At 39.0% G+C, this 144,179-nt stretch overlaps 2 protein-coding genes across 4 annotated transcripts; one reads left to right on the top strand and one right to left on the bottom strand.

Moving 5' to 3' along the window:
- Positions 1-36,175: 36,175 nt before the first annotated feature.
- On the top strand, positions 36,176-51,738 carry C11H18orf21 (chromosome 11 C18orf21 homolog). Of its 2 annotated transcripts, XM_010586764.3 has the most exons (5): positions 36,191-36,425; positions 36,515-36,537; positions 38,519-38,718; positions 42,012-42,211; positions 44,120-50,572. In XM_010586764.3, the coding sequence occupies exons 1-5, from the start codon at positions 36,349-36,351 to the stop codon at positions 44,274-44,276; spliced, it is 657 nt and encodes a 218-aa protein (XP_010585066.1). In that variant the 5' UTR covers positions 36,191-36,348; the 3' UTR covers positions 44,277-50,572. The 2 variants fall into 2 exon arrangements, with proteins under 2 accessions (XP_003406788.2, XP_010585066.1); XM_003406740.4 differs by lacking the exon at positions 42,012-42,211 and having other exon boundaries at positions 36,176-36,425; positions 44,120-51,738.
- Positions 51,739-59,912: 8,174 nt separating this feature from the next.
- Positions 59,913-132,848, bottom strand: RPRD1A (regulation of nuclear pre-mRNA domain containing 1A). 2 transcript variants are annotated; one of them, XM_003406325.4, is made up of 7 exons: positions 132,544-132,848; positions 97,681-97,810; positions 94,840-94,946; positions 94,663-94,760; positions 92,811-92,937; positions 92,530-92,705; positions 59,913-67,121 (listed from the first exon to the last, which is right to left on the bottom strand). In XM_003406325.4, the coding sequence occupies exons 1-7, from the start codon at positions 132,692-132,694 to the stop codon at positions 66,972-66,974; spliced, it is 939 nt and encodes a 312-aa protein (XP_003406373.2). In that variant the 5' UTR covers positions 132,695-132,848; the 3' UTR covers positions 59,913-66,971. The 2 variants fall into 2 exon arrangements, with proteins under 2 accessions (XP_003406373.2, XP_064150671.1); XM_064294601.1 differs by lacking the exon at positions 59,913-67,121 and adding an exon at positions 78,445-90,978 and having other exon boundaries at positions 132,544-132,847.
- Between the last annotated feature and the right edge of the window lie 11,331 nt (positions 132,849-144,179).

The raw sequence follows: 144,179 nt of genomic DNA, 5'->3' as shown, positions 1-144,179 counted from the left end.
ACCTTAGTCCTTAAAGTGACACCTTTACTTTTTAACACTTTAAAGAGATCATTTGCAGCAGACTTGCCCAATGCAGTGTGTGATCTGATTTCTTGACTGCTGCTTCCATGGGTGTTACTTGTGGATCCCAGTAAAACGAAATCCTTGACAACTTCAATATTTTCTCCGTTTATAATCTACAAAGGGCAAAAAGTCCTCTGCAAGAAACTTGTCTTTATGGAGTAATATATTATTCAAGCAGTAATTTTAAAGGAGAATGGTCAACCTGTTCTCACTATAAACACCTACAAAAAATTCAAATAAATGTATCAATAACCTGTAACATCCCTGCTCATAACTATTAAATTAGCAATTACGAGAAAATCCACTTCAAAAAGATATAAAAGCCTTCCGAGCACTGAAGATGACCTGTAACTTGGGTTAAGGCACAACCTAGAATAAATTTAAAGCACCTGGAGGTTGCCTGGTTTTTCTTTCAAGCTGCCGTTGCCCCAAGGGAACAACCTAATTCTTACCCAAAAGCTGCACTGATAGGGGAAGGTGTACCTCCATGCTCTTACACTCCTACCCAATGCCTTTCCACCTCCCCACTTACCCCAGGCAGAGCAAAACCAGGTATATACAATATGAGGAGGCTTTTGATTACCTTTAGTATATTACCAGATAATTTTCCTCTCCGTACATCATTTAAAAAAAAAAAGTCTTGCAATATTTTTAAAAAGGTTTAAACGTAGTAACATCACTGGATATAAACTTTTCAGTGGGAATGTATTCTCAATTTTACAACAGACATCTAAAAGGAAAATATCACTTGGTTGAGAGCTAACTTTTCAAGAAACATTAATTTCACAAAAGAAGCACACAGTTGCTTATGCAAGTTAAAATAAAACAGTAACAGTAATGGCTAATATTTAGTGAGCACACACTATGTGTTTCACATGCACTACCTCATTTAATATTCCTGATAATCCTTACCCGCATTATATAGATGAGAAAACTGAGGCAAAGATAAGTGGTATGGGATGTGCAGCCAACCCACAGCATGGCATTACCTGATCAAGGTCACACAACCAGCAAGGGGGGAGCAGGGCTTGACCCAGTTCTTCCAGAGCTTAAGGGCTGATGCACCATGTCACAGGTCTTCCTTCTCTGCCTCATTCCTGCACACAACACTGGAAAAGAACATTAGCTGCCAGTCCCACAGGGCTCTCCTGGCCCTTCCGCAGCCCCCATCACTGGCAAAACCCTCTCAGGGCTATCTCCTTCTCCTGCAGAGCTGACTGGATAAGCGATGTGCAGCCAACCCAGAGAATGGCGATGACCTTTGCAGTGGTCTGGCTGGGAAGATAAGCTGATCCCATCAGACTTCCTCCCTGAGAACAGGAGCTAGGCCACCTGACAGTAGTGGAGAGCTGGAAGCACGTAATGTACATGGAGAGGGGGCCGTGGGCGGCCTGACAGCCTGCAGGCACAGAAACCAGGAGGTAGCAGAAGCCCCAGAGCAGAGGAAGAAGGGCGGTGCAGACACAAAGCACTTGATCGTTGTGGGTGGCCCAGCCCCTTTAACACCAATGCGTGAGAGTAATGATCCCATAGGATCCTGCTCTGAGGTCCCAAAGATTACTTTGCTGTCCCAGGTTGCCACGAGGTGACTCATGGCTATGGCCAACTGCTTCCTCTCCTCCCCATCCCGTAGCCACTCCCCCTCCTCTGGGGTAACAGACTTCTAACACGTCCAGTGTGGCAAAGTGCCCAACTAATGAACCTTGTTTCTTGGTCATCCTGGCACCTGGGACCAGGGAGCCAATTAAATGTGTCTCAGGTATGTATTGCTGCATAATAAACCACATCAAAACTCAGTGCCCTAAAGCCAAACCAAACCAAACTCAGTGCCATCGAGTCGATTCCGACTCATAGTGACCCTATACGACAGAGTAGAACTGCTCTATAGAGTTTCCAAGGAGCGCCTGGCGGATTTGAACTCCCAACCCTTTGGTTAGCAGCCGTAGCACTTAAGCACTATGCTACCAGGGTTTCCAGTGCCCTAAAGCAGCAATTATTTATTGTTTCTCACAATTCTGTAAGTAGGCAGGTCTCAACTTGGTGATTCTTGTGTTCCACATGGTGTCAGAGGAAGCTCGGTTGGGGCCAGTACATCCAAAATGGATATGCACATGTCTGACACCTCAGCTGGGGTAGCTGGAATAGCTGGCACTGGCTAGGCCTTCCTTCACACGGTTATTATTACTCAGGAGTGTACACCAAGCTTCTTTACATGGCAGCTGGGTCCCAAGAAGGCAAAAACAGTAGTTGAGAGCTAATGTTTCAAGAAACATTAATTCCACAAAGGAAGCACACAGTTGCTTATCTAAGCTAAATAAAAGGCCTCGTAAGGACTTCCAATGATTCTATGAATCAAAGTAAGTCACCAGTCTCAATTTAAGTGGAAGAGAAACAGACTCCACCTCTTGATGGGAAAAGTGACATGAACATTCAGGAGTTGTTGGCAGCCATCTTTGCAGACAATCTACCACAAAATTTAAGTGGAACTTGTTAAATATTACCTACCAGGTATCCTACTCCCTTCCCTCCTTGTTCCTGTCTAGAATGTGAGTGTGATGCCTAGAACTTCGGCAATCATCTTGCAACCATGAGGCAACGTGGAAGATGCAAACTATACACTGAGAATAGCAGAGCCGAAAGGGAGAAGTTCAGGTGCCTGATAAGACAGAGGAGCTGTCACATCAGCCAATGACTACCTACTTCCAGAATTTCTTCATACTGCAAAAAATAGAGACTTCTACCTCAGTTCAGCAATGGTTGTCTTTTCCATTAAACAAAACAGAGTGGCACAGGCTCAGATGTGGACAAGTGACAGAGGAATCACATACTCCACAGTGGCACACTTCTATTTTAAAAAGATATAACTAATAACACATACTCCAATTAACTGCCGAGGTCCATTAGAGCCATTAAAATACATTGAACCAAGATTTAAGATAAAGGTTCAGTGACAAATACCATGCCTCTAAAGTTGTTGCTGTGTGCTGTCAAATTGATTCCGACTCATAGTGACCTTATAGGGCAGAGGAGAACTGCCTCACAGGGTCTCCTTGGCTGAAATCTTTATGGCAGGAGATCATCAGGCCTTTTCTCCTGTGGAAGGGATGGTGAGTTTGAATCACCCACCTTTTGGTTAGCAGCCGAGCACTTAACCATTGCACCATGAGGGCTCCTTGCCTCTAAAGTACTAGGAGTCAATTCCTGGGGACTTATAAGAAAGTGTTAAAAATTAAGAGGCTCCATAATACCCCTTTATAACACTGCTTGAGAAAAAACACTTTTAACGCCTTTCAAGACCCCGTTTAGGAAGAAATAACATGCAAAGTTCAAACAGGGGCCATCATATTCTGTTTCTCCTCACTCTACCACCCCTCTCCAATAACCGAGGCTTTATTGCCATATCTGATTCATGGATTTTCATGATTATTTCTCTTAAAGGGTAAGCTGCCTTTCTTGCCTCCTTCTGAATTTTGTAAAGCACCGTGCAGAACAGACAAATTTTAAAATACAAGATTTGGGTGTTTTTCACAGTCATGTACAGCAGGCCCCTAGAACTGCTAAGTTTGGGAGTGGGAAGGATAGTCAGGATTGCAGGCTTGCCTGGGGCACACGGATATGAGTTTGCAGTGACAAACAGCCTCTCAATCCCCAACTGCAAGAGGAAAGACAGCACCCTAGTATAGTACACTTCTGAAAAGTAACTGAACTTGACTATGGTATTATTTCACTCATTTTCATATACGGTTTGGCAAATGTTTTATTTGACTTTTGCATATATTTCAAGTTATCGAAATATTTTATATTCCTTTCTATCTTAAACTAGTGGATAGCTGTTTAAACAAATGGACATGTCCTGGGTACGTAATTAGAGAACTATGCGCAATATTATAGTGTGTAAGACCTGCACACAACATTACTGAGAATAAATATTATGCTGTTTTGCAACACATTAATTCTAAAGCCTCATTGTTTACACAAAATGTTTTCCTAGAAATGCCTCTTATAATGTTTCAAGCACCTTCAACTTATCTCCTAATACAATAATGCTTCCGTCTTACCATTTGACCATTTATCAAAAGAAAACTTGTTGCCTGCATACTGCACACGTTTGCATTCCACCATAATAACTTTAAAATATGGATTCTTACCATGACCTCCTCTCATCCCAACGATACATTCAGAGTCATGCCCCGGGCAGATATTAACCAAGACCGGCGCTCCTGCTGCTACCCAGAGCGCCCCACCGAGCCCTTCGCCCTTCATCGGGCTGTTTCCCTGCGGCTTCCTTTTCTGACTTCCCATATCTTTGCGTCTCATCTTTCTGTTCTTTGCTTTCCGTCTCCAGTCTCTCTAACTCACTGCTTCAGCGTCTGACTTTCTCTTAAAACACCCCTGAAGTGCTGAAGTAGTGGCTGGTTTTTCACCTCTGCAGCTCATAATTTACCCAACCAGTTACTAACTCAAAACTCAGGGGCACCGACTCAGGCTCTACCTCTGGCTACAAAAGAAACAGCAAAGGTCCTCAAGGGAATTGCTAATGTTCAGCTCTAATAAAATAACTGCTCCCCCCCCCCCCCACGCCATCTCATTAGCATGATTTAAAATACTGGGAACCCACTTTGCTAGAAGAAGGTTCTTTCAACAATCGCCTGACCCAGCCCTTTAAGACACAACTATGCTCAGGCCCATATCCTGGATAATGAGCAGGCTTAGCTCTCCGCGTCATCCCACTGAGTCCACCGACTGTTTGCGTCTTATGACCCGATCCGGACCAAGAGCCCTTGAGTCGCTGACGTGGGCTTACCTGGATCTGTCGCGGACCCGGGAGCAGGCTCACCTGGCTACCCCTCCTGCCCGCGCCGCTTTGCGCTGGGGGCAGCCCTGCGTCCTGGTCTAAGTGGTCAGCAGGGAGTTCCAGCCAAGTTTTCTTATGTGCCTCGAAAGAGAGGGCTGCTGGGTACATGTCCACTCTATTTCGCCGGGTCTTTGCGTTTTGAGTGACCCCTTTAGGTCAGTTTTCCCTGCACGCTGACTGAGGTCTCCTCTGCGCTCTTCCCTTCTTTCCCTGTGGTGGGTGAATTAGCGGCGCGGGGATCAATCGGAAACTGAAAACTACTTTTACCCCCTGCTGGTGATTGTGAGGAACTGCATGTAGTGAAACAAACCTACAAGCAAGATTTCCTTCCTGCAGAGAGCAGCTAAGGTTGGAAGTCTTTTTTCTTCTCCCATCAATGGTTTGGAAACCCTGGTGGTGTAGTGGTTAAGTGCTACGGCTACTAACCACAGGGTCGGCAGTTCGAATCCACCAGGCGCTCCTTGGAAACTCTATGGGGCTCTACTCTGTCCTATAGGGTCACTATAAGTCGGAATCGACTGGAGGGTTCTGGGTTTGGTTTTTTTTTTTTGGTTTATCAGTGGTTTTGAAAACTTACCCTTTTACTCATTTTAAGTGCCACCTTAAGGAAAAGCAACTAATTTTCAGGCTTCAGACTAATGAAAATGAGAAAAATAAAGGCATCCTACTCAACCATTTTCTTTAAAAAAAAAAAAAAAATTACGATGGAAAATTGCAAACGTAAATGTGCCAGAAAAGCATAAGAAGATTCCAGCTGTCTGTAATGATGAACTAATTATCTTCCTGCAGACAATTACAAAATAAAATCTGGGCAAAACATTTATAAAAAAGTATTTAAAGGCACTGACTGGAGATTCACCAAAAGATAGTGGAAACTGGAGAAGACGACACCCTTCAAAGATGAATGATGTTATGGGTTGATTTGTATTTCCAAAAATATATGTTGAAGTCTTAACCCCCAGCACCTGTTAAGCTTACCTTATTTGGACATACTGAAACAAAAGGCATACAGAATAATAAATCTGTCTCTATTTGTAGATGACGTCACAATTGGCATAAAAAAATTTTAAGGACTCAACAACAACAATGACAACTCCTAGACTTAATACATGAGCTTAACTAGGTCACAAGACATGAGGTCAAAATACAAAAATCAGTAGTAAGTCTATATACTACCAGTAAACATTAGAAAAACTGAATTTTTAAACATCCCATTTGTAATAACAGCAAAAAAAAAAAACAAAACATAAAATGCTTTGGAACAAAGTTAAAATAAATTTGAGGCCTATATAGTAAAAACAACAAAACATCTAAATATAGATCTTCTTTAATTTATCTCAAGAATGTTTTGTTTTTAGTATACAGGTCTTTTTTTTTTTTTTTTTACTAACTTTATTCCAAAGCATTTTTTGCTTTTTTGATGCTATTATGAATCTTCTGAACAGAAGATTTAAAAGAGTGGCTCAAGAAGACAAAGTAAAGTATTATAATGAAATGTGCAAAGACCTGGAGACAGAAAACCAAAAGGGAAGAACATACTCGGCATTTCTCAAGCTAAAAGAACTGAAGAAAAAATTCAAGCCTCTAGTTGCAATACTGGATTCTATGAGCAAAATATTGAATGACACAGGAAACAGCGAAAGAAGATGAAAGGAATACCAAAAAGAACTGGTCAACGTTCAGTTGTTTCAGGAGGTAGCACATGATCAAGAATCAACAGTACTGAAGGAAGAAGTCCAAGCTCCGCTGAAGGCACGGGTGAAAGACAAGGCTCCAGGAACTGACTGAATACCAATTGAAATGTTTCAACAAACAGATGCTGCGCTGAAGGTATACATTCATCTATGCCAATAAATTTGGAAGACAGCTACCTGACCAACTGGAAGAGATCCATATTTGTGCCCATTCCAGAGAAAGGCAATCCAACAGAATGTGGAAATCATTGAACAATATCATTAATATTGCTGAAGATCGTCCAAAAGCGATTGTAGCAGTACATCGACAGGGAACTGCCAGAAATTCAAGCTGGATTCAGAAGAGGATGTGGAATGAGGGATATCGTTGCTGATGACAGATGGATCTTGGCTGAAAGCAGAGAATACCAGAAATATGTTTACCTGTGTTTTAGTGACTATGCAAAGGCATTCCACTGTGTAGATCATAATAAATTATGGATAATATTGTGAAGAATGGGAATTCCAGAACACTTAATTGTGCTCGTGAGGAACCTGTACATAGATCAAGAGACAGTCTTTCGAAAAGAACAATGGAATACAGCATGGTTTAAAATCAGGGAAGGTGTGTGTCAGGGTTGTATCCTTTCAGCATTCTTATTCAGTATGTATGCTGAGCAAATAATCCAAGAAGCTGAACTATATGAAGAAGAATGCGGCATCAGGACTGAAGGAAGACTCTTTAACAACCTGTGATATGCAGATGACACAACCTGGCTTGCTGAAAGCAAAGAGGACTTGATAAGATCAAAGAACACAGCCTTCAGTATGGATTGCACACGTCAACATAAGGAAAACTAAAATCCTCACAACTGGACCAATAAGCAACATCATGACAAACAGAGAAAATACTGAAGTTGTCAAGGATTTCATTTTACTTGGATCCACAATCAACACCCATGGAAGCAGCAGTCAAGAAATCAAATGATCCTGAATAAACTGAATGCTTCGAAGGCCAGTGTAGCAGGGGTGGGGGTTTGGGGACCACAGTTTCAGGGGACATCTAGGTCGACTGGCAGAATAAAATCTATTAAGAAAACATTCTGCATCCCACTTTGGAGAGTGTCCTCTGGGGTCTTAAATGCTAGCAAGCAGCCATCTAAGATGCATCAATTGGTCCCAATCCATCTGGAGCAAAGAAGAATGAAGAGTACTAAAGACGCAAGGTATTTATGAGCCCAAGAGACAGAAAGGGCCACATAAACCACAGAATACAACAGCCTGAGACCAGGAGAAACAGATGGTGCCCAGCTACAACCGATGACTGCCCTGACAGGGAACACAACAGAGAACCCCTGAGGGAGCAGGAGAGTAGTGGGATGTAGACCCCAAATTCTCGTAAAAAGACCAGACCTAATGGTCTGACTTAGACTAGAAGGACCCTGGAGGTCATGGTCCCCAGAACCTTCCGTTAGCCCAGGACAGGAACCATTCCCAAAGCCAACTTTTCAGAGAGGGACTGGACTAGACTATGGGAAAGAAAATGATACTGGTGAGGAGTTAGCTTCTTGGATCAAGTAGACACATGAGACTATGTGGGCAGTTCCTGTCTGGAAGGCAGATGACGGGGTGGAGGAGGTCAGAAGGTGGCCGAATGGACACACAGAGAGTAGAAAGAAGGAGTGTGCTGTCTCATTACAGGCAGAGCAACTACGAGTATATAGAAAGGTGTGTGTAAATTTTCGTATGAGAGATTGACTTGATTTGTAAGCTTTCACTTAAAGCACAATAAAAATTAAAAAAAAAAGAAATCAAATGAATTTGATTTCATTGGAGAATTTTGTGGCAAAAGAACTTCTCAAAGTATTAAAAAGCAAAGTTGTCACTTTGAAGACTAAGGTGCACCTGACCCAAGCCATAGTGTTTTTCAGTCGCCTCATATGCATGCAAAAGCTGTACAATGAATAAAGAAGGCCAAAGAAGAATTGATACCTTTGAATTATAATGTTGGTGAAGAATATTGACTAACCATGGACTGCCAGAAGAACAAACAAATTTGTCTTGGAAGAAATACAGCCAAGAATGCTCCTTAGAAGGGAGGATGGCGAGACTTTGTTTCACATACTTTGTACATGTTATCAAGAGAGACCAGTCCCTAGAGGACATCATGCTTGGTAAAGTAGAGGGTCAGCAAAAAAGAGGAGGACCCTCAACAAGATGGATTGACACAGTGGCTGCAATATTGGGCTCAAGCATAACAACAATTGTGAGGATGGCACAGGACTGGGCAGTGTTTCATTCTGTTGCACACAGGGTCACTATGAGTTGGAACCGGCTCAATGGCACTTGACACAGACACAAATAAATGGAAATATACACCATATTCATGGATTGAAAGACTCAACATTGTTAATGCGTTAATTCTCCCCAAATTGATCTATAAGCTCAAATCAATGACAAGAGGCTTCTTTTAGAAGTTGCCACGGTGATTCTAAAATGTATGCGAAAATGCAAATAATCTATAATATCCAAATCAATCTTGAAAAAGTAGAACAAAGGTGGACGAAATATAGTACCTGACTTAAAGGCTAATTACAAAGTTATATCAATTAAGATAGTGTGATATACACATGTTGTTGTTGTGTGCTATTGAGTAAATTTTTGTCTCATAGTGAGCCTATTTGACAGAGTAGAACTGCCCCATAGGGTTTTCTAGGCTATAATCTTTACAGAAGCAGATCGCCAGGTCTTTCTCCCACAGAATTGCTGGATGGGATTTTTGTACTTCAGATGAAGGTTTACAGAGCAAATTAGTTTCTCATTAAACAATTAATACATATATTGTTTTGTGACATTGGTTGCCAACCCTACAACATGTCAACATTCTTCCTCTCTCGTCTTTGGGTTCCCCATTACCAGCTTTCCTGTCCCTCCTGCCTTCTCACCCCTGCCCCTGAGCTGGTGTGCCCATTTAATCTCATGTTGTTTTATGGGCCTGTCTAATCTTTGGCGGAAGGGTGAACCTCAGGACTGACTTCAATACTGAGTTAAAAGAGTGTCCAGGGGCCATACTCCCGGGGTTTCTGCAGTCTCTGTCAGACCAGTAAGTCTAGTCTTTTTTTGTGAGTTAAAATTTTGTTCTACATTTTTCTCCCAGCTCTGTCCAGGATCCTCTATTGCGATCCCTATCAGAGTAGTCAGTGGCGATAGCCAGGCACCATCTAGTTGTGCTGGACTCAGTCTGCAAACCACCAACCTTTTGGTTAGAAGATGAGTGCTTAATCATTGTATCACCAAGGCTCCCAGGTATATACATAAAGACATACAAATAGTTTTATAGAACAGAATACAGAACTCAGAAATAGACCCACAGTTAATTGGTCAACTGATTTTTGACAAAGGTCCTAGAGAAATTCAATGAAGAAAGGCAAGTCTTTTTAACAAATGGTGCTGGAACAAATGACACCCCTACCTCACATCATACAAAAAGTTTTTTTAGATGGCTCATAGGCCTAAACATAAAAATTAAAACTATTATGCTTTTAGAAGAATAGACTATCTTATAATATGGAGCTGCACAAGCAGTAACCATAAAATTAATAAATCAGGTATCATCACAATAAAAGTGTCTGTTCATCAAAAAACACCATTAAGAAAATGGATAGTCAAGCAAGACTTGCGTTAAGAATATACCATGAACTCCTACCTAACTCCTACAGACTTGATAATAAAAGGACAATATAATTTTTAAAAAAATTGCCAAAAGACATGAACAGACACTTCACAAAGGAAGTCACACAAATGGCCAATAAGCACGTGAAAAACTGCTCAATATCATTTGTCATCAGACAAATGAATATTAAAACCATGAGATGCCATTTGCCATTTGACTAAAAATTAAAAGACTGACAACATCAAATATTGACAAGAATGTGGAGTAATTGAACTCTCATACATTCTTCGGGAGAATGCAAAATGATTCAAAAACCTTGGAAAACTATTTGACTGTTTCTTATAAAGCCAAACATACTCCTACCCTTTTATCTAGAAGTTCCACTCCTAGTATTTACCCAACAAAAAGGAAAATACAATTTCACAAAAAAATTTTTATAAGAATGTTCGTCACAGCTGTATTTATAACAGCCCAAAACTGGAAACAGCCCAAATGTCCATCAGCAGGTGAGTGAATAAACAAAGTATGGTATATTCATAAAATGAAATACTACTCAGCAGCAAAAAGCAAAACAAACTACTGATACACCCAACATGGATGAAGCTCACAAACATTATTCTGAGTAAAAGAAGTACATATTATATCATTCCATTTATGTGAAGTTTTAGAAAGTCATAACTAAACTATGTGAAGAGAATGCATATTATATTATTCCATTTATATGAAGTTCTAGAAAGTTAAAATCAATATACGGTGGGGAAAAAATGAGAACAATGGTGGCCTTATCGAGAGATGGTGGACTGGGAAGGAACTCTAGGGAAACTTTTTGGGTGATGGAATCTTCTCAACAGGGTGTGGTTTACCTTTTGGAGTGACGGAAACATTTTATACCTTTGTAGGGTTGTATTTGTTTTTTTTAATTGTACAATTAAGATATGTGCATTTCAACATATGTAAATTGTACCTAAAAACATTAAAAATAATTATAATAATTGGGATTAGAGAGAGGTACTGTATCTTTACACACAAATAAAGCCCATGTTATATGCTTTTTGCCAACTGCATAACCCCCCTGCACTATGTCAGTTTTTTTACACACGTTGCTGACTTCAATTTCTATTTATGATCACATGGAAACTTCACTTAAGGTAGTTACTGTATTGATTTTATATTACACATAAGTGGGAGATTAAAGAAAATGAACAGAATGATATGATTTCCCTGTAATATGGGAGGACAGGTAAATGAGGCCAAAATTTACTTCTGGAAATGTCATGAGACATGCACGGTATATGCATAGGTGCACAATGCCAGAATTGTTTTATTTACTTTCATCATTTGTGCACATTATATGTGTGGGTGTGTTATTTGCAGAAAAAAATATGGTATACATGGAATAAGAATGACAGTATTAATAGTTATTATAGTTGGGTGATGGATGTATGAGGGTACATCATATTGTATATGTTCAAAATTTTCCACAAAGAACTTTTTTTTTTCTTATCGTGCTTTAAGTGAAAGTTTACAATTCAAGTCAGTTTCTCATACAAAAACTTACACACACAGTGTTATGTGACCCTGGTTACTCACCCTATAATGTGACAGCACACTTCTCTCCACTCTGTATTTCCTGTGTCAATTCAACTAGTTCCTGTCTCCCTCTGCCCTCTCATCTCATCTCCAGACAGGAGCTGCCCACATAAACTCATGTGTCTACTTAAGCCAAGAAGTACACTCCTCACCAGTATTATTTCATGTCTTACAGTGCAGTCTCATCTTTGAAGAGTTGGCTTTGGGAATGGTTTTAGTTTGGGGCTGACAGAGAGTCTGGGGGCTGTGTCCTTTGGGGTCCCTCCAGTCTCAGTCAGGCCATTAAGTTTGGTCTTTTTACTAGAATTTGAGTTCTGCACCCCACTTTTCTCCTGCTCCATCAGGGACTCTGTTGTGTTCCCTGTCAGGGCAGTCATTGGTGGAAGCCAGGTACCATCTAGTTCTTCCGGTCTCAGGCTGATGGAGTCTCTGGTTCATGCAGCCCTTTCTGTCTCTTGGGCTCATATTTTCCTTGTGTTTTTGGTGTTCTTCATTCTCCTTTGCTCCAGGTGGGTTGAGACCAATTGATGCATCTTAGATGGCTGCTTGCTAGCTTTTAAGACCCCAGATGCCACTCACCAAAGTGTGATACGGAATGTTTTCTTAATACACTTTGCTATGCCAATTGACCTAGATGTTCCCTGAAACTATGATACCCAGACCTCTTCCCCTGCTATTCTGTCCCTCAAAGCATTTAGTTGTATTCAGGAAATTTCTCAGCTTTTGGTTTAGTCCAGTTGTGCTGACTTCCCCTGTATTGTGTGTTGTCCTTCCCTTCACCCAAAATAATTCTTGTTTACTATCTAGAGAATACCCCTCTCCCTCCCTCCCAACCCTCGTAACCATCAAATGATGTCTTCTTCTGTGCTTAAACCTTTTCTTGTGTTTTTACAATAGCGGTCTCATATTTGTCCTTTTGCAACTGACTAAATTTCACTCAGCATAATCCTTTCCAGATTCATCCATTTTATGTTTCTTGGAATCACTGTTATTCTTTATTGCTGTGTAGTATTCCATTGTGTGAATATGCCATAAGTTGTGTATCCATTCGTCTGTCGATGGGCACATAGGTTGTTTCCATCTTTTTCCTATTGTGAACAGTGCTGTAGTGAACATGGGTGTGCATATATCTATTTGTGTGAGGGCTCTTATTTCTCTAGGATATATTCCAAGAAGTGGGATTGCTGAATTGTATGGTAGTTCTATTTCTAGCTTTTTAAGGACACGCCAAATTGATTTCCAAAGAGGTTTACCATTTTACATTCCCATCAGCAGTGTATAAGTGTTGCAGTCTGTTCACAACCTCTCCAACATTTATTATTTTGTGTGTTTTGAATTAATGCTAGCCTTATTGGGGTGAGATGGTATTCACTGTAGTTTTGATTTGCATTTCTCATGGCCAAAGATCGTGAGCATTTCTTCATGCATCTGTTACCCACCTGATTGTCTTCTTTGGTGAAGTGCCTGTTCATACCCTTTGCTGATTTTTTAATTGGGTTATTTGTCTTTTTGTTGTTGAGGTTTTGCAGTATTTTGTAGATTTTAGAGATTAGGTAGTGATCGGGTTTGTCATAGCCAAATTTTTTTTCCCAGTCTGTAGGTTGTCTTTTTACTCTTTTGGTAAAGTCTTCGGATGAGCATAGGTGTTTGATTTTTAGAAGCTCCTCGTTACCTAGTTTCTCTTCTGCTGTTTGTGCCTTGTTAGTAATGTTTTGTAGACTGTTTATGCCATATATTAGGGCTCCTAGCAAGAACTTTTTTATGAAAAAAATAAATCAATATAACAAAGTCATGGCTCCAATAATTATTAACTCATTTCCAACCTCATTTTATTTATATCCCCTTCTACTTCCTTCCCTTCTAGTGTTATTTTTCAGTAAGCCCCAAGCACCCTATCATTTCAAATGCAAATATTCAGTGTGCATCTCAACAACACAACTTTAAAAAATTACCACAATATCATGATAACCAAAAAAAGTTAAGAATAATTCTTTAATATCATCAAATATCCAACTGTCTCATAAACATCATAAATAGTGGTTTTTAAAAAATAGTTTAAATCACAACCCAAATAAGGTCTACACATTGCAAAGCATTAATAGGTCTTTTAAGTTCCTTTATATCAAGAAGTTCCCCCTCCAACTCCATCTCTCTTTCTTTTTTTCTTCTGTGCAATTTGTTAAATAAAATACGTTATTTTTAGTGTAGAGTTTCATAGTCTGGATTTTCCTAAATTGTATCCCTGTGGTGTGGTTTAACAGGTTCCTCTGTCCTCTATATTTTCTGTAATTTGGGAGTTGGATCACGGGCTTGATCAAGCTCAGGTTTGATTTTATTGGCGAGACAACTTCATGGATGGCAATGTGTTCTTTCATCAGGACGCACACACATGACTCTTTTTATAACATTATCAGCTGATGATGCTCAATGCCTAAGATCCATTCATTCATTCGGGGCTGCAAAATGGTAGTGTTAAAATTCTATCATTCCTTCTTCTTCATTTATTAGCTAGAATATTTCTACAAAAATAAATTTCTAAAAAGTTAAATAAATAAATAAATCTCCCCTCATATACTACTTGGACATCCCATACTCAGTACAGGAAACATTGGATGGATTTTTTTTTTTCCTTTTATTTGCTGGTTTTCAAAAGAATGAGCAGGTTTACTATCATCCTTCTATGGCAAACAATTAGGTAGGTTTTTTAGTATTGTTGTTACCCATGGATTTAAATCACTCATTTTTAAATGAATGTCCATGAAATAAATTTCCCTTCATTACTTATTATAATATCATCAGCTATTAAAAAGCATTGTGAAAACTACATATATGGACCTAGAAGGATGTCTGTGGCTTGCTGTAAAGGAAAAAGGCAAGTTCCGTAGTAAGGAATTAACATTCTATTGATGTGTGTGTTGTTGTTTTTTTGGGGGGGTGATGGTTGGAGTATTCACACATTTATATATATTCTTAATGTATATGGACCTAGAAGGAGAAGACACCTAACTATTATAACTATTTGTGTTGATTACCTCAGAGAAGTGGGATAGAAAGGCAGGAACAGCAGGAGTAGTAACTTTTCTATTGAGAATTTCAAATGGTCTATATAGATGTCGTTATATACTGTCTCATCACAAACTTTTAGATTGTTTGACTCCTTTTTAAAATTAGAAATGAAAAAGGATCATAACAGATCCTTCTCCTACGGAGAAGTGTACTCCGACAAGTTTGAAAACCTAGAAGAAATGGAAAAATTTCTAGAAACACACTACTTACCTAAACTAATACAAAATGAGGTAGAAAATTTGAACAAACCCATAAAAAAAGAAAAAATTGGAGAGGTCATTAAAAAACTAAAAATTCCCCCCTCCCCCCCAAAAAAGCCCTGGCCCAGATGTATTCACTGGAGAATTCTACCAAACGTTCAGAGAAGAGATGACACCAATTCTACTCAAACTATTCCAGAACATAGGAAAGGGTGGAATACTCTGAAATTCATTCTATGAAACAAGCATAACCCTGATACCAAAGCCAGGCAAAGACACCACTAAAAAAGAAAATTACAGACCAATATCCCTCATGAATATAGATGTGAAAATTTTCAACAAAATTCTAGGCAATAGAATCCAATACCATATCTAAAAAAATTATACATCATGGCCAAGTGGGATTCATACCAGGTATTCAAGGATGGTTCAACATTAGAAAATTTATCATCATAATCCATCACATAAGTAAAACAAAGGAAAAGAATCACATGATCCTATCAATTGATGCAGAAAAGACATTTGATAAAATCCAACACCCTTTCCTGATAAAAATTCTCAGCAGAATAGGAATAGAAGGGAAATCCCTCAACATAATTAAGGCATATCTACAAAACCAACAGCCAACATCATTCTCAATGGAGAGAGACTGAAAGAATTCCCCTTGAGAATGAGAATCAGACAAGGATGCCCTTTATCACCATTCCTATCCAACATGGTACTGTAAACCCTAGCCAAAACAATAAGGCAAGAAAGGGAAATTAAAGGCATTCAAATTGGTAAGGAAGAAGTAAAACTACCCCTATTTGCAGATGATATGATCCTATATATAAAAATTCCAGAGATTCTACAAGAAAATTACTGGAACTATCAGAAGGATTCAGCAAGTTGGAAGGGTACAAGATAAAAATACAAAAATCAATCGGATTCCTTTATACTAACAAAGAGAACTCCAAAAAAGAAAATCAGGAAAACAGTACCATTTACAATAGCCTCCAAAAGATAAAACACTTAGGAGTAAACCTAACCAGGGATGTAAAAGACTTATACAAAGAAAACTACAAAACACTACAGCAAGAAATCAAAAGAGACCTACATAAACGGAAAAACATATCGTGCTCATGAATAGGAAGATTTAACATTGTGAAAATGTCAACACTTCCCAAGGCGATCTATAGATATAATCCAATTTTGATCCAGATTCCATCAATATTCTTTAATGAGTTAGGAAAACTCATCACCAACTTTATATGAAAAGGAAAGAGGCCCCAGATAAGCAAAGCACTTCTGAAGAAGAACAAAGTAAGAGGCCTCACATTTTCCCATCTCAGAACCTACTATACAGCTACAGTAGTCAAAACAGCCTGGTACTGGTACAACGACAGGCACATAGAACAATGGAACAGAATTGAGAACTCAGAAATAAATCCATCCACCTTTGGGCAGCTGATCTTTGATAAAGGGCTGAAATCCATTAAATAGGGAAGAGATAGTTTCTTTAACAAATGGTGCTGGCAAAATTGGATATCCATTTGCAGAAAAATGAAACAAGATCCATACCTCACACCATACATTAGTTAATTTTTAAACTAACTCAAGATGGATTAAAGACCTAAATGTAAAACCTAAAACTATAAAGATCATGGAAGGAAAAATAGGGCAAACCTAGGGGCCCTAATTTATGGCATAAACATAACTATCAAACATAACCAAAAATGCACAAACAGCAGAAGATAAACAAGAGAAATGAGACCTTCTAAAAGTTAAACACTTGCACGCTTCAAAAGATTTCTCCAAAAGAGTGAAAAGAGAGGCTGCAGGCTGGGAAAGAAAATTTGGCAACGACCTATCTGAAAAGGGACTAATTTCTAAAATTTGTAGAAAACTCCAACACCTCAACAACAAAAAGACAAATAACCCAATCTAAAAATGGGCAAAAGACATGAAAAGATACTTCACCAAAGAAGACATTCAAGTAGCCAACAAATATATGAAGAGATGCTCACGATCATTAGCCATTAGAGAGATGCAAATGAAAACAACAAACAGATGTCACCTCACCCAGGCAATAATGGCAATGATAAAAAAAAAAAACAGAAAACAACAAGTGCTGATGAGGGTATGGGGAGGTTGGAACTGTCATACACTGCTGGTAAAAAAAAAAAAAAAAAAAGCAAACCTGTTGCCGTCAAGTCAATTCCGACTCATAGCAACCCTATAAGTCAGAGTAGAGCTGCCCCATAGAGTTTCCAAGGAGTACCTGGTGGATTTGAACTGCTGACCTTTTGGTAAGCAGCTGTAGCACTTAACCACTACACCACCAGGGTTTCCACACTGCTGGTAGGAATGTAAAATGGTACAACCACTGTGGAAAATGATATGGCAGTTCATTAAAAAGTTAGAAATACCATATATCCAGCAATCCCACTGCTAGGTATATATCCTAGAGAAATAAGAGCCATGAAACAAATAGATACACACACATCAATGTTTACTGCAGCATTATTCACAGTAGCAAAAAGATAGAAACAACCTAAGTGCCCATGAACAGATGAATGGATGAACTATGGTATATATACACAATGGAATACTACATAATATTAATGGATAATGATGAATCCACGAAACATCTCACATGGATGAACCTGGAGGACATTATGCTGAGGGAAATAAGTTAGTGTGTTAGTATGAGATCACTATTATAAAAGTCAAGAATTAAGGTTTACACAGAGAAGGAAACATTCTTTGATGGTTACCAGGGATGGGAAGGAGTAGGAGGTAAAAGCACTAACTAGATAGTAGACATGTTAACTTAGGTGAAGGCAAAGACAATACATAATATGAGGGAAGTCAGCACAACATGACCAAGGCAAAACAAGACACTGAGAGGTATGCAAGAGTAAAAGGCAACAATGGTAAATACTATTACATACATAACCCTGCAATAACAGTAATAAATCCAACTCATAGCAACCCTATAGGACAGAGTAGATCTGCTGCATAGGGTTTCCTAGGAGCAGCTAGTGGATTTGAACTGCAGATCTTTTGGTTAGCAGCCAAGCTCTTAACCACTGTGCCACCAGTGCTCCCATAACAACAGTAATAACAAACAATTTACAAGTGGATACACAGGTAGATATGGAAGCTGAACATGTGTGGAATGGTGTATGGGAGTATACCCATGAGCATATATAGGTTTGGCAGAGGATATTTCTACATACACATAGGTATTACTGCAAATATATCCATGTATAAACCCTGGTGGCGTAGTGGTTAAGTGCTACGGCTGCTAACCAAAGGGTCAGCAGTTCGAATCCACCAGGTGCTCCTTGGAAACTCTTTGGGGCAGTTCTACTCCATCCTATAGGGTCGCTATGGGTCGGAACTGACTGGAGGGCACTGGGTTGGGTTATAGTAGAATACACAGGGGGCACAGTTTTGAAACCCTCTTAGCGATAACCAAACACCTCGAAGAACTGAGTCACTAGGCTTGATGGCTTAGGACCATAGTCTCAGGGGACAGCTAGGTCAATTGGCATAACATAGTCCACAAAGACAATGTTCTACATCCTACTTTGATGAGTAGCGACTGGGGTCTTAAAAGCTTGTGAGCAGCCATCCAGGATACAACTATTGGTCTCTTCTCAACTGGAGAAAAGAAGAGTGAAGAAAATCAAAGTCTCAAGGAAATAATTAGTCCTGGGAAATGGACTACGCAAACCACAGCCTCCACTAGCATGAGACCAGAAGAGCTAGATGGTGCCCTGCTACCATTACAGAATGCTCTGATCAGGACCACCGTAGAAGGTCCCGGACAGAGTGTGAGAAAAACGTAGAATAAAATTCAAGCTCATAAAAAAGACCAGGCTTATTGGTCTGATAGAGACTGGCAAAACCTCTGAGACTATAGCCCTTAGACACCCTTCAAGCCTCCAACTGAACCCACTCCCAGAAATCACCTTTCAGTCAAAGGACAGGCCTATAAAGTGAACAATAACACCTGTGAGGAATGTGTTCCTCGAAACAACCATATGAGACTAAAAGGGAAACATTCGTCCAAAATCAAAGTTCAAAAACCAAGACAGGGCAGGAAAGATGGGCAAATGGAAATGAGGAACTCAGGGAGGATGTGGGCAGAGTGTTGTCACATTGAGGGGATTGCAACCAATGTCATGAAACAAAATGTGTGTAAATTATTCATCAGGAAACTAATTTACTTGTTGACTTTCACCCAAACCACAATAAAATGTTTTAAAAAAAAAAAAGATTCTGGGAAAATGGCAGTGTAAACAGACCATCATTTTGACCTTCCCCCACAAATACAAAAAGAAATACAACAAGGAAAAGGTGCTCAATCAGGGAGCAGCAGAAAGTAGTGGGTAACTGCAGACAAGAATCAACAAGTCAACAAAGAGGTGCATACAAAAGGAAAATCACTTCTCCCACCATCCCTGCCCTTCTCCACAGCCACAAGGGCCACTGGCTACTGTGAACTAGGGGAGTGGCGCCAGAAAAAGAGTCTGATTCACTACCCACCACAGCCCCTGCCTGTACAAAGAGACAGGACCCCAAGCTCCTGCTCTAAAACCAATAAGGCAGACCTCCCCAGGGGTCCATTTGGAGTATGCCAGCACTTCCCCCACCCACTGTTGGCCACACGCCTACTGCAGATTGCTATTGAAGACCTGTGCAGAGGAGTCTGCTCCCATAGTAAACACTCTATCTGCCTCCCTGTGCACCCCATAGCTCAGGCTTCTGAAATCAACAGGACAGACCTCCCCGGGGAGTTAGGTCAAGTCTGTCTGCTCCCACTTTGAGTAAGTGCTGAGGACTGCTGACTGAGGCTGCTGTGTGCTAGAAATTGGGTATCTTTAGTAGTGGTTACATCCACAGCCAACATACTATGGGGGGGGGCTCTTATAGCAACAAGGCAGACCTCCCTGGGGGTCCACTTGGAGCATGTAAACCCCTCCCCCACTCGGACACTGCAAGCCTGGGGCGAATTTCTACAAAAGGCCCCTGCAGTGGAGTCTGTTCCCATAGTCAGCACTCTACCTACCTCCCTGCACACCCCACAGTTCTGGTCTCTGAAACCAAGAGGACAAACCTCTCTGGGGGTTAATTAGGGTAAGTCTGCCCCCACTTTCAGTTGATGCTGAGGACTGATAACTGAGGCTGCTGTGTGCTAGGAAGCAGGAGTCTTGAGTGGTGGCTGCACTCATAGCCAACAATCTACTGAGGGGGGGCTCTGACAGCAACAAGGAAGACCTCCATCAGGATCTGACCAGAGCATGACACCCCCTCTCCCACGTGGTAACTGTTGGTTGCCAGGCTGTTGCAAACTGCTACAGAAGCCCCCCACAGTGGAGTCTACTCTTATAGTCAGCACTCTACTTGCCTCCCTGTATGCCCCTTAGCTCATGCCTCTGAAACCAACAGGACAGACATCCTTGGGGATAAGTTTCAGTCTGTCTGCTCCCCCTTCTAGTCAATGCTAAGGACTGCCTATTGAGGTTGCTCTGTGCTAGGAAGCAGGCATCTTTACTGGAGGCTATACCCACAGCTAACATAGTACAGAGGGGGCTCTTATACCAACAAGGTAGACCTTCCTGGGAGTCCATTCAGAGTGTGACAACCCTTTCTTCAACCAGTAATGGTTCACTGCTGAACTGATACAAACTTATACAGAAGGTTCCCCACAGTGGAGTCAGGAGGAGGGTCACCTAAGTGGAGACTGTTCCCCCAACCACCACAAGGCCACTGGGGCTCTGAAACCAACAAGACACATCTCTTGGAGCAACTCCTGGGGAGTGACAGCCCCTCCTCCTCCTGAAATGGAGGAAAGCCTGCCTGTGCTTCCCCAGCACAGATATAAGCAGCCCCCAAACAGCAGGGAAGGAAGGCTTAGGCAAAACTGGAGGGCAACAACCAGCCTTGCAGGGATCTTGCTGGGGGTGGGGTTTTCTAACTAAAAATGTAGTGCAGAAAAAGAGAAGGGAAGGGAGCAATAACCAAAGAAAGAGGACTGCGCGCTCTGGTGGACAGATTCATTTGTACACTCTATCTGGACTGAGAGGCAGTGTCCACTGGTGGACAGACTGACCACAGCATGTTCTCTGGTGTGTTTGTGATAGGCTGAAAGCTGAAAACTGAAATTTGGAACTTTCGAATCCTAATTAAACCGAGGACAGAGATGGAGCTATCAGAGAGAGGGAGAAGAAATGATAAGCAAAGGCCAAAGGCTCTGCCCACCTAAGAGTTTTTTTTTTTTTACAGAAAGTAGTGTTGGCAAAAACACCAAATACTGGGGAAAACTGAGAAAGTTAACACCCTCAAAAATTCCAGTGCTCTGACAAAAAACCACAAAACACACAAAGAACAGAGAAACAATGGCCCATCCAAATTAGTATGGCAAAGGGAGTGAAAGCACATCTAAAACTAAAACCAAGCCCATTGCCATGGAGTGGATTCTGACTCATAGTGACCCTATAGGACAGGGTAGGTCTGCCCCACAGGGTCTCCAAGGAGCAGCTGGTGGATTCAAACTGATGACCAAGGTCAGCAGCTGAGCTCTTAATCATTGTGCCACCAGGGCTCTGAAAGTGCATCTAGGGATGATTAAATAATGAAAAAAATGGAAGTATATAGTACAACAACACTAAATGTAATTAAAGGACTAAGAGAAAACATAGACAAAGAATTATAAGACATAAGGAAAACAATGCATAAACAAAATGAGAATCTAAAAAAAGAGATATTGCAACTGAAAGGGACAATAACTAAAATGAGAAACAAAATAGAAGGACTTACCAACAGATCTAAAAATCAGCAAATTAGAGGATAGGACAATTAAAATTACAGATGCTGAAGAGCAACAAAAACGGAGGCTCAAGAAGGCTGAGCACAGTTTAGTGGAATTATAACAGGGCTTTGAACCTGTTTTTCTCAGTTCAGTCATGACTAAGAAAGTGACACCAGAACAGACCTGAATTTTTAAAATTTGAGTGAACCAGAACGGGAAAAATTATAGGTCAACCCCCTGCTAGAAATTAATCTCTCTCTTGGAAAACAAAGGCAGCGTATGCATTGCATAGCAACCAAATCTCCTGACCATTGAATTTTCAGCAGAGAGGAAAAAGAGTGTGCCCAGCTCAAAGATGGTGGGTGGCTATGCTACTCTGAATCTGTTTCGCTCTCCAGTCCTGCCAATAATCCAATCTCATGCATCAGGTTCCTGAAAGAGCTCACTACGTGTCTTCTGAGTCTCCCATTGCAGAGCCTTGACCTGTATTTTTTCCCATTGTGCTTATTGTTACAGTTCATTCAAATTCTAAAAATTCGGGTCTGTTCTCCTGTTGCTTCCTCAGTCATGACTGAACCAGTTCAAACCAGTTCAAAGCCATGAATTATGGGACAAGAGACCTAATATACACATCATGGAAATTTGAGAAGATGAGAGAGACAAAAGGACAGCAAGAATATCTGAAGAAATAATGACAGAAAATTTCCCCAATCTAATGAAGGACATGAATCTACAAATCCAAGAAGCTCAAAGAACCCCAAGCAGAATAAACCCAAAGAGATCTACACCAGGACACATTATAGCTAGGCACTCAAAAAAAAAAAAAAAGTAAAGATAAAAACAGCGTCATGAAAGCAGCGAGAGAGAAGCAAACAGCCACATACAAAGGATGCCCAACAAGATTAAGTGCTGATTTCTCGTCAGAGATATTGGCGGCCAAAAGGCAATGGAATGATATAAAGTGCTGAAAGAAAAAAACTGTCAACAAAAAATACTATACCCACAACTAGATGGTGCCCAGCTACCACCAGTGACTACTCTGACAGGGATCACAATAGAGGGTCCTGGACAGAGCAGGAGAAAAATGTAGAACAAAATTCAAACTCACAAAAAAAGGCCAGACTTAATTGGTCTGACAGAGAAACCCCAAGAGTATGGCCCTCAGACATCCTTTTAACTCAGTATTGAAGTAACTTCTAAGGTTCACCCTTCAGTCAAAGATTAGACAGGCCTATAAAACAAATAATAATACACATAGTTCAACTATTTATGTTGTTCTTAGGTGCTGTCGAGTTGGTTCCGACTCATAGCAACACTATGTACAACAGAACGGAACACTGCCCAGTCCTGCACCATCCTCACAATCAATATGCATGTATTTGAGACTAAATGGGCACACAAGCCCAAAAGCAAAGACGAGAAGGCAGGAGGCAACAGGAAAGCTGGAGGAATGGAAATGGGGAACCTTAGGTCAAGAAGGAGAGAGTGTTGACACATTCCAGGGTTCACAACCAATGTCACAAAACAATATGTGCATTAATTATTTAATGAGAAACTAATTTGCTCTGTAAACTTTCACCTAAAGCACACACACACACACACAAAAGAATACTATGCCCACTGAAACTATCCTTCAAGAATGAGAGTGAAACTAAAACATTCCCATAAAAACAGAAGCTGAGAGAGTTCATATCCACCACACTGGCCCTACAAAAAAACTAATGGGAGTTCTATACACGGAAGGGAAAAGACACTGGATAGTAATTCAAACTTACACATAAATAGAAAGATCGCTAATAATGGGAAATGTATGGACAAGTAAGTTTAAGGGTTACTAATAAGGTATTTGTTGTTGTTGTTGTTGTTAGGTGCCATTGAGTTGGCTCTGACTCATAGCAACCCTATGCACAAGTGAACAGAAACACTGCCCGGTCCTGAGTCATCCTTACAATCATTGTTATGCTTGAGCCCATTGTTGCAGCCACTGTGTCAATCCACCTCGTTAAGGGTCTTCCTCTTTTCCGCTGACCCTGTACTTTGCCAAGCATTATGTCCTTCTCCAGAGACTGATCCCTCCTGACAACGTGTCCAAAGTATGTAAGACGCAGTCTCGCCATCCTTGCCTCTAAAGAGCATTCTGGTTGTACTTCTTCCAGGACAGATTTATTCGTTCATTTGGCAGTCCATGATATACTCAACATTCTTTGTCAACACCACAATTCAAAGGCATCAATTCTTCTTTGGTCTTCCTTATTCATTGTCCAGCTTTCACGTGCATATGGTGTGATTGAAAACACCATGGCTTGGGTCAGGCGCACCTTAGTCTTCAAGGTGACATCTTTGCTCTTCCACACTTTAAAGAGGTCCTTTGCAGCAAAAAAAAAAAAAATTTTTTTTTTTTTTTGCAGCAGATTTGCCCAATGCAATGCATCTTTTGATTTCTTGACTGCTGCTTCCATGGCTGTTGATTGTGGAGCCAAGTAAAATGAAATCCTTGACAACTTCAATCTTCTCTCCATTTATCACGATATTGCTCATTGGTCCAGTTGTGAGGATTTTTGTTTTCTTTATGTTGAGGTGTAATCCATACTGAAGGCTGTGGTCTTTGATCTTCATTAGTAAGTCCTTCAAGTCCTCTTCACTTTCAGCAAGCAAGGTTGTGTCATCTTCATAACGGAGGTTGTTAATGAGTCTTCCTCCAATCCTGATGCCTGGTTCTTCTTCATACAGTCAAGCTTCTCGGATTATTTGCTCAGCATAAATAGGTATGGTGAAAGACTACAACCCTGGCGCACACCTCTCCTGACTTTAAACCAATGAGTGTCCCCTTGTTCTGTCCGAACTGCCTCTTGATCTATGTAAAGGTTCCTTATGAGCACAGTTAAGTGTTCTGGAATTCCCATTCTTCACAACGTTATCCATAATTTGTTATGATCCACACAGTCAAATGCCTTTGCATAGTCAGTAAAACACAGGTAAACATCGTTCTGGTATTCTCTGCTTTCAGCCAGGATCCATCTGATATCAGCAATGATATCCCTGGTTCCACGTCCTCTTCTGAAACCAGCCTGAACTTCTGGCACTTCCCTGTCAATATAGTGCTGCAGCCATTTTTGAATGATCTTCAGCAAAATTTTGCTTGCATGTGATATTAATAATATTGTTCTATAATTTCCACATTCGGTTGGATCACCTTTCTTGGGAATAGGCATAAATACGGATCTCTTCCAGTCAGTTGGCCAGGAAGCTGTCTCACATATTCTTGGCATAGACAAGTGAGCACCTCCAGCACTGCATCTGTTTGTTGAAACACCTCAATTGATATTCCGTCAATTCCTGGAGCGTTGTTTTTCGCCAATGACTTCAGAGCAGCTTGGACTTCTTGCTTCGATAGCATCGGTTCCTGATCATATGCTACTTCTTGAAATGGTTGAACATCGAGTAATTCTTTTTGGTATAATGACTGTGTATTCCTTCCATCTTCTTTTGAAGGTGTTTTTGCTTGATAATTTTAAATGTTTGCTCTTCATGTTTTTTAATAACAAATATATAAAATGCAAGAATAAAATTATTACAGGGCACAAGAAATATAAAGGCATAATTAGTAAAAACAATAAAAGGGGGGTAGAGGAATAGTATAGATATAGAATTTCTTGTATGTTAGTGAAGTTAAGTTGGTACCAACTAACCCTAGAATGTTATAAACACAAGCTGTTAAATATAATATTCCTGGTAACCACTAAGAAAAAACATAAAAAACATACACAAAAAGAAAGGAGAAGAGAACCAAAAAGACCCACTATAATCAACCAACAAAACTCAAAAGAAAGCAGTACTAAAGTACAAAGACAAAGAAGCCTTAAGACACACAAAAAACAACAAAAGGCAGAAGTAAGTCACTTCTTATCAGTAATTACAGTGAATGTAAACAGACTAAATGTTCCAATCAAAAGGGAGAGTGCCAGAATGGATAAAAAACATGATCCAATTATATGCTGTCTACAAGAGACACACCTTAAACTCAAGGACACAAATAAGGTTGAAAGTGAAAGGATGGAAGAATATATTCCATGCAAATAATAACCAAAAGAGAGCTCTGGTAACAATCTTAATGTCAGACAAAGTAGGTTTTAAGACAAAAATCTGTTAGAAGAGATAAAGATGGACATTATATAATGATAAAAGGGTCAATTAATCAAGAAGATTTTACAATGATAGATATATATTCACCCAACACCAGGGCACCTAAATATATAAAGCAAACACTGACAGAATTGAAGGGAGGAATAGATAGTACTACAATAATAGAGATTTCAATACACCAATATTGCACGAAACATCTAGAAAGAAGGTCAACAAGATTGACATCATACAAAGTTATTTTCTCTCACCACAACAGAGTGAAGCTAGAAATCAGTAATAGAAAAAAAAAAAAAAAAACATGGAAAATACACAAGCATACAAAAATTAACCAACACACTATTCAACTACCAATGGGTCAAGGAAGACATCAAAAGAGAAGTCACAAATTTCTTAGAGTCAAATGAAAATGAAAGCACAACACGCCAAAATTTATGGGGTGCAATGAGGGCAGTACTCAGAAACTTATAGCAATAAATGACTTCTATGTGGCTTTTCTAGCCACGTTCTTGTAACTCCCAACCAGGTGATTGGGCAGGACTGCGTTGATAGGGTAATTGCGGCCCACCAATTTTTTTTTCTTTTTTTTAATGGGATTGGTCAGTTTTTCCTTAAAAGAGAGCCAATTCCAGAGCAGAGAAGAGGATCCTACCAAGGAATAACATCCAGAAGCAGAGAGCATGTCTTTTGGATCTGGGATCCCTGCACTGAGAAGCTCTTGGAAGCAGGAGACTGAGAGGGAGAGAGAGCAAACTGTAATCCTGAACATAGGGAGAAGTGTTGGCAACAAAGACCCAGCAGCAGAGGCCTGGCAGCAGGAGACAGCACAGTGGGCTTCCTGGCCCATGGAGAGAGAAAGCTGAGTGCCTTTGGGGAAAGGCCTAGTGCCAGAGGGAGGGCTGCCTCTGAGCCTGGTTGGGAAGAGGCCATCCTGATCAAAGAGCTGTATCCTGAGTGTTCCTGAGCCTGAATTGTAACTGTTACTTCCGTAATAAACCCCATAATTTTGAGTATGGTCTGTGAGTTCTGTGTCCCCACTGCAATGAATTACAGAAACCAGCAGAAAAGTAGAGTGCTGTGCGAGGAATGTTTTTAGTGCCAGAATTAGAACAGATGGTAGAGAGAGGAGGCTGGTTTGGCCTTCACCTCATGGGAGTCAGCCTTGCACTGTTGATCTTGGTTCTCCCCGCCCCTTGTGGAGTTGGAGGAGGTCAGACACTGCCCCCAAGCCATTTTTACACAGCCTAACACAACAACTACAGGAACTAGAAAGAGAAGATCAAACTAAGCATAAACCACCAGGAGAAAGGAAATAACAAAGATCATAGCAGCTATGAATAAATTCAAAAACAAAAACAATGGAGAGAATCAATAAAGCCAGAAGGTGATTCTTCGAAAAGATCGATAAAATTGACTAACTTTTAGCTAGACTGACAAAGAAAAAAAAGACGCAAATAACCAAAATAAAAAATGAAAGAGGGGACATTACAACTGACCCAGTAGAAATAAGGAGAATTATGACAGAATATTATGAACAACTGTATGACAAGAAACCGGATAACCTAGATGACGTGGACAAATTCTTAGAAGCACACGACATACCCAAGCTGACTCAAGAGGAAGTATAAAGTCTCAGCGGACCCATAACAAGTGAAGAGATTGAATCAGTTATCAAAAACCTCCAAATAAAAAGAGTTCTGGACCAGAAGGCTTCACTGGGGAATTGCACCAAACATTTAGACAAGAATTAGACATCAAGGCTGTTGCAGTACAATGAATTACTTAATATGGCTCTTATAGTATCTGTGACTCACACACAATGATCGAGTGGGACTATGGAAATAAAGTATGAAAAAAAAGCCAAACTCACTGCCGTCGAGTCGATTCCGACTCATAGCAACCCTATAGGATATGGAACCCTAATGAAGGGATCGGTCAGTTTTGCCATCCTTGCTAGGCTTAAAATGAGCCATCCCAGAGATGGGGAGGAGAGGAACTCACCACCACCAAGAAAGAAGAGCCAGGAGTAGAGCACATCCTTTGGACCCAGGATCCCAGCAGTAAGAAGCTCCTGGAACCAGGAGACAGAGAGACAGGAGTATCTTAACATGGAAGACAGAGAGGAAGAGCTGTAACACTGACGATAGCGAGAAGCAGCGGCAGAGAAATGGCAGCAGCAGAACCAGGAGACCAGCAGGAGATGGCACAGTGGGTTTTCCAGCCCATGGAGCGATGAAGGTGAGTGCCTTTGGGCAGGAGGCTAGCTGGCAAAGTGGGGTGCTTCTGGGCACTTACTGGCAGAGCTAAAAGAGCTTTGTAACACTTGCTTGAAGGGGAGCTTGGAATTGCCTGAGGGAAACACAGGTTGTTGGTTTGAATGCAGTGGCCATGTGTTAGAAGCTTAGGCAGAAAACCTAAGCCACACCTAGATTCCCTCAGAGTTAGAAAATTTGCATCTGAAAGTACATGCAGAGCCACCCAGAACTGCTGAAAGAACAGGAGATTTGCATTCGAAGGAAAGGCTTGTAGAAAAAAAATGACTTCTGCTTTTTGAATTTCAAGCAAGAGGTTAGTCTTTGAGTGTACTGAGGCAGGAAGTCCCTTCTAGGACTGGAAGTTAAAGGGAGCTGGCAAGTAGGCAGCTTGGTGTGCATGCTTCTGGTGACCACCTGGGTCCACTCAATGGGTGGAAGTGGGGGAAGTGCAGCAATGAAGAGACGGCTGAGTCTGGACATGTTCCACTGGCACCTGTTGACCTAGTCCACCACAGGGGCTAAGGAATGAGAGCGAGGGCTGGCTGGTCTGAAGTGCCGGGAGGTGTGTGTGAACTCCCCAGTCTACAGCTGCTATCCATTGTGACCTAGCTTGGATGGCTAGAGCTGAGCTAACCAGAACCAGACCAAATGAAGAGAAAGAGCTAGTGTAGACTGCTACAATTTGGTGGTTTGCTCTGGAATGGACTTTGCTTATGGATGCAGATAATCAAAGTTCCAACCAGAAGGTTCTTCAAGATCAAGGAATATGCTTGTCTCCTCAGAGTACTGGATTGATACACCAAACCAAAAACCAAACCCACTGCCATTGAGTCGATTCCAACTCATAACGACCCGATAGGACTGAGTAGAACTGCCCCATAGGGTTTCCAAGGAGCAACTGGTGGATTCAAACTGTCAACCATTTGGTTAGTAGCTGAACTATTAACCACTACACCACCAGGGTTTCCACTTGTTTGATAGGGGCAGGCAATTTAAACATTGGCTATCTAAAATGGGGGGAGATAAGGGCATGAAGTGCCTGCCTTATATGCTTTCATGGGTGTGCTTATAGTCAAAATGAGGGGGACAAGAGAGGATCCCCACTGAATAGATTCCTCTTTTCCTGATGGGTCTGGGGAAGAGAGGGTGGGGGAAGATGCTGTTAGGATTATATGATTCAGCTGTGAATGTTGATTATTAACAGGGTTGTCATACTGTAATTACAACAACTGTAAATGTGAAAGACTGGACTAAGGGGGATGCACTGTTGGACTGGAGTACAGTGGCTGATCCTCAAGTCTCTTAAAGGTTTTGCTATGCTGATACCTTGTGAGACTCAGAGCAAGAGAACAATCTCTCAGTTAAATTTTATCAGAGGCCAGAGAGGGTGAAGCCCAGATGCCTTTTGAAGAACGTGACCAGATCAGATGGACACCTGCAGCAGAACTGAATGGCTGCTACCTGAGTAATCTCACCCTTAGGATTCTTTTGCCCTACTGAAGGGACTAATTGTTAACGACTATTTTGGACCAGTAAAATGATTGGAAGGGGGAAGTTAATTCTTCAGGTGTCAAAGGGCCAATGGCTAGAAGAGCCAGGCAGTGGCCTTTGGTGCAATGAATTACTTAATATGGCCCTTCTAGCCACAGTCTTTGTGATTCACATACGATGATTGAGTCTGACCATGCGAATAAGGTATATGGAAGCCTAATGAAGGGATTGGCCAGTTTTGTCATCCTGCTAGGCTTAAAATGAGCAATCTCAGAGGCAAAGAGGGGAGGATCTCACCACCACGAAGAAAGAAGAGCCGGGATTGGACAGCATCCTTTGGACCCAAGATCCCTGTGCTGAGAAGTTCCTGGAACCAGGAGACTGAGAGAGAGAGAAGGAGTTGTAACACCAAAGACAGTGAGAAGCAGCAGCGGCAGAGAAATGCCAGCAGAACCGGGAGGCCATAGGAGTCTGAGTCTGTACAGTGGGCTTCCTGGCCCATGGAGCAAGAAAGCTGAGTGGCTTTGGACAGGAGGTTTACTGGCAGAGTAGGGTACTTCCAGGTACTTGGTAGAGCTAAGTTTGCCAACCCAGGGAGTTAGAGCTGAGTGCTTTCAGGCCGAGGCTTACTGGCAGAGTGGGGCCTCTGGGCACTTATTGGCAGAGCTAAGAGAGCTTTGTAACACTTGCTCAAAAAGGGAGAGGCTGAGGGGCAGGGAGGCCAAGGGCTAGGGAGAGACCTGCCTGTGGGCACAGCTGAGAAGAGGCTATCCTGATCGAAGAACTATATCCTGATGTTCCTGAACCTGAATTGTAACCTGTTACTACCCTAATAAACTCCACAACTGTGAGTATGGTCTGTGAGTTCTGTGTGGCCATTGCAACGAATTATTAAGACCAGTAGAGAAGTAAAAGAGTGCCATGAGAGGGATAGTTGGTGTCAGAATTGGTAAAAAGGTTGGAGGGTAGAGGCATGTCTAACGTTCTTCTCATAGGAATCAGCCTTGGGCTGTTGATCTTGATTCTCCTTCCCCCTTGTGACGTTACAGGAGGTCAGATGCCTCTCCCACACCATTTTTACAACTGTTTAAACCCTTCCAAAAGATAAAGAAGGAAGGTTATTCCCTAATTTATGCTATAAAGCAGACAAAACCCTGATACAATGACCAGACTAAGACACCACAAGGAAAGAAAACTACAGGCTAATGTGTCTTATGAATAACAATTCAAAAGCCCAAACAAAATACTAGCGAACAGAGTCCAATGGCATATTAAAAGAGTCATACATCATGACCAAGCCCAAAAAACCAAACTCTGCCATCGAGTCAATTCTGACTCATAGCGACCCTATAGGACAGAGTAGAACTGCCCTGTAGAGTTTCCAAGGAGCGCCTGGTGGATTCAAACTGCTGACCTTTTGCTTAACAGCTGTAGCACTTAACCACTGCACCACAAGGGTGTCCTACATCATGACCAAGTGGGATTTATTCCAGGAATGCAGAGATGGTACAACATTAGAAAAGCAATCAACGTAATACACCACATCAATAGAACAAAAGAAAAGAACCACATGATCATGTCTATGGATGCAGGAACAGCATTTGATAAAATCCAACATCTTTTCTTGATGAAACCTCTAAAGAAGATTGGAATAGAAGGGAAATTCCTCAATAAGATTCAGGGCATATATGAAAATCCAACAGCCAACAATATACTTAATGGAGAAAGACTAAGAGCTTTCCCCTTGAATTTGGGAACAATTTAAGAGTGCCCGCTCTCACCACTTCTATTCAATATTGTATTAGAAGTCCTAGCCAAAGAAATAGGACAAGAAAAATAAATAAACGGTATACAGACTGGAAAAGAAGTAAAGTTATCTCTATTTGTGGATGATGTGATCCTATATATAGATATTCCAAAGAGTCCAAAAGAAAACTTCTAGTGCTAATTGAGAAATTTAGCAAAGTTGCAGGGTATAATGTCAACAAACAAAAATCAACTGGGTTTCTATATACCAGCAATGAGATCCTGAAAGGGAAACTGGGGAAGCAATTCCATTTACAATAGCATCTAAAGGAATAAAATACCCAAGAATAATCTAACCAGGGCTTATATAATGAAAGCTATAAAACTCTGCCAAAAGAGATTAAAGAAGACTTAAATAAATGGGAAGATGTCCCATGTTCATGGATTGGAAGACTTAATATTGTTAAGATGTCAGTACTACCCGAAGCAATCTACAGATTCAATGCAATCCCAATAAAAATTCCAGCAGCCTTTTTACAGAAATTGAGAAACTAATCCTCAACTTTATATGGAATGGCAAGAGGCCCTGAATAGCTAAAGCAATGTTGAAAGAGAAGAACAGAGTAGGAGGACTCACACTTCCTGATTTTAAAACATACTATACTGCTAGAGTAATTAAAACAGCCTGGTCCTGGTATAACAAAAGACACATAGGCCAATGTAATAGAATTGAAATTCCAGAAATAAACCCACACATCTATGGTAAACTGATTTTTGACAAAGGTGCTAAGTCAATTTGATGCAAAAGAAGAGTCTCTTTCAATAAATGGTGCTGGAAAATTTGCATTTCCACATGCAGAAAAATGAAACAGGATCCATGCCTCACACCATAGAGACGCACAAAAAAATTCAAAATGGATTAAGGACCTAAATGTGAAAACTAAAACCATTAAAATTCCTAGAAGAAAAAGCAGGGGCAACACTGTTGGGGCTATCTAATATACTTAATGGCTTATCTAATATAATAACAAAAACACAAACAGCAAAAGACAAAATAAATAAACGGGATCTCACAAAAATTTAAAAATCTGTCCATTAAAAGACTTTACAAAAAAAGTGAAAAGACAAGCTACCAACTAGGAGAACATCTTTGGAAACCATATATCTGGTAAGAATCTAATAACCAAAAAATATATAAAACTTTGACAACAACAAAAAGATAAATAACCCAGTCATAAAATGGGTGAAGGACTTGAATAGACATTTCACCAGAGAGGACATTCAACTGGCCGCCAAACACATGAAAAGATGCTCAGCATCATCAGCCATCAGAGACAGGCAAATCAAAACCACAATGAGATACCATTTCACTCCCACTAGGATGGTGCTGGCAAAGAATATTGAGTACACCATGGACTGCCAGAAGAACAAACAAATTTGTATTGGAAGAAGTACAGCCAGAACGCTCCTCAGAAGGGAGAATGGCGAGACTTCATTTTATGTACTTTGGACATATTATCAGGAGGGACTAGGCCCTGGAGAAGGACATCATGCTTGGTAAAGGAAAGGGTCAATGAAAAAGAGGAAGACCCTCAATGAGATGGACTGATACAGTGGCTGCAACAATGGGTTCAAACATAGCAATGACTGTAAGGATAGTGCAGGACCGGACAGTGTTTCATGCTGTTGTACACAGGGTCGGTATGAGTCAAAACTGACTCAAAGGCACCTAACAACAGGATTGCTAATATTAAAAAAATAAAAAAATAACAGAAAATAACAAATGTTGGCAAGGATGTGAGGAAACTGGAACCATTCCCATTGCTGGTGGGAATGCAAAATGGTACACCCAACAACCCAGTGCCGTCGAGTCTATTCCGACTCATAGCAACCCTATAGGACATAGTAGAATTGCCCCATGGAGTTTCCAAGGAGTGCCTGGCGGATTTGAACTGCCGACCCTTTGGTTAGCAGCTGTAGCACTTAACCACTACGCCACCAGGGTTTCCAATGGTACAGTCATTGTGGAAAACTGTGGTGGTTCCTCAAAAAAACTAAAAATAGAACTACCACACGGCCCAGAAATTCCACTCCTAGGTACATACCCAAAAGACTTAAAGCAGAGACACAAAAAGAGACTTGTACACCAAAGTTCACTGTAGCACTATTCACAATAGCCAAAAGGTGGAAACAACCTAAATGCCCATCAATAGATGAATGGATAAACAAGATGTGGTAATACATGCAATGGAATACTACTCAGCTTTTTTTCAGAATATGAATTGAGCTGGAAGATATTATGCTAACTGAAATAAGTCAATCACAAAAGGACACATATCGTATGACCTCACATAAAAAGAGAAGAAAAGGCAAATGTGTAGAGACCAAAGTTTATTAGTGGTTACCAAGGGTGGAAGGGAGGGAGAAAGGAGGGGTGACAGTGATGGAAATATTGCATTGATTAAGGGTAGGGTTGCACAGCTGAGTATTGTAATTGATGTCAATAAACTGTACACCTAAAAAAATTGGCCAAAGTTCTGTGGTAGACATGTTTACAACAACAGTCCAAAAAAAGTGTAGCTGCTAAAAAAGAGTAGCTGCTGAGGCTGCTTATGTACAACCAAAAACCTTATGATATTTGGTTTCTTGGTTTGGAGGTTTAGGGTCATGGTTTCATGGGACATCCCAATTAATTGGCCTAATAACATGTTCAGTGCATATCTTCTACCTCCTAGTTCTTTGCATAGTGCCTGGGGTCTTAAAAGCTTGCAAGTGGCCATCCAAGTTACAACAATTGGTCACTTTTCACCTGGAACAACAGAGGAAGGAGAGTCAGGAATAGGAAGAGCATATGGAATGTGCGGCTGATTGCCTCCATGAACAAATGCTTTCTTTGCCATGAGACCAAAGAACTGGATGGTGCCTGGCTACCATTACTGAACATTTTGATCAAAGATTCCATAGAAGAATCCTGATCAAAAAGGGGCAAATTCAGAACATAATTTCAAATTTTCATGGACACCAGACTTCCTGGAGCCACGAAGGTTGGATGAACCCCTGATATTAGTGCCCTGAGATAATCTTTAAACCTTAAACCAACAATATTCCCTGAAGTCTTCTTAAAACCAAACAATAGTTTAGCTTCACTAGTAAAAAATGTCTGCCTGAAGGCAGTGGGTTTGGGCATCATGCTCTTTTAAGAACTATCTATATGGAATCAAACTGATGGCAGGAGCTCAAAAGGTTAGGTAGAAAACTTAGAGAGCGGTGAATTTATGTTAATGGAGGAAGAGTAACTTGGAAAAGGAGGGCGAGAATGGTTTCGCGACTTGAATAATGTAATCAACGTCACTAAATTGTGCATGCAGAAATTGTTGAATTGATGTATGTTCTGCTGTGTATGTTCTCAACAACAAAAATTTTTAAAAATTATATGTAAAAAAAGACTAACAACCCAAATTTAAAATGGGCAATGGACTTGAATAAACATTTCTTCAAAGATACACAAATGAACAACAAGCAGAAGATATTCAACGTCATTAGTCATAAACAAAATGCAAATTAAAAATCACATGATATTCCACTTAACACCCACTAGGATGGCTGTAATTAAAACAAAGGAAAATAAGAAGTGTTGGTGACGATGTGGAGAAATTGGAATCCTCATCCCCTGGTGGTGCCAGTGTGAAATGATGCAGCAGCTGTGGGAGACAGCTTGACAGTTCTCAAAAAGTTAAACAGAATTACCATTGTTAGGGGCAGCAATTCCACGCGTAGGCATGTACATGTAGCCCAAAGAACTGAAAACAGGCACTCAAACAATACGTGTACGCACGCGGCGACAGCATCAGTATTCACGACAGCCAAAAGGTGGAAACAGCCTAAATACCCATCAATGGATAAACAAACATTGCATATCTATACAATATTATTCAGCCCTAAGAAGGAATGAAGTACTTGAAAACATTATGCTAAGTGGAAGAAACCAGACATAAAAGGTCACATAGTGTATGATTCCATTTATAGGAAATACCCAGAACCGGCAAATCCATAGAGACAGAAGATAGACTAGCGGTTGCCAAGGGTTGTGGGACGGGGGAAGAGGGAGTAAGTTCTTAATGGGTAGGGGATTTCCTTTGGGAAATCATGAAAATGTCTTGAAGTAGATGAAGGTGGTGGTTGCACAACACCGTTCACTTTAAAGTGGTTAATTTTATATTATGTGAACTTTAATTTTTTTTAAAGGAGAATAAGCTCCCTTGTACCCATACCGTGGTTTCTGTAGAGCCGGGCTGGACTGGAGACTGTTCTCCTAGAGGCAGGGAGAGCGGGTCCGACACGGGAGACGCAGGACGCGCCTCTCCGCTCCGCCACGTTGAAGGCAGCGCGCCCCCAGCCCGCGCACCCAAATGAACACACGGGCTCCGAGTCTAGAGGGAGACGTGGGCTGTGAGGAAATGACAACAGGGGTAGAAGGGTAGGAGGACAGAGAGGCGGGTGCGACTCAGCTCTTGACTTTGTCACTCCTACCCAGTCAAGCTGCCTCCGCCCAAGCACATGGTCTGAAGCAAAATCCCACAGAGGTGGGGCTAAGTGGACGGGGCGGGGCCGAGGCTGAAGGGGCGGGGCCCGGGGCCGCCTCCTGGAGGCCGCGACCACGCGCGAAGTTGGCCGGGAAAGAAACCGGAACCTGTTAGCCGGCGGTGGCAGTTTCCAAACCGAGCTTGGGTCTGAAGTCAAAGGCGGCCACGCTGAGAAGCCTGCTTCCGGCAACTGCTTGTCCCACCGGCGACTATGAGACAAAAGCACTACCTGGAGGCTGCGGCTCGGAAACTGCACGCTAGCTGCCCGGGCCAAGCCCGCTATCTCCTGTAAGAGAAGGGTGGGAGGGAAGGCGGGGGGCGGGCGGCGAGGAGGCGTTCCTCGGCCCCCCTCATGAGGCTTTCTCTCTCTCTTCCAGCTGGGCCTACGGTTCGTCGAACGGTAAGGAGAACACCCGCCCCAGTTGTGGATCAGGCTCCCGCTGCCCCGCTCCCCGCCATTCTGCACAGCGCTCAGAATGATCTAAAAGAAAAATCTGATTGATACGCTTTCTTCAGAACCCCCCCCCCCCCGCCAGCGGCTTCTCAGCAAATCCTGTCGGTCCTAAAATATATCCCAAAGCTAGCCACTTGGCACCACGTCCGTTGCCACCAACCTGGTCCAAGCCACTGTCGTGTGGATTAGTGCAGCAGCTCCCATGCGCTTCTAAAGGTTCTCAACCCAGCAGCCAGAACGATCCTGATAGAAACCTAAGCTACATCATGTCACTTCCCTGCTGCAAACTCTCGCATGGCTTCCTATCTGAGTAAGGTGAAAATCCCTTAAAAGGACTACGAGGCCATGCAAAGCTACATCATGTCACTTCCCTGCTGCAAACTCTCGCATGGCTTCCCATCTGAGTAAGGTGAAAATCCCTTAAAAGGACTACGAGGCCATGCATCATAGGCTCCCATTATTTCTCTTGGACCTGCTCCCCTCTTGGTTTACTGAATTCCAGCTACACTAACAGCAGAGCCTCCACACTCTTTCTGTTTGAGGGCCTTTGCAGCTGCCCTTCCGTCTGCCTGGAAGTCTTGTTATATTATCTGCTTGGATTCCTTCCTCACTTCCTTTTGGCCTCTGTGCAAAAGTCGATTCGATGAAACCTGGCTATCCTACTCATGTGGAAATGCAATTTGATTCAAAATTAAAGCAGCTCCATCGCCATTCCATATCCCCCTTTTCGGTCCCTTTTTTTTTCTTCCCAGCTCTTAACATTTAACGTTGTTATATTACTTGTCCCCATGAACTTTTATCCTTTGTTCATTACTTTATCTCCAGAACGCAGAACAATGCCTGGCATGTAATGTAGTTGTTGGGTACCATGGACTCGGCTCCAACTCATAGCCACCCCGTGTGACAGAGTACAACTGCCCCGTGGGGTTTCCTTGGCTGTAATCTTTACGGAGGCAGATCGCCATAACAGTCACGCAATAAATATGAATGAGTGAAGTTAAAAGCATGGGCATTGTCCTCACCTTTTTTGTTGAGCTGTGTTTTGCAGTGCTGTACCTCTAACACTTAGTATGGACGGTGCTTAACAGTAGATACCCAGTAAATATTCATTGAATAAATAGGTGGAGTGCTCACCTTCCTTTCCAGCCACATCACCTTCAGACCCTTACCTTTCCCTAAATAGCCATGCTCTTTTTTTCAAGGTACTTTTTTCTACCTGAAAGTCCTTTACCAACATGAGTGCCATGTACAAATATAGGCACAATTTATATTTATCTATTTGTCAAGCCTCCTCTTTGAAATGTTTCTGGCTAGTCCATGTAGCGTTTAACTTTCCAGAGCATTTTGACCGTATTGTTTTAGTTAGCCCTTACCAGTTTTATCTTCATTTGCTTAAGGTTCCTCCGCAGAATGTGAGTTCTTTAATGACAGGAACTTATTCACTTCCATATTTGTATCTCCACAGGTTGGTATGGTAGATGGTCAATGAATGCTTTCATGATTGCATAAAAGGCCTTGCATAAAATCACATACATTTTAAGTCTGTTCTCATGGGCCACATGCAGGCAGAGCCAAGCCCACAAACCACAAAATTATGCTAATCATTCAAAACAATGTCACAGTGTAATTTGTTATTTTGTGATAAATGTGTTTGTAAAATTTGTGAGACAGAACAGCCTTTTTTACACAGTACCAAAGAGTGGGACTTGTCTATATGTTGCTGAAAAGAGTGAATGGTATAGTATTTTGCAAAATTGTTACCAATTTATCTTTTTGTAAATTTTCATATTTTGAGTTTGCTTAAGGAGAATATATCGGTTCATTTTAACTGTCAATATACTCTTCTTTTTCACATAGTGCTGGTAAAGTTTGAGGTAACAGTATACTCTGATTTGCTGAGTCATGAGTTTCATTTGTGTAATTTTAGATGCTAAGAACGCTTTTGAGGAAACATGTCCATACTGTTGCCAGTTGCTGGTGTTGGATAATGCTCGAGTGCGGCTCAAACCCAAGCCCAAACTGACACCCAAAATACAGAAACTTCTTAATCGAGAAGCAAAAAATTATACTCTCAGTTTTAAAGAAGCAAAAATTGTGAACAAGTACAAAGACTCCAAAAGTGTATTGGTAAGATTTTGGTTCCAGTATTGTGAATAAACTAGAATTTTCCCTTACTTAAGATAAGATTGTTTAAGAATCAGCTTGAATATAACTCTAAAATTTGTAGTAGTCTCTTCGGATTCCGAAAATATTTCTAGTGATTACTGTTTCATCAGGAGCAAAGTTTTTCTTTTTCATGATTATTCAAAACCAAACACCTCGAGCTTTCAAACTTGTTCTTAGATCTCACGTTGAACACAATTTTTTTAAACACAACTATTATCACAAATTTGAGAACAAATTATTTTCACAAATTTGAGTTGACCAGTATGACTTTACCTGAATTGCAGTTGTCTCTATTTTTTCAGTTAATGGCCCATTTCCTCAAATAGTAGTATTTTGTATATGTAGGTACCAGTGTCATTTCTTCTGTCATTTCCTTGTCTATGTCAGAGCTTATATTTAAATTTATGCCCAACAAACGTTGAGTGCATCTTGTATTCATTAACTAAAGATTTGAGGGTCATATGCCAAATAACGATAAACATTGGGAATATAAAATGGACTAAAACAACCAAAATCAAATTACCTGTAGTTTACTGTATGGAGGCTCCTATCAGATACATTTGTGTCCTGCATATCCTATGTCAACCATTCATCAAATATTCAGGTGGCTGCTTACTGCCAGGCACTATGCTGGTCATTGGATATTATAGCAGCTATGTCTGGCCCAAAACTACAATCAGTAATAACCCGAATTGAAAACTGTCATATTTAATAGTTTACCAACATTGCACAAGTGCATTTTTGTTTCTGTCATAAAATTTACTTTAAAGGAGAAGAGAAGAATATTGAAGTGAGTAGAGTTCACCTTTCTTACTCCGTGGAGAACTATTTTTCAAAAAATAGTTACTGACACACATCTGGAAAATGTTCTTAAATGGAAGGTAATAAATGCTGTCTTATCAATCCTGGCAGCTGTCGGACGATGCCATTGCTATGTTCGTGTTTGCCTTTTACTGACAGTTGTGAAGATCTGGCAAGCATGCTTTGCCTAGCTCTGCCCTGGCTTTGGTATAGGCAGCAACTAAAATAAGAACATAAACTACACTTGTCATCTATGACTGTGTATATATCCTAATGGCTTATTTTATGCCTACAACATGGGTGAAGCTGTTACCTCCTTCAAATGAGACAAACTCCCTGCAAGTTTTATCTCTAGGGTAGCCCTGTGGAGGACAGAAGAACACAGGTGGCACGTAGAGGGGAATAACACAAAGCAGGTACATGTTGTGGGCTAGGAGAGAGAGCTAGGTCAGAGAGAAGACTGGATACAAGTCCAGCTGTACTGCCTACTGGCTGGATCTGCCTGGCAAGATACTGAGTTCACTGTCTTCCAAGTTGTATTCTAATGTATTTTAATCAGAGAACAACTAAAAGGGTGCTGGTGTATTTGTTACGTTGATTTATTTTCATCTTTATTCAGCCTCTTTCTAAAAAGTGTAAGGGAACTTACGCATAAGCCTTTTATATATGCAGATTTCCATTTTTATTTTCATTGTGTGAATACCAGAGTTGTTCTCAGCTAAAGCAGTTTGTAATTTGCTGAGGTGTGGGCTAAATTGTGAGTCAGATATGTAGAAGGAAGGCATTTAGCTAGAAAGTGGGCCATTTCTTGGACAATGATCTTGAGAAAGTTCTAGAGCTAATGATAGAAGTGAAGAAGTGTAAGAATGTGATACTTCATTTTACTGGTTTTATAAATTACTTTAGACCTGTATTTACAGAACCGCTATGGGTTTGAAGGAGGTCGCTTAAATTTTCAGTAATATTTTACCATGTTTTATTGTGAAAAGCCTTAAATTTCAGCTGCAAAAAAAAAAAAAGCTAAATGTCTAATGCATTATTTTGCATACTGCTATCACATTTAATCTGTATGCTGAGCAAATAATCCAAGAAGGTGGACTATATGAAGAAGAACAGGGCATCAGGATTGGAGGAAGACTCATTAACAACCTGTGTTATGCAGATGGCACAACCTTGCTTGCTGAAAGTGAAGAGGACTTGAAGGACTTACTAATGAAGATCAAAGACCACAGCCTTCAGTATGGATTATACCTCAACATAAAGAAAACAAAAATCCTCACAACTGGACCAATGAGCAACATCATGATAAACGGAGAAAAGATTGAAGTTGTCAAGGATTTCATTTTACTTGGCTCCACAATCAACAGCCATGGAAGCAGCAGTCAAGAAGTCAAAAGACGCATTGCATTGGGCAAATCTGCTGCAAAGGACCTCTTCAAAGTGTTGAAGAGCAAAGATGTCACCCTGAAGACTAAGGTGCACCTGACCCAGGCCATGGTATTTTCAATCACATCATATGCGTGTGAAAACTGGACAATGAATAAAGAAGACCAAAGAAGAGTTGACACCTTTGAATTCTGGTGTTGGCAAAGAATATTGAATATACCATGGACTGCCAAAAGAACGAACAAATATGTCTTGGAAGAAGTGCAGCCAGAATGCTCCTTAGAGGCATGGATGGTGAGACCGCGTCTTACATACTTTGGACATGTTGTCAGGAGGGATCAGTCCCTGGAGAAGGACATCATGCTTGGCAGAGTACAGGGTCAGCCTAAAAGAGGAAGACCTTCAACGAGGTGGATTTGACACAGTGGCTGCAACAATGAGCTCAAGCATAACAACGATTGTAAGGATGGCGCAGGACCGGGGCATTGTTTCGTTCTGTTGTGCATAGGGTCGCTATGAGTTGGAACCGACTCGATGGCACCTAACAACAACAACAATCACGAAGAACATCCTTCTAGATATTAAAGGGTGTCATCCCAATTTCTTCTACCATTCCCCCCAAACATGTTTACATGGAGAAATGTGACAAGCTATTTAATTAAATACAAATGTTTAGCCATTAATTTTTTTATTGAATATAATTTAAAAAATGTGTTTTGTTTAATTCCTGCTGCAAGATTACAAGCTCCCCAAGGCAGCTTCTATATATATTATTCACCCCTGTAGTACCTGGGGAGACCTGGTGGTGCAGTGGTTAAGAGCTCAGCTGCAAACCAAAAGGTCGGCAGTTCAAATCCACCAGCTGCTCCTTGGAAACCTTATGGGGAGTTCCTCTCTGTCCTGTATGGTTGCTATGAGTCGGAATCAACTTGATGGCAACTGGTTTGGTTTTTTTGGTTTTTAGTAGTACCTGGTATAGTCCTTAAATATATAAGAATTCGGTGAATATGTGTTTTATTGCATTAAATTAGACATTATAAGCCTGGTATTTCTTCTTTTTATGGTAGTCGATTACTTGTAGAACATGCAACAGAACAGTTAAACATCATGGTAAAAGTAGAAGCTTTCTGTCATCACTGAAGAGCAATCCTAGCACTCCTAAGACTAAACCCATCCTGAAGACACCAATGAAAAAGACTCCAAGTTCTGCAAACCTAAATCATAATACGTCTGGCTCCAAAGGCAAAAGCCCTGCATTGAATTTCAGGTACATTAATTTATTAATTTTATTTGAATGGCCAATTTTAATTCTTGAGTATTTTTTCTGTTTAATATACTCTCTAAATGTACAGTCAAGTTTGGGCCTTGGGCTCCCCGCCCCCCTTTTTTTTTTCCATCTATCTTCTTTTCTCTAGTGTCATAAACTCCCATGTCTTCAGCTCTCACCTCAGAGTATATGACTTGCAGGCATATTCATCACTTCAAATCTCTGGGCCTGTTCCCAACTGCCTGCTAAATATAATCACCTCAGTGCCCTGTATGCCGAAAATTTAGTTCGTCTTGTCCTCACAGCTAATCACTCAAACCTGCCCATCCACCCCTAAGTTCCTTATTCTGTGAATAAACATGCCCTTCTAGACATTCAGGCCTAATCCCTTGGTCATTTCCAGGTGGTTGCCAGTGTATCTGTTCTACTTATATGATGTTTGCTTCTGTTCTCTCCATTTTCTCCGTATTGCTATTATCCTAGCTCAGGTCCTTCACCTTTTTTGCCCTGGTCTACTATAGAAATTTCATAATGAGTCTTCCTACTTTTAGTTTCAAGCCCTTCCCATCTAATCATCTTCCTAAAGCACAACTCTGATCTGAGGCCTTTCGTACCTCACTCTAGAGCAAATGGACTAAATGCTCCAGCATGGCTTTTCAGCTCTCATTACCTGGCACCGTCTGTCTGTCTTACTTTGCCTTAATTTGTCCTGTGTGCCAGCAAAACTGAACCACTCACAGTATACTTTTCTGCTGTAAACCTTTGCTCTTGCTGTTTCATCTACCAGAAATTCCTGCAGAAATCTGATTGATTAGGGGTTTGACAAATGAAACTGTTAACTATATAACTGGGCAAAATGTTTTATTTGATTTTTAATAATCCTCAATATTTTACTCACTATGGTAGTCGATAAATGTTCAATTTAATTCCATAGACACTGAAAGGAATTTTTAAAAGTTTTGTTACAAAAATGAAACTTATCTCTTGAACATAAATAAAAAAATTCAGTAAGGACTGGGCTATCTCTGCTTATTATATTGAGTTTTTGATACTGGCCTTGAAGTTTATAAAATTAAGTATTAAATTTTCAAATGCAGTTTTCTCGATTTAATGATTTTGATATTTAGTATAAGAATTCATGGAAGCTTCCACTTTATTAGATAAATGTGATAAAAGATAATTTGGTTTATACTTAAGAAGATCAGAAATCCACACTTTACTTTCAAAGAGGTAATTTAAAAAGACATTTCACATTTATCATACAGATTGGAAGCTGTAAGAGGGGTCAGACTGACAAACCCCAATTAAGGGTTCAGAAGGGATGAAACAGAAAGCACAAATACACACTAAATAGGGCATCATTTATTCAGTAGGTATTTATTGAGTGCTTTTCTGGCACTATTCTAAACTCTGGAATACAATTATTAGTACAAAGCATCTGCCCTTAATAGAGCTTACATTCTAGTGAGGAAGATACAATGGAATGGTACCTACATGTATACGTTGAGATCCTTACTTTTGAGAACTGAGGTGATCTTGAGCTGTGAAGAAAGAATAATATGTTTTTAAAGTCTCTGCTTAGGCTTGTCATGAATCTTGTTGTCAGATGTAAAAGAAACTCAGACCTGATGACACTTTATCTGCCTCCCGCCTTTTCTTTCAGGTGTGCTAGAACTAACTGCCCAGTACACCACCTAAACGTTGCATATAGCCAACTCAGTGAGGAAACTTAACAAGATGGGAACAACTGCTGAGGGAAATCCAGTATAGCCATTGCCCCTATGTGGCCATGATACAGAAGCGTAGAAAATGCGTCTGATAGCAGTTAGTTATCTGGATTGAGCAAGAAAAACACTTTAAATTGTCATTTGTCAGTATAACTAAGTGTGGTTTTACATCTCTTTTCAGAACACCTCCATCTGGACAGTCAACACCCACCTTCTCTTCCTCAAAGAATATGAGAAAAACAAAGAAACATTTCTCGCAACTAAAAATGCTGCTTAGTCAGCAAGAATCCCAAAAGACTCCAAAGATGGACTTCAGAAATTTCTTGTCTTCTCTGTAAAGGATGGATTTTGAAAATAAGAAATATCTAATGGAATTTCTGAAACTAAAGCTAATCAGAAAAACAATATTTTTTTAATTTTATTTGTTCTTTGACTACATGAATACTAGGTCCAAGAGCAACTTTTCTTAGTATCCTTCAGTGTTTATGGGGAAGATACCTCATTGGAATGAATTACTGAAACCTGCTTACTTTCCAGTCAGTGTTAAAAGAAATATATGAGTGGTCCTTGGAAGTTGTAAAGATACATATGGATATAGAGTGGTATTCTTACATTACCCTCCCTTAATTAGAAGTTTTCATTTATGTCATTTTCTTTCTAAGGAAATTGAGACCTTTTTGAGAGTCTTTCACAAGACTATGAACTTGTGAAGCTTTCTTCTGGGTATCTACAGCCTTCTTGCTAATTCAGAAAAAGGATCAAGTGTATGTGTCCTTATGTTCCCACAGTCATCTGCATAACTGTATCATTAAGATCTGAACAGTATCCCTAGTACAAAGTAAATATCTGGGACATTCTTGATTATGTATGATTTAATAAGTACAGAAATTTCTATTTTTTACAATTTTCTATTGTTCCTACAGTAATATTTCACCTTAAGTGACATTTTAATTTGCTCTGGTGAAGACTTCTAGATCTAAAAGTTATATCAACACAACATAGTAACAGTTTCACTATCTTAAATCTTTTTTGGAACACAGTTATACTTTTTTTTTTTAATGAGAAGCTAGGGTTGTATTCAACCTATCTTTTAAAAAGCTCTTTAAGTAAATGATTTAGATAATTTGAACTATAATCTGTTTCCAAGCCTCTCTGCTTCTTAAAAGTTTCAAACAAATTTTCTTTCATTCGGGTTTGGCAAACGTTGACACACCAAGGTTAAGCAGTTGGTTTTATGTTAGTGTGAAGTGAAGTAATGCTGCCTGGTGTCAGCACCAGAGAGGGATGGTGAGGGCCACCATTCTGAATATCTTTAGACTATTCAGGGGCCAGGCCTTACATTCATATCCACAGCATCTTGTTCAATGTCTAGGTCATGTCAGATGCTTTACCTTTTTGTCTAACTTCTCATAAAACCTGTTTCTCTGAAACTGTCTTGCTCCTCAGCTTGCTTACTCCTCTCCCTGATCACCAGAGGTCACAGAACATCTCATTTTCTCTCCAGTGTTTGGCCTTTACACATGATTTTCCTTTAGGACTCATCTCAGACATTGCCCCTGACCCCAACCCCACAGTATGGTGGCCCTGTTGTTTCCTGTTTCTCATTGCCTCCTCAACTGCATGTGAGCTTTTTCAGGCTCAGGGGATCTCACTTTTTTGTCTCATCACCTAGTTTGTTACTCAGCATGTGGCATATGTTCTGTAAATATTCCTAAACTACTGCATTTAAATTTGAATTCCACCTGCTGCACACTAGGTTTAGAAATAAAGTCTTTTCTGGTCAGTGACTGGAAAGCAGATGAAAGGTGTAGCAAAAATAGGAACTTCTAGGTGGGGAGCTGCTCACATTACCTTAATTGCCAATAAAGACAATGAATTCTTGATTGTTTCTGTTCTGTTTGGCAGAGGGTCTTTGGGCATCTCTAAAGAGAATGTTAGAATTATAGTGTGGAGCTAAAAGTGTAAAACTCTTAAGAGGGAAAGAGGAATAAATATTCATAACCTTGGATTAGGCAATGATTCCTTAGATACGACACCAAAAGCACAAGCAACAAAAGAAAACAGATACACCAGACATTATCAAAATTTAAAACTTGTGTGCTTGAATGAACACCAAGAAAGTGAAAAGACAACCTACAAAATGGCAGAAAATATTTGTGAATCATATATCTAATAAGGCATTTCTACCTAGAATTATAAAGAACTTTTATAACTCAATAATGAAAAGACAAAAAATGGATGAAGGATCTGAACAGATAGTTCTCCAAAGAAGCTATGTAAAAGGCCAATAATCACATCAAAAGATGCTCAATATTACTAGTCGTTAAGGTAATGGAGGTCAAAACTACAAGGAGATAACACTTCACCCACTAGGGCAGCTAAAGGGAAAAATACAGTAGCAAATGTTGATGAGGATGTATAAAAATGAGGTTTAATAACAGTACCTACCTCATGAAGATGTGAGGATGCAAGGTGATGGTACACGAAAAACACCTAGAAGAGTAGATGGTATACTGAAGTGCTTAACCAATTTGTGCTATTATCACCATCAACAAATCTAAAATATAAATATCAACTCTGATAATAACACCACTAAAGGAATAGAGCAATAAGAGACTATGGTGGCTGTCCTTTGAATATATTCCACTAATGACTATGCAATTTGTTTTGGGGTATTTGTAATTATTTTTTAGTTGTGATTATATCAGTACTTGTCCAATATATCTTTAGCCCAGGTGTTTAAGTTCATGTTCAACTCAAGGCAGTATGCTGTTCTAACAAGTGATGGACTTACTTTGGTGGCTATTTTCTCCTACAATCCTTTCTTGAGATGGCATGTAGGTACTGGAGGTTGGTCTGATCTATGAATTCACTTCATGAAATACGGAAAATCCAAGTGGTTCAATGTCCAATGTTATGCTCAAGAAGTCTTTCCAGGCTCAGTTTGGTCCTGCTGTAATGACTCAACGCAAGATTTATATACACAAGTTTCTCTGAAATAATTCCAACTGTCTTTTACTTTTCTCAAGGATAGAAATTGAAGCAACAGTTTTGGAACTGATGTATTTTTTAATAAACTGGGCATCCCAAAATGTTGGTTATAAATCTTGAGTACAATTATCAATTGTCATCAAGGTTAACAGACAAAAGAGAACGTAATAGTACAGGTGTTTAAAGTATACAGCATTCGATACATTCATCTTTATTAAGTCTTTTTAAAACAACTATGTCCTTTTATGACAACTTTAAAATATATCTTTTCAGACTTACCAGTTTTTTATTTTAGAGAACATTTTCTCACTAATTTTAATATACAGCTAGAAGGGGTGGAGACAAGACGGTGGACTAGTCAGATGCACTAAGCCATCCTGCAGCAGCAAAGACCCGAAAAACCAAGGAAAACAGATAAAGATGTCAGTCCTGGAACCCTGAACCTTAAATGAAGGGATAAAGTACTAGATCAGAAGACACTGAGGAAATGAAACCAACAGAAAAAGGCAAAGGAGCAGAGATACGGAGTGCAGGTTCCTGCCCAAATAGGATGACACAGTATAGCTATCTTGGAATAAAGCCAACAACTCCACATGAAGACAGCAGGAAGGCACCTTCAAGGAATTGCCAACAGGAACTAGTGCCGGGCCACAGGCCCTGCCACCTGGACAAGGTGGTGAGACGTATTATACCCACAGATGAGCAAGTAACAAAGCATGCCCGGCCCGCCTGGGCAGACAACCAAACCAAACAAAAAAGCACGCCAAAAAAAACTAACCTACAATCAATAAATAATAGCTGAATGTTTCAGAGACAGCAGATAGTACCACGACATATTAAAAAAAACAAAAACAGGACAAGGTGGCTCCAGTAAGTGACCAAAATAAAGCACCAGATGACCTTCCAGGAAAAGCAAAGGCACTGGAAATACCTGGATAGGGAATTCGAAAGTCTAATATTGAGGGCTCTCCAAGAGATTAGGAAAGAGATCAAGAAAAACACAGACAAAACTAAGGAAAAAAGAGACAAAATCATGGAAAACACACAAAACTGACCAAAGTAAAGCCAAAATGAAGGAAAACAAAGACAAAGCAACAGAAGAATTCAGGAAAATAATACCAGGACTAAATGTCAAAATAATTAGATTTCATACAAAAACAGCAATTAGAAATTCAAATGATAAACAGAATATCAGAAATGGACAACGTAATACAAGGTTTTAGGAACAAATTTGAAACAATGGAAGACGGAATCAGCAAAATTGAAGACAAATCCAAGGCTGCCACTTTGTTTCAGAAACAATCAGAGAAAAAAATAAAGAAAACTGAATAACTATATGAGATACAATCAAGAGCATAAATGTGCATATGATTGGAGTTCCACAGCAGGGGTAGAAAATGGAAAACACATAGAGAATCACTGAAGATTTGCTGACAGAAAACTTCCCTAATATCATGAAAGATGAAAACCTGTCTATGCAAGAAGCTCATCAAACCCCATATAGGATAGTTCCCCCAAATAAGTCACCAAGACATATAATAATTACACTTCCCAAAACCAAAGACGAAGAAAGAATACTGAGAGCAGCTCGAGAAAAACGAAAAGTCACATACAAAGGGGAAACAATAAGACTGAACTCTAATTACCTGACAGAAACCATGCAGGCAAGAAGGAATGGGATGACATATACAAAACCTTGAAAGAAAAAAATTGCCAACCAAGAATAATATATCCTGCAAAACTCTCTCTCAAATATGATGGCAAAATGAGGACATTTCCAGAAAAACACAAATTAAGGAAATATGTAAAAACCTAACCAAACTTACGAGAATTATTAAAGGGAATCCTTCGGTTAGAGAACCAACAACATCAGACGACAACCTAAATACCGTCTTAGGTAATGAACTCTCAAGAATAAAATAAGACTACATTACTGGGAATCAACAAGGTCAATCTGTAAATGAAAACAATGTCAAAACAACAAAAGGGGGAATAAATGTTATAGGTAAAGAACTTTCAAATGGAGAGGAAGTCAAAGCAATATCAAGTATTAAAAGACTGGTTCAAACTTAGAAAGATAAGGGTAAATTTCAAGGTAACCACAAAGAAAGTTAACAAACCTACTCATCAAAATAAAGAAGAAAAACAAAGTCTCAGTAAACACAAAATGTATAAAAATGAAAGAAACATAAAGAAATTCCACAAACAAAAGGAATTCAGCACAGAAGAGTAAGAGGAACAAAGAAAACGCCAGCACCACTGTTATGGATTGAACTGTGTCCCCCCAAAACATTTGTCAACTTGGCTAGGTCATTGTAATGGGTTGGATTATGTCCATCCAAAAATGTGCGTAATAACTTGCTTAGGCCATGATTCCCAGTATTCTGTGGTTGTCCTCCATTTTCATTGTAATTTTATGTTGAAGAGGATTAAGGTAGGATTGTCACACCACCCTTACTTAGGTCGCCTCCCTGATCCAAGGTAAAAGGAGTTTCCCTGGGGTGTGGCTTCAAAAGATAAAAGGAAGGGGAAGCACGCAGCGAGTTGGGGACCTCATATCACCATGAAAGCAGTACCAGGAGCAGAGCACATCCTCTGGACCTGGGGTCCCTGTGCCTGACAAGCTCCTTGACCACGGGAAGACTGATGACAAGGAATCTTCCTCCAGAGCCAACAGAGAGAAAGATGTCCCCAAGTCCGTGGGTCAAGCTTCTCCTGACGCACAGAGCCACAAGGGTTGGTGAACCCAAGATCGGCAGCTCAGAGAGCAGGGCTTTGTTCACAGGCTGTGAAGATTGACGAATCCCCAAGATTGGCAGGCAAGACCACAGGTAAGCTGCTAGCTGAAGTTCCAAGAACCGGAGATTAGATGAACAGGAGCCAGCTGCAGAATGAGCAAAAGCCCCAAACCTTGCCAGAACATCCACTCATTTTCAATGCAGGCCACACACCCAAGGAAAGTCCCTTTCAACTCACTGGTTACTCACAACAGAGCCCATCATGGAGGTGATCACATAGTATCAAATCTCATCATGGAAGTGATCATACCATCATACAACTATCAAATCACTGAGGATCATGGCCCAGCCAAGCTGACACACAACTTTAACCATTACGCTCATCAAAAGACTTCACCAAAAGAGTAAAGAGAGAACCTATAGACTAAGAAATCTATAGGAAAATCCAACACCTCTACAACAAAAAGCCTAATAATCCATTTAAAAATTGGGCAAAGGATATGAACAGACACTTCACCAAACAAGACATTCAGGCGGCTAATAGACCCAAGAAGAAATGATCACAATCAGCAGCCGTTACAGAAAGGCAAATCAAAACTACAATGAAATACCATCTCACCCCCACATTACTGGCACAAATCAAAAAAACAGAAAATAACAAATGTTGGAGAGGTTGTGGAGCGATTAGAACTCTTATGCATTGCTGGTAGGAATGTAAAATGGTACAACCACTTTGGAAAATGATATGGTACTTCCTTAAAAGGCTAGAAATAGAATACCTTACGATCTAGCAATCCCTTGCCAAGGAATATATCCTATAGAAATAAGAGCCATCATAAGAATAGACATATGCACACCTGTGTTCACTGCAGCATTATTCACAATGGCAAAACGATGGAAACAACCTAAATGCCCATCAGCAGATGAATGGATAAACAAACTATGGTACATACACACATGGCGCACTATGCAGCAACAAAGAACAATGATGAATCTGTGAAACACTGCACAACATGGATAATTCTGGAGGACATTATGCTAAAAGAAATGTCAATCACAAAAGGACAAATACTGTATGAGACCATTATTAAAAACTCAGAAAAAGGTTTACACACAGAAAGAAATAATCTTTGATGGTTACAAGAGAGGGGAGGAGCGGGAAGAAAAAACACTAACTAGATGATAGACAAGTAGTAACTTTGATGAAGGGTAAGACAGTATACAGTACTGGAGAAGTCAGCACAACTTGACCAAGGCAAAGTCATAGAAGCTTCAAAGACACATCCAAACTCCCTGAGGGACCAAGTTACTGGCCCGAGGGTTGAAGACTATGGTCTTGAAAGACATCTAGCTCTGTTGGAATAACACAGTTTATAAAGAAAATGTTCTGCATCCGACAGTGGTTTTAAAAGCCTGTGAGCGGCCATCTAAGACACATCTACTGGTCCCATCCTGGCTGGAGGAAAGGAGAATAAAGAAAACCAAAGACAAGAGAAAAATTCGTCCAAAAGACTAATGGCCCCCAATTACCACAGCCTCCAACAGACTGAGCCCAGAAGAACTAGTTGGTGCCTGGCTACTACCACCAACTGCTCTGACAGGGATCACAATAGAGGGCCCTCAACAGAGTGGGAGAAAAATGTAGAATAAAATTCAGATTCACAAAGACCAGACTTACTGATCTGACAGAGACTGGAGAAACCCCAAAAGTATGCCCCAGACACCCTTTTAACTCAGTACTGAAGTCACTCCAGAAGTTCACCCTTTAGCCAAAGATCAGACAGGTCTATAAAACAAACAATAAACACATGAGGAACTTCCTTCGTAGTTCAATCATGTATGCAAGACTAAACGGGGACACCAGGCCAAAAGCAAAGGAGAGAAAGCAAGAAGGGACAGGAAAACTGGATGAATGAAAACTGGGAACCCGGGGTAGGGAAGGGGAGATGGTTGATATATTGCAGGGTTGGCAACCAATATCACACAACAATTTGTGTATTAATTATTGAATGAGAACCTAATTTAAAGCACAATAAAAAAAATACAACTACACATACCACACACACATACACATGTCAATACACCAAATATATGTTTAAATTCATAATATTTACAGCATGTTTTAAATCCCTAATTTTAGGAAATATAGTAAAATCTCTAGGCACACTATTAGATAATATTCATTTCACATTGGTTAGTTCACCATTTCATTCTGGGCTTTAGGAAAAGATCACACAATGCTCATGTGAAGACTGGGTAGTGGCAGCAAGTATCCTTGTTTTGGGTTTTGGCCTTAATATCTTGGAGTTACATTTACAGTAACCACCTACTGCTGTCTAGTCAATTCTGACTCATAGCGACCCTACAGGACAGAGTAGAACTGCCCCATAGAGTTTCCAAGGAGTGCCTGGTGGGTTTGAACCACTAACCTCTTGGTTAGCAGCCGTAGTACTGAACCACGACGCCACCAGGGTTTTCATTTACAGTATAGATCTAAGTAATTCTCCCTGTTAGTATTATCTAACTACAGTACTAGTTACTCTTTTCTTCATCTACCCTCAGGGAGATGAAGGGAGGATATCTGGTATTTATATCTGTATATGGTTAATAAAAAAAAGATAAGTTTTTTAGGTTAAGTCTAAAATTTTCTGTTACTTTTTATGGCCAAATGTAGGCATGTTTTGTGACAGTTTTTATCTTTTTTGAAGCAGTTTTATGTTGAACTTCCAAGTTAATACAAGCATTCACTGATTTATTATAACATTAATCCACACTTCCAAAAGTGAATTGATTATTCAAAAAATAATCAAATTGATATTGAAATGCAATATTAATATTGCAAATTATTGCAAAATTGGAACAATATAGGATCATATGACTTTACAATATTGTCTAGATTTTACAAGAGACAATTTATTAAAAAACTATATGCTATTTAGAATTATGTGTTTTAATTATAATCTCATATTCACACAACATTTATGTTCCCCAAAACACCATGCTTTAGCTTATGAAGCTTTAGACCTAAGTCCAAAATGTTGCATGGATTAAAACATGCCATGTCTGTAGTACCCATCTTGTATTGTATAATTATTGCGCAGTCGCCACAGATCTCAAAGTCATTTTTAAAGAATTACTGGTAAACTATACTTTTTTTTAAGCTCTTAGTTTGCCTGAAGATTTTCAGTTTCAGTGGCAGCAATAGGAAAGAGAATTCCAACCTAATACATATTAAATCTCTCTGATTTTAGTGAACGATAATTAAATTACCTTTTGAACTAAAAGCCTTTACTATTTTTTAAGTTATTTTACTCATTTGTAATAGTGAAGCAGACAGCCCTAGAGCCCAACCCTTCTAAGAGACACCTGGTCTGGCTTAACCTCCTACACCAAGCAAAATAGGCCACACATTCTTTTGAAATTGTCCTTGACAAGATAACTACAAAATGGGCCATAGATAGCCTCAGCCCACCTATGGGTACAGATTTAACATCTTAAAAAAAAAAAAAAAAAAAAAAGTGAGCCTATTCCTCCATCCTGGGGGATCAAGCCATTGTCTAGAAAAAAATATACTCATCCCCAAGCCCTGAGTGCCTGTGTGAAGGTCAGTCCTAAGCATTCAGGATGAATTTACATTTCCTTGTCTGCTCTCTGTAAAAGCCCACCTCCGCAAGCTGCCTGCCAGCAGTCTTGTAGGCAACAGCCCCAATTGCTCCTTTCCTTGTTCAAGAAATAAAGGCGTCTTTCTGATCACCCACCTCGGCCTCTTGTTTACTGGGTATAAAAAGTCACACTGGGTAAAACCTGGGGTTTTCATCTGGCAACATTTCATAATAAATGCACATAGTACGAAGTTCAACAGGTACAAAAGGGAACAGAATGAGAAGTCCTTCCTCCTACTGCAGTTGCCAGCCATCTAGTTCCCATCTCTACCAAAAAAGGAAAGAAAGTGGTTGGTTCCCTCATTTTTGGCTCAGACACCAGTTTCTTGGGGAAGATAAAACATGGCTTTTCTTTTTTCCTTGAAGAAATTGTGAAATATTTTGTTTTTATTTTAATACTGTATTATTTGGTATGCTTCCAGCTCTTGGCACCATAAATGTTAAAAAGTGAGTATAAAATTATACAGAAAAACAAAATTATTGGTTAATACCGTTTAATCCATAGAAGCATTTTAGTTTTTTAAATTAGGTATTAATTTTGAAACTGATGCACGTTAGTATAACTTTTACAGTCTTACACAAATATATTAATATTTTCTGGCTAGAACCAACATTTATCTTCTAAACAAACTTTAAGATAACATTTTATTTTGTTTCAATTAAGCATTTTGAAGCTACTTAAAAAGTACTTTTTCCAAAAGACAACCATCGGAAATCATGGAAACTCCAGGGTACCACTTGAAAAACTAATTATATTACAATATATTTGTAGACCCCTATGTGTCTGTCAGTTTGTTGTATTATGGGGGCTTGCATGTTGCTGTGATGCTGGAGGGTATGCCGCCGGTATTCAGAAACCAGCACAGTCACCCATGGAGGGCGGGTTTCACCTGAGCTTCCAGACTAAGACAGACTAGGAAGGATGCAGGGACCATCAATTGCTCATATCCAAGTTCAAGCCGAAAATGAAGAAAATCAGAGCAAGTCCACGAGAGCCAAAATACGACGCTGAGTATATCCCACCTGAATTTAGAGACCATCTCAAGAATAGATTTGACGTGTTGAATGCTAATGACTGAAGACCAGATGAGATGTGGAATGACATCGAGGACATCATATATGAAGAAAGCAAGAGGTCATTGAAAGGAAAGAAAGAAAAGACCAAGATGGATGTCAGAGGAGACTCTAAAACTTGCTCTCGAAGGTCGAGCTGCTAAAGCAAAAGGAAAAAATGATGAAGCGAAAGAACTGAATGGAAGATTTCAAAGGGCAGCTTAAGAAGACAAAGTATTATAAGGATATGTGCAAAGAGCTGGAGATAGAAAGCCAAAAGAGAAGAACACACTCAGCATTTCTCAAGCTGAAAGAACTGAAGAAACAATTCAAGCCTTGAGTCGGAATAGTGAAGGATTCTATGGGGAAAATATTAAACGATGCAGGAAGCATCAAAAGAAGATGGAAGTAATACACAGAGTCATTATACCAAAAAGAATTAGTCGACGTTCAGCCTTTCAAGAGGAGGCATATGATCAGGAACCGATGGTACTGAAGGAAGAAGTCCAAGCTGCACTGAAGGCATTGGCTAAAGACAAAGCTCCAGGAATCGATGAAATATCAATTCAGATGTTTCAACAAACGGATGCAGCACTGCAAGTGCTCACTCGTCTATGCCAAGAAATATGGAAGACAGCTTCCTGGCCAACTGACTGGAAAAGATCCGTATTTATGCCTATTTCCAATAAAGGTGACCCAACCAAACGTGGAAATTATAGGACAATATCACTCACAAGCAAAATTTTGCTGAAGATCATTCAAAAACGGCTGCAGAAGTATATCGACAGTAAAGTGCCAGAAATACAGGCCGGTTTAGAAGAGGATGTGGAACCAGGGATATCATTGCTGATGTCAGATGGATCCTGGCTGAAAGCAGAGAACACCAGAAGGATGTTTACCTGTGTTTTATTGACTATGCAAAGGCATTCGACTGTGTGGATCATAACAAATGATGGATAACATTGCGAAGAATGGGAATTCCAGAGCACAGTTAATGTGCTCATGATGAACCTGTACACAGATCAAGAGGCAGTTGTTTGGACAGAACAAGGGGTTACTGAGTGGTTTAAAGTCAGGAAAGGTGTGTGTCAGGGTTGTATTCTTTCACCATACCCATTCGATCTGTATGCTGAGCAAATAATCCGAGAAGGTGGACTATATGAAGAAGAACGGGGCATCAGGATTGGAGGAAGACTCATTAACAACCTGCGTTACGCAGATGACACAACCTTGCTTGCTGAAAAGTGACGAGGACTTGAAGCACTTACTAATGAAGATCAAAGACCACAGCCTTCAGTATGGATTGCACCTCAACATGAAGAAAACAAAAATCCTCACAACTGGACCAATAACCAACATCACGATAAACGGAGAAAATATTGAAGTTATCAAAGATTTCATTTTACTTGGATCCACAATCAACACCCACGGAAGCAGCAGTCAAATCAAAAGATGCACTGCATTGGGCAAATCTGCTGCAAATGATCTCTTTAAAGTGTTGAAAAGCAAAGACGTCACCTTGAAGACTAAGGTGTGCCTAACCCAAGCCATGGTGTTTTCAATCGTATCATATGCATGTGAAAGCTGGACAATGAATAAGGAAGACCAAAGAAGAACTGGCGCCTTTGAATTGTGGTGTTGGCGAAGAATATAGAATATACCATGGACTGCCAAAAGAACGAACAAATTGTCTTGGAAGAAGTACAGCCAGAATTCTCCTTAGAAGCAGGGATGGCGAGACTGCATCATACATACTTTGGACATGTTGTCAGGAGGGATCAGTCCCTGGAGAAGGACATCATGCTTGGCAGAGTACAGGGTCAGCGGAAAAGAGGAAGACCCTCAAAGAGGTGGATAGACACAGTGGCTGCAACAATGGGCTCGTGCATAACAACGATTGAAAGGATGCCACAGGACTGGGCGGTGTTTCGCTCTGTTGTGCACAGAGTTGCTATGAGTTGGAATCGACTCCATGGCACCTAACAACAACAACATATTTGTAGAAATTAAAAAAGGTCTATGTTCAAAACTCTAATAGCACAAGTCCTATATTGAAGGAAAAAAAAAAAAAAGATTAACGTAGACAGGTTAGTAAATATTTAAAATTTTAATCCTCAGCTCTCATTACCACCACATCTCAGAGTTTAAATTTTAAAAATTACTCAGTCTTCTATCTTTTCATCAAATCCCTGACTTTTTGGTAACTGGGAATATAAAGGCGCACGTGGGGGGCAGTATGGCTGGCTTTGTACTTTTGTTTAAAAATTCTGACTTGGAGTTTTGGGTTTGGGGATAGCATACTCCCCGGCTAAAATTTCACTAAGTGCTATATTGTTTCTTCTCATCAATTCAATAAGAATTTCACTTCAAGTGCACCTCGAAGATGTACTACCTTGTCTAGAATAAAAGTCCCCATTAGAGGGAACAGTTTACCTAAAATATCCCTGGCATACCAATTCTAATTCTCAAGAACTCAAAAATTATCTGGCTATAGTCATAACATATACACATCAAATATGCTAATATTCTCACTAGGCACTTCCTTGAAAGCTACAGAATGTAGCTAAATTCACACAAGGAAGAAAAGCACTCAGGCTAGTCAGGCTTAGTTTTACCTGGGGGAATTTGATAACTTCAACTAATATGTTAGCCTTCAGGTTCATGGGTGGTGCAAATGGTTAACACACTCAGCTTCTAACCAAAAGGTTACCAGTTCAGGTCCATCCAGAGGCACCTCGGAAGAAAGACCTGGTGATCTACTTCAGAAAAATCAGCCGGTGAAAACCCTATCAAACACAGTTCTACTCTGACACACACGGGATGGCCGTGAGTCACACACAGTCCACTCGACAGCAACTTTTTTTTCCTCCCCAGGTTCATATAGGGGGACCTATAAACTCCAATGGAAACCCCAGTGGCATAGTGGTTAAGTGCTACGGCTGCTAACCAAGAGGTCAGCAGTTCGAATCCAGCAGGCGCTCCTTGGAAACTCTATGGGGCAGTTCTGCTCTGTCCTCTAGGGTCGCTGTGAGTTGGAATCGACTCGACGGCATTGGTTTTTTTTTTTTTTTTATATAAACTCCCATAAAAGCAGGAAAATAGCACATTCCAATTAGTCGGCCCTTAGGTCAAATCTTTCACTGTGAACACAAGCCTCATTCAGGTCTTTATCTCTAAAGTTCAGGTTCTGGGAAAAACACAACCAAAGCTGGGTGAGGGATGATTCTCCAAGAATTCAAGTATTTTGCTTCAGGTAGTACAGTTCTGGCTACTGCCTCAGAGACTTCACGGCAGCCAGAAACGGCATTCCTCAAATGATGTGGGTTGACACACTGACACTAGATTTACTCTTCGGTAACAGCAAGAAGAACAAGTGGTGTGGTCCAGGTCTAAAGACACACACAAGCAGTCTGCTCCACTCACCCTCTGTCAAATACAGTCAGTCCCAGTCATGGCACCGAAACAGTGAAATAAATCAGCCTGTGCACCAGGTTTCGTTTTCATCTGCTAGGGTCTTTATTTTACTGGTCAATACTCTAACAATTGTCATAAAATGTTTCAGATATAGAGTCAGATTTTAAGGAAGTAAACAGCATGTTCTAGCCATCACAACATTTTCTACAGCATCAACAAAATAATAATAAAAAAAATTATACCATCTTTTTAGTCACAGAGAAAAAAAATATATAGCTTTTTTTTTTTTTTTTTAAAGTAACAATTCTAAAGAAAGCTTGTGATTGTTTGGCCCAGGCATCACATGCACTGAAATTAGGCAACTACACTGCTCTTTAAAGTGTCACCCTTCTTTCCAATAGGCCCACCCTAAGCTTAGCCATGTTATTCAGCATGAGTAAGATTTAATGCCTTCAGACTTCCAAACAGCAAAGAACAGTAACAGCACTTTTTATGGTGCTTTATAGTTCGCAAAAATATGTTTATATATACTATCTCATTGAGTTTAATGTTCATTTAATCATTCAGTATTGTTGAGACAGAGCTAAAGAACACATTTTTAAAAACCTTTTCTTTGTTTATTCAAGCCATGGTTAGTCGATCAATCTTCAGAGATGAGTTCAAATGGAATTCACACTTTCTATAAAGCTCTATGCAACTATTCCCGACAGTCATCAACCATTCTTTCCTCAGTGTTCTGTAACATTTTTTTTACACGATTCGTACGGAACTTGTAACACTGCAATATAGTGAGTATCTGAGTCCCATGTTAGATTCTGAGTTCTGTAAGGACAGAGGTGTATCTTAGACATCTTTGAATTCTCTCAGCCCTCTGGTATATGCCTGCCACATATTAAAAGCTCAACATATTCATTCAACAAATAACCTTAAAACTATGTTTGCTGTATCAAATGGACAAGAGGTGCTTATTTAGATACCATGTGACACACTATTAGACTTCTGACAACTAAAAAAAAAAACTTGTTGCTGTCCAGTTGGTCATAGAGACCCTGTAGGAAAGAACACAACTGCCCCATAGGGTTCCCGAGGCTGTAAATCTTTACGAAAGGGGACTGTCATATCATTCTCCCACAGAGCTGCTAGTGGCCTCAAACCACTGACCTTCCAGTTGGTGCCCAAGCACTTTAACCACTGCATCAAGCTGAGGAAGAGTTTTTGGAAGGGGTATTCTCGGGAAACTACCAATTCTGAAAACACATTCCTCTTACTGGTCACTATAGTTCAGCTGACACAATTCAAATTTTTCACCTAGAGAGCAAAGAAATGTATTTCATTCCTATTCCAATTGTTCGTGGCTGCCTGGAGGCCACATTCAGGCTTCATAGAATTAGTAATATATGTCCTAAGCAAGAGACAGAGAAACTTATGATGAGAAAGGCATGAATGACATATACTTGTCATCCCTGCTCTAAAAGGAATGTGGAGGGAATGGAGACATGATGAATACTCGTAGAGTTCTTTGATAACACTGTTTTCCAAGATCAGAAGAACTGAAGATGATACAATTTTGAGTTGAGAATGAATTTTACAGGCTCTTGTTGATAACTTTAGATAGTATATCTGTATAGAGAGTAAAATTTTTTATCTTTTAGTCTGAGGACCTCTGTGAATAATTACTGAAGCCACTTTTCAATTTTATCCTTTAGAAAATGAAGTAAATTGTGCTGAAGCATTCTTAGAGGACATAAAATACAAATTCCAATTTCATTAAGTAGCATACAATGAAATGGGTCTGTATTTCTTTAACACTGTATTTTAATAACAAACAAATGAGGTTTCTAGCACAGTACAAACAAGTTACAAGGTACTTACAGGATGCTATCTAAATCCATGCAGCGCATGGAATAATGAGATAACAAAGATGGAAACCAAATCAAAGTTCAAAAATAAAAATGAAAAAGGAATATTTTAACCATATGATGTTTAATAATGGCTCTAACATTCTAGAATAAAAGTAACTATTTAGATTGTAAAATGACAGAAAATGAGCACTTAGGAAATCCCTTCATTCTATCTAACCTACTTATAGTATTCTAAAGTTATTATTGTTGTTGTGTGCCGTCAAGTTGATTCCAACTCACAGCGACCCTATAGGACATAGTAGAACTTCCCCATAGGGTTTCCAAGGAGTGGCTGGTGGATTCCAACATTTTGGTTAGCAGCCGAGCTTTTAACCACTGCGCCACCAGGGCTCCTGGGTTATTTAGCTGCCAAAAATATATCTTGTGACTATTTTATTTAAAATATGGCTGTGATTAAATAACATCTGAAAATAAAATTGCATACCTACTCTCCTGGGGTATCTGAATTAGCAACTGTTTCATTGTAAAACTATAAGAATTTTTAAACAAATTTAAATAACATATTTCCTTTTTTAAAAAAACCATAGTGAAAACACTTTCTCTTCATTTAAAAAAATTGTTTTCTGCTTAAATATTATTTCACAGTGACATGCTTTAAAAGAGATATGAGTCCTTTAAAAATAAGATTTTTCTAACTCCAAGCTTATGCCATGTTGCAAAAACCTCTGGTTAAGAAAAAGTAATATTCTAATCAACCAATAGGCTCAATCACTAGCAGTCAGCATCCAATTTCTTCCTGATGGAGAAAATCATGTCCAAATGGAACAACAGACAGAGCTTTCTGGTGCTGACGTAAAATTTTACTGCAACTGTAATTGCTCTGTTCCCAACAATGCATATATAGAAGCAAGAAAGCAAAGACAAAGGAACTAGACGCTGCAGTCTTTTTTCCTTAGGCTAGCAAAAAACATGGAGAGACCAGCAACTCAAGTAGGGAGAATACCTAGCACCAGTGACATTTGCCTTTAATTAGGGCATTCACAGCTATCTGCAAGATGAAGCTACAAGGAGCTGGACATGATGCTGGCCTGTAGTCCTGCCAAGCCCAAACACTAGCTTAAAAGAATGAAAACAGAGTTTAATTTCCCTCAGTTAAGCACAGTCTGGTTGTTGAAATCACAAAGCCGCAGGCAATGTACCGCTTCCCACCGTACAGCAGTTTAACTAAATTATACTCATACATCTTAAAAAGAATCGGCATCATGAGCACTCAGCTAGTAAAAATGCAAGATTTTATATCTTAAATATGAAGAGCGGGGAAAAGGAGACAATAGATAAATACTAATATTTTGAAAAAGCCATATATTAATGCATGACTTAAATTTTTTTAAATAAATTAAAAATTTTAAAACCTCTAACTTATATTTTCATAAGGAAAATGAAATATTCTTGACTGAACAAAAAATATGACTATAAAAAGATGATATAACTAACCAAATGATACCTATACAACAGTATTTGTATAGATGTAACTGAATAAGCTAATGGCTCTGAGTAACAATTTCATTTAAATGAACCAAAATTTTCAATTTTATACCTTTCCATAAGGCATGAAATTCAAATGTGATGTGTCTAATTCTAAAATTCACCGTATACTCTACTTCAGTCAATGATCTATCTTATTAAAAAGACAGCAAAATCTAGTTTCCATCAATGTTTTGATGATAAAAATATTTTATTATCAAAAAAATTGGAAAAAGATCACATGGAATTCAGCAATTAGAATGGCTTAACCTCTGGTGGTTAACCAAGTGATAATGGGTCTTTAGGTAACACAGATGACGGTCCGGACTGCATTTCCATTCCTCTCACTCTACCATTCTCAGAAGACTTATGAGATATGTACTAGGCAATGAAATGAATTAAGAAAATATGGAGGAATTTCTCAGGGTGGAAGGCCTAAGTTTTATAACAGTTGAAATAAGGCAAATGAAAAGCATTTCTTGGCTTGTCAGGAAGGCACCCTATTACAGTTGCGTCGGCTGAACCAAGTTCTTTCACTCCATCTAAGGTTTTCCCAGACATGAGAAGACATCTACTTGAGGTAAAGTAGTGGATGACTAGAATTGTGATGCCTAAAACAGACCTGAAACTTATGTGTGAATCAAAATTACCTATGGAACTTGTTAGAAAGACATATTGCTGGTCCCCGTCCCCGGATTTTCTGATTCAGTAGGTTTGGGGTCTGAGAATTTACACTTCTAACAAGTTCCTAGCTGCTGGCCTAAGGAACCACTGACTTAAAAGAAATACGCTAGTATATAAATAAAAGTAAACTCTGGTCAGTTCTAAAAATTGTCACCGTATTCCATTCCCACTAGATATAAACACTTAGAGAACAGAAACGCAGCTGAGTAATCTCTGTATACCGTCAAAAGCCTTAACACCATGACTTAAACACAGTACTACTCATAAAACGTTGTCTAGAATCTCTATCAATAGCGCGTTTTAACTTTGCTGTTGATGTGAATACAAACAATTGCTTTGAAAAAACAGTTCAGTATAACATTCCTCCATAAGCCCTCATCCTTAAGTACTGTTTATTTAGCTAAGACTTTACTTTTGAATTTGAATATTTGCACAATGTTATTTTACTATAACCTGACGTTATGCAAAATGTGGACTTGGTGACTGAAGAGGCTCTGCACAACGTATCAGTGTAAGAGGCAGCATCAAATAGTAGCTATGGAGCACAAGCTCAGAAGCCAAACTGCCTGGGTCTGCCATTTGACTTGTTCAGGGTCACACACAGTACTTAACACTGTGCCTCAGTTTCCCCACATGTAAAATTGAAATAATCAGAGTATCTGCCACAAAGGACATGTGACATGCTGTAACATTTCCTGTTTTTTTTTTTTTTTGGGTGCACAGTAAGTGCTATATGTATGTTAGCTCCCATTATTCTATGTTATAATTTATAATTTGCTTTGTAGAGCATTGTTTTTCAAAGTGCAGTCCATCAGAATCACCTGGCTAGCTTGTTTAAAATGCAGATTTCTGAATCTATCCCAAATGTTCTAAAATAGAACCTCTGGATATAGGATCTAGGAATCTGTTTTAATGAATAATCGTGAGGATTCTCACATACTGTACAAAGCCTACTAGTGCAGAGCAGGTAAAAGTGGGATGGGTTGGGGAGCATCTGAGTTCAGATAAAATGATCAAATGCCTCCAGGACTGGAAAACAAAGGGCAATCAATGACCAGAGGACTAGCTCCCAAACTTTCTAAATGATAACAGTCACCTGGATGCCAGGAAATTGTGACTGAGTAGATACACGCCCTTTTTGCAAATGCTCCAAGTGAGTCTTATCAAAGCAGTTGGCAAACACTGCCCTAGAGGTTCTATGGATTTCTAGTACTCCCCAACCAATTTTGTCTAAATTTGGAGTGTGGTGACAGGACTTGTGCTGGTATAGTGACAGGACTTGTGCTCCAGAAAGAGTTCAAGGTACCAAGTAAATCTGTTCACTCAAAAGCACTTAAGCATTACTAAGCAATGGGTCACAAAAGCGGATGTTGTCTTGTTCTCTGCCCATAAGAAACTTACTATGTAACAAACTATAAAATCCATACTTTATTACCTGGAATTGGTTAAATATTTTATACTGTGATGCAAGCCATGGACTTCAAAGTCGGTCTGGAGTAGCGGTTTCCAAAATGTGGCCCCTAAACCCAGTGGCATCACCATCAACTTGTTAGAAATTCAAACCGCCTGGTCTAACCCCAGATGTACTATGTCAGAAGTTCTGAGGATGCGGCCCATCAATCTGTATTTAATCAGCTTTCCAGGTGATACTGATGCTTGCTCAAGTTTGGGAACCACTAGCCAAGCAACAAGAATCCCCTTCAGCAGTTTCTCTACTGTAAGGTTGCTGAATCCTGCCAGGACTTTGCTTCCCTTCCAGTCCATTAATCTCTCCCCCTTCCACCCCATACCCAACTAATCAGATTTACAAAAATAACCTACACATTTCAAAAAGAACATAAAACTTTATTAAGAACATCTTATACTGTCATCAGATACAGCCAAAGAAAATGGGGTCAACAAATAGGGAGACTTCATCTTCTCGTGTGCTACTGCCACTTCAGAACACTTGGCTAAAATTACACTTGGCAACAAATGCTCTGTATAAATAAATTCAGTAACACAATGTTCCGTTTCTATACAGAGAAGAACTAGGTTTACACTTTAAAAAGCTTTGATATAGTGCAACAACTATGAAACAAGACATCTTTAGGAGCTGTTCCTTAATAGAATACAAAGCGATTTAGTAGTTCTGTGTTATTTCATATAACGCTAATTTTTTAGAAATGAAAATTCAGAAAGAACATTTTAACTTTCCCAATTAATTCATTCCTGCTTCCGAGTATTTTCTCTCTAAAAATTTCTCAGAATCAGTTCAGTGACTACACTTTAAAAGGTGAATTGCTCACCTACGGTGACAACTAACAGCCTGGTTTTGTTCTTCTAATTTTGCAAATCAAGATGATCAGGCCACCCCAGCTTTTGCTGATTCTGAAGGATTTCTTATAGAAAAACCCTCATTCAGAGTGCATGTGAGAAGCGGTACCAAACAGCTGTATCTGTGTGGTTTTCCTAGAGGAAGAGGCTGGCTAGAGCACAGCTGATTTCCTCAGAATTCCAGATTTCCTCATGTATTTCTACCTACTGTAATGACGGAAGGAGCAGAGGGAGCGCCAGTGAATCTGCTCATATTGCCACTCCAGAAAGCTCTCTGCACGGTTTGTGGAGGAAAACCACAGCGCCCCTACTGCAAGGCTGGTGACGAGCTTTTCTCTTGAAGGGCCAGGTCAAACTGCACTCAAGATGCATGATTTGCCTCAGGTATACAGGAGAGAAGGTGCTCATGATTTAATTTTATTTCATGAGAAAATATAGTCTTCATTTTAGGAAAGAAGACTACTTACTGCTAAGGCTTACCATGTTAACAATCATAAGGCTGAAAACATGACTTAATCTAGACCCCACTGTTTATGTTTACAGTTAGTGGACTATCGGTCAGGGGGTGGGACTGAGGGTGGGTTTCAGGTTCTTGAGTACTATCACTTATCACAAAACCCATCAAGCTCTTTAAAAAAATAATGCATTTTTATCATAAATATTTAGAGCAGATACTGGCATTAAAACCAGTATCTAAGTCTGAAGTCTGTCTTAAACAGTGAAAATATTTCAACAAACTCCTAATAGATTCCAAATCTCCCCAGGAGTATATAGCTTACAAATCAGTTTTAAAAGGAAAAAAGTATTTTAAATGGATAAGTCACCACTTTAGCAGATCATAAATAAGGTCAAGATGTTGAAAATAAGTTGACATACTAACAAATTTTGTTTTCACATTGACAACAAAGGACTAACTTACTTGGTATACTTTTATAATAGGTTACAAAGGTTTTACAACTGTGCATTTGTTACCCTCCCAAGTTCAATCTTTTTCGACTGTTTCCTACACTTAGGGACAGAACTACATAGTCCAACCTGAGACACACCAACATGTGAATCTGGCTCCTACACACCATTTCCTTATTTAGGCTAACATTACAAATGCCAGCCAGGATCTACTATTAGTAATTTGTCAAACACAGTACAAGTTCAGTACATTCATGGATAAGTGGATTAGGTTCCCAGGTGAGCTTTCTGTGGGAGTGTCCACAGGTAACTTACTATTGTTTCAGTGAGAAAATATGCCCCGAGTTCCAAAAGCTAAGTAAAAAAACTTTAGAATATGGCCCATATCTAGACGGAGACTACTTACATGTGCCGCTGTTCTGGGGAGAGGCCAAATTATTAATAGCACTGTTTCCAGAACTACTAGCTATTAAAATGTTTGCCTTCTCCTTCACATGTAAATTCATTTTAACTATATCCTCTAGTTCTGAGAAAGAAACAGTGAAGCCATTCAGACCAGTGAGACATAACTGGTTGTGGGATTTAAAAGAACTATTATTAACTATTCAAATCTGAATCTGCTTACAACAAAAAGAAAAATGTCTAATATGTAAAGCAACAAATGAGAAACATATTCATCCTAAGTCATTACTGGATACAAATCCACAGCTTAATAACGTGCCTTAAAAACAAAGGATGAGAGCATGCAGCTGCTCTGACACACAGGGTTAGAAATAACAGGTAGAAGTACATTTGTTTGGTATTTCTGAATATACAAATATAAAATTTACCACATCTACCCTGTAGTGCAGGCTACTTAATTTCCAAATTTACAGTCATTCAAAAACCTTGAGGAAACATTAAAAATGTTCAGGCTACTTCACTGAATGTTACTGAATATTGTGTTCTTGAGCTATTAAGAGCTAAAAATACTATTGTTTTTAAAGCTATGTGACTAAGGGAGTAATAAAAGTATCATTATTATTATTATTATTTTTAATCCCACAGATGGCCTTATGTTAAAGGGATCACTTATGCCAAAAGGAGGCTGACTTGACAAACAGGTATCAGTTCCAGAGTCAAAGGTGTCCTTTTGGTAGAGTGGCAAAATTTACTAACATTTCCAAAGCATTTTTCATATTAATCTACTCAAATAATTCTAAATAGTTTAATCAAGGAAGTCCTATTCAATACTCTTTTTTCTACACTAGTAGTTGCAATGGAATCCCTATAGAGCTACTGTAGAAAAGTTTCGATAGCCTTTGATCTGATCCTCAAAATGACACCCATGTTTAGTGTTATATTACTGGCCTCTAGGGAATAAGGAATCAAAGGCATTGAGAGGCACGGAACTGATGTTTTGTTTGGGGAGAAGGGTGAAGATTAAGTTAGAACATTTAGTCCCTTCTACAATCAAGTCCCGACTACACCATAATAAAGTCTCACCAATTCCTGATTAGTTCTTACCCTTTACAAATTACATAGCATACAGTGATTAGATACTGAAGAAAGTAAAGAAAACCATTCGAAAATACACGAAGAAATAGAAACATGGAATTTCTTACAAGGCCCTGAATCAAAAAAATTTACAAAAAGATCTTTTGAAAATAATCACTATTTGGAGCTTATTAATACACAGAGATCATCACATTGTTTAAACTAAGTCATGTTAAGTTACCAATAAAATAGTAAACAAACCAACACTTTAAACAATTTTATAAATTACTCGTTTCTTTTGTTAGTGTCTCTCTCTCAACAATATACAAAAATAATGCTACAGGACTATCCACCTAACCTGTCTCCATTTCTTGCAAAGTCCTGGAGCTCTGAAAAGAGACTGGTCATCAATCTTCACTGTAGATGTCCCCAGCAAAAGGCAGGTGCATGTGGCTTCCAGTGACATTGGGCAATCGAGATAAGTCTGGCAGACTCTGGATCCGGGACCTGAGTTCTTTGCGTACCAGGGAAACTCTGGCTAATTTCCGCTTATATTCCTGAAAAATTAAACCACTTTCATTAGTATTCTGGAGATTTAGAGAAGAGTTATCTAGCTAACACTGCATAAAATCTGGTACTGCACTCAGTTAATGCCAAATAAAAAGGTTATTACAATATGAGTCTTAGGATCAAGAGATGCCTTAGAAACATATAACTAGGTAAACTATCATTATTACAAAAAACCCCACTATTTTTAGCTGCTGTTTTTCATCTGGAGAAAGAAGACTATTAATGTACTTAATATAATTAATATACAGCATATAAGATTTTCAGGGATCACTGAGTTTGGATAAGAAAAATTACATTTACTTTCACAAACTAAACTGAAATTTAGAATTGTTTTTAATTGTGAATTGAGGCAACAAACCATAGGAGTATTATCAGGATCTATGACTTTGTCTCCAACAGAAACCAGTTGTTTCATACCATATTACAGTGTTTGCAGCTACCTTAAAATACTGTTTACATTTATCACTACTTTGAAGCTATGGTAGTTACTAGACCCACTACCAAATGTAATGTATTAGTTAAAAAAAAAAACCATCACCATTTAGTCAATTCCAACTCATAGCGATCCTACAGGGCAGAGCAGAACTGCCTCGTAAGGTTTCCAAGGAGCAGCTGGTGATTTGAACTGCTGACATTTTGGTTAGCAGCCAAGTTCTTAACCATTGCAAATAGTAGCCTAAGGAGTCATAGGCTTGAGTCCAAATCAAGATCATGTTTGGTTTAGAGAGAAACAGCTCATTCTCAATGTAGTGGGAATCTCCTTTCAACTTAGAGTTCCAGACCTCTACGTGGAGAGGTGGAGGACTCTTCTACACCCCACCACCTAGTGGTGATAGACTGGGGGGAGGGAGAAATCTAGCAAATGGGTATTCTTCATCCTTCCCACCACCGCCAATTCTCAAAAACAAGACATAGCAGGTTGAGTGGAAAAACTTTACATTCTGAGTAGGTAGACTATCCCCAAAGAGTCCCAATTCAGCAGTGTTTCTAAACCATGGCTGCATATCAGAATCACCTAGAAAATTGTGAAGAGAATTCTGATGTCCAGGCCTCACCGCACAGCAATTAAACAAGAATCTCTGGAAGTGGGTCAAGAGCACGTGAATTTTGCAAGAACTTCTAAGAGGAAGCTAAGACACAGTCAGGGATGTGAACCATTTCTCTACCTAGTTTTTCTCCCTAAAATGAAATCAACTAGTGAGATGCACCTGTATTATTGGGCCTCCTCTTTTAAAGGGAGGGTAAGAGGTTTGCCAGAATTAGTATAACCCAAGTGCTCTAAAGGAACAAGGGAAGGGAGAGGGTCCTGAAGCCTAAGAAACTGGGCATACTGGCAGACAAAGCAGGCAAAATTGAAAGCTGGCAAAACTGAAGGACAGCCCTGGGCACATTAGAAAGATGTCAACTCTTGCAATGTCCCTGCATTTCTAATCTATCATGAAAGTTAAGGTGGAGTAAAATACAAAGTTTAAATAGGATCTATAATCTCAAAGCATGATCTTTCTCTTCCCTTCTCTTCTTTACCAGTGGCAAACACAGGAACATCAGATAGGTTTCAGCAAGGTCAGCTCTGAGTAGCGTACAAAACATAAGCACAAGGTATTTCATGTTCTAGATGCACACTTATTATACCCCTCCTCCCTCCACATTTAGCGTGCATTTCTTTCTCAGCACACCTGTATAGTGGCAAACACATACCTTGATCTGTATCACACCAGCAAATCCCACCGTTCTTAGCTGAATAATACCTAAGGCACTCTGGGGTCAGCAAAATATATTCAGATGCTGTCCAAACATGTTGAAAGGCAATTTACCTTCTGCTCCTCTTAGGGCTATATGCTTTGAGAAATGTCCTAAGTGGCCAATATTGTCCACTCTAATTTCTAATGTCTAGCATGGGATAAAGGAGTGCCTGGGTGGTGCAAATGGTTAAGTGCTGAGTACTAGTCCAAAGGTTGGCAGTTCAAACCCACCCAGAGGCACCTCAGAAAACAGGCCCAGCAGTCTGCTTCTGAAGTCAACTCAACGGCAACTAACAAGAAGAAGCATGGAACAGGCTGTTCTTCAATTGTTAAGACTTATCTTAAACCTTTGATTCAAATTCTATGTGTCAGTTAAAAGCCTTCAACCACAAGGTATGCACTGCGAACAAAAAAATTAGTAAAAATAAACAAAGCTGCCAGGTATCAAACGTCAATTATATGGCAGGCATTTTAACATGAACTCATTCAATTCTCTCAATAGTCTTGAAAACAGGGATTCCCAAAATACAAACAAAAGTAGTAGCCAAGAGATTTCTGTTTAATCAAAACAGTGAGGTATGTACAAGTTACTCAACCCTTTTAGGCATGTCTGTTTATTTATAAAGGAGCCCTGGTGGTGCAGTGGTTAAGCACTCAGCTTCTCCAGTCCCTACCACCCTCACTCCTTTCCAGGCTCCCAGCTGAACCTGTGTTTTTACTTTTTCTACTGTTTTGTAAATGTGCGTCTTGTCTTCCCAAGGGCAGGAGCCTTCTTTATACTACTATACGACACTTCAACATTCATGAACTAGGTGTAATTTGACTTGTGTGCACTTCAAGTGGATTGATCCTAGCTTGAAATTTGAATCACCTCTAGAAAAGAAAATTCTCTTTACAGCAACACTGAGTAGACAGCAAGTGTCTTATATAAGACCTACTTTAAACCCAAACATTCCTACAAGAACCTTTTCTATTCTAGCCTCACACAAACCTCCAATGATTGGCTATCATTCAAGTTATTTCTGAAATTATATACTGTTCTTTCGTTTTCATATCCAAATTAGGGGGAAACACACTTTGTATATATATTTCCTACAGTGTCCAACAGAGCACTGGGTATTAGTAGGTCCCCAGTTAATACTCCTGGGTATAGTCAGACTATCCGGATTGAAGTACTGCCTCTTCAATTTACTACCTATGTGACCTTGGCCAAGGACTCCCCAGTATTATCCAAGCCTCAGCTGCTTCATCTGTAAAATGGAGTTATCTATTTTACAGGGCTGTGAGAATCAAATTAACTAATATGGAAGTTTTTAAATTATGAAGTGCTATGTAATTCCACTTATCATTATGGAATGGTATCACAACCATGTTGCAGTAAGACTTGCTAAGAGAATAAATTTTCCACACTTGGACGTTCTTACTCATTTTAGGGTTGACTCAGACATAGTTATTCTAAAATTCCATTTACTTTAAATAAATGTCCTAACTATTAAGCTATTTCTGAAGTTAAATATTTATGATTACCTTTTTCTTGCACATGCTGCTAATAATTCTGCTCTCATACATGATTATGGCTTTTAAAAAACAACTTGGATAATTTCAACTGCATACACATGGGATCTTTAGTGGCCAATTAAAGGCTGTGACTGAGAATTTCCAGCATCATCCCTACTGGATTGTTACAGTCCAGTGGCTTCCGATGCACTTCCTGAGAGACAGCTGCTGTAGCAGAATGAGGGCTGGACCAAGCTAGGGAGCTCAATTCTAGTGAGTTGCCACTGTGACTTTTAGAGGAAGCTTGAGCAGACAGTCCAGACTTCAGAATGCTCTGAAAACCGGACTTTAGTCAGTCTCAGTCTCTCCCGCTTTTCATCTGTGAAATCATTTAACAATATGATTGGGATGGGGAAATCCCAGTTAAAAAACATGTACTAAATCCCTCCCCCCACAAAAGAAACAGGACACCTACCAGGATGGTTAAAGAACCCCCCCACCCATGTTTCTTAAAAATGGAGACAGTGTTGTGTCATAATACCACATGACACTTTATTCCACACTATTTCCAAAGTTCCACCTATGCAAACATCCAAGCCATTTCATTTCTTCCTATAAACCTCAAATAAGTAAACATTGTCTCAAATCCAATTGCTTTAGTTGTGGCAACTTCAAAATGACCTATTTTATTATTCTTATCAGTCTTCATTCTTATTATTCTTCATAATAGAATTAAAATAAGTGGGATCTTAGGTAATGGAAGAATAAACGTTGAAGGTCATATGTGAAGACAGTCTTCACAACACATTATAGAAGCCTTAGGTTGATGGTAATCTTCACAATCCTGGTTCATTTCTTCTCCTGAAGATCCCTAAATGGTTCTGTTGACACATGGCATTTCATTATGTCCCTTGACTCTCAAGAAGTAAACGTTAGTCTTTCTTAAACCACAGGCTTCAATATAACTATTATGAAGTTTTGATTCTCATTTTTCAAATTCCACGATTTGCCTTTACTTCATTTTGCTTGCCCTGTGTTTGGGGCTCCCTAGTGGCTGCTGCTGGAGTGTTAAATGGGAGCCATGATGGCGCAGTGGTCAAGAGCTCAGCTGCTAACAAAAAGGTTGGCAGTTCGAAGCCATCAGCCACTCCTTGGAAACTCTATGGGGCAGTTCTACTGTCCTGTAGGATCGCTACAAGTTGGGATCCACTCGATGGCCAACGGGTTTGGTTTTTAGCATTAAACGGAAAAAGTTAATTGGGATTTAAAAAGAAAAAAACCATTATGTTATCCTGCCTCTATTCTATGGGTATTCTGAAGAAGTATGTTATCCAACATACATATAAACTGCAGGATCACCACGAACGGTCATTTCCTAAAATTAAAAATGCAGCAAGTTAAATTGTGACTTATATGACTTATATTAGGTAGTATAGTTCTACCATTAAAATGTCTCTGGCATTCCTGGTAGTGGAGGGGAATTGTCATTTTCTCATGAATAGCATTTGGGCTTTGAAAGGATTTTTTTTTAAGAGACCAGTAATAGTAATGGTAGCAACGTAGAGAAGACACAAAGGAAAAGAAACAGGAAGGCAAGGAACTGTTGTTGTTGTTAGGTGCCGTTGAGTCGGTTCTGACTCATAGCAACCCTACGCACAACAGAACGAAACACTGCCCAGTCCTGCACCAACCTTACAATCATTGTTATGCGCAGGCTCATTGTTGCAGTCACTGTGTCAATCCACCTTGTTGAGGGTCTTCCTCTTTTCCGCTGACCCTGTACTCTGCCAAGCATGATGTCCTTCTCCAGGGACCGATCCCTCCTGACATGTCCAAAGTATGTAAGACGCAGCCTCGCCATCCTTGCCTCCAAGGAGCATTCTGGCCGCACTTCTTCCAAGACAGATTTGGTTTTTGGCAGTCCATGGTATAGTCAACATTCTTCGCCAACACCACAATTCAAAGGTGTCAATTCTTCTTCGGTCTTCCTTATTCATTGTCCAGCTTTCATAGGCATATGATGCAATTGAAAATACCATGGCTTCGGTCAGGCACACCTTAGACTTCAGGGTGACATCTTTGCTCTTCAACACTTTGAAGAGGTCCTTTGCAGCAGATTTACCCAATGCAATGTGTCTTTTGATTTCTTGACTGCTGCTTCCATGGCTGTTGATTGTGGATCCAAGTAAAATGAAATCCTTGACAACTCCAATCTTTTCTCCATTTATCATGATGTTGCTCACCGGTCCAGTTGTGAGGATTTTTGTTTTATGTTGAGGTGCAATCCATATTGAAGGCTGTGGTCTTTGATCTTCATTAGTAAGTGCTTCAAGTCCTCTTCACTTTCAGCAAGGAAGGTTGCATCATCTGCATAACGTAGATTGTTAATGAGTCTTCCTCCAATCCTGATGCCCCGTTCTTCTTCATACAGTCCAGCTTCTTGGATTATTTGTTCAGCATACAGATCGAATACGTATGGTGAAAGAATACAACTCTGACGCACACCTTTCCTGACTTTAAACCAATCAGTATCCCCTTGTTCTGTCCGAGCAACTGCCTCTTGATCTATGTACAGGTTCCTCATGAGCACAATTAAGTGTTCTGGAATTCCCATTCTTCGTAGTGTTATCCATGGTTTGTTATGATCCACACAGTCGAATGCCTTTGCATAGTCAATAAAACACATCCTTCTGGTATTCTCTGCTTTTGACCAGGATCCATCTGACATCAGCAATGATATCCCTGGTTCCACGTCCTCTTCTGAAACCAGCCTGAATTTCTGGCACTTCCCTGTTGATATACTGCTGCAGCCGTTTTTGAATATCTTCAGCAAAATTTTGCTTGCGTGTGATATTAATGATATTGTTCTATAATTTCCACACTTGGTTGGATTGCCTTTCTTGGCAATAGGCATAAATATGGATCTCTTCCAGTCAGTTGGCCAGGAAGCTGTCTTCCATATTTCTTGGCATAGATGAGTGAGCACCTCCAGCACTGCATCTGTTTGTTGAAACATCTCAATTCATATTCCATCAATTCCTGGAGCCTTGTTTTTCGCCAATGCCTTCGGAGCAGGTTGGACTTCGTCCTTCAGTACCATCAGTTCCTGATCGTATGCCACCTCTTGAAATGCTTGAATATCCACTAATTCTTTTTGGCGTAATGACTCTGTGTATTCCTTCCATCTTCTTTTGATGCTTCCTGCGTTGTTTAATATTTTTCCCATGGAATCCTTCACTATTACAACTCGAGGCTGGAATTTTTTCTTCAGTTCTTTCAGTTTGAGAAACGCCGAGTGTGTTCTTCCCATTTGGTTTCCCATCTCCAGCTCTTTGCACATGTCATTATAATACTTTACTTTGTCTTCTCGAGAGGCCCTTCGAAATCTTCTGTTCAGTTCTTTTACTTCATCAATTCTTCCTTTTGCTTTAGCTGCTCGACACTCAAGTTTCAGAGTCTCCTCTGACATCCATCTTGGTCTTTTCTTTCTTTCCTGTCTTTTCAGTGACCTCTTGCTTTCTTCATGGATGATGTCCTTGATGTCATTCCACAACTCATCTGGTCTTCGGTCACTAGTGTTCAATGCATCAAATCTATTCTTGAGATGGCCTCTAAATTCGGGTGGGATATACTCAAGGTCATATTTTGGCTCCCGTGGACCTGCTCTGATTTTCCTCATTTCCAGCTTGAACTTGCATATGAGCAATTGGTCTGTTCCAGTCGGCCCCTGGCCTTGTTCTGACTGATGATATTGAGCTTTTCCATTATTTCTTTCCACAGATGTAGTCAATTTGATTTCTGTGTATTCCACCTGGCGAGGTCCATGTGTACAGTCGGAAAGTAGGTATTTGCAGTGAAGAAGTCGTTGGTCTTGCAAATTCTATCATTCCATCTCTGGCATTGTTTCTATCACCAAGGCCATATTTTCCAACTACTGATCCTTCTTCGTTTCCAACTTTTGCATTCCAATCACCAGTAATTATCAATGCATCTTTATTGCATGTTCGATCAATTTCAGACTGCAGCAGCTGATAAAAATCTTCTATTTCTCCATCTTTGGCCCTAGTGGTTGGTGCGTAAATTTGAATAATAGTCGTATTAACTGGTCTTCCTTGTAGGCATATGGATATTATCCTATCACTGACAGCGTTGTACTTCAGGATAGATCTTGAAATGTTCTTTTTGACGATGAATGCAACACCATTCCTCTTCACGTTGTCATTCCCAGCATAGTAGACTCTATGACTATCCAATTCAAAATGGCCAATACCAGTCCATTTCAGCTCACTGATGCCTAGGATATCGATGATTATGTGTTCCATTTCATTTTTGATGACTTCCAATTCTCCTAGATTCATACTTTGTACATTCCAGGTTCCGATTATTAATGGATGTGTGCAGCTCTTCTCATTTTGAGTCGTGCCACATCAGCAAATGAAGATCCCGAAAGCTTTCCTCCATCCATGTCATTAAGGTCGACTCTACTTTGAGGAGGCAGCTCTTCCCCAGTTGTCTCTTGAGTGCCTTCCAACCCAGGGGGCTCATCTTCCAGCACTATATCAGACAATGTTCCGCTGCTATTCATAAGTTTTTCACTGGCTAATGCTTTTCAGTAGACTGCCAGGTCCTTCTTCCTAGTCTGTCTTAGTCTGGAAGCTCAGCTGAAACCTGTACTCCATGGGTGACCCTGCTTGTATCTGAATACTGGTGGCATAGCTCCCAGCATCACGGCAACACCCAAGACCCCACAGTATGACAAACTGACAGACACATGGGGGGGGGGGCAAGGAACTAGTCCAAGCATAAATGGTGCTCGATATTCCAGGAAACCTAAACCCACCAATAAGCATCAGTTTTGACCATGGGGGTTATGTAAGAAGCTAATAGGCAGTATATTATTTTGGTTACTTTTGTTAAAGCAACTTCAAAATCACATGGGGAGAAGAAATTTAAGAAACCTATTAGTCAATTTTCTGCCCGTTGTGCTGATATTTAAAATGAGCAATTCAGCTTAATTATGCTTTTATTTTCACATTTTCTGTATAACCTTTTCACCTACTCTCAAAGTATCCAGAGTTACTAAAGAATCACAATATCGCATGGGTCGTAAAGGACCTAGTACATCTAATCTGGTGTTTTCCAAAGTGAGTATCCCCTGGAACACCGTTCCACAATGTTTTAACAGATGCACCATAAAACAGAGGTTCTGGGCTGTTTGGAGCAAAAATACGCTTCTATGGGTTTCTTTTTCGCTCAGATCCTCGATATGCTGAGGACAGGAGTTAAGCTCTAAGAGTGGATCTGGTTTGCCAGAAAGTCCCTGAAACACATTTTTGCAGAACACCTACTACCATTTCCCAGAGCTAAGTTTATTTATAGTTAGGCAAACACCGGACCCCATATTTCTCCCATCCTTGTTATCCAACCTCTCCTTGAACACCTCCAGAAACAAACTCATTAATTTCTCCCTTGATTTTGACAAATAATTTCACTGACATAGAATTCTAGGTTGGTGTTTTTTTTTTCTTTCAACACTTTAAATATTTCACTTCACTCTCTTCTTATATGTATGGTTCTGATGAGAAGTCTGTTGTAATTCTCATCCTTGTTCCTCTATAAGTGTTTTACCCCCTCTGGCTTCTTTCAAAATTTTCTGTCTTTGGTTTTCTGCAGCAAAATATGACATGTCTAAGTGTAAATTTTTTGGTATTTATCCTGCCTGGTGTTTGCTCAGCTTCCTGAACCTGTGGTTTGTTGACTGTCATTAATTTTGGAAAATTCTCAGGCATTATCACTTGAAATATTTCTTCATTCTTATTACCTTCTGGCATTCCATGTGTGGTGCACCTTCTGAAACTGTCCCACAGTTCTTGGTTTTTTTTTTTTATTATTCTCACCTAGGCAGTGTCCAGTCTACTGGGGAGCATTCTTCATTCCTCTTAACTGTGTTTTTGACCTCCAGCATTTTCTTTTGACTCTTCCTTAGTATTTCTCTCTCTCAACTTACATGGCCTTTTTATTCTTACATGTTGTTCACTTTTTCATTAGAGGCCTTGACATATTAACCATAGCTATTTTAAATTACTGATAATTTCAAAATCTGTGCCATATTTGACTCTGGTTCTGAGGCTTGCTTTGTCTCTTCAGGTTGTTTCTTCTTGCTTTTAGCATAACTTCTTTTGGTGAAGCCAGACATGACGCATCGGTAATAATAACTGAGGTGAACAGGCCTTTAGTGTGAGGTTTTATGTTAATCTGGCTAGGAGTTGGGCTGTGTTTAAAGTTAGCCGTGGATATAGATGCCAGAGGCTGAAGCGCACTACTTTATTAGGCAGCCCTTTTACATGGCAGTTCTAACTGGCAGAATGGTCTTGCTTGCCACCTTTCACAAATCCATTGGTCCCATTTCTACCCTCTGAAGTAAATCCAATCCTTCTATGATAGCTTTCAAAGCATCTTAAGACAGCTAACATACATATTATGCCCTTCACCAATTCTGATCCCTGATATCCCTAGTTCTCTTAACTGTTCTCCAAGGGATTGCTTCCTAATCCTTTGCCATCCTGCCCCCTGCCTCTGGATACACTGTGGTAAGTTAATTCCTTTTTCTAACGTGAAATCTAGAGTTGAAAACACAAATCCAGGTGTGGTTTAACAAGCATTCAATGAAGTAGAACTTACATTCCATATTCTAAACATTAAGCTTATTAGTGTAGTTTAACACTGTACCAGCTACATAACCATGTTAATAAACCCAAAATCAAACCCAGTGCCTTCGAGTCGATTCCGACTCATAGCGACCCTATAGGACAGAGTAGAACTGCCCCACAGAGTTTCAAGGAGCACCTGGCGGATTCGACCTGCTGACCCTTTGGTTAGCACCCGTAGCACTTAACCACACCACCACCAGGGTTTAACCACATTTATAAAAAAAAATCAATGGTTTCTCCCATGAAATTCTGGAAGCCAGGTTCTGACCATATTGATGGAGTTAGCCTGTGAGAATTTAGATGTAGGAATTTGCATTGGAAGTTTTCAGGTAGAAAAAGGGGCGATGAAAACATTACAAAATTTTTACACTGCTCCTCATTCAGTTTGGATGCTATGACCAATGGTCGGACTTGTATAACATCAAATACTTATTAGAGTCATGAGTGAGTTTCAGAGGGTAGCCCTGAATTAGCTGAAGTTGTAAACTGCATACGTGCAGTTTTCAAACTGTTGATAACCAAAAAAAAAAAAAAAAAAGGGTATGAACCTCCACACTTTTACTCTTTTTGATATTTCATGGAGATATATAGATTTTTATATCAAAGAAAACTAAACAAATTTAGCTGTATTATGAAAAGGTAGTGACAATCTCAATAGGAATTAGACTAAAAAAGGATATTTATTGTAGCATAAAGTGCCTAGCATCTAATAAGTTATCAAGATTTATCAAGTTTACTTGATAATGAACTGCATACTTAATATCTGTGCATTTCATTGTATGTAAATTATATCTTAATTGTTAAATGCATAATGGTTTACTAATCCTACAAAATTCTCAAGAACATTTTATCTGGGGTAAGAGGCCGAGATTTTAGAAGAGCTCCATGAATGAAACAAGCTTTGCTCTGAAGTAGTGAGTGGCCTTCTCCATGACCTAACCTAAACATGACCACATCTGAGGGATGCTTTACAGAGAATTCTTGCTTTAGAAAGTTAAGCCTGACAGGATTCTTATTCTGAGATATTACTCTGAATGATATACACCTCTCCTTAAATTTTTGATACTGACTGCTTAAGAGGTTCACATTTTACTTAAACAAATCTGGTACGTGAAATGATATACTCTCCACCAATAAATTAGAATGGCACACTGAAGGTAATGGAGTTAGAGAGTGAGCACTTTTATTAAACAAATAATTTCCAATTTTCTTTGTTGTAAAATTTCCCTCTCATTTGTCACTTAGGCTAAGTTTTCTCAGTAGCCCCCACAAGTATAACTTATTTACCTCCATGTGAACAAATAGTCCTTAGTTTAAAAAAAAAAAAAAAAAAAATTCCACTTCTGTTTGAAATGAAGGGAACAAAATGTACAATAAAACCTGGCTAGCTATAAAACCAAAAACCAAACCCGTTGCTTTTGAGTGGATTCTGACTCATAGCGACCCTATAGGACAGAGTAGAACTGCCCCATAGTTTCCAAGAAGCACCTGGTGGATTCGAACTGCTGACCTTTTGGTTAGCAGCCGTAGCTCTTAATCACTACGCCACCAGGGTTTCCGGCTAGCTATAATGTTGAGGAAAAAAAATCACTTTCACATTTTTTAAGAGACAAAATTGCACATATGCACCTATATAAAACACAACACAAGGGGGTAACAAAATACATCAAAATCTGCCTAATGGTTGTCTTCAAAGGTTGGTGTAAATATGGGTGGTTTTTCAGTATTTTCCATATTTTTTACAATAAGTATGTATTATCTGAGGGGGGAAAAAGGCAAGGACAGAAAAATTTAAACTCCATGTATTGTTTTTATAAGTTGAATTAAACTACTCAGAAGTTCTCAGCTACAGTCATGAGATAAGTAGGGAGTCAAAAGCACTTGGTCATGAGGTTGATACCTACATTTTGCAGATGAGGAAAGATTTTGATATAATTTGTTCATTTCACTCAGTAAATTCTAGAAGACTAACTCCTAATTCCGAGCTCCTTATTTTACTCCACACTCACTAAAAATTGACCTAGAGATCTAAATAGGATGTAAATGTGTACATCTGGCATGGTACAACTGCTGTTTTGGGGTTTTTTTTTTTTCCTCCTCTTCATTTTTTACAACTATGTTTACAATATTTTTAATCTATGATTTTTTTAAGGCTAACAGAAATGCATGAAAATAATATCAGAGGCTGTTTAAGTGGTATTTTATTTTTCAGATTTCCTTTGAAGATACTGCTTAATACCTATCTGCCTCAGTGTTCTCATTCATAAAATGCACATACCTCATCATAGTAACTGCCTCATACAGGGTCATCTGACAGATGTATTATCAGCTACTGAATGGAGACACAGCGCTCCATGCCAGCAGGGATGGAGAAAGCTGTACCATTTGTTCCTCTATCTTTTTTCCTCCTCCCAATTTTCCTTCTCTCCTTTCTTCGTCTTTTTCATTTCTTTCCTCCTAGTTTTTTTTCTCTTGCCTCATTCCGTGTTGTCAAAGGAAAATCAATACATTAATCATTTACAACTGTCCTGTGAAATTTTCAGGTTTGCATTATCTACAAGGCACCTCCAACTTTCACACAAAGTTCACTTTGACACACTATACACTGATAACCCTAAGCAGCTTTTTCGACACCAAATACAGGCTTTCATGCATTAGCTACCAAACAGGTCAAAGCTAAAGCACAATGGAGCTACACTCAGAATTCCAGTTTTGTACAGCAGTGTCTGTGCAGTTATGTAGGTGCTAACCCTTGTGATAACTACCAAGGACAGAAATCAGACACTCTGAGGGTAGCAAATACTTAGGCCCACTGAGATGCTTGCTGGACTTCAGCTGGTTGTGTGCTCCATAGTGAAGAAAAATGCGAAAAGATTCTTTATAATTCTGAATTTGATGCTGAGACTCAGCATCAAAATACTGCAATGATTCAAATGCAAAGGAATTTTGTGGATTCAAAGAGGATATTGTTTCTTTTACATTCATGAAAAGGCAAGAGATGGGAACTTTTACACATCTTTTGCTTTACAGATTGAAGTTGATGAGATCGTCACCAAGATTGACATCATAACCTCCAGCTCAATTCCCTAAAAACTTAACCCTTCTTCCCAGCTTCAAGATCAGTTCTTCCTAACTACTGTTACTTAGCTGAGAAATTATTTTGCCTCTGTTTAATACTTAATCTATGATCTTACTAATTTTATATCTTGAATAATACTCAGGGGCTTTACAAGCATCAGTAATTAACGAATTTTGCAATTAAAAACACTCAGGGAATAAAAACTATCCCTCATAGTATGTCATCTTGTTGCTGAAATCTTTGTATATTTTTACACACATTTTTAGGAATGCATTTTGTGTAGAAGTGGATCACTGTCTCACTACATTAAGTTTAAACTATACCAGTGCCAATTTGTTTTCCAAAATCACACAAAGAATCTAACTTATCCATTGCTCCCACTCTCATCTGCTCTCCCATGCACAGTCATTATGGCTTTGATGCCTTTGCTTATATTGTTTGCTTGCCTAGAATTCCCAAACTTTCCTATGCTCATCAGAATTAAAAAGTGGTTTCTTAAAATATAACAGAGGACACCGTTTTCTGATGGACACTTACAAGTGGAAAATCTCTGGGTGTTTAGGCATCTTCAATAGTTACTTTACATTACTGTGCTGGTTTTCTATTATTTCCTAGGGGAAAGTTCTTCCCTTTGCCATCTTACTGTCTTCCCACAAATGCCTGGTGGTCCCGACAATGCAATCATCTTCATGTAATGGCGGACTATGTACAAAGTGCTTGGACTGTAAGGTGGACTTCCTTTTTCTCTGCTTCAAGGTCCCAAATAAGAACAGACTTCTCACCATTGCTACCTGACCTAAGAAGGGGGGACGCACAGAGGTTAACCCACCTGGTTGTTTCCACAGCAGTACCCTCAATTAAATCACTGTGTTTGCTGTTCAGTCTCCTGCTTCAGGTATCCCACCTCTGGGCATGAACATTCATGTAAATGCCCCCGCCTTTACAAACAATACACTGGAAACTGTGGTTTCTTTCTTCAATTCAATCCTGTCAGTATTCCATCTTCTAGAAGACTGCCATTTCTGGGGCAGCCACAACTTTCCTTCTCTTATTAGAGCAGCACTATTATAAATAGCATGTATTTAAAAAATAATCATTTCCTATATATCTCTCTTCATTTTATCTGTACTTCCCTATTTTTTTAGCAATTTTTTATCAATCTTTAGGAATAGAGCTCTCTGCAACAACAAATTTTCTACATCTGCACTGTCTAGCAGAGAATCCAACAGTCACCTGTGGCTACTGAGCACTTGAAATGTGGCAAATGTTGACAAACTAAACTTTAAAAATTTAATTCAAACAGCACACATGGCTAGTGGTCACGTACTGAACAGTGCATCTCTTTACCTCTCCACATTTCACCCCTCTCAAATCTTCCATTTCTCCTTCTCTCCATTTAATTTCTCACTCCGCATGTCACCCTTCTCTCCATTTTATCTCTCTTATTGTATCTTTATATTATACCTGTTATATATTTATATAATAGTTATTTAACACTATATACATATCTTTATTATATTATTATATATGATAAAGACAGAATATACTAGGCTTTATATATTTATTATATTCTAATATACATTATCTTTTCTCTAAGTTCTAGGAGAAGAGAAGGACTGCAATTCGGTTTACCGTATTAAGACAGAAGTCAAGGGTAGACTGTCTAAGCACCTATTTGGCTTTTTTTTCCCCTATAGAAAAGTGAAAATCTAATTTACATGAGGAAATAACTACCACACTGAATCCAAGTCTCTTAATCTAATCACTTACACTCCAAATACTAGGGGGGGGGGGAAGCAGAAAACAAGTTAGAACAGCTTGATCCCTGAGACAAATTTCAAGAAAACACTAAAAATACCAGAAGGGTGAACAGCAGCAAAGACACTGTACCAAATTTTGAAAAGAGGTAAATTCCAGAAGCAACAGGCAGGCTTGATGCAGATTAGCCAGGACCTTAAAAAAATGACTGAACAGATGATTTAAAAGTACTTAGGAATCTAGTTGGAATCAGTGAGACACTAGGAATGTACTAGTAAAATACATACTTTTTGAGAAAACCACTGCACTATAGAGCATAAGAGTATTGCAGACATCTGACACTCTTTAAGAGTAATCCCATAAACAAGACTTAAATTTCCTGGCTAAATGACAGATACATGCTAGCTAGAAAATCTTCAAGTTCTTTCTTTTAGACTGAAATTTGAAGAACTTATGATGTGCTGGGCACAGTCATGTAAACCTCATGACACCCATATGAAGTAGAAACAATTATTATCCCTATTTTACAAAGAAACTGAGGTAAAAAGAGGCCAAATATTTTGCCCAATGTCACTGAGCTAGTAAGTGGTGGAGGCAGAACTCAAACTCCAGCAATCTAGTTCCAGAACACCCACTATTCACCATAAGTGTTCACTGATAGACCTAAGTATTCACTGATTAACAAATTTAATAAATCTAAGCCCAAAATCAACTGAAAAGATTTCTAACTGTAGGCCTCTGCTTCTAGCCTTACTTCTTCAACACATGAAAATATTTTTACCTATAATTTGGAAAGAGAGAGCTAGCATGTGCTAAAACAAAAGTTAAAAAAAAATTCTATGGGAAGAAACAAGATTAATAAAGATACATGTATTTTAAAAACTAATTATATAAGAATCTGATAAGCAACTCCAAGATTAATTAAAAAATTTAAAGATTATATATTTTACTGGAATTTATTTACACTTTCAAATATTTACTTCCATAATTCCTAAACCCACAGATTAGGAAGAATAAAAAGAGGGGAACAGAAACTGCTTTAAGCAGACCTGTTGGTACCAATCAAAAATATGAGGCCAACAAGAGAAAAATATATTAAAGTTTATAAAAAGTATACAGCAGTTTAATAAGTACTATTTTACAATCACATTAAGTCAGTCTAAACACTCCTGCAGACCCTGACAAGCTTCGGAGGCATGAATATTTTACAGTTACTGATATTCATACTGCTGACTCCGCTTGAGTCATTTTAACAGGGGAACCTGTGCTCACTGTGGCTCCCAGAGACTCAGGAAGATCCCGGGACCACAATAACAGAAGTGGTGCTAGATGGTGTGGCTGGTGTGCTGGCAAAAATAGATGCAAAGTTCCAGTCTGGCCTGGGCTGACTCTGCAAACTGAGAAAACTCTTACACTAACATCTCCTCTGACTCTGGTTCCCCCTAGACTTGCCTTCAGTTGTAGCATCTGTGAACTGGCCAAGTAAAACCTATAATAAATCCCTTTTCAACGAAAACCCTTTGCAGTTTCATCAAGCCAATTCCGACTCATAGGGACTCTACTGGATAGAGTAGAACTGCCCCACATGGCTCCCAAGGCTGTAATCTTTACAGAAGCAGACTGCCGCATCTTTCTCCTGAGGCTGGTCGTTTTACACCGCCAACCTTTCAGTTAGCAGCTGAGTGCTTTAAACACTGCACCACCAGGGTGCCTTCCTTTTTCAACAGAGACCCATAAAAACCTGACAACCAACATTAGACAAGCCTAGATCTCATACTGCAAGGAAGAGTAGTATAACGAAAACGACAGCAACAATGAAAAAACTGTGGGAGATAATAAAGAAAAAAAGGATAGAAGTGAGGAAAAAATGATAAAACAAGCAACAGAGAGCAAAGATTCAGAAGATTCAATATACACAGAACAGAAATTTACAAGAAAGCTTAAAACCTCAAAAAATTGAGAAGTAATAATAAAAGACAATTTAGGTTTTCCCAGTAAAGGGCACACATTGAATACTAAGCAACATTTATGAAAAGAGCGGTATGTGCTAGTCGAAGTTTTTAATGTGAAAGTTAACTGAAAAGAAAAAAAAAAGTAGGCCCAAAGAGAAAAAGAAAAGTGCCCCAGAATTTTATATTCAATCAAGCTGTTGGCTATAGGTCAGCAGAAAGGAAAGCAACTCTCAGGCACACAAGGACTTGCACTGTTTTTGTTGCTCTTCATGACTTTTATATTTTGTGCTTTATTTTGATGCAGTTGACTGGAATACCTTTTTAAGTAAATTTCTTCTAGGAATTTATAAGAAAATTACCATACATGTAAGCAAAGATGCTAAAAAGTGATTCAAAAAATATCTTTCAATAGCAAGGAACTGAAGTAGCATAAATGCTCGACAATAGTCGGTTAAAGAAATAATACCTCCATAAAACAGAACATGATTTAACTATTGAAAAGGGAATTTTTATAATCACGCAGAAATGTTTACATTAAACGTGTTAAGAGTGTATAAAGAAAGCATGTATAGTATGATTCTATGCCTCCAAATCTCATCAAAGTTTATTTAAGGAGTGGTGAGATTCTATATGGTACTGTGTGTGCTTATCAATGGTTTCTAAATGATGATGAGCACATATTGGTTTTGAAATTAAAACAAGAATTGACCTATCTAAAAACAAAACATCGTTTTTGTCCTCAATCCAGTCCCTTAGTTTTGGTCAATGACAGAATCAGTCCCCTCATGGTCCAGATTCAAAATTTCTTAGATTTCTCCTACTCTTCTACTCTCAGACCCAATCAACAATTACCTTGATGCAACTCTTCCCTACATCTGCCCATTCCTTGTCTTACTGCTACTGTCCACTAGAGAGATCAGTTTTTTTTTTTGTTCTTTTTCATTACGCTTTAAGTGAAAGTTTACAAATCAAGTTAGTCTCTCACACAAAAACTCATACACACCTTGCTGTGTACTCCTAGTTACTCTCCCCCTAATGAGACAGCACACTCCTCCTCTCCACCCTGTATTCCCTGTGTCCATTCAGCCAGCTCCTGTCCCCCCTCCCTTCTCGTCTTGCCTCCAGACAGGAGCTGCCCACATAGTCTCATGTGTCTACTTGAGCCAAGAAGCTCACTCCTCACTAGTATCATTTTCTGTCTTATAGTCCAATCCAATCCCTCTCTGAACAGTTGGCCAAGCCATATTAACTACTATGCTCAGTCCAGTGCAACCAAAGATCATATCATTATTACTCTCTTGTTACTGACGTGTTTACACCTTTTCTCCTCACCCAAATTTAACCTATCCCTCAGAGTAGGCTCAAATTCCACTCTTTTACATATTGTAATGTAAAAGAAAGAACACCATATTAAAACTAACTTCATTTGTAGCTCCAGTTCTTCCACTAGGCAGCACTGTGACTCTTCACAAACTCAGTACTTATGTACTGCTGAGTACTGTTCATTTGTCATGCATTTGTTATTCTCCTACTGAAGGAGGAAAAAAAGGCAAACTGCTAAAATAATTTTACAAATTGATTACTCTTTTGTTCAAAGTGCTCAGATATAGGTATTCTAGAAACTAGACTCCTTGAATACAAAGTCCATTTAAGTCTTTTTAAGTACTGGACTATACTAATACGACTCAAATTGGTTAACCTATTGTGCTGGATGTAATTTTCCTCAAAACTCTAAAATATATTTTAATTATTTTCATTTATTAAAGCATCATTTTTCTTCTAGTTACAAAATAAGTTACCAATTTAAAATGTACAAACCTTATGTACCAAATAAATAAAAACTCATTATTGAGTAGATTCTGACTCACTGTGAACCTAAAGGACATAGTAGAAATGCCCCTTAGGGTTCTGAAGGCTGTAAATCTTTATGGAAGCGGACTGCCACATCTTTCTTCTGTGGAGAGCCTGGTGGGTAGGAACTACAGACCATTCTGTTAGCGGCTGAGTGCCTAACCACCGATCCCCTGGGCTTCTTCACAAGCCTTATATGCCTCTTCCAAATTATGTCTTCAGTGGCCTACTATACTATTATTTATTCATTCAACAAACACCTGATTACCTACCACATAAGAAGTACTGCTCTAGGCATTGAGGAATATGGCAATAAACATGAAAAACAAAACAAGGCTCTTCCTTTCACGAAGCTTAAATTCTAGTGCCAGGGACAGGTGATAACTAAGTTTACAAATTAACAAAGTTTTAAAATTTCAAAGAGTGATAAGTACCACAGAGGGCTCAGAATAAAGGGCAGGTGGAACCAAAAGACAGGGCTAGAGAAGGGATCTCTGAAGAGGTGACCCAGGAACATAAACTGGAAAGAAAAAAGAACCAGGCAAGTAAAGATCAGGAAGCAAGAGCATTCCAGCTACTCTTAAGTGATCAGCAAACACCGTGATGTGAGAACGTGCTTCAAGGTGGTGTCAAATGCAGACCCATGACTAGCAATCTCATAGACCATGTATGGGGTTTAAAATAAGATCCAAAAGTGTAATATTCAGAAGCATGGAGTTTTAAGCAGGACTGTGATGGGACCTGATTTCTTTTCAAAAAATCATTCTGGCTACCATGTTGTAGAGAGTTAATAGAGGGAGCAGAAGATCAGTTGTTAATAATACAGGCAATATGTGACAACCACTTAGACAAGGGTGGTTTGGCAGCAGTTGTGAAAAACACATATTATGGCTCTACTTAAAAAAAAAAAAAAAAATTCCAGTTTATATGGCAGGTTGAAGTCATGTTCCTTCTGAAAAAGCCACTAAAATGATAAGGCAAAAGCCCACAAGGAGATAGGAAAGAAGACCACAGTATACTGATGTCAAGGAAGTTTTGGAAGACAGAAAACACTGAAACGGGATAGTGAACAAAAAAAATGACATTCATCCTGAGAAACTCTAAAAAGACTCAGGACTTTGAGCTACCAAGTCCTGGAAAAATAACAGTGAGTCTTAAGGTTGACAATAAGGCTGATTCAAAACATGTACATGAATTTGCTAAAACCCTTAACCCATAGAGTCAAAAGATGGGAGGTAATAAACTGAGCCAAAGGATATGTGCATTTGGGGACCTGAAGCACAGAGGTAATAGGTAAAGTGCTGCTCTGGACACAGATGCCTGTATTATCTCCCAGGAAAATTAGAGGTGTTTTCTCTGGAGAAAATGAATAGTTTCAGAGAGAAGACCTACAGATGATGATTATTTGGGAGTCACCAAAGAAGTGAATCACTTAGAGACAACGCTAAGTAAATAATTAGGGAATTTCTAATTCACAAAAATGTTACTTAAAATATTAAATATGAAGGCAAAATGATAAGTGGGTGAAAAAGAATGTAAAAGCTAATATACACAATAATCACAATTAGCTAAAATTATCAACATGAATACTAGAAGTCATTCAAGAGGATGTGGTACAAAGAGTATCACTGTTGGTGTCAGAAGGGTCTTGGCTGAACGCAGAGAATACCAGAAAGATGTTTACCTATGTTTTATCAACTATGCAAAGGCATTCAACTGTGTAAATCATAATAAATTATAGATAACATTACAAATAATGGGAATTCCAGAACACTTAATTGTGCTCATATGGAACCTATACATAAATCGAGGCAGTTCGAACAGAACAAGGGTATAAAATCAGAAAAGGTGCGTGGCAGGATTGTACGACCTTACTTATCCAATCTGTGCACTGAGCAAATAATCAGAGAAGCTGAACTATATCAAGGAAAATGTGGCATCAGGATTGGAGGAAGACTAACAACCTACGATACGCAGATATAATCTTGCCTGCTGAAAGTGAAGAGGACTTGAAACACTGATGAAGATCAAAGACTACAGCTTTCAGTATGGACTGTACCTCAACATAAAGAAAAAAATTTCCTCACATCTGGACCAATAAACATCACAATAAGTGGCAAAGAAATTTAGGTTGTCAAGGATTTCATTCTACTTGGATAAACAATTAATGCCCATAGAAGCAGCAGTCAAGAAATCAAACGACACATTGCATTAGGCACATCTACTGCAAAAAGCCTCTTTAAAATGTTAAGAAGCAAAGATGTCACTTTGAAGACTAAAGCACACCTGACCCAAGCCATGGTCTTTACAATAGCTTCATATGCATGTGAGAGCTGTATGATGAAAAAGGAAGACTGGAGAACTGGCTTGAATTTTGGTGTTGGAGAAGAATACTGACTATTCTATGGACTGCCAGAGGAACAAAGAAATCAATTTTGGAGAAAGTATAGCCAGAATGCTTCTTAGAAGTAAGGATGGCAAGAACTCATCTTATTTACTTTGGATACATCATTAGGAAAGATCAATCATGAGAAAAGGCCATTATGTTTGGTAAAGTGGAGGGTCAGTGAAAATGGAAACCTTCCATGAGATAGACTGACATGGTGGCTGCAATGGGCTCAAACAGGAATGGTTGCGGGGATGGTGTAGGACCGGACATTTCATTATGTTATACACAAGGTCCCCATGAGTTGGGGCCCACTCGATGGCAACTAACAGCAACTACAGGCCAATAAAATAGAAAAGGGACTAAGTTCTTATGTATACACAGGAATTAAATATGACAGAAATGGCATTTCACGACAGTAGTAAAGTGACTGAGTCACTGATTAATCATGAATAAATGCTGAGCAGACATTTTACTATCACTTTGAAAAAAGCAGTTTCGTATCATAAACAAAAATTCCAAATAGATAAAATTATTTAATGCGGAAAAAACTTTGAAAAATAGCAGAATATACGTGTAGGTATAAATTGAGAAGGCCATCTTAAGTATATCCAGAAATCCTAGGATCTATAAAGGCAAAGACAGATTTTCCTACATAAAGTTAGAACCAAATAGAAAAACGGTCCAAAGGATACAAACAGGGAATTTGCAGGACAAATAAAAGTTAATATATTTAAATGAAGGCCAATTTGAGTGAAAAAAATACCTTTGTACCCTATCGGATACACAAAAATTGAAAAGACCACTGACACACAGTGGGACAAAGTGTTTGGCGGGCTTGAGGCACACTATCAAAACTTAAACATCCATTCCCTTTGTCCCAGCTAGTCTGAGAATCAATCCTGCAGATATACTTGCACAACTAAGCAAACCTGCCCCAACAGGATGTTCTCTGTAGCACTGCCTGTAATGCATAAAACTGTCAGCAACCTGACACCATTAAGAGGTATAGACTTAAACTATACAACACTCATACTATGAATATACTGTGCATCATTTTTTAAATGAGGCAGATGTAAATATCCTAAGATTGCAAAAGAAAAAGACTTGTCCTCTCTGACATGCTTTCCAACCCTGACTTACAGAATTTGAGGCCTTGATTTAATTTCTTCTTTAAGGAGTCAGCAAATTGTGATTTTCAATTTCCTATGTAGAGGCTAGCAATTTAAAATAGGTCAATATATCTATAAGAGATTTCATAAAAAATGTGTATACCTTTCAAAAAACAATTTCTCAAACGCTCATTTTTAAAATAATGAAAACAAACACAGTTTAAAATGCATGCTTCCTTATACCATACGTATCATGAAAAAGTATTCAAAATTGAGCACCAAAGACTGGAGATTATCTTACTGAATATGGAATCATTTTTATCTCTATATTGCCCTTTCTCCAAAAATATGAAAACCAAATGCCATTTCAGTTCTCCCTATCTATGTATGCCTTCTAAGGCAGTAAGTCAGGGGAATACTTTATGCAGTACTTTCAACTTCTGAACGGTGAAATACGATTCCTATAGCAATCTGTGAAACTGATTTTATGAATATAAACTGAATTTATTAATAGCCTATATTTTAGCAGTTATCTCCTCAGTAACCAACTAAAGTTTGTCACTAGTTTCAAAAACCATGACTAATGATTTCCAAAATTTTTCAGAACACTTCATGTTTTCATTCACTGCAAATGCTTTAATAGTGGCCTCCTGAAGTATGAAATATCCAATTCCTGAACCGACGCTTTAAATTTATGCCCCATTTTCAAAAAAAGAGTAACTAATGATACATCAGTACCCGATCAATCACAGCTGACGTTCAAAGATAACTTAAAACTATTTATAGTATCGCGGCTGATGTGGAAAGTATAAATCCTGACCTCTCCGCCTAAACTTCAAAGTGAAACCACCTACTTGGTATAAAAAATGTCTAAATGTCTCAAGTAATTTTCACACATTCTACCAGGAATCACTTAGCTCTAAATGGCAATTTACAAAGACTTCTGTGAACTTTCAAGTTTATGTAGAAATCAAAATATTTCTTCACTTGCGAAAAATGTTTTTAACATTATTAGATGTTTCTTTAAACATGATAAAATCCAGTCATGCTGAACAAGAAAATTCCTAGATCACTTTGAGACAGTGATTACCTCTAAGGAGGGAGGGGGCAGAAAGGGATGGACAGAGAACGGTTTAGCTTTTGCTGTAATCTTACATTACTTTAAGTAAAAATATTGGCTGCAAATATGTCTTTTCTGATGCAGTGCACTGACCTGACTCTGGAAGCAGAGTCCCTGGGTTCTAAACAATTCACTAGAGCTCTTTGTTGCCTTGGGCCAGTTATTTAATCGCCATATGCCTCAGTTTCCTTATCTGTAAAATAGGGTAATAACACTTCCTGCAATGTAGGATTGGTGTTAAGATTAAGTGACTTATTATATGTGAAGTGCTTAGAACAGTACCTGACACATGGTAAATGCCATCATTATTATTCTCATCAGTCTCACTAACTACGACCATCAACAACTATGAAATCTGGCTGGAAGACACTAGGGAAAGAGGGAGGTGAGGGTGGTGGTGGTATCTATTTTTTACACTTATATTTTAAACATAAATTCTATATTTGTATCCAGTGATAAATGACCAATGGCACAAGTGAAAAAGCAGTATAAAGTAGAGAAATAAAGTTCAGTCTTCTCTTCAATTTTCAAAAACAGGAGACAATACAAGCTTTGGAGTTTCATATTTATTTTTAGCAGGAAGAATATGCTAGCAAATGGTGCTGACATCGTTAGAAGATACGCCCATGTCCAATACCTGCAACAGAAGCTTGACAGAAGTTAAAGAAACCATACCAAAAGACTAAAGACAAAAATTGTATATGACATTACTTACCCTTAATTCTGTTAACAATAAAACAAGTAACAATATTAAGATTGAAGTTCCATCACAAGATCAAAAACTAGCAAGTTAAAAATCAAATTTGGACTTGGTTTGTGAACTTTCACTTAAAGCATAATAAAAATTTTCTAAAAAATCACATTTGTCTTTTAAACAAAAATTCCATCTTTCCTTTCTTTACAGAAGTGGGCAATCTTGTCAAAGGTATAGCATGGTGCCAACAACTACTCTCCAAGGGCCTATCTTACATGTGAGTGGAGGAGGAACAGATTGAGAAGGCGTAGTACTAAATGAATAGCTAAAAATTTGGGGTGGTAGAGCTTTGCTGCTGATACTCACATAGTGCTCAGGTAACTGCTCTCACTGGTAGCAATGGCAATCCAACCTAAGCACCACCTTTGGCACAATTAGGGACTGCTGAACTAAGAACTAATCATTAATGAATAAAATCAACTTAACAGAGGCAGTTATCATGGCATACCTACAAATTTACAGTGAACTGTCTCTAAATAAAGCAATCCAGACAAATTGGAAATTCTCTTATATAGAATAAGAAAGTGCTAAGCTGTAAACAATTTAAACAAGAACTAGTCAACCATACAGTCGCTATGAGTCAGAAATTGCCTCGACGGCAATGGGTCTGGTTGGTTTTTGGGTAGTTAACTGAAAGATTCATTTAAACAGGATCAAATATGGCTCACCCACCCCTGACAATGACTACTCAGTTCAAAGGAAATATGAATATTTCTTTCTTTCTTTTTTTTTTACCCTCTGCATTCTGAGGCTTCTCATCAACAGTATTGTTACTCAAATTAGAAAAGGAGCAATGACTCTATACCCAAGGGTGTGCAAGAGCCAAGTGAGAGTAGTTAAGCACAAGAATCTGGGGTGGAACAAAAGAGTAATTCAAAGACTATTCTCCTAAGCAAAATCAATGAATTGTTAAGGGGGAAGGGAGATGGGGACTAGCATACTCACAACAAATTCAACACCCAGAAAAAGTCTTTGCATTTTTTAATTGTATACCTATAGGGTCGCTATGAGTCGGAATAGACTCGATGGCAACAGGTATACATAAAAGACTGCACGCATTTAGAATAAAAAAATAGGAATTAATAAATCCACCCATAATTTACTGCAGTTAACATCAGACTTTATACCAACTGCTATTTTCCCATTATTTTATTCTTGAAGATAAGGGTTTAAAGTAATAAATTATTATTGCATGGAATTTCATACGAATAAAAATGTAATTCTGCTGACTTCAAATTTCTAAGTTTACTTAGGCAGGTCGATCTGGTTCAAATAGAAGGAAACCCGTTTATGTAAGGAGCAGCTTACCTGGGCCACTGTCTAAAAGGGTATATGTACAAAAATATGCAAAATGTGTGGGTACATTAAGACACCTTAAAATTCCTACTGAAAAGTAAAATAAATAAGCACTAAAGAAGGAAAAGGTTTACGCACTTCCAATTTATGCTCTTTCTCTGCAAGGGCTTCCTTTTGACAACGAAGAAACTCTGCTAACATTCGAGTGAGTTGCTTCCTATCATCTATTTCTGCAGCCAGTCTGCCATTGTAATCTGCCAGCAACATACAAGCATCCTCTACCATTTTAGAAAGCCTTTCTCCAGATTCTTTATCTAAAAAAAGCACAAAGTAAAATTGTTATACAACAGAAACAATGCCATATGCTATTCCCTCACCCCCACTCCCAAAAGAGTTCTGATCATATTTTCTTTTCTTACCTGTTATTTTATCTAGTAGGGATACTTCTTGGACTTCAACAGGTAAAGACGCTATCCTCTGATGAACTGCTGCATCACCTGAAGCTGCATTTTCTAGATCTTGTAATGCTCTAACAAGATCTAGAGTCTAAAAAGTTACACAACTTCAGAACCAAAATAAACACATTAAACTACAAAAAACTTGAAATTTTTTCATATACTTTAATCCTTACGAACTATTTACTAGTTCAAAGTTTCAAACATAAACTGTTTTAGGAAACAGTCCATTTCTTTATATATTAAGAAAAAGAGGCTACACCATACTAGGTGTTGGAAATATAAATGAATCAGGTCCCTAGGCCCTCAGGCCTCCACAGGTCCTCCAGCGGTGAACCAATATTTATAGTGAAAATTCAAGTTCTTCTCCATGGTGACCAAATGGGCTTCAGCATTCAGTTTTTAATCCAACAGGTAGCTTGGCTCAGGTCTTAGCTGAGAGTCCTGGTCTGATTCTTTCTGCTTCCCTAGTACTCAGGCTGATTTAAAGCTACAGTTCTATGGAGTAATTGGTTGTATCTTTCCTTCAAGTTCCTTTCATGGGGGAAGATAGCCTCACCTCACCTATGGTTTCATGCACTGCGTTTGGGTTCAGTCCTCCAAATCCCACAGAGCACTTTGAGTTCTTGTTATCCTACAGGATACTAACTTCTGGCAACTCATGTCTGCTTCTGGAGCAGAGCTTAGCAGAAACCAGGCTTTGGCCCAGCATAGCCAGTTGTACATGCTTCTGTACAATTTCTAGCAGGGGTGATAGTCACCGTGTTTTATAGTTCAGCCTTCATTTTCTTTTAAATTATACCTGTCTCTCCTATATGTTTGAAACAGAGAAAGAGGAGGCTTAAAAACTCAATACCCACTTAATGAAAAGTTCAAATGTCTTTCTGGAATTCACTTGATGGTTAAGGAATGCTATACTGTATCAACCTAGGAGGCCATGGAGGATTAAGATAATGATTCTAATCCATCTTGTTTTTTCATAGAACTGCATGGTTCTATATAGTTCCACAGGACTGTATGAATATATACTTGCCATCCTAACACACACCACCCATTGCTGTCAAGTAGATTCCGACTCATAGCGACCCTACAGGGCAGAGGAGAACAGCCCCACGGAGTTTCCAAGGAGCACCTGGTGGATTCAAGCTGCCAGCCTCTTGGTTAGCAGCCCTAGCACTTAACCACTACGCCACTCTAATACCCATTTTTTTTTTTTTTTTTCATATTTAAAAGCAAAAATACGTAGAGGGGCAGTATTTATCTCTAAGAATGAAATATTTAATATACTTAAATCATGTAATAAAATAAAACCCACTGCCTTTGAGTCGATTCCAACTCACAGAGACCCTATAGGACACAGCAGACCCTCCCCATAGGATTCTCAAAGCTGTAAACCACCACTGAAGCAGACAGCCACATCTTTCTCCGGCGGAGCTGCTCGTGGATTCAAACTGCTGACCTTTTGGTTAGCAGCCAACAGCTTTAACAACTGTGCCACCAGGGCTCCTCTATAATAAAAGCCTTATTAAATAATGTTTTATTTATTTAAAAGGAAATTTTAAGTAGTGGCTTTCTCACCACACATAATCATACTTAGCAATTAGGTCTCGTCTTTCTATGTAAAATATGATTGCCCAATATACACAATATGAACATAAACAATTTGTTAACCAGAAAAGAGAGATTCATGTAGTTTCTTTTTTGCACCTAAAATTGTAATAAAATCAATTTACAAAAATAAAACACCAAAATTAATAAAGCTCAGAGGCCACATGTACTTAAAATAACAGTTCTCTTAATAAAGAAAAACTTCTACCTGTGGTGGTTCACTTGGAGATCCCAGGGAGGAACAGTTTTCATTTTCATCCACCTTTATCTGTTCATAAGTTCGCTTCCTAGGTTTCTTATCACCATCTACAATGAAAGATCATTTAAGTTTTAATGAAAGAATACATTTTATTGAAGAGATTATGATAAAAAATTACATACTTACACAGAGCTTGTTTAAGTTGTTCTAACACATCATTTTCGTAAACAGACCTTTCTTCCCAAATAGATAAAACTCTTCCAAGGTGTTTCTTACAACTTTCATCAGTTTCACTAAAGAAAAAAAAAAATATAGTAACAATAAAAAAAAATCATGCTATTGAAAATGTAATGGTGAAAATTCTAAATATAATCAGACATTCATTCTCTGAAAATAACTGTCCAAATGTTTACTGAGCACCACTACGTGGCCAGCAGTACGGGGGTGAGATGATCAAGACAAACATATGCCTGGCTTTCTTGAAAGAGCTTATCATTACACAAAAAATTACAAAAGCCACAAAAGCATTAGTACCAGCTATTTGGGGTTTACAAAGAAGATGCTTCTAATTTAATGGGGGCTGAATATGAGGGTAAGGGAGGCTTTCTAATAGGTGACTTCTTAATTCATTCAACAAATATTTATTGATCAAGGTACTATCCTTGATGCTGGGGATACAAATGGAGCTTTATAGCAGCTGTTATTTATAAATGCTACAAAAGAGAATAGATGATAAAAAGAAGGGCATAAGAGAGACCTTGCTCTGTTTAAGAGAGATCAGGAAGTTTATCTGAGGAAATAATAGTTAACCTGAGTTCTGAAGATTGGATATACAGAGAACTGGGAATCTAGAAGTAACCTCAATCACTTCCTGCCCCCTTCATTACCACCACCAGAGACTGAGCCACTATTATCTCTTGCCTGGATTATTTCAATCAAGTCTTCTCACTGGTCTCCCAGCTTTTACCCTTTTATTTGATTCTCTACAAAGCACCCTACTTATGTAAATCAGATCTTGCTGCTCTCAATCTATGCCCTGGCCAGAAGGCCAACATAACTCTGCTTCCTGGCTACCTTTCAATCCACATTCCTTAATAGCTTCTCCGATAATAATATCCCCAGCTGATCCTCAAACATCCCCAGAGCATAGCTATCTCATTGTCATCTCACTATCTCTGCATGTATTCCCTCTACCGAGAATACTTTACTCCTAGGTACTCGAATGGCTCAAATTTCATTCCTTCCTTTAATTTCTGTTCAAATGCCACCTTCACCACACTATTTAACTGAGCATCCTCATACCTCATACCCTCTAGTTACTTCCCTACTTTAAATTTCTTCATAGCACTTGCCATCTGATATTATAATATATATTCACCTGTCTATGCAGTTATTTATTACCTTTGCCATTCACTGAAATGTAAGCTCCATAAGAAAAGAACTTTTGTCTTGTTCAGTACTGTACCCTCAGGGCCTAGCACACATTAGGCACTCAATAAATATTTCACTGAATTCTAGGGAAAGGTAACATATACAAAAGCCTTAAGGCAGGAAGAACTAAGAGAGGTTCCGCTGACTTAAACTGTAGACTACGGGTTGGGTATGGAAGAAATATGAGACACAAGTCTGGAAATGTGGGCAGGGCCATAAATGAACATCTTAAGTCTTGTTCAGGACTTTAGACTTGACTTCTAGGGCAACGAGAGCCACTCAAAGGTATTATGGTCAGCTCTTCAACTCCTGACTACAATATTCTAAATGGATTAAATAATACTGGATGCAGAAAGCTCAGCCAGAGGCTACTGCAATTATACAGAAAAGACATTATGGTAACTGGAATAGAAAAAAATCCAAGGAACCAAGGGAACATGTACTATATGCTTAAGCAGCATAGGAAAGACAACTGGACTGGAGCGTAAGCTTGTCAGTCATTAGGGTATGGAGAATAACTAAATACATGCAGTGTTCAAAATCACCCAGTGCGCAAGTGAAGAATAAGACCAGAAGAGGGCCTAGGATGAAACTCTTAAGAAATACCAAATTGTGAAGAGATGGTAAAATATCTAAATTGGAGGATAAATAATACTTATTATTTAAGAGAGCAACATACACCAATACTTCACACTCTAATTTTTCTTAAAAAGCATCTACTTCAAGGCATATAGTGAGTAGATTTTCATCCTTATATCATTCAACAGGAAACCATGGTGGCGCAGTGGTTAAGTGCTACGGCTGCTAACCAAAAGGTCAGCAGTTCAAATCTGCCAGGCGCTCCTTGGAAACTCTATGGGGCAGTTCTACTCTGTCATATAGGGTCAGTATGAGTCGGAATTGACTCGACGGCAGTGGGTTTTTTTTTTTTTAATCATTCAACACATATCATTATCATTTACTATTGAATTCTATAATTCAGACTGATTTAATAGTCTATCTCATTTCAATATTCAGTCATCTACCAAATATTTGCATATAGCTTTTGGAAATAAGCATTTTAAAAGGACATAAGTCAAAGTACGGAGGCTTCTAATCCTCAGAATTTTCTGTAGCAAAAAATTTTAGCAGGTTTGTGATTTTAAATAAATATATATTTCCAAAATATTCTAAAATGTTATGTCAAATACCCACATACCAGAAAATCTTAAAATCAGTAAAAGCAATATGGGGAAAGTGGTACTGAGTTTATCCAGAAATATTGGTTGGAAGACTGACAGCTTTTATCTACACGAATTTTCAATGCAATGCCTTCATTCATTCTTAATGAAGTTCATTCTGATAAGGCAATTATTTTTGTCTCTTAAAGCTGTAATTCAAGTACTCAATGCCCAACTTATCAGCAGTTCAATTTTTTTTTTCTTCACAGAAAGCATTTAACACACTTACAAATACCATTTACATGTAGGTCTTTTCAAATGAAAGCCTTAGAAATACATTCTCTGTTTTTTACCTTAACGGCTTAAGGCAAATTTTAGCAAAAGGACATATGTGCATTTAAAACAGACCACCTAGTAACCAAAACAATTACCATACCTTGAAACATGCTTAAAAGCCTCCACTATAACTGGTGCAAAATCTTTTGTAAACTCCGGCCCCTTCCTTTTGCTGTTCTGAATGACATCATTGGCTAAGTAGAGAAAAGTAAGTTTCCTGTTTGGTTTGGCTGAAAAATAAAAAATTAAAAAAAATCTACTTAAATATCCTCAACTTAACTTGGACAAACTTTCTCAATACCTGAATTAAGCAGTTTCAGAATGATAACTACTAACCTTTATACATCATGTTCAATTCTAGTTACCCACTTTACTACCAAAAATATCAAGTTGCTGCTGCTACACTTAATAGGATGACTACACTCTGATTTTTGGAGACTGATCATGTGAGAAAAAAGAGAGCCAAAAAAGGAAGAGTAGGTCAGCGAGAGATCTGTCTCCTTGGCAAACCCAAAAAAACCAAACCCGGTGCCGTCGAGTAGATTCCGACTCATAGCGACCCTATAGGACAGAGTAGAACTGCCCCATAGAGTCTCCTTGGCAGTTTTCCTAAATCACCCAAACTACGTAACATCCTTGGTTCCTAGTCTTATCACCATTCCCAAACTAATAGTTTTATATACTGAAACCCACATATCTGTGTAAACATGCATCTCTGTGACTCTACATGGACTAAATTTCATTAAAATCATTAGAAAATATACGACACATAGTCACTTAAAATAAGGTGGTGATTGGTCATGCTGTTAAGATGGTACCTCAAAGCCTAAATTGAATTTAGGATTTGTCTGAATACCCAGCTGATTCAAAATCAATTAATAAGTTATTGTGAAACAACAAAAGAGTACAAAAGAGACTTCCCCTTCGATTACATTTTTTTTTTTTTAGGAGGAAAAAACCTGAACACTGCCCATTTGATGTCCCTAATATTTACACTCTTAGCATGGCAAATATTTACGGCATAAACAAAATATTCTTAAAATGTTACTTAAATTGCTACTAATCTAAAAAATAATTCGGAATAGCTTCTAAAACAGCACGTTAAACTAAGAATTTATAAGATTTCAAAATATGTTTCCCAATATATTACAAAGGACAAACCACGTACCAGGAAGGGATCCAAATACCAAGATACTATTTTCCTTTTCTTCCCTGTGGAACCCAGACTGAAATGTGAGAAATAACTAGAAACCACACTTCATACCCTTTCTCAAATTTTCAGGGGGAAAAAAAATTTACTTCCATTTAAAACTATGGGAACCTTTATATACAGCAAATAATACATTAATGGAACTAATCTCAACAGAATGAGCCTGGTGGTGCAGTGGTTAAAGCATTTTGCTGCTAACCAAAAGGTTGGTGATTTGAACCCACACACTGCTCTGCTGGAGAAAGATGTGGCAGTCTGCATCCTTAAAGATTACAGCCTTGGCAACCCTATGGGGCAGTTCTGCTCTGTCCTGTAGGGTCACTATGAGACAAAATCGACTTGATAGTTAAACACAATAGGCAATGCCAGAAGAAAATCACAAAAGTGATTTTAAATGAATTTTTAGAATAACGGGGCCACGAACTATTCTTAAAAGCAGCATACAAATTTAACAGAAATGGCAAACAAACCATTTCATAATTCGTTAGAGAAATACATCTATTGGCAACAGAACACAGGGCTAAGCAGTGGCTCTGACCTAGTCAACTCATGTTTCTGTTGCCCATGAGATCTCTCCCTTAGACACTTATTTTCCAAACCTCTCATTAAATATGTTATTGTTGTAAGATTGCTGTAAAGTTGGTTCCAACTCATGGTGACCCTATGCATGACAAAATGAAACATTCCCTATCCTGCACTACCTTCACGATCGTTACTATGTTTTGAGTTCATTGTTTCGGCTATCTTGTCAATCCATCTCACTGAGGGTTTCCCTAGTTTTTGCTGACCCCTACATTACCAAACAATTTCTTTCATGATGATGTCCAAAGTAAATGAGCCAAAGTCTCACCATTTCTATGAGCATTTTGCTTGTATTTCTTCTAAGACTGATTTTTTCATTCTTCTTGCAGCCCATGGTTTACCACAATTTGAATGTATCAATTCTTTTTCTGTCTTCCTTTTTCACCGTCCAACTTTTGCATGCAATAAGGTGATTGAAAAGACCATGGCTTAGGTTAAGGTACACCTTAGTCATCAAAGTGACATCTTTACTTTTTCTTCTTCATTTATCATGATGTTTATTAGTCCAGTCGAGGATTTTCTATTCAATTTAACAAACATTTATTTAATGTTTGTTATGTGCTAGGACCACACCACCCATCTGTCAGTTTGTTGTACTGTGGAGGCTCACGTGTTGCTGTGATGCTGGAAGCTATGCCACCGGTATTTAAAATATCAGCAGGGTCACCCATGGTGGACAGGATTTAGCGGAACTTATTAAGACAAATTAGAAAGGCCTGGTGACATACTTCTGAAAATTAGCCAAAGAAAACCCCACGGATCACAATATCTTTTTACTTGTTTGCTTTGGACATGTCATCAGGAGCAATCGATCACTGAAGCAAGACATCACATTTGGTGAAGGAAAGGGCCAGCGAAGGAGAGGAAGACCCTCAGTGAAATGGACTGGCACAATATCCACAGTGATGGACTAGAACATGCTGGCAATCGTAAGGATGATGCAGGACCAGGAAACATTTTGATCTTTTGTATACACAGTTACCAGGAGCCAGAGTCAACTCCTCAGCAGCTACCCATCTATCTCTATCCGCTTGCCTGCCTGCCAGGGACCATGCTGGGTGCAGACCAAAAAAAAAAAACCTTTCCTATTCAATCAAGAGTCTGCAAGCTCTATGCAAACTGGCACATGATAGGCCACATATTACTAAAAATATTAGTTCTTTTCTTTTTTTTTAAGCAATCATAAATACACACTTGTCTGTTATGTGCGCATACCACTGTATTTATACCAATAAAGCATAAGCCAAATAAGCACCACTCAACACTTAAATCACGAAGCACAACTTTCTTATGCCTCATCTCCCTGAACTAAATTTAAGCTCCTTCTGGGTAGTAACTATAGCTCCTTGTCGTGGGACCTTGCATATACACAGGTACACACACACACCCACACCTGCACACACACACATGCAATCTGGCTGGCTAAAATATGAGAACACAGTATTACTGAAAAAGGCACAGTAATAAAGTTCGGTTCATTACAGAAGTAAGAAACAATTACACCACCTCACAAACAATTCAATTACCAGGCTTTAAAAACAAATCAGAGCCTGTGTTATTGTATAAGCAATCTGAAACAAACAGCCAGTGAAAGGATTAAAGAAATGCCATCTAGTTTCACTTGTTCATAATCAGAAAGTGGTAGGAGCATTACTTAATTTCCACAGTGTACAAACCACATGCCTACGTGTTCTGGTAAGATACAAAATATCAATCTAAGGTAATCACTCATGCTTTTATAAAGACTGAAATTTAAAATTACTGTGGACAACAATGCTGATTAATACAACAAATAGCTGAAATGCTGTGCAATCTAAAACCATAAAAACCTTTTCTCCAGGGGAGGTCTTCTGCATGGAAAGAAACAGGAAAAAAACTGAATATACAAATATACACACACACACACATCAATGCCGGGAATGAACACTATTGCAGGTATTATAGCAGGAAATCAGGAGAAACGCCACTATCTTTAAACAAAAATCTATTTAAGATTTATTAACAACTCTTGGCCAATTTCATTTATTTTCTCTGTAAACTGAACCACTGTTGTTGTTGCTGTTGTTAGGTGCCGTCGAGTCGGTTCCGACTCATAGAGACCCTACGTGCAACAGAACGGAACACTGCCCTGGTCCTGTGCCATCCTTACAATCGTTGTTATGCTTGAGCTCATTGTTGCAGCTACTGTGTCAATCCACCTCGTTGAGGGTCTTCCTCTTTTCCGCTAACTCTGTACTCTGCCAAGCACGATGTCCTTCTCCAGGGACTGATCCTTCCTAACAACATGTCCAAAGTACGTAAGACGCAGTCTCGCCATCCTTGCCTCTAAGGAGCATTCTGGCCGCACTTCTTCCAAGACATATTTGTTCGTTCTTTTGGCAGTCCATGGTATACTGAATATTCTTCGCCAACGCCACAAGTCAAACGCGTCAACTCTTCTTCGGTCTTCTTTGTTCATTGTCCAGCTTTCACATGCATATGATGTGACTGAAAATACCATGCCTTGGGTCAGGTGCACCTTAGTCTTCAGGGTGACATCTCTGCTCTTCAACACTTTGAAGAGGTCCTTTGCAGCAGATTTGCCCAATGCAATGTGTCTTTTGATTTCTTGATTGCTGCTTCCATGACTACTGATTATGGATCCAAGTAAAATGAAATCCTTGACAACTCCAATCTTTTCTCCGTTTATCATGATGTTGCTCATTGGTCCAGTTGTGAGGATTTTTGTTTTCTTTATGTCGAGGTGTAATCCACACTGAAGGCTGTGGTCTTCGATCTTCATTAGTAAGTGCTTCAAGTCCTCTTCACTTACAGCAAGCAAGGTTGTGCCATCTGCATAACGCAGGTTGTTATGAGTCTTCCTCCAATCCTGATGCCCCGTTCTTCTTCATACAGTCCAGCTTCTTGGATTATTTGTTCAGCATACAGATTAAATAGGTATGGTGAAAGAATACAACTCTGACACACACCTTTCCTGACTTTAAACCAATCAGTATCCCCTTGTTCTGTCCGAACAACTGCCTCTTGATCTATTGTAAAGGTTCCTCATGAGCACAAATTAAGTGTTCTGGAATCCCCATTCTTCGTAGTGTTATCCACAGTTTGTTACGATCCACACAGTCAAATGCCTTTGCATAGTCAATAAAACACAGGTAAACATTCTTCTGGTATTCTCTGCTTTTGACCAGGATCCATCTGACATCAGCAATGATATCCCTGGTTCCACGTCCTCTTCTGAAACCAGCCTGAATTTCTGGCACTTCCCTGTCGATATACTGCTGCAGCCGTTTTTGAATGATCTTCAGCAAAATTTTGCTTGCGGGTGGTATTAATGATATTGTTCTATAATTTCCACACTTGGTTGGATTGCCTTTCTTGGGAATAGGCATAAATACGGATCTCTTCCAGTCAGTTGGCCAGAAAGCTGTCTTCCATATTTCTTGGCATAGACGAGTGAGCACCCCCAGCGCTGCATCTGTTTGTTGAAACATCTCAATTCATATTCCATCAATTCCTGAAGCCTTGTTTTTCGCCAATGCCTTCAGAGCAGCTTGGACTTCTTCCTTCAGTACCATTGGTTCCTGATCATATGCCATCTCTTGAAATGGCTGAATATCCACTAATTCTTTTGGTATAATGACTGTGTATTCCTTCCATCTTCTTTTGATGCTTCCTGCGTCATTTATTATTTTTCCCATGGAATCCTTCAGTATTCCAACTCGAGGCTTGAATTTTTTCTTCAGTTCTTTCAGCTTGAGAAATGCCGAGTGTGTTCTTCCCTGTTGGTTTTCCATCTCCAGCTCTTTGCACATGTCATTATAATACTTTGTCTTCTCGAGAGGCCCTTTGAAATCTTCTGTTCAGTTCTTTTACTTCATCAATTCTTTCTTTTGCTTTAGCTGCTCAACGTTCAAGAGCAAGTTTCAGAGTCTTCTCTGACATCCGTTTTGGTCTTTTCCTTCCTTCCTGTCTTTTCAGCGACCTCTTGCTTTCTTCATGGATGATGTCCTTGATGTCATTCCACAACTCATCTGGTATTCAGTCACTAGTGTTCAATGCATCAAATCTATTCTTGAGATGGTCTCTAAATTCAGGTGGGATATGCCCAAGGTCATATTTTGGCTCTTGTGGACTTGCTCTGATTTTCTTCAGTTTCAGCTTGAACTTGCATATGAGCAATTGATGGTCTGTTCCACAGTCAGCCCCTGCCCTTGTTCTGACTGATACTGAGCTTTTCCATCGTCTCTTTCCACAGATGTAATCAATTTGATTTCTGTGTGTTCCATCTGGCGAGGTCCATGAGTATAGTCGCCATTTATGTTGGTCAAAGAAGGTATTTGCAATAAAGTCGTTGGTCTTGCAAAATCCTATCATTTGATCTCCAGCATTGTTTCTATCACCAAAGGCCGTATCTTCCAACTACTGATCCTTCTTTGTTTCCAACTTTCGCATTCCAATCGCCAGTAATTATCAACACATCTTGATTGCATGTTCGATCAATTTCAGACTGCAGTAGCTGATAAAAATCTTCTATTTCCTCATCTTTGGCCCTAGTGGTTGGTGTGTAAATTTGAATAATGGACTGGTATTGGCCATTCTGAATCGGACAATCATATCATCTACTATGCTGGGAATGACAACTCGAAGAGGAATGGTGTTGCAGTCATCGTCAAAAAGAACGTTTCAAGATCTATCCTTAAGTACAATGCTGTCAGTGATAGGATAATATCCATACGCCTACAAGGAAGACCAGTTAACAGGACTATTATTCAAATTTATGCACCAGCCACTTGGACTGAATCACTACAGACTAGAATGAGGTGCTATATACCCCGCTTTTGCAGTAAGTGCATATTAGGGCCTCAAATTTTAAGTGTAATTTAATTATGTTCTCTTAAGTTTAATTTGTGGAAATATAAATGTAGTTAACTGAAGAATAATTATGATTATTAAGATCTCACGCCATTCATTCAGTCAACAGGTAATTATTTATTGTCTACTATGTTTACAGACACTGCATTAGGAATAAAACAAGACTCACAGTCAAATCATGAAAGCCTTTTTAAGCCATAAGTGTAAATATGCAATGAAACACTGGTGGAGAGAACATTCCAGGCAGAAGCCCCAGTGCGTGATGTAATGAGCGCACTATTGATATTGTAAAAGTAATGGAGTATGACGCTGGAAAGGAGGGGAGACCTTAAATATCAAGTTAATGAGTTTAAGCTTCATTTTGTAAGTAAAAAGAGAAGTACTGAGGTTTTAGAGGCAGGTGAAGCACACCTTCAGGTGAATTAGGAATGCTGGAAGGACTGAGCAGTAAGAATATTTCAACTGGAAAGAAAGCATTCAGAATTAAAGTTGTGTTAAGGGGAACTTTACCTTTCATTGACAACATTTAAACACCCCTAAGAATCGGAGCTCTGGTGGTGTACTGGTTAAGAGCTCAGCTGCTAACCAAAAGGCTGGCAGTTCTAATCCACCAGGCGCTCCTTGGAAACCCTATGGGGCAGTTCTACTCTGTCCTATAGGGTTGCTGAGTCGAAATCCACTCAGTGGCAGAGTTTTGGAGTTTTTTTTTTTTTAAGAATTCTTTAGCTTTTTAGGGAGGTGGCACTTACACAAGAGAGTTGTTCTATTCACTTATAGTAAATTCCTATTTGACAAATTGGAATTTCTTATTTGTTGCACTCTAACAGGAAGCAAATAATAAGAAAATAATTTACTATAAGTTTACAGTTCTTTTCAGTACTTGTCATTCAGAATGAACCTGAATGACACTGCCTGATTTCAAGTGGAAAAAAGACTTTCATATTATAGCTTAATCAGAATACCACTACAGAAGCTGAGTGAAACTCAAATGAGAACTGAACAAAGGTTTTCTACATAATCCTCAACATACTAGAGCAGTTCATTAAAGAGCCTGGTCCAAAAGCTTTCTGGATAATCTCCGAGTTTTCCCAAATATCACCTCTACTATTTTCATTTTAAGAACATTGGAAAAAAGAAAACAATAATAATAGTAAATGTTTTCCAAAATAATCCCCAGTCATCTCTCCTAAAAACAACAAGTTAGTTGTATGGCGTTTCCTCCAAAGAAAGGTTCTGGATGTTTCTTTTACCTTCTAGAATCCGTATCTGCAAACCCCTTGGCTTCCACATGCTGTCTGAAGTCTCACTAAAGCAATCACACCACACAGCGCCCCTACCTCCAACTTAGAAGACCCCCTCCCAATTAAACTCTCAGTTCAGGAATGCATGGAGGAAGACCTAACTGAGTCCCTCAACCTTTACAGATAATTTGATACCTAAGAGTTCATAACAAAATATAGTGCAACAAACTGAAATTTAAAACATTTTTAGTGGAAATTTTAATTTTCTGAGGCAGAAAAGAAAGTTCTGTACTATGTAAAAGTGCATGTACCCTGAGAACCTGTTCTCCAAAACAGTCTCTTTTTAAAACCTATGGATTCTAACAGCTTCAAGATTTTTCCTTCTGCCTATGGCACTGTGGGGAAGAAGACATGTTCAAGTGAGCAGACAGGTAGTTGTAAGACAGAAGCTGCTTTAATTTGGTAATTTTCTATGCCACGGAAAGTACATAATCAACAGATGATTCTTTAAATGGAATTCAATCTGTCCTGCATAATAGAACAAAGCGTTCAGTCAGACACAGCTGGCTGCTTCTCAATAGCTGAGGTGGGTAAAAAATGGACAGAGCAGGTGTATTTCTCTACCGCTGGTAGCAAGATTCCTCAGGCTTTTGGCAGCCGACCCCTTGGAAGAGTTCAAGTTCCTGCTTCGAACTACCTACTAGGGGTTGAATCTGTCGTTTCTTACTTAAAAACCTTCAAAAGATTTTCTGTTGTGCAGATAACGCTTAAAATCCTTAATACAAACAATAATATCCTATAAGATCTGTCTCTGCCCTCTTATAATACTCTCTCTTCACACCCAACACTACTACCCTTCCAACTTCCTCAACTCCTACTTGGTCTTCCAGACCTCGCTTAAATGAATTCCTCTAGTTTTCCCTGACCACCCAATCCACACAGGTTGGAGAGCCCTGATAATGCTCTCATAGCACCTCATACTCTTCCTATGGAGGGAGCACTTATCCCAAGTGTAATTATCTTTACTTATTTAATGTAGTGCTTCCCAATAAACTGAGTTCTATGAAAGCAAGAATTGCTGGTCTCATCTAAAAATCTACGGAATCAAGCCCAGCAGCTGGTTCATAATTTGTTCGGTATTTACTGAATAAATAAAGTTTGGCCTGGAACTGCACCTTTAATTGCTTATTCCATTAACTTGGCTTCTGGTCATTAGCCTCGCCCACTCTATCAGCTATGGGAACACATGTAAAATTACAATGTTATGATTATGAAATTCAGATTATGAAAGACAGAATTTATTACAGATCTAGTTACTTTCGCTATTTCCAGTGTATTGAGTTCAAGATACTTTTCTGTCTCCATTCTGAAGTTCTACAAATCAATAAACTATAGAAAAATGGGCAAGGAATGTGAATAGCAAAGGAGCCCTGATGGCTCAGTGGTTAAGGGCTCAGCTGTTAATGGAAAGGCAGGCCAGTTTAAATCCATCACCCTCTCCATAGGAGAAAGACGTGGCAGTCTTTTCTGTAAAGACTACAGCCTTGGAAACCCTATGGGACAGTTCTACTCTGTCCTGTAGGGTCGCTCTGAGTAGGAATCAACCGCAACAGGTTTGGTTTTGGCTTTTCTGGAATGTGAATAGGAAAAAATTCAAATACAAATACTAAACAATGAAAATCAAAAACCATTTTCCACTTATGAGACTGATCAAGAGGAAAGTCTGACATTAAAATTGGCAAGGTACAATTGCTACCTCTAGACACTTCAGACATTGATGGTGAAAATATAAATTGGTACAACTTTAGAAAAATAATTTCGCAGTACCTATCAAAAATTTAACTACAAATACCTCTTGGCCCTGCAATTTTACTTCTAGAAATTTATCTCATGGATCCATTCTCATAAAGGCACAAAGAAATCCACTAAGGATGTTCAGAACAGCATCAAGAAAAAGGTGGCTATATTAATCATGGTACATCTACACAATCCAATACTCTGCAGCTGTTCAAAGAATGAGACAGAACTTTATGTACTGATACAAAAAGATGTTCAAGGCATATCACTAAGTTATACACACATAAACACACACATACAGTAAACGATATATAGTTCTACTTTTGGGAAGGATTAAGAAAAAAAATTTTGGGGGGGGACAGAGGGACTTTGGATTATCAACAAAGAATTAACTCATAAATACGAAATACATGATTTATGTAAATGATTAACTAGAGCCTTCATGCTGAAAAGGGTTCTGGTTACTGCTGACCTCGAACTGACTGTCCTACAGCTGCATGTAGCCATGGTTCTTCCTATTTTAGTGCTTGGTAAGAAATCCAGACAGATATCAGGGACAGACAGAACAAGCAAGGCATAATGCTAACAATGCTGAAGTTAGGTGATAGGTTCACAGGAGTTCAGTATCTTGTCTTTACCTTTGTAAATAACTTTTGAAATTTATCATAAAAAGTTAAGAAACTAAAGTTGAGGGTATGTAAATAGTGAAGACTCCTTTCATAGATATAAGGAGCACGGGTGGCGCCGTGGTTAAGCGCTCAGCTGCTACCAGAAAGGTTGGCGGTTTGAACCCACCAGCTGCTCCGTGGGAGAATGATGTGGTAGTCTACTCCTGTAAAGACATATTGGGCATTTCTACTCTGTCCTACAGAGTCACTATGAGTCAGAAAGATTTTGTCATAGATAGAAGTTAATAATTTGGTATATGCAGCCTTTCAAGAATGTTTGCAAACATTATATACACATAAGATTTGTTTCATAAACGAGATCATGCTACACGTAAGTTTTACAAATAGCTTTCTTCACACTTTATCCAAGATCTGTTACCAAACTTTTTGTTCTGTTGTAGTAAGAATATATGTAACAAAACATTTGCTAATTCAACATTTTTTACCAAACTCTCTTCAACAGCTTCATTCCTTTTAACAGCAACTTAGGCACATGAGATACAGATTATTTAAAATCTTTAGTATTTTTTATCTTTGTAAACCTGAGCACGTATTTTTACCGGATAGATTCTGAGAAGCAGAGGCGATGGGTTAAAAAGTATGCAATTAACAATTTTTGTTGTTATAAAAATATATGTAACACAACATTTCGCAAATTAATGTTTTTTCAGGTGTACAATTTAGTGACAAATTAATTATGTGCAACCACCAATAACTCTTGCCAATTTTTCCATCACCATAAATAGAAAACTGAATGCTTCCTAAACAATGAGCCCCTTTTCCCATCCCTCCTGCCCCTGTAACCACTAATAAACTTTGGTCTGTATGCACTTGCCTATTCCAGGTATTTCATAGGAATGAGATCATACAATATTTGTCCTTTTGCAACTAACATCACTCTGCATAATGTTTTCAAGGTTCATCCATGTTGTAGCATATATCAGGACTTCATTTCTCTTGTCTGCAGTTTAAATTTTGACAGACATTGTCAAGCTGCCTTCCAAAAAGGCTGTACCAATTTGAACTCCCACCACATGGAAATGTTCACTTCCCTACATTATCACCAACACTACAAAATTCAAACCCGTTGTCATCGAGTCAATTCCGACACTTAGCAACCCTACAGGACAGAGTAGAACTGTACCATAGGGTTTCTAAGGCTGTAAATCTTTACAGAAGCAGACTGCCAATCTTTCTCCCATGGAGCAGCTGGTGAGTTTGAACCACTGATCTTTATGTCAGCAGGTGAGTGCTTAACCACTGCACCACCAGGGCTCCTTATCACCAACACTAGATATTATTAATATTTGTAATTTTTGCCAAGTTTTTGAGAGTAAAATGATGGTGTTATTTGCAATTCCCTACATACTAATGAGGCTGGTTCCTTCTCATTTCTTTTTCCTCCTTCTGTGAACTGCCTATTGATATGTTACCCGTTTTTCTACTGAATTGTCTTTTTCTTGTTAATTCATAAAATCACTTTATGTATTATAGATTTTAGCTTATTTCTATACCAGATACTGCAAATATTATCTCCAAGTCTATTTGATGCTAGTTTCTGTATTCAGAAATTTTATAATTTTATGTTGCCAAATCTATTTCCTACATGATTTCTGGCCTATATCTAATTTAGAAAGTCCTTCCATAATCCAAAGTTAGAAGTAATTATAAATATATAATATACATTTTTCTTGCACGCTTATTATATTGTTGATTGTTTTCAATGTCTACATCTTTAATTCAATTAACTTTTTATATGGTTTAGGTAAGAATCCAAGAAAGGAGTCCTGGTGGAACAATGGTTAAGTGCTCTGCTGCTAACGGAAACGTTGGTGGTTCAAACCCACCAGCTGCTCTGCAGGAGAGAGACTGGCAGTCTGCTCCTGTAAAGATTACAGCAGCCTTGGAAACCCTGTGGGGCAGTGCTACTCTGTCTTATAGAAGAATCTAAGAATCAATTGTTAATATTACATGCCTCCTCTCATGGATTTAAAGTGCCTGATCTACCATATCCTCATATAAAATGGGTCTTCCAAATCTCTCTTCTGTTTCATTCATATATTCCTATTCCTGCACCAACATCATACTGTTATAATTCCAACACCTTTATAGTATGCCTGGGTACCAAAAGGGTACATTATCTCCATTATTGTTTTCCTTTCAAAATCATGTGGAATCTCCCTCCATGTTTACTTTTCCCAGTAATCTTCAGAATTAGTCCATCAACTTCAAGTAAAAACAAATTCCTTTTGGACTGCTCTGAATTTATAGATTAATTTGGGATAACTTACTGCTTTGCAATAGATTTTTACTTTGTAATTTCATATACTATTGTACTGCTCTATAATTTTACAACTACTTTAAACCAATAAAAAAGTAAACATTAGTGTTTAGTAGAGTTATATTAAAATAAACTTATTAAACAACTAACACAACATCCTAACCAGAAAGTATCCTATCATATCAAGACCAAAAAATACTGGTAGAACACACCAGTCTAGGAGTTCTAAATAATGTGTCCCAATTCCAGTATAAAGATCAATCTGTAGGAAACTTCTGCTTCAGGAAGATAGAACAGACTTTTCTCTATTCCTCCTGCTAAGTACAAGTACAAACCCTGGACATTATATATAAAACAAATGTAAGAAAAGAGAAGAACACAACCAGCTAGGGACCTCAGGACCCAAAGAACAACACAGGGACAAGTTCCCTGGGTTTTCTTTATGCATCATATACACCAGAATTTGACACTGAAAAAGCCAGAAACCCAGAAACTCCAACAGGAGCAGACCAAAAAAAAAAAAAAAGGCTCAACAAAAACCTGCTCTCTTGAGCTAAATGAACAGGAAATGGGCAGCCTAGCAAGACAGAAAACTTTTACGCAATAACCACTCTAACTCCAGAAAAAACTGTGGCATAACCTCCACCCATATCAGCAAAAACAAATGGGAACCCAGACTTCCACCCTTACAAGACTGTAATGAGGGGCCTGATATTCCACCAGGGTGGTATCAAAGAAGGTAAGTAGGGAGTCTGGACTTCCAACCCCACCCAGAAGTAAGAAAGTATTCCCACTGGGGTGGTGTCAGAGAAGGCCTAGCAGAGGGTCAGGATTTTCGCCACTGTCCGGCAGTAATGGGGCCACACACATCCCATCCTTGGCGTGTCAGTAGAAGCCTAGCGGGGAGCTGAACTCTCACTCCTACCAGCAGCAACAAGTGCAGTGTGTCACAGGAGGCTAGGTTATCAAGAGGCCAGGGGGGAACATGTATTTCTACCTCTTCCTGGCAGTAACAGAGCACACCCCCCACACCTTATAAAGCAATGTCACAGAAATCCAGCTAAAGCTGAAGGATGACGTAAGATCCAGAGTTTCATAATAGATACAGAAATATCCATGCATTACTTGAAAATCACTCATCATACCAAGAACTACAAAGATCTCAAACTGAATGAAAAAATAATCAATAGATGCCAACACCAAGATGACAGAGATGTCAGAATTACCTGACAAAGATTTTAAAGCAGTAAGCATAAAAATGCTTCATATAAAAATATATTGGAGATACAAATATCACACAAATAACACAACAGAGTCCCTGATGGAGCAAGAGAAAAGTGTGGTGTGGAACTAAAATCCAGGTAAAAAGACCAGACTTAGTGGTCTGACCGAGGCTAGAGGAACCCCAAAAGACACGGCCTCTGAACTCTGTTAACCCAGAACTAAAATCATTCCCGAAGCCAACTCCTCAGACAAAGATTAGACTGGACTATAAAACATAAAATGATACTCATGAAGAATGTGCTTCTTTGTTCAAGTAGATCCAAAAAAAAATTCAAACCCAGTGCCGTTGAGTTGATTCCGACTCATAGCAACCCTACAGGACAGAGTAGAACTGCCCCATAGGGTTTCCAAGGGGCGCCTGGCAGACTCGAATTGCTGGCCCTTTGGTTAGCAGCCGTGGCACTTTACTATGCCACGAGACTAAATAGGCAGCTCCTGTCTGGAGGCAGGATGAGAAGGCAGAAAGGGATAGAAGCTGGATGAATGGACACGCGAAACCCAGGGTGGAAAACAGAGCGTGCTGTCACACTATAGGGATTCCAACTAGGGTTACATAACAATATATGCATAAATTTTTGTATGAAAAATTAACTGGAGCTGTAAACTTAAGGCACAATAAAAAAATCTGACCTGCCCTGACATCCCTATTTAAAGTAGGTCTCCTGCACTCCTTGAAATTCTCCAATCCCTCCATGACACTTAGCTTGTGTGAAATTATCTTGTGTATGGCTAGCACAAAAGCTTCGTGAGGGCTGAAATTGGCGTCATCGAATTGTGTGTCCCCATTGCCTGTTATAGTGCCTGGCACAGAGAGGGATTTAAAACATGTATATATTATTGAGTGAATAAATAAATAAATAATTGGCACATCTCTCATGGTTCCTGTTCAAAACACCAGATTTGTAGGTGAGGCCTTCTGTTGGTCCGGCTCGACTATAGTCAGCTGCGGCAAGGTGAATGAGTTGGTAATGGGTACAAGCACAACTCGAAACAAATCACTGCTATAGTCAGGGACAAAGAGCCCTGGTGGCACTACGTTTAAGCATTTGGCTGCTACCTAGAAGTTTGGCAGTTTGAACCTATCAGCTGCTCTGTGGGAGAAAAGACCTGGTGATCTGCTCCTGTAAGATTAGGAAACCCTATGGGGCAGTCCTACTCTGTCATATAGGGCCGCTATGAGTTGGAATCGACTCAATGGCATACAATGACAACACAGTCAGGAGAAGTTCCTAGAGAAGGAAAATTATTGCGAGCTTGGTTGTTATTGTTAGTTGCCATTGAGTTGGCTCCTACTCACGATGACCCCATGTGTAACAGGATGAAACACTGCCCTGTCCTATGCTATCTTTATGATCACTGGTATGTTTGAGTCCATTGTGGGGGCTATAAAGAAAATTTGTGGGACACTGGAGAAGTCTACCAAACATTTAGAGAAGAATTGACACCAATCCTATTTAAACTCTTCCAAATAGTAGAGAAGGAAAGAATACTCCCTAACTCTTTCTATGAAGGCAGCACTACCCTGATACCAAAGCCAGAGAGACACCACAAGAAAATTACAGACCAACATATCTTATGAACACAGATGCCAGAACTTTCAACAAAATAGTAGCAAACAGAATTCAACAGCATATTAAAAGAATTATACACCATGATCAAGCAGGAGTTATTCCAGGAATGCAAAGACAGTTCAACATTAGGAAATTTATCAATGTAATACATCACATTAATGTTGTTGTTGTTAGGTGCTGTCAAGTTGGTTCCGACTCATAGCGATCCCATGTACAACATAACAAAACTGCCTAGTCCTGGGCCATCCTTACAATCTTTGTTATGCTTGAGCCCACTGTTGCAGCCACTGTGTCAATCCATGATGTTGAGGGTCTTCCTCTTTTTCACCGACCCTCTACTTTACCAAGCATGATGTCCTTCTCCAGGTGCTGGTCCCTCTAATCACATTATTAGAACAAATGAAAAGAACAACATGATCATCTCTGTTGACACAGAAAAGGTATTTGATAAAATCCAACACTCTTTCTTGATAGAAACTCTCAACAAGATAGAAATAAAAGGGAAGTTCCTCAATATGATTAAGGTCATTTATGAAAAATTAACAGCCAACATTATACTCAATGGGGAAAAAAAATGAGAACGTTCTCCCTGAAAATAAAAAGGAACAAGACAAGATACCCACTCTCACTACTCTTATTTGATACTGTATTAGAAGTTCCAACCAGAGCAATAAGGCAAGAAAAGAGAAAATGTTTCTAAATTAGAAAGGAAGAGGTAAAACTATCTGTGTTTGCAGATGACATGGTCCTGTATACAGAAAACTCTGAAGAATCTACTAAAAAAGCTTCAGACTTAATAGAGAGATTTAGTAATGTTGGGGGATACAAGGCCAACACACAAAAATCACTTGGGTTTCTATACACCAAAACAAAAACCCATTGCTGCTGAGTCATTTCCAACTCATAGCAACCCCACAGGACAGAGCACAACTGCCCCATACGGTTTCCAAGGAATTGCTGGTGGATTCCAACTGCCAACCTTTTGGTTAGTAGCCAGGCTCTTAACCACTGTGCAACCAGGACTCCACTGAGCCACTAGGACTCCTTCTATAAAACAGCAATAAGAAATCTGAAAAGGAGATTAAAGACAATTTCATTTATAATAGTATCTAAAAGAATAAAATACTCAGGAATAAAAATTTGTGGGACACAGTTAAAGCAGAGATGAGAAAGAAATTTATAACACTAAATTCATACATCAGAGAAAAGGGGAAAAAAATCACAAATCAATAATCTTAGTTTCCACCTCAAAACCCTAGAAAAAGGAGAACAAAAGAAACCCAAGGACGCAGAAGGGAAATAATAAAAGGGCAGAAATCAATTAAAATGAAAACAGAAAAGCATTAGAGAGGTATCAACGAAACTAAGAGCTGATTCTCTAAGAAGAGCAATACAACTAACAAACCTCTAGCAAGAATAAAGTGAGAAGACATGAACTATCAACATCAGGAATGAAGCAAGGGCTATCACTATAGCCCCTGTAGACATCAAAAGGATAATAAGGGAATAATACGAACAATTCTACACCTTCAAATTTAACACCCTAAATAAATGGATTACTTCCTCAAAAACCACAAACTACCACAACTCACCCAATATAAAACAGATAATTTAAATACCCCTAGACTCGAGAGCAATGGGTTATAACTATTAAGGAAATTGAATTCGCAATTTAAAAACTCCAAAAAAGAAATCTCCAAGTCCAGATGGTTTTACTGGAGAATTCTACCAAATATTTAAAGAATTAACAATTCTACATAATACTGTCCAGAAAATAGAAGAGGGAACACTTCCCAATTCATTTTATAAAGCTACTATTACTGATACCAAAACCAGACAAAGAGAGTACCCCCACCCCCCAAAAAGAGTCAGACCAACAGCCACCCTGAACAAAGATGCAAAATCCTTAACAAAGTATTAGTAAATAGAATTCATCAATATATAAAAAGAAATATATACCATAAACAAGGAATTATTTATTCCAGGAATACAAAGCCAGTTCAGGATTCTAAAATCAATCACCATAATCCACCATATTAACTGGCTAAAGAAGAAAAATCACATGATCATATTAACTGATGAAGGCAAAGCTCTTGAAAAACTTCAACAACCATTCATGATAAAATCTCTCAGAAACCAAGAATAGAGAAGAAGCTCCTCAACTTGATAAAGAGCACTAAAAGAACTAACAGCTAACATATACTTAATGGTGGAAGACTGAATGCTTTCCCTCTAAGATCAGGAACAAGGCAAGGATGTCCACTCTGAGCAGTCTTATTCAACACAGTGCTAGAAGTTCTAGTAAATACAACATGACAAGAAAAAGAAATAAAAGACATACCGTATTTTTACGCAAATAACATGTACCTTCTACATTTGTTTGCCAACCACTCCCTTCCCCCTGCAAGGTAGTTTCATAAGCACAGCTATGCCAATTTTTTTTACAAGTTGCTGTAAAAAAAAAAAAAAAAAAGGCACAGTGGCACTTACAAAACTAACTCACAAGGGGAGTGAGCGGTTGGTAAAAAAAACATAGAAGGCACGCATTATCTGCCTAAAAATACAGATGAGAAATGAAAAATAAAGCTGTCCCTATTTGCAGACGACATAATCATCTATGTAGAGAAGCCCAAAGAATCTACAAAAAAAACTCCTAAAGCTACCATGAGTGTTCAGCAACGCTGCGTGATATAACATAAATATTAAAAAATTAATTGTATTGCAATGTATTAGCAATGAACATGTGGATACCAAATTAAAAATACAATATCATTTTAAACCATCCCAAAAATTGGAAACAGGTGTAAATCTAACAAAATATGTACAGGACTCGTATGCTGAAAACTACACAATACTGATGAAAAATCATCAAAGAAAATCTCAATAAAGGGAGAGACATACTGTGTACACGGACTGGAATACTCAATATAGTGAAGGTATCAATTTTTCCTAAACTGATATACAGGTTTAACAGAATTCCGATCAAAATCCCAGAAAGAATTTTATACATATAGAAAAGATCATTCTAAAATGTATATGAAAAGGCAAAGAAACTAGAATAGCTAAAACAAATCTGAGTAAGAAAAATAAAGTTAGAAGAATCAGCCTATCCAATTTCAAGACTTATTATATAGCCATATATAGCTACAGTAATCAAGACTGCATGCTATTAATAAAGGAATAGTCACATGAATCAATGTAATAAAATAGAGAACCCAGGAATGGGCCCACACAAATATGCCCAACTGATTTTTGACAAAGGTGTAAAAGCCTTTTCAACAAATAATGCTGGAGCAACTCAAGATCCATGGGGCGGGGGGGAGGGGGTGAATCTCAACCAAAGTTTCACATCTTATACAAAAATTAACTCAAAATGGGTCATGTACTTAATAAAACTATAACCTTTTAGAATAAAAGCTAGGAGAAAATCTTTGGGATCTAGGGCTAGGCAAAGAGTTCTTAGATTTAGCATCAAAAGCATAATCCATTAAAAAAAAAAACTGATAAATTGGGTTTTTTTTTTTTTTAGGGTGGGAGGAGAGTGAATGTGGCTATAAAAGGGCAAAATGAGGAATCTTTACAGTGATAGAAATGTTCCTTATCTTGACTTCATCAATCTCAATATTCTGGTTGTGATACTGATGCTACCATTGGGGGGAAACGGGTAAAGGGTACATAAGATTTCTCTGGTTATTTCCTACAGCTGCACGTGAATCTACATTATCTCAAAATAAACTCTTTTTTTTTTAATTTCCCATTGAGACTTCTGCTTTCAGAGCTAAGGAATCACTGTACAACAAACACTCAGACTCCAGCCACTATTTATTCTACATCATTATTTATAGATTATTAATTTCATCAGTTCAACTCCAGCTATAGCTTTTAAAAACTAAAACAATTACATATTGAATCAGGCAAGATTAAAATTAGATGAAACAAAACTAACGAAAATCATTCATGGTTTCTATTAATCTAATAGCAATTCTCAAACTTGTTGGATTCAAGACTCTTCACACTTAAAAATTATTCAGAACCCCAAAGAGCTCTTGTTCAAATGGGCTACATCTTTCAATGCTTAATACAATCAAGCATTTTTAAAAATATTGTTTCACTGAAAAATAAAAGATAATTACATGTTAACACTAAAAAAAAAAAAAAATTGCCAAGACAGAAAACAGTGAGAAGAATCATAATGTTTTATATTTCTGCAAATATCCAGCTCAACAGAACACAGCTTAATTCTCATATATGCTTCTGTATTCAATATATCATGCCATGCTGTTTTGGTGGAAGTATATGAAGAGAATCAGGCCTCATGGAGATATATGAGTTGCAGAGAGGAATATTTTAATAGCTTTTACAAATACCTGTAGAAATTATTCCTTGAAACTGCAACAAAACTCAATAGTTTATAGTTTCAAAAATATTCTAAAGTTGCAATATTGAATCTGAAATCATATCAATGAACTTTTTAAACTCTGGTATATTAAAAGCCATTAGTCTATCATGCTCATCATGTTCTCTGAATGGTTATTTGCTCATGCATTATTTTGTATCATCATTCACTGGCCTTCTGAAGATACTGTTTCACTGAGTTACACAGGCCTTCCAATTGCTGACACATTTTACTATGCAATATCATAAAACACATTTATCAACATTACTTATTTCATTGGAAAGTCCTTTAAAGTACTGGGAAGCAATACCAAATGTGGGTGAAGCATACACAATTTGACCAAGGCAAATGATGACACTAAGAAATAACAAGAATAAGAGATATTTCTGGTAAAGGCTATAACACACACAATTTTGCAAAAACAGCAATAACAACAAAAAATCAAGGAGCCCTGGTGGCTCAGTGGTTAAATTGCTAACCAAAAGGTCAGCAGTTCAAACCCACCAGCTGCTTTGTGGGAGAAATATGTGGCAGTTGGCTTCCAGAAAAAATTTCAGGCTTGAAAACCCTATAAGGCAGTTCTACTCTGTCCTATAAGGTTGCTATGAGTTGGAATTGACTTGATGGCAGTGGGTTTGCGTTTTTTTTTTTGGTGGTTACAATGCTAGATATGTATGCATATTATGTGTATACGAATGTATATGTGTGTATATGCAGGTACAAGTATAGATGCATACATATGTACATGAATATGTGTGCTGCATATATATTTATATGTTTAATAAAGCACATGGGGGCACAGTTACAGATACTTCCTAGACATAACCAAACACCTTGTCGGCCAAGTTTAATGGGTTTGGAGGCTTAGGACGGTAGTCTCATGGGACAACTCGATCAACTGGCATAACACAGTTCATAAAGTTTATGCTCTACATCTAATTTGGCGAGTAGCATATGGGGTCTTAAAAGTGTACAGCAGCCATTTAATTTCTACTCATTTGGAGCAAAACAGAAAGAAGGGAACCAAAGACTCAGAGAAGAAACTAGTCTACAGGACCAACAGCCTACACAAGCCAAAGCCTCATGTATCCTGAGACCAGAAGAACTAGACGGTGCCCGGCTACCACTACCGACTATTCTGACCAGGGGCACAATAAACAGTCCCAGACAGACTGGGAGAAAAATGTAGAAAACTTAAATTATTAAAAAAGGGCAGACTTACTGAACTGGTAGAGACTAGAGGAATCCTCAAAACCACTGCCCTGAAATACCTTTAAACTTTGAACTGAAACCACTCCAGGAGGTCACCTTTCAGCTAAGTAATAGATTGGCTCATAAAATAAACAATATCACCCATGAGTACTGTGATTCTTAAAAAAAAAAAAAAAAAAACCTATAGGAGGCCTGGTAGCACAGTGGTTAAAAGCTATGGCTGCTAACCAAAAAGTCAGCAGTTCAAATCCACCAGCCACTCCTTGGAAACCCTATGGGGAAGTTCTACTCTGTCCTTTAGGGTCACTATGAGTCAGAATCAACTCGATGGTAATGGGGTTTGTTTTTTTATATGAGATCAAATGGTCAACATTTACCCTAAAGCAAAGATGGGAAGGTAAGGGGGGAGGGGCCACAGGGAAGCTACAGTAATGGAAACAAAACAACCAGAATGGAAATAATAAGAATCTTGACACATTGTGAAAAACGCAACCAATGTCACTGAACAATACGTACAGAATTATATATATTAAAAAGCTATTAGGAAGCTGTGAAGTTCATGGTGGCACCTACGAGTTTTCTAAAATTCTACTGTTTAACTGAAAACTTGAATTTTATCTTGGACGACAAATACTGTCAATGGTTTTCCTTGAAGCAACAGGCTCACTCCATTCATTTTTGAGAAAACACCTTGCCAAATACTCATGCCTAAACAACCATTGTTTCTGTCAGTTGTTCTTTCAAGTGAAAATGGTGTTTCATGAAAAACACAACTGGTTTACCTCACAACTCAATCACACAGGTGTTCTTCCATAATGTTCAGTATGCAGAAGTGTGTACTTCCCAACTTGTAATACAGATTATTAGAAAGTCACGCTAGGGTCAAGATTTAGTAACATTAGTAATTTACACTACTTCACTGACAACATTAAGTGAAACTGGCACATTTTTTAAACTGTGTGTGTATGAGGTGAAAAATACAATGACTCAGTCTGGTGCCTCTGTCTTCATTAACGATTAGGTACCAGCAGTTTTCATTCATCACTGTTTTTGCAACATCAAGGCACATGTCAACAGTGAAAAGAGGGGGGAAAGTCATAACAGTATTATAAAGATAATGTTGACCTTGTGGACCCCTAAAAGTCCTGGTGATTCACAAGGTTCACTAACCACACTTTAAGAATCACTGTTCAAAGGATGGGTAAGTATGGAAAGAATGGAACAATATTACAGGTTAAAAAGGAATACCTTGTTATGTTTTTTTTTTTTTGTTATGGATTGAACTGTGTCCCCCAAAATATCTGTCGATTTGGCTAGTCCGTTGATTCCCAGCATTATGTGACTGTCTACCATTTTGTCATCTGATGTGAGTTTCCTATATGTTGTAAATCCTATCTCTAGAATATTAATGAGATAGGATTAGTGGCAGTTATGTTAATGAGGCAGGACTCCATTTACAAGATTAGATTGCGTCTTAAGCCAATCTCTTTTGAGATATAGAAGAGAGAAGTGAGCAAAGAGACATGGGGACCTCATACCACCAAGAAAGACATACTGGGAGCAGAGCACGTCCTTTGGATTTGGGGTCCCTGTGCTGAGAAGCTCCTTGACTAAGAAGACTGATGACAAGGACCTTCCTCCAGAGGCAACAGAGAACACCTTCCCCTGGAGCTCGGGCCCTGAATTTGGACTTTTAGACTACCAGACTGTGAGAGAATAAATTTCTCTTTGTTAAAGCCATCCACTCGTAGTGTTTCTATTATAGCAGCATTAGAAGACTAAGACACACCTCAACATAAAACAAAATTCCTCACAACTAGACCAATAAGCAACATCATGATAAATAAAGAAAATACTGTCAATGATTTCATTTTACAATCAAAGCCCATGGAAGCAGCAGTCAAGAAATCAAACGACACTGCATTCAGCAAATGTTTGCAAAAGGCCTCTTTAAAGCATTAAAAAACAAGACTATGGTGAGTCTGACCCAAGCCATGGTGTTTTCAATCACCTCATACGCATGTGAAAGCTGGACAATGAATAAGGCAGAAGAACTGATGTACCTGAATTATGATGTTAGCCAAGAATACTGACTATACCATAGACTGCCAGAAGAATGAACAAGAAGTACTGCCAGAATGCTCCTTAGAAGCAAGGTTGGCAAGACTTTGTCTCACATCCTTTGGACATGTTATCAGGGGGACCAGTCCCTGGAGAAAGACATCATGCCTGATAAAGTAGATGGTCAGTAAAAAAGAGGAAGACCTTCAATGAGATGGACTGACACAGTGGCTGCAACAATGAGCTCAAGCATAACAACAACTGTGAGGATGGCGCAGGACCAGGCAGTGTTTTGTTCGGTTGTACTGAGGGTTGCTGTGATTTGGGACCAACTCGATGGCACCTAATAGCAACAATAAGAAGTTCAATGAACTCCAAGCAGGATGAACTCAAAAAGAGATTAAACGGAGATATATTATAATCAAATTGTTCAAAGTCAAGCCAGAGTCAAAGAGAGAAATATGAAAACCAAAGAGAGAAGGAAATCATTACGTATAAGGAATCCTCTATAAGATTAATAGTCGATTTCTCCTCAGAAACCATGGAGGCCACAAGGCAGTGGAATGACATATTTGAAGTGCTGGAAGAAAGAAAGAAAAAAAAACCTTTTCAACCAAGAATTCTGTATCTGGGCAAACCATTCTTCAAAAATGGAGGGAAAATGAAGACATTCCCAGAAAAACAAAAGCTGAGGGAGTTCACTGCTAGTAGAGCTGCCCTGCAAAGAATGTTAATGGGACTTGTTCAGGCTGAAATGAAAGGACACTAAACAGTAAACGTGAACCCATACAAAGAAATACAAAACATCAGTAAAGGTAACTAAAAAAAAACAAAACATAGGTAACTATAAAAGCCAATATTATTGTATTTGGTTTTTAACTCCTCTTTTTGTTTCCTATATGATATCAAAGACAAATATATAAAACAATAATTATAAACCTGCTAATAGGCATACAATGTATACAAATGTACTCAGTGACAATAACATAAGGGTGGGATGAAGCTGTACAGAGGCAGAGTTTTTTAATGCTACCAAAGGTAAGCAGGGATCAAACTAGATTGTTATAAATTTACATGTCACTTATAATTAGAAAAAAAAATCTCCCCCTGCTCAAAAAAAAAAAAAAAAAAAAAAAAGGGCTAAGGACCATGGATGGACAATTATTCCTTGGAGAAGTTAGGAAAGCTGTGGGTAGAAAGAAGTGACATTAGAGCTTAAGGTTAGGAGACAGAGTAGAAGCAGGAAAAGGGAAAAGTATATGAATGCAACAAGATTCATTAAAGTGTAAAGTGTATTCTTTTTTAATATTTCCTTTTTTAAAAGTAAAATCCACATAACATAAAATTAACCACTTTAAAGTATACAATTCAGTGGAATTCATAATGCTGGGCAGCAACCACGTCTAGATCCAAAATATTTTTGCCACCCTCAAAAGACATCAGTATCCATTAAGCAATCACCCCCATCTTTCCCTCCCTCAACCCTTAGCAACCATTTATCTGCTTTCTGTCTGTATGCATTTATGTATTGTGGATACTTCATATAAATGGAACCAGACAGTATGTGACTTCTTGTGTGTGGCTTCTTTCACTTGGCATAATGTTTTCAAGGCTTATTCATGTTGTAGGATATATCACTTCTTCATTTCTTTTCATGGCTGAATAATATTGCATTGTATAGATATATTTCTGGGTATAGATATACCACATTTTGTTTAGCCATTCATCCTTTGATGCACATGAAGACAGTGTATGATAAAGGAGGCAAATCAAATGGGTACGGTAAAACGAGCTTAAAAAAAAAATGGTGCGATACAATAGTGTCTACCACTTCTGCTCGGGTCTCTTAAAATCACCAGCTGAAACCACTAGGAATGTAGCTAGAATATTTAGTAATATAAATAGTTAAAATTGCAACAGAAAAAAATGACACATCCTAAATGTTCATAAGAGAGTAATGGTTATATAAATATTGGTGTAATCATGATCATGGAATACAGATGTTGTTAGTGCCATCAAGTCAGTTCTGATTCATAGGGACCCTACGGGACAGAGGAGAACTGCCCCACAGTGTATCCAAAGAGCAGCTGGTGGATTTGAACTGCTGACCTTTTGGTTAGCAGCCAAGAGCTCTTAATCACTATGCCACTAGGGTCCATATAAACACTGGTGTAACCATAAACATAGAATACAGTACAGGCATTTAAAAAATGAGGCAACATCTTATATACACATATGTAACAAAGTATAAGATATATTAAATGAAAGGACAGAGAAATCTATTTAATATGCTATGCTATTCCTGTAAACAAGAAAGAGCGAAAGAAAACAGTAACATATACATATGCTCGTATATGAATAGAAAATTCTGAAAGAATACATAAACTTAACAGATGTAAGTATGGGTGTGAAAAATGGGTGGGGAACAGGAATGGGAAGGAGCCTTACTCCTCTTTTTATACCTTTTCTGAATTTGATATTATGTGCATCTTATTACCTAATCTCATATATATTTACACGTGTATGTAAACATCCACATATTTTAAGTACACCTAAAAAACTCAAGCATGTAACTTAAAAGTATGGCTAAGGAAAAGCTAAAAAGAAAAAAAAAAAAGAGGGTAAGATTACTAGGCACCTGATAGGAGCCAAGAGTTATTCTAAATAACTAAAATGACAAAAAAATCTAAATGACATCAAGGTGATTAAATAATTCATCATTACTATCCTTTTAATGTACTTTTGTAAACAGAATCAATAAATACAAACTTGTTGCCGTCAAGCTGATTCCAACTCATAGGGACCCTACAGGGCAGAGTAAAACTGCTCCATTTTTATCGGGTTTCCAAGGAGCAGCTGGTGGATTTGAACTGCCAATCTTTTGGTTAGCAGCCAGCCGATCTCTTACTGTGCCACCAGGGCCCCTATATGAACAAAAAGATTAAAATATATCTTTTTATCACTTAAAGTTTTTTCCAGACATAAAATACTAAATGTATATCTAAAATGCTTATCATCCTACCTAGCTCCAGACAGGACTTACGAATCGTTCTATTTAAAATGTCAAATAAAGTTTTTACCTAAGACCACATTCAAATAATTAAAATAGTAAGAACTATGTCTATATTCATTGTACAGCTCCAATAATCTCTACTCATACTTCAAATCCCAAATTAAAGTAAGTCTTCCCTGATTACCTAAACCAGCTTAGGTTCCCAGTTACAGTTCTCCTTTGTATCACTCTGCAGCTACTAATTTAGTAAGCTGCATGTCCCTGGTTTACATGTAAACTCCATGAAGACAGCTGCATGTATTTTACCTGCTGAATCATTCATGGCCTAGTAAAAGCAAAAGCTCAGTAAATACTTGCTGAATAAAGGAAACCAATAGCAAAATCTTTTACTTAAACATTGGAAATGAAAACTTCATTTTATTAAAAACTGCTCGTAAATTATAGATTGTCATATTAAGTTTGCTTAATGTGGGAGCACACTTTTATTTTTATTAGAAAATGAACATTAATTGTATCATCAGCAGCAAAAACATCAAATTATCAATGTTTTAAAAAGCACATATCCCTGGAAAGTACATCTAAAAAAAAAAAAATCACATTACACCCTCTCCTCATTTATTGACTATCTTGTTATCCGACATTTCCTGTTTACAACAGCAAAAAATCTACTATTCAACTATTTTGCACATCTGGCTGTAACGAGTGCTGAGGTACAAGGCGAGAGTAAGGCTGGCTGCAGTGGCCTATCTACAGAAAACAGTGCCTCGGGTAATTAGTGTGGGTTGCTGAATGATCACAGCTGGCAGTGGAAACAGTGATGGCCAACAGAAACTGCTCGTTGGCACTCCGCCTCAAGCAGTGCCCAGGGCACAAACCTTACTTGTTACCACAGCCCTTCTCCCCCACTAAAGGCTTTTCGCTGACTGTGATGCTTAAGGTTACATGTCAACTTCACTGGGCCATGATTCTCAGTGGCTTGGCTGTTATGTAATATGCAGTCTGGCAGTTATGTAATGATGCAGTCACCCTCCATTTTTGTGATCTGATGTGGTCATCCTCCATTTTCACATGTCGCATTTTGCCTAATGACCTGGTCTTTGGAACCTAACTGTGTCGACAAGTGAGGAGAGGGTGCATAGGCCAAAGGGAAATTTCATAAATTCAGGTAAAGTGTTCATGAGATTTAATATTTTGGAGGGAATATGTCTGCTAAGGCAAAACAATGTGTCCTAGCCACCCTCTGGATCTAACTACCGGTTTATAAGAAATAGTCTAGTTCTCAGCATATGGCCCATTGATTCCTGGGAGTCCTTAAACTCTTTCATGAGGCCCATGAAGTCGAAACTACTTTAATGATAGTACTGAGATGTTATTTGCCTTTTTCACTGTCACTCTCTCACACATGTACACATTTTGGGGAGGTTATATGATGTACGATATACTAACTAGACTGAATGCACAACCAGACATGAGAATCCAGCTGCCTTCCATTAAGCCAAACATTATAGAGCTTTAGAAAAACATAAAGCAATCACTTTTCTACAATTTTTAGAGAAAATCATTATTTTTCATTAATAATGTCATTTTATGTAAATAAGTAAGTGATTTAGTATTGTACTTTAAAATAATGCATGCCCTCTGTATTTGTTTGCCAACCACACCCTCCCCCCCGCAAGGTATTTTCATAAGCGCCACTATGTCAGTTTTTTTTAACATGTTGCAGTAAAAATAATTAGCACAATACACGAAAATACTTCGCAAAAAATGTTTCCTGTTTTCCTAAAACCAAATCAACTAGAGAGCAAAGAATATGCAGAGCTTAATAACATCTCTTGCAAACCTAAAGCCATATTGTGAATGTAAATGTTGATTCAATACAAACATAAGGACCTTCGTCAAAAGCAGTAGTATTTTAGGGCTACGGAGGTTAAAAGTGAAATGGGCAGAAAACCACCTCAAGGAGCCCAAGAGTCTGCTTTACAGCCAACATATACTCCCCCAAATTTGTAATGCAATGAAAAGTGATAACTTGTTCCCTTAAAGTTATCTGATAAAATCAGAACTGCTGATTGTTAACAGATGATTACAATAGAAGAAAAAGTTAAACGTTAAATAACCTAATATTTTAATTGTTGCAATACAAGAAAAACCAGTAACAGGCATTCAAGGGCTGAGCATTCCCAGGTTTAGCTCTTTACGTTGCAATTCACATCTCAGCAACTCCACATATTCCCACTAGCTGAAGGAATAGCTAGTTCAGGAGGGTTTTTATTAAATGTCACCTAGTCAGGGATGATCTACCTCACCATTCTAACTAGTTCTTCTCCTCCGGTAGACAACACAGAATTTGTTTACAATGTTTTGTTTCTTGTTTGCCCTCCCCATGAGACAAAAAATTTTATGAGGGCAGACACCAACTTTGTTTTAGTTATCACTGGGATATACACTATGTCTGACACACACAAGACAATCAATAAATACACGGAGAATTCAGATACCCTAAAGGGTGGTGCAATGGTTAAGGGCTCAGCTGCTAACCGAAAGGTTGGCAGTTGGAACCCACCCAGCGGGCTCCACAGGAGAAAAGACCTGGCAATCTGTCCCCATAAGGACTACAGCCTAGAAAACCCTACGCAGCAGTTCTGCTCTATCATATGCGGTTGCTATGAGTTGAAATCTATTTGACACCTAATAACAACACAGGTTGAAGCACTTACAGCTTTGTTGAGGCACAAGTATGAGTAATGTACAAGAGCTGGTGTGACGGATTCAATCACAGACTAGTGAGGGCAGTGACTCTAAACCCACACTGCCTGTCAAGTCGATTCCGACTCATAATGACTCTATAGGACAGAGTAGAACTGCCCCATAGAGTTTCAAGGGCTGTAAATCTTCAGAAGTAAACTGCCACATCTTTCTACCATGGAGCAGCTGGTGGGTTTAAACCACTGACCTTCTGGTTGGCAGCTGAGCACTTCAACTGCTGCACCACCAGGGCTCCTACAATGACTCTAAGGCAACTGGATGCTGAGACTTCATCTCACGTACTTTGGACATTTCACTGGCGGGACCAGTCCCTGGAGATGGACATTATGCTTCGTAAAGTGGAGAGCTGGTGAAAAAGAAGACCCTCAACAACGTGGGCTGACACAGTGGTTGCAACAACAGCCTCAAACAGCAACAATTGTGAGGACTGCACAGGACTGGGTAGTGTTTCGTTCTGTTGTCCACTGGGTTACTACAAGTTGGAACCAACTTGACAGCACCTAACAACCACGACCAAACTGGTTATTTTTCTACAACTCTTCCAAAGAGTTTTTTGTTGCTGTCCTGTGTGTGTGCGTAGAAGAGGCCAAATGTCAGTGTTGGTTTTGTAAATTCAGGTATATTCACGGTCACTATTTCTGCAGCAATGAATCTAACACAAAATTTACATTAATAGTGGTGGCGAAGTGGTTAAGTGCTACGGCTGCTAACCAAGAGGTCGGCAGTTTAAATACGCCAGACGTTCCTTGGAAACTCTGTGGGGCAGTTTTACTCTGTCCTATGAGTCGGAGTCAACTCGATGGCAGTGGGGTTTTTTTTTTTGTTTGTTTTTTAGCCCATGTTATGGACTGAATTGTGTCTCCCGAAAATTATGTGTTATAAATCCTAACCCTTTACATGTGGATATAACCTATTCTGGGAATAGGGCTTTCTTTGTCATGCTATGTTAATCAGTACAGCTTATGTCTTAAGCCAATCACTTACAAAAAAAGGTCCAACTAGAAAGCAAAGAAACAAGCAATGACAAATGGGAGAGAGAGACACAACAAGAAGATTGCCAACGAATCCAGGACCAGAAGCTGAAAGACACACGGACCTTCCCCCAGAGCCAACAGAGAGAGCATTCCCATGGAGCCGACATCCTGAATTCAGACTCTTAGCCTCCTACACTGTGAGAATATAAATTTCTGTTAAAGCCACCTACTTGTGATATTTCTGTTATAGCAGCACTAGGTAAGTAAGGTAGCCCAGTACTGAGAGAGTCATTTAGAGTCTAAAACAGTCACCTTCAAAGGACACTTACATGAAAAGACTACGAAAAAAGGAAATAGCACCCATGCCTCACACCATACAGAAAAACAAATTCAAGATGGATTAGGGACTTAAACGCGCAAACTAAAACAATAAAATTCTTAGAAGAAAAAGTAGGGGCAACGCTGTCAGGCCTAGCTTTTAATAACGGATTATCTAATATAACAACAAAAGCACAAACAGCAAAAGACAAAATGAGACCTCATAAAAATTAAAACTTCTGCTCATTAAAAGACTTTACCAAAAAAGTGAAAAGACAAGCTACCTATCAACTGGGAGAATATCTTCGGAAACCATATGCCCGACAAGAATCTAATAGCCAAAATACATATAAAACTTCAAGAAAAATTAACCCAATCATAAAATGGGCAAAGGGCTTGAATAGACATTTCAACCATCACCACATGAAAATATGCTTGGTGTAATTAGCCATCAGAGAGATACAAATCAAAACCACAATGAAATAGCACTTTACTCTCACCAGGATGGCGAAGATTTAAAAAACTGAAAATGACAAACGTTGGTGAGGATTTGGGAAAATTGGAACCCTTATCCATTTGCTAGTGGGAATGCAAAATGGTACAGTTGTTGTGGAAAACAGTGTGGTGGCTACTCAAAAAGCTAAAAATAGAACTACCATATGACTCAGCAATTCCACTCCTAGGTATGTACCCAAAAGATCTGAAAGCGCAGACTCAAAAAGAGACTTATACACTAATGTTCATCAAAGCACTCTTCACAAAACAATAGCCAAAAAGGTGGAGACAACCCAAATGTCCATCAACAGATAAATGGATAAAAAATGTGGTACATACATACACGGGAATACTACTCAGCCAGTAAAAACGAAGTCTTGATACATGCTACAACATGGAGCTGAAAACATTATGCAGTAAATAAGTCAATCACAAAAGGATGACCTTACTTATATAAAAGACTTTTATATAAAGACAAGAAAAGGCAAATTTATGGTGACCAAAGTTTACTAGTGGTTACTAGGGACAGGATGGAAGGGATAACGGAGAGGGGTTAACGGTGATGGAAATGTCACATTAATTAAAGACAGGGTTGCACAACCAAGTACTGTAACTGCTGTCAATAAACTGTACACCTGTAAAATGTTGAATGGACAAAAGCTGTGTGACAGACATGTTTACGATTCAAAAAAAGAGTAGCTACTGAGGCTGCTCATAAAAAAAAATATATATATATATACAACCAAAATCCTCATGGAATTTGGTTTCTTAGTTTGGAGGTTTAGGGTCATGGTTTTGTGCGACACCCCTGTTAAATGGCCTAATAACATGTTTAGTGTTTCTGTTCTATCTCCTAGTTCACTGTGTAGTGCCCGGAGTCTTAAAAGCTTGCAAGGCACAATAATTGGTCTCTATTTGCCTGGAGCAACAGAAGAAGGAGACTCAGGAATTAGAGAGGAAATGGAATGTGTGGCTCATTGCCTCCATGAATAACTGCCTCCTTTTGCCTTGAGACTGGAAGAACTGGATGGTGTCCGGCTACCTTTACTGAACATTTTTATCCAAGATTCCATAGAAGAATCCTGATCAAACCAGGGGTGGGGGAGTGGGAGGGGAGTAGAACATGTGTCAAGTTTTCACGGACTCCAGACTTCCTGGAGCCGTGGAGGGTGGATGAACCCCTGAAACTACTGCCTTGAGAAAGTCTTTAAACCTTAGCCCAAAAATATCCACTGAAATCTTAAAACCAAACAACAGTTTAGCTTAACTAGTAAATGTCTGCCTTGAGCATTATCCTCTTTTAAGATCTATCTATATGGCATCAAACTGACAAGAGCAACTTGAAAGACTAGGTAGGAACTTTATGGGGCAGTGAATTTATGTTTATGGGGGAGGAACAATTCGGAAAAGGAGGGTGAGAATGGTTGCACAAGAAGAAGAATGTAATCAACCTAACTAAATGATACATGTAGAAACTGCTGAATTGGTGTATGTTCTGCTGGGTATATTTTCAACAACAAAATAATTTTTTTTCTTAAAAGAAAATGAAAAGACAACCCAGTGAATGGACAAAAATTTGCAGATCATGCATCTGATAAAGAACTTATATCTAGAATACATTAAGAACTCTTGCTGCTGTTAGCTACCTTTGAGTGGGTCCCCAACTCATCTTAACCCCTTGTACAACTGACCCATTTCCATGACAGGGCTGGACATTTGTGATCCATAAGGTTTTCACCCTTACTGCCACTTACAAGTCAAGAACAAGACAACCCAATTAAAAAATGAGCAAAGGATCTGAATAGCATTTCTCCAAAGACATGTAACTGGCCAATACGCACATAAAAAGATGTTCAACAGAGAAATACAAATCAAAACCACAATGAGATAACACTTCATACCCATTAGGATGGCTGTAACCAAAGACAGATAGTAAGTGGTGGTGAGGATGTAAAGAAACTGCAACTCTAATACACTGCTAGCGGAAATGTAAAATGGCGCAATCATCGTGGAGAACAGTCTGGCAATTCCTCCAAAGGTTAAACAGAGTCATAATGCCAGTGAAAAAACCAGCTGCTGTTGAGTCAACTCTGACTCATGGCGACCGCATGTGGGTCAGAACAGAACTGTGCTCCACAGGGTTTTCAATGACTGATTTTGAGGGAAGTAAATCACCAGGCCTTTCTTCTGAGGAGCCTTTGGGTGGACACAACCTGGAACCTCCAACCTTAAGTTTAGCACCATGTGCACCACCCAGGGACTCCACAGCTATCTGCAGTTACAGCTAAACATCCCTAAAAACCCTAGCAATGATTAAAGCCGTATTCCAAGGTAAACTCGTCGTAGAGTTGATTTCGGCTCAGAGTGACCCTACAGGTCAGAGCAGAACTGCCCCATATGTTTACCAAGGAGCAGCTGGTGGGTTCGAACTGCCGACCTGTTACCACAGGGTGAGAGGAAATGGTATGGGATTAGTTAAGATTAAGCTTTATCATTAGCCTTCCAGGTTTATCTCCCGTGAAATACCTGTAAACAGCATTGCCATTTTTCTGTTGGGTTGTTTGTCTTGTTGATTTGCAGTAGTTCTTAAGATAGCCTGGGTATCAATCCTTTATTGACTATGCATTTCTAAATGCTTCTCGAAGTTCAGTTAGCTATTTTCCCAACCTATATACCAATGTTTCTCAAATCTTTTTGGCCACTCACAAAGACTAGTTTCTCACTGAGAGCCAATATATATACACTTATTTATTTATAAAGTGAAAAACAGGGCTCTAAATCAATGTCTTCTTAACCACAAGCAAATATACAAGAGTATTTTGTAGGAAGAGGACAGCTTCTCTCTATTCTATACAGCCAGTGCCACATTTTAGCTGCCATGTTAACACATCATGTAGCTTTCACAGAGTCACTAAACAAGCACCCATTTTAGTAACGGTTTGTTAAAACTGTTAACACTTAATAAATAACTATCATACCCATCGAGATGTTTTAAACAACAAAGAGCTTCTACTCCATTCAATGAATTAATAATAAAGGTACAAATTAAATTTCAGACTATGCGAATTAAATTTTTAATTTTTCAGTCACATTAACATACAACCAATTCTTTACAGATAAAGTTACTGGCCAGACTCGGGATATTTTAGTGAAAACTGCTCAAAGCTCAAAAAAGTTTACTTCATTTACAGGCGCACTATCAAATGTTTTGCCAAAGAAAGACGCTGCATATACAGCAAGACCTTAGACCAGGTAAATCTAACTTCCCCATTTTCAGATAAGGCAACTGCAATCCAAAAGTTAAGAAGCTTGCTTAATCTTGGTCCTCTAAAACCTACAAGTTGGGGGTTCTTTTCACAGCATTATGCATTTTTAGGCTCCGCAGTTCTGAAACTCTGACCCCCTCTATTAATTTTAGACTAGGTTTATGTATTACGGAACTGGAAATTACGAAATTACTCCCATTCCCACACTAACCTATTCCTTTCCACTTCCTTACCTTTCCCCTCCCCTATCCACCACTATGGAAACCCTGGTGGTGTAGTGGTTTAGAGTTCGGCTGCTAACCAAAAGGTTGGCACTTACAATCAACCAGGTGCTCCTTGGAAACCCTACGGGGCAGTTCTACTCTATCGTATAAGGTTGCTATGAGTTGGAATAGACTGGATGGTAATGGCTTTTTTTTTTTTTAATCCACCACTACGGAAACCATGGTGGCGCAGTGGTTAAGAGCTACAGCTGCTAACCGAAAAGGTCAGCAGTTCGAATCCACCTGGTGCTCCTTGGAAACCCTATGGGGCAGTTCTACTCTGTCCCATGGGGTCACTATGAATAGGAATCGACTAGACAGCAACGGGTTTTTGGTCTTATCCACCACTATAACAGACGAAAACATAAAGTACCAGCCTGCCTTAATTTTGGCTCTAATTGCATGCGGTGTCCCGAACCCCCAGCTACTGTTCCTCCCGTGTTAAATCAATCGAAGTTTAATTTTATCCATCATTCCTTTATTCAACTAACACCTACTAAACGCCGGCTTTGCAGGGAGCGCGGTGCACGCGGCTCATACCCCGCCAACAGCCGCTCGCAGGCACAGAGACGGCTCTCCAGGCGTCAGGGAGCCGCGGGCGCTGGGGAGTGCGGGGCTCCGGGTAAGCAGGGCAGGGGTCCCGGTGACACCAGGGAACGAGCCGGGTGGCGGAGATCCGCGCGGGCGGCTCACCTTTACGCAGCTCCCGCTCCCACACGGTGACGATGGGCCGCGAGTGCTTGCGGTGGTGGATGAGCCACAGAGACAAGGTCTGCACGCTCTGCTGCGAGTTGCTCAACTCCGACAGCTTCTTCTCCAGCGCCGCCTCAGAGAAGGCGGACATCCCTCCGACACCACGTTCACGCCGTCCCACGCGCTGGGGCCGCGGGGAGGAGAGTTTCACCGCCCTCGTCGCGGCCTCGCCCCCTCACTCCACCCTTCCCCACGCCCTCAATACCGCCAGCGCCACATCCAAGTCCGGCCGCAACCCAGCAAGATGGCGTCCGGCCGGCAGTGACGTCAGAGGCCGGCGGGTCCCAGCTTTCCAGCTACAAGCCCACGGAAGGGGCGCGGCCTCGGCCCAGAGGCGGAAGGGGCGAGGCCGAAACAAGTGCAGGTGAGGCCGCCGGGGGCGTGCCGCTGGGGCGGGGCCAGCGGTAGGACAGGATTTGATGGGCCCAGAACCTTCTTGGGGGAAAACAGTCACTGCCGAGGACGGAGTGACTAAAACTCTCTATTTAGGGGTGTAGTTCGGTACAGGCACTGTTTAAGACTATTTGGCATTGAAAAAAAAAAAAAAACATTGCAGTCGAGTCGATTCGGACTCATAGCGACCCTATAGGACAGAGTAGAACTGCCCCATAGAATACTCAATGAGCGCCTGGTGGAGTCGAACTGCCAACCTTCGGTCATAGCTCTTAACTACTCTGCCACCAGGGTTTCCCTATTTGGCGTGATCAATTAAATTTCAAAATATGCCTTCCCCGTGACCTGCAACTAATTGCCGTCAGTGATAGAAAAACACCAGGCATATTTGTACAAGGAACTATATGCTAGGTGTTCTCGCAGTAACAGTGAAAAGTTGGGACATTCACAGCAGATAAGTGGGTAAATTAATTGTGATACATCCATATTACAAAATCTATGCAGCCATTTTAAAAAATGGATAAATCCAAGATACGGTGGATTTGGGGTTTTTTTAAGTTGCAAAAGGAAAAATACAATATAACATTTGTTTTTTTAAAGTTCATATTTTATAGGAGTTCAAAAAAATGCAAAAGCCCAGCAAAAGGTGTGGAAGAATACTCACCACAGTAATAGTTTTGTCAGGGAGAGAATCAGAATTGGAGCACTTAAGGCATGTCTATATTGTTTTCATTTTTTACAAGGAGAAAATAATCACATATTATTTATGTAACTGTAAATCTCACAGTTATTCCAGCATATCTTGACATAGTACTTCTCTTAACTATAATTCACAAAGAAAATAAAAAATGGACACTGTCACATTCTAAATACAAGAAACTTCCAGAAAGATGAACAAGAGACCATAGGAATTCTTAAACCACCTTTTGAGAAGGACTGTTCATGTACTCTGCACATTGTAGGCGCCTGTATTGGTCAGGGTTCTCCAGAGAAACAACCAATAGGCTGTATATATAGAGAGAGAATTTGGCTCACGTAATTTTGGGGGTTGACAAGTTTAAAATCCATACATAGGTCAAGCAACAGGCTGGAAATTCCACTAGTCTTCTGTCTGAAATTGATAGACAAGGTGACAGGCTGGAAAGTCTAGAAGGATATCTATGTTACAGTCTTTATTCTCCTCTCAGAAACCTCAGTTTTTGTTTTTTTTTTTTAAGGCCTTCAGTTGATTGGATGAGGCCCACCCACATTATCCAGGATACCTTCACAGCAACATCTAGATTAGTGTTTCATCAAACAACTGGGCCCCATAATCTAGGCAAATTGACACAAAATTAACCACCACAGCATCACATACGTTTGTTTGATTATAAACACAGTTTATCTTTCTCATTTTTCATGTTACTCTAGCTTGGGGTTCAGAGATAGCTCAAAAAGATGAGGTAACTCTTTTCACCTCCTCTCACTCCAATATCTTTTTGTCTCCACATTCTTCTCATTCCCCTTTATCCAGCCTTTTGTGTATTTTATCTAATTAGCCTCGTTTTTAATTTAGTCTGAGTTTAACCTATTGTTTTCCAAGACCTTAATGTATCTTCAACACGATTCCCTTCCATGAGCCATGCAGCTACTAAAATTGCTACTCATCTCCCAAATTATGTCTTCGCCTATAATGTCCAGCTTTTCCCACTCCTTATTTATCTCAATTCTGCTTGAGCTTTACAGACCAGTTTAGATTCCACCTTGTTTTCTTCCCCAGCGATCTCAATGTAGGTAGGAATTGTGTTCCTTTGTCTTTGGATGCCTTACTTGGCACTCATTCTACTAGCCTATGTTACTTATAATTTAATATATGTACGTCATCTCTCCAACTAGATTTTGCTTTCAGTGAATCAGCCAAAGTGCCAACTCACCTGTCTTTCCTTGTTCTCAGCCTGATTTAGCTGCTTCTGCTCTGGGCTCCCACAGTATTCTCTATGCGAGTACACCATGGCTTTCCAAACTAGGTTATTGGATCTAATATTTATTGACATTGTTTTTAAAATATTGCCTGCAACTATTTATTGCCCTTAGATAGTTATGACTTATGTTCACATCTTGTCTTCTCTGACAGCTCTTTTTTCGTTTTTTCAAATTCAGGCCCCAAAATTCAGAATAATGCATTTTTTACATAAATTGTCTTTTGAGTTAATTTGGATGGCCACTAGGTAATGAAAAGATAATGCTCTTTCAATTTCTAAAAAGAAGGCTATTACAAAAAACAAAACAAAGCAAAATAATCAACAAATGTCCCTTATGAATATGGATGTCAGAATCCTCAACAAAACACTAGAAAAATGAATCTAGCAGCATATTAAGAGGATTATTTATGAATGGAGCCAAACTAGGATAGATTAGAAAGTCTCAAAGAAGCAAGTGTTTGCTCTATAGAGTTTCCCAAACCAACACCCAGCAAGCACTAGCATCCCCAGATATTGCTGAGAGGGAAGATTGACCAGGTGTGAAGGGTAAACAAGGTGCTCCTGTGAAACATTAAACCATTGGTGTCATCTTGGGAAAGCAGTTGTGGAATCCAAGAGATGGAGACAAGTATGAAACTCAAGTGCATCAAGTAAGAAAAGGCCCTAGAACTGAGCCTCAAGGAATTGCAACATTTAGAGGCTGCTGGGGAGAGTGAGCAGACCTAGCAAGTACGGTGTTCTCAAAGCCACAACAGGAGAGTACTGAAGGAGGGAGTGATTAACTACGTCAGATGCAGTTTCCCTGAATAACCACAAAGTAATGTAAAGAAAACTGTCTATTAGATTAAGTTACCAGATGATGGTGGCCTTAACAAGAGGAATTTTGGTGTAGTGGTGTGAGCAAGAGTGGAGGCTTCCTTGCCTTAGGTGAGGAGAAAAAGGGAAATTGGAGACTAGTTGCGTATGCAGAGAGCTTTTTCAAGAAGTTTGGCTGAGACAGAGTGGAGATAAGTCTAGCAAGAAAGGAATGTGGGTTTAAGGGAGGCTTGTTTGGTTTGGCTTCAAGATGGGAGAAGAGTCTTGAGCGTGTTTTAATGATGATAAGCGGGATCCAGAGAGTATGTATACCAGAAAATTAAGAGGAGGCTGGAAACATGAGACCTGGGGAGGTAACTAGAAGGAAGGATTGGGCAAGAGCTGGATTTGGTAGTGGGAAGTTGGCAATTTTTATCATCTTATGATTTTTATGTTCTCTCGGATTAAAAAGACAAGATAAGCTGGGTGTGAGGAAGAAAAGGGGGGAGGAGAGGAGTGGTTTCTGAGTTTTCAGAAGCACTGTGGAGAGACAGGGGTGAGGTGGCTGGGCATTGTAAGAGCCTTGGCGAAGTCAATGATGGTGAACTTATGGTCGTGGTAGTGTCTGCCCAGCTGTGGAATTTCCTCCAGCAGCACTGGGGGCCATAGGCTTCATCACAGAGGTTTCAGATTTGGCAAAAGGATTATTGAGATGATGGGCTATGGGGTTTCAGCTGGATTGAAAATGGAACAAGGGAGGATTGATAGACAAGAAAATTGTGGGCGGGGGCCTGTGGACGGAAGACCTGGTGGCTGTGAAGAACTTCAGTAGTAACCCTTTCAAGACCTGTGGAACATAAGTATTCCACCCACTTTTTATGCCTCTGGAGTTCTTTAGAAAGGGTGTAGCACGATTTTAACTCATTTAGCGTAAAGTGGGAGCCTTCTGAAATGTGTGAAATGGAAAAATCCTGAGTGGCAGCTTCATATTTGTGTGGATTGAACATTGTCTTAGGTGATGCCTCCCGCTTGTGTGAATTTTCTAAAATTTTGACAGGTTTGCCTTTATTTCTGTGAGATAAGCCTTCTTACTATGCTTCCCAATTACTATGTTCTTATGAGAATGTACTTATCACGAGAATAAGCTATCATGTCTTTATTCAGTCACCGTGGCCATTTTCTCCTTTATGCTATTCGTTGTTTCCAGGTGTTACTGGCTCCCTTGTTTTCTAGCTTCTGAACAGTACATACTGCCTTTCCAATGAGGAATAATATATTCCAGTGATTCAAAAGAAATTGGAACTCCTGTATGTTATTCTTACCCCGCATTCAGTCTTAGAGCTCAATCATTGCTTCTACATGTAGCAGGTGGGCAGTTCTGCAGTATTCCAGGTGTTATGGATAGTGTCCTCCAAAAACATGTATCAATTTGGCTAAGCCATGATTCCCAGTACTGTGTGGTTATCCACCACTTTGTGATCTGATGTGATTATCCTATGTGTATGGAGCTTTGGTGGCACAGTGATTAAGTGTTTGGCTGCTAACCAAAAGATCGGCAGTTTGAATCCACCAGCCGCTCCTTTGGAAACCCTGTGGAGCAGTTCTACTCTGCCCTATAGGGTCACTATGAGCTGGAATTGACTGCAGTGGGTTTGGCTTTTTTTTTTTTTTTAATGATGTTAGTGACGTAGGATTACAGGCAGTTATGTTAATGAGGTAGGACTCAATCTACAGGATTAGGTAGTATCATGAGTTAATCTCTTTTGAGATATAAAAGAGAGAATTGAGCAGAGTGAATGGGAACCTCCTACCACCAAGAATGAAGAAGCAGTACTGGACCACGTCCTTTGGACCTAGGGTTCGTGCACTGAGAAGCTTCTAGACCAGGGGAAGATTGATGACAAGGACCTTTCCCCAGAGTCAACAGAGGAAGAAAGCCTTCCTCTGGAGCTGGCACCCTGGATTCAGACTTTTAGTCTCCTAGACTGTGAGAGAATAAATTTCTTTCTGTTAAAGCCATTTATTTTTTTTTATTTCTGTTACAGCAGCACTCGATAACTAAGAAACCAGGGCAGCTGTTTCTGCTTTTTAGCTGTTAGTACTGCTATTGTTATAATGAAGAATACATAGTAGTGGTAATTATCCTGAGATTCAAATTCCTTTAGTTTTATTTTGCCTGTGAGTACTGCTTTTGCAGTAATGAAAATGCATTGTAGTGGTAATTTTCCTGAGATAAAAAATCCTTAGGCTTTATTTATGTGGGCTGTAAGTACTGCTTCTGGACCAAGGAAGAATGCACTGTACAACGTTTTGAAAGATTTCATGAAAAATAATAAAAAGGCTAAGAAGAAGGAGACTAGAATAAAATGTATGTACAGTGATTGCCAGGTGCCTTTGTGTCTTACCTCATGTTTTGTAAATTTTCAGGAAATAAAAAATAAGTTAAAAAACTAATTTTATCATTGACTCATATCGACAGGATTTACATCGTCCACAGTCCACTGGGACACATGGGATCCCAGATAATGGGTATCAAAATCCATAACTCATAAGAAAAATTCTGAATTGGTCCTTTAATCAGCACACCTTCATTAGTGAAAACATAGTAGCAACAAAAGATTCAAAGGTGAAAATAATTGGGTCTTGAAAGGGCTGAACAACACATTATGTAGAGGACATTCACTTTTTGTGTGACCTAGGAACCCTGGTGGCACAATAGTTAAGCCCTCAGTGGCTAACCAAAAGGTCAGTGGTTCAAACCCACCAAAAGACCTGGCAATGTACTGCCATAAAAATTTCAGTCTAGGAAACCCAATGGGGCAGTTTTACTGAGTCCTATAGGATCTCTGTGAGTTGAAATCAACTCAACAGCACACAACAACAGGATTCATTTCTACTTTATATTAGCACTCTGATTTGCTACCTCTGTTGGAGTCTGGTGAAAATGGTCAGACTGACCCTCTCCTTGCCAATGGGCAGAGGTGTGATCCAAACCATGTTGAAAAGAGGAGTCAAGAGGCTGAAAACAGCAGGAGTGTCATTCCTTCCTTGCTGACCATTCTGTTCTGGCTTGGAGTCGGCTGCAGTGCTCTCAGCTGTCTCTCACTGTTGGAGCCTCTTGGTTCCTGTCCATTTCTCTCAGCCTTCTGTCACTTCTCTGCGTCTCACTTCTTGTCCTCCTCCCACATCCTCCCTTTGGCTTAAGTTAAGAAAGATTTGTTTCTGTTGCTTTCTGAACTCTGACACATATTAATCATTCCTAAAATAGAACACTTGGTCAAAGAGTATATACATTTACCATCTTGAAAGATATTTCTAATTAATACCCCAAAGAGGGTACACCAATTTATACAGCCACCAACAGTGTAGAAAAGTCCCTGCAATGTGTAACCTTTTATATGACTGTAATATATTTCACAAATTCTGTCTTGACCGTTTTGAGGCCCTGGCTAGAAGCCAGTTAGTTTCCTTTCTTGAAAACCAAACCCAACCCGTTGCTGTCAAGTTGATTCTGACTCATAGTCCTATAGAACAGAGTAGAACTGCCCCATAGAGTTTCCAAGGCTGTCATCTTTATGGAAGCAGACTGCCACATCTTTCTCCTGAGGAGCGGCTGGTGGGTTTGAACTCCTGACCTTTTGGTTGGCAGCTGAGTGCTCAACCTTTGCACCACCAGCCCACACTCCACCCACTCCCGTCCTGACACTCTGGGGCCACTACGCACCTGCCCTAATTGCCCCTGGAGGGGCAGGGTAGGTACCAAACAACTAGGGATAGCCCTTGTACCCGGAGCCTGCAGAATTATTCAAAATGCCCAATCCACAAAAAGCCCAGGAAACCTACCTAACCCCACCCAACTTGCCATACATAAACATCTCCTACAACTTCAGCTTGCTGTTAAACTCTGTCCCCGGGTGCAGTCCCCTGCGTGGCCCTGCCTGGTAGCCTTCTCTCTTTGGAGCTGTAATGAGTCTGTATTCATCTAGCCAAGTGTCTTTGTGTTGTGTCCTGCCATGCAAAGAATCTATAATCATACCTAATATATGATTGTAAAACAGTGATGAGAAGTTGTTTGTATTTTTTTTGTGACTGCTCATGTCTTTTATCCATTTCTCCTACCCAATAATAGAAAATACCTTTACATTTAATCAAATAAGTGTCCATCAACAGCATTTGAAGTTTTTCTTCATATAGGTATTACATGGGTTGTGTTAAATAAAGCCAGTTATTTAAATTGACATGGGGGAAAAAAAGACCAAAACACTGATAGTTGAACCTTAAGTGGCATCATTTCTAAATTACAGTCATTTCAATTTGTAAAATTTGAAGTTGCGTTGAGTTTCCACAAGGCGGCAGACTGGTCCATTAAATTGGACCTGTTGCGTGCCATCAATTCCGATTTATAGCGACCCTGTTGGACAGAGGGAAACCCTGACGGCGTAGTGATTAAGTGCCACGGCTGCTAACCAAGAGGTCGGCAGTTCGAATCCGCTAGGCACTCCTTGGAACCTCTATGGGGCAGTTCTACTCTGTCCTATAGGGTCGCTATGAGTCGGAATCGACTCCATGGCAGTGGGTTTGGTTTGGTTTTGGTTTATTGGACAGAATAAAACTTCCCTATAGAGTTTCGTAGGCTGGGGACGCTATGAGTCCGAATTGACTCAGTGGGAACAGGTTTGGTGTTTTTTGGAACCTTTTTATGGTTTTGGTTTAATCTTTACTGGAGCTGATTGCCAAGTCTTTTCTCCCGCGGAGCCGCCGGTGGGTTTGAACTGCTGACCTTTCTGTTACCAGCCCAGTGCTTAACAACTGCTCCATCCAAAAACAAAAACCATTGCAGACAATTCCAACCCACAGTGACCCTATAAGACAGAGTAAAACTGCTCCACAGGGTTCCCAAGGCTGTAATCTTTACAGGAGCAGGCTGCCACATTTTTCTCCTCAGAGAGGCTTGTGGGTTTGAACCACTGACTTTTTGCTTAGCAGCTGATTACTTAACCACTGCACCACCAGAGCTCCTTAAATTGGACCTACTGTACTCATTTAAAGGCGTTCTGGTGGCGCAGTGGTTAAAGTCATCGGCTGCTAACTGAAACGTCGTTGGTTCAAAGCCATCAGCAGCTCCTGGGGAGAAAGATGTGGCAGTCAGCTTCCGTCAGATCTTACAGCCTCGGAAACCCTGTGGGGTTGCTCTGAGTCGGAATCCACTCGATGGCAGTGGCTGGGTTTCCTACTGATTTGAATATCCTAGGTGTTCCCCAGTACTGGCATTCACCAATATTAAAAAAAAAAAATTAAGTCAGCATAAGAGATCTATGAATACATTTTCTCCCAGAAACCAGTTTATATGTAATGGTTAATTTTTTTTTTAGTTTACAAATCTTAACATTAGAGTCCCTGGGTAGTGCAAAGGGTTAACATGCTCAGCTGCTAAGCAGAAGGTGGGAGGTTTGAGTCTAGTATGCTGTAGTTTCCAGCATAAAGATCCTGTGCCTGTTTTGTTAGATTTATACTTGAGGTTTTTTTTTTTTTTTTTTTTTGGAGAAGGGTAGCTGTTGTAAATGACATTTTATTTTTAAATTTCAGTTCCCAACTGTTTATTGCCAGTATATAGAAACATGATTGACTTTTGAGAATTGACATTGTATCCTGTGACCTTGCTAAGCTCACTTATTATTTCTGGGGTTTTTTGCAGATCCCTTAGGATTTTCTATGTAGACAATCATGTCATTTGTGAATAGGAACCATTTTATTCTTTTCCATTTTGTATGCCTTTTTATTACTTTTTCTTGTCTTACTGTGCTGGCTAGTATTTCCAGTACAGTGTTTTTTGTTTTTTTTTTTTTGTAGTGAGAAGTGGACATGCTTCATGCTTGCCTTATATCTTATTTTAGGAGGAAAGCATTTGGTCTTTCACAGTTAAGTATAGTGTTAGCTATAAATTTTTCAGCTTTTTTTTCAATCATAAATGGTTGATATTTTGTCAAATGTTTTTCCGCATCAGTTGATAAGATCATGTGATTTTTTGTTATCCATAGTTTTCTTCTCTTGTATTGTCTTTGTCTAGTTTTGCTAAGGTAATGGTGGCCTCATAAAATGAGAAGTGTTCCCCTATTCTGTTCTCTGGAGGAGATCATGTACTGTTGATATTATTTTTTTATACATATTTGGTAGAATTCACCAATGAAGCCATCTTGGGCTGGAAATTTTTCGGAGGTTTTTCACTACAAATTCAATTTATCTAACAGTTATAGTACTATTCAGGTTGTTTATTTCACTTGGGTGAGTTTTGGTAATTTGTAGTATTTAACAAATTTGTTTATTTGATCCAAGTTGCCAAATTTATGTGAGTAGAGTATGTTGTTGTTAGTTGTTTTCAAGTCAGCTCTGACTCATAGTGACCCTACGTAAAACAGAACTAAACACTGCCTGGTCTGGAGCCATCTTCACAATTATTGGCGTGCTCCAGTCCATTTAGTGGCCACTGCATTTTGAGTGCCTTCCAACCTCAAACAATATTCTGTTGTGATCCATAGTTTTTGTTTTTTTAATAGGGGTTTCATTGGCTAATTTTTGAAAGTAGATCACAAGGTCTTTCTTCCTAGTCTGAGTCTGGAAGCTCCACTGAAACCTGTCCACCATAGACAGATATCATGTTAGTATTTGAAATACCAGTGGCATAGCTTCCAGCATCATGGCAAGCCACCACAGTATGACATTTTGAGAGATGGGTGGTATATACTATTCTCTCATTATCCCTGTGATTTATTTTTAATTTTTATTTGAAATGAAACATAAAAATTTGTGGAATGCAGCTAAAATAGTGTTTAAAGGGAAATTTATAGCATTAAATTCTTATATTAGAAAAGAAAAAAACTCAATCATGTGAGCTTTCACTTTAAGAAACTAGAAAAGAACAAAATAAACCCAAAACTAGTAAAAGGAAGGACATAATAAACATAACAAGTACCAGTGCAATTGAAAACAGTAGAGAAAACCAATGAAGCCAAAAGCTTGTTCTTTGAGAAAATAATTAAATTGTTAAACCTCTAGTCAGGCTGGCCTGGACAAAAAGAGAAAAGTCACACGTTATCAATGGTAGGAATGATATCACTATAGGACATACTGATGTTAAGAGGATAAGTGAAAACTATGATCAACTCTATGCTTATATATTTGGTAATTTAGATAAAATGGACCAATTCCTTGAAAAACGCAAAGTATCAAAACTCACTCAAGATGAAATAGACAATGTGAATGCTCCTAAATCTAGTAAAGAAATTGAATTCATAGTTTAAAAGCTTCAAATGAAGAAAACTCCATGCCAAGATTGCTTCAATGGTGAATTCTACCAAAAACTTAAGGAAGAAATAATAGCAATTCTACATAATATCTTCCAGAAAATAAAAGGGGAAGAAACACTTCCCTACTCATTTTATGAGGCCTGCATTATTCTGACACAAAACCAGACAAGCATAGAACAAGAAAACTACTAACCATATAAACACAACAGAAACAAAAACACTCAACACAACATTTTCAAATTGTATCTAGCAATACATAAAAATGATAATATATCACGAACAGTGGGATTTATTCTAGGAATACAGGCTGGTTCATCCCACCACATGATCCTGTCAACTGATGCAGAAAAGGCATTTGACAAAACTCAGTTTTCACCCATGATAAAAATTCTCAACAAACAAAGTAGAGGGGAACTTCAACCTGATAAAGGGCATTTACAAAAAAACTTAGTTAACATTATACCTAATGGTAAAAGACTGAATGCCTCCCCATTAAGACTGGCACAAAACAGAGAGAACCACTTTCACTCTTCCTCTTCAGTATCACACTGGAAGTCCAGGCCAGGGTAATAATTAAAGAGAAACAGGGGAGGGGGAGGGAGGGAGGAGGATAAGACATACAGACTAGAAAGGAAGATTTAACCTAATCACAGTTAAAACCTTAGCATGACTTTTTATTTGTTTTTGGAAGACTCACCAACTAATTCTAAAATTCATATGGAAAAGCAAAGGTCTAGAATAGCCTGAACAGTTTTGAAAAAAGTGAACAAAGTTTGAGAGATCATGGTCCCTGATTTCAAGACTTAATATAAAGCTACAGCAAAACAGAACAGAAGCTCCAAAGAGAGATGGTCAACTGATTCTGACAAAGGTGCAAGGACAACTCAATGGAGATAAAAGTCTTTCCAATGAATGGTGTGGAACAAATGCATGAACATGAAAATAATGATCTAGACCTAGCCTTACTCCTCACATAGACATTAACTCGAAATGGATCATAGCTCTAAATGTAAAACATAAAACTTCTAGAAAAAACTGCAGAAAATCTAACTTGGATTAGGCAAAGAGTTCTTACATGTGACACCAGAAGGACAATGCATAAAAGAAAAATTGATAAATGGAC

The sequence above is a fragment of the Loxodonta africana genome, chromosome 11 (genome assembly GCF_030014295.1).
Source record: "Loxodonta africana isolate mLoxAfr1 chromosome 11, mLoxAfr1.hap2, whole genome shotgun sequence".
NCBI classification, from domain to species: Eukaryota; Metazoa; Chordata; class Mammalia; order Proboscidea; family Elephantidae; genus Loxodonta; species Loxodonta africana.
Note: the sequence above shows the minus strand (reverse complement) of the source record. Positions and strands in the feature narration are given on the sequence as shown.

Bases quoted from the DNA above. Each gene is read 5' to 3' on its own strand.
- C11H18orf21 (XM_010586764.3), top strand. From the start codon at position 36,349: ATGAGACAAAAGCACTACCTGGAGGCTGCGGCTCGGAAACTGCACGCT. The intron at 36,426-36,514 runs GTAAGAGAAGGG...TCTCTCTTCCAG, and splicing joins GGCCAAGCCCGCTATCTCCT to CTGGGCCTACGGTTCGTCGA. The intron at 42,212-44,119 runs GTACATTAATTT...ATCTCTTTTCAG, and splicing joins AGCCCTGCATTGAATTTCAG to AACACCTCCATCTGGACAGT.
- RPRD1A (XM_003406325.4), bottom strand. From the start codon at position 132,694: ATGTCCGCCTTCTCTGAGGCGGCGCTGGAGAAGAAGCTGTCGGAGTTG. The intron at 92,938-94,662 runs GTAGAAGTTTTT...GTAACTTTTTAG, and splicing joins CTCCAAGTGAACCACCACAG to ACTCTAGATCTTGTTAGAGC. The intron at 67,122-92,529 runs GTGCGTAAACCT...TTAATTTTTCAG, and splicing joins AGAAAGAGCATAAATTGGAA to GAATATAAGCGGAAATTAGC.